This window comes from Chenopodium quinoa, unplaced genomic scaffold (assembly GCF_001683475.1).
Source record: "Chenopodium quinoa cultivar QQ74 unplaced genomic scaffold, ASM168347v1, whole genome shotgun sequence".
NCBI lineage: Eukaryota > Viridiplantae > Streptophyta > Magnoliopsida > Caryophyllales > Amaranthaceae > Chenopodium > Chenopodium quinoa.
In genome coordinates this window covers 650,657-785,586 of record NW_018743518.1, presented here as the reverse complement: position 1 = coordinate 785,586, position 134,930 = coordinate 650,657, and the positions used below count along the sequence as shown (strand labels likewise).

Here is a 134,930-nt window from a genome sequence, read left to right as displayed (position 1 = left end):
TTTCATATTCATATAAATATTGGTTCAATTTAACACTTATTCTGATATTGCTCAAATCTAATACATTAATTTTTTTTCCTATTAGTTAAACAAAGAATCGTAGATATAGTGAGTTAGATCACACAATAGCAAGGAAAAAGGGAAGACATTACAACAAAAATAAGGAGATCAATAAGGCATGGATTCGTCAAGCAACATGAACCAATAACATGGGCTTGGATTTTTCAAATTCGGATCGAAACGTTTATTGTGTTGGATAATATGTGTGGAGTTGTATTTTATATTATAATATTTATTTTCATATTAATAGATATCCATTTTCATTCTAATCATTTCATTTTAATAGATAGATTTACATTGCAATAATAATGATATAAGATGTTAATTTATTAGATGTTTGTTTAAGTTTTAATATATTTTATTATATATAGAAAAATGTACAATTAATTTTTAATATTTATTCATTGTCATACATAAAGTTATTCATTTTGTAAGACACATATGTTCACTTTTAAATAATTATATGTTCATATTTATAAACATCTATTTTCATTTAGATATATATTTATTACAAAGTACAATATTTATAAACATGGTTATTCACATATTAATTTATATATGTTCATTTTCAATTCAATACACGTGTATTATTATTATAAAGAAGACTAAAAAACAGTCAATTAAATTACTCAGCAATACCAATAAAATAGTGTCTATCCTATAAAATATGCATCAGATGCATGTAATTTTTTTTTATTTTTTTATTTTTTTAAGGAACAGATGCATGTAATTATAAAGCTACTAGTTGTTCAAACAAAATTTTATCATGTAAAAATTGTTCATTTTTATATTGATAAATGCACATCTTCATTATGATTCATTATCATTTTATTTTTAACAATTAAATGTATTTATTTTAAATAAAAATATACATATACTTAAATGTTCATTTTGATACTAAAACACCTATTATGTCATGAACATGTTAATTTTTTTTTTTATAAAATATACTTCGTATTCTAGAATGTAATAGTAAACGTTTACGCATATATAAATGAACATTAAAATAGTACATATTCATGTTGATATATGTTCATTTGCATATTAATGAATAGTATATAACATATCTTAATACTTGTATGTTATTAATTTTTAGATATAGAGTTATTTGTTCATAATAAATTTGTAATACTTGAAGGTTGTTTGTTTTTATTGATCACTAATAAATTTGTAAATGATACGTTAACCATAATAGGTGAATTTTAATACTCCATGATTAGATGTTCAATTATAAATAATTAAATGTTTATTTACTATCATTAAAAAGTATTGTTCATTTATAAACTAGTACATGTTCAATTACGGTGTATAAAAGTTTTCCAATAATTTTTCCTATTCAATTTTCGTAAATCACGAATACAAGACTGCTGCAAAAATCAATAATACTCAATTTTACCAAATTGAACCTACTAACAATCATTTAAAAAAACAAAAACAACAAATAATACAAAAGTAACAACCTACATTGCCAATAACAATAGCGATAACAAATGTAATTGAATAGGAAACATACAACTAACTAAATTCAAATCAATAAAATTGAAATAATTGCAATCAAATAAAAATTACACAAATACATAAATCAATTGAATAGAAGAAATTGCAATCAAACCATAAATTTAAACTAGATAAAAAAAATCAAAATAAAATTCAACTATAAAGAAAATGGAGAAAATAAATCTATAAAATTGACTCCATGGAATTGAGCTCGAAATCTCCATGGAAGAAGAGAGAGGGGAAAAAAAACAATGGAGAAAGAAGATGAAATCAGTGAAAACAAGGAGAGAGAAAATGAAATTGGTGAAATGAGGAGAGAGAAAATGAAGCAATTTGGTTATGTAAAAATATTTACATACTTGCTTGATTAGAAAGTAAAGAAAGAGGAAAAAAAATCAGCAAAAAATGTCACTAGATGATGAAATGACGTAATATAGAGGGGGGGTGTAGGGGAAGCTGCATACACTAGAGTCTAGGGAAAAATTTGTAGTTAGCGTGTGCGTTTCTCACGCCTTTTGCAAATGTTTATTTTTTTTTTATTTTTTTTTTATTATTTTTTTTGTGAAGCCGAGGGGCAAGCCCCAAAAGAAAGAACAAATTACAACGAAACTAAAAAAAAACAAAACTACCAGCTAGCAAGAAAGAAAAACAAAACAAACGCAAAACAAACCAAAACTAAACTAAGCCTAACTCGGCACTCTTCGAGGAGTCGCCAAACCACGCAAATCCTCCAATAAAACGGCACCAAGATCCTCCGGGATTGCCTCAAAGAGAATGATCTTTTGCTCCATCATGACTCCCATATTAGCCAAGTAATCAGCCACTTTGTTAGCCTCTCTACAGCAATGTTTGATCACTATCTCCCACCCCTCTCTTGAGATGAGAGCCTTGCACTTCTTGATAATGTGAATGTATGGAGAGTTGAGAGGTGCTTCCTCAGTCAACAAACGAACTACGACTTCCGAATCTACTCGTACATAAACTTTCCTATGCCCACCATTCCAAGCTATTGCCAACCCACGTCATTGTTAGTAATTCAGCCCGAGTACATGAACTCTTCCCATAATTGATAGCAAACAATTCATGTACCTCACCACCACTTCCTCGAATGATACCTCCCCCTCCAACAGGTCCGGGATTACCCTTAGATGCACCATCCGTGTGTAAACTTACCCACCCAACTGGAGGAGGTTCCCACCTGATTAGAACCTCCCCTCTGATCCTCGTCTTCTTACTTCTTTGTGCATGCCTCTCATAAGCTCTTCTCACCTCACCAACTCGAGCCAAAATGAAACCAGCTTGGTCCATTGGTATTTCCACTTCTCTCGCAAAGCTACACTCATTCCTCCACTTCCAAAGCCACCAACAAGTAATGGAAAAAATTAAAGCCCATCCCTATAAGCTATTGCCGCTGCCAAGCTTGAGATTTTGCAAGATCCAGTCTTTAAAAGGCATCAAGTGTTGCTTGAGAATTGCATCTCCTACCAGCTTCTTCCAAACAATTTGCGTTGCTGGGCATCTCCTAAGGATGTGTTCTATGTTTTCCTCGACCTCACCACACACCATACATTGTGGGTCTGTAGTCAGATGCCTCAAGAATCTCATGGCATTCGTCATTAGTTTCTCTTGAATATCTAATCAAAAGAAGAACCTGATACGTTGTGGAGCTTGCATCTTCCAAATTAACTCCCAATTTTTCGCATCTGCACACTCTATCTCTTCGACCCCTCGAATAATTTTCGTGGATGACTTCATTGTGAATCCACTCGAGGGTAAACCATTCCAAAACACACTATCAACAGCATCATCGTCCTCCACCAACTCATGAGCTTGGATTTCTTTTAGAATATCTGGAGGGAGATAGTCAGCAAATAATTCCAGCTTCCACCCCCTATTGGCGTCCCACATATCACACATTTTTTCATCATGTATATTTGCAGGTGGTTCATGAATAGATAAAGCCATTAGAGGTTTCGAACACACCCAATTGCTAAGTGAATTTTGTGTTTCTCATCAGTGCTGCTCCATATAAACTTGTGGGTCTTCCTATCTACTGCATCACACACAGACCTCGGGATCCTAGTTGATTGCATAGCATAGTAGGGGATTGAAGAGATCGAACTCTGAGCCAAGGTAACACGACCAGCCATTGAAAGGGTTTTTTTCCTGCCAACCCCCCAACTTTTTATCAATCTTCTCTATTAGAAATTGATACTGAGCATTGTTCACTCTACCATTGATTGTAGGAACTCCAAGATAGTTCCCAAAATCATCTATTTTCTTTATCCCTAAGGCACCACACACCGCAACTTGATCCTCTTCACCCGTGTTTGGTGAGAAATAAATTCCTCTATTAGTTACAAAGTGTACCAACAAGAGTTGTATCAAGTGGTAAACAGTTTGATGTCACTTAAGGGACGTCTCGAGTTCGAGCCTCACCGAATACAGAAAACTCTTGTTGGGAGACTCACCCACCATAAGTTAAGGTGTGTAACCCGGGTCAGATCCGGATATAATCGGAGCTAAGCTCCGGTGAATCGGAGGGGCAAACTTTAAAAAAAAAAATGCTACAAAAGTTGCACTTTTTGATGTTTGACTTTTTTAAATATTTTGACCATGGAGTGGTCACAGTACACAAGCGGTAAACTAGTTTTGATCCTGTGTAGTTTATCAATTTTAAGTTAGATTGGAAGTCGGGCTCCATGGTCACAACTCACAATGTATGTCAATATGTTAAACTAGTTTTGATCCTGTGTAATTTATCAATAATAAGTTAGATTAGAAGGTCTGATGATAAGAATAGTTAGTGGATTACTTAATAATTGGTCATAAATAATGCAAAAGTGAATTAATTTTCTCTAATATAATGCAAAAGTGAGTTAATTGGGTAAAATAAAAATTATAAAACTTACCCAAAGAATGATAATGCAAGTTAAAGGGGTTTGCTAAATTGAAATAATGCAAAAGTGAGTTAATATCCTAAGAAAAAAATTGAGCCTAGGTTTATGAAACACATTATATATCTACAATGGAGGAATTTAAATTACGTAGTATTTACTTTACTATACATATGTGTGAACATTGTATATATCCTTATGTCCTATATAGAATCTTAAAACTCTTCATAAAAATCACATACAAGAGCAAAAATAAATTTTCAATATTCATTTGGTGCAAAACCTCCACCCTGTAGCAACCTTAATGAACGAGATTCAAACCTCAAAAACTGATAAGAAAAGTCTTACCATGCATTCATGTATCACGTGAGATATCCGGCCTCTAATATATATATTTTGTTTGGTACTCGGTACTCCTTTCACACAACTTCATAGTAATTCGTAGTACATTAAAATTTAATATTCCCTTCATTTTTAAATACTTATTTTATTTTTTCATGCACAGAATTTTAGAAGAAATTGGAGAAATTAATAAAATATGGAGGTAGTGGGGTAGGTGGAAGAATAAAAAAATTATAAAAAGAAAAAATAGTTGAGAGAATTGGAGAAGAGAAAATATAAAATTAATGAAATATGATTTATGTTGGGTCCACTAGTTGAGAAAAATAAATTAAATATTGTAAAAGTTTTCAATAAGGAGATAGCGCAAGTATTTAAAAACGTCCGAAAATAAAAGGCGGAGCAAGTATTTAAAAACGGAGAGTACATGATACATCATACTACCTCTGTTTTTTTTAGTGGACATGTATTCCTTTTGAGGAAGTTTATTTTTAGTTGATACGTTTTCTTTTTGCGTAAGTTTTATAATTTGCATTTACTAGTCTATGTCACTTGTTTTATCATTCTCATTTATTCTCTCTCCTCTCCTTAATATGTGTGCCTAAATTAAACGTGTCAACTAAATAAAAACGGAGAAAGTATCATAGTGTTTGCATAGGTTTCAATGATACTCCCTATGTGGCTGTGACTTGTAGTAGTCCCATTAATTAAATGGCACCATACAAATGTCGATAGGAATAGCTCGAGTCATTTCAAGTTTTATTACCTAAATAAAAAGCACGTGCTGAAACTCTTAACACTTCACGCACTGTAATAATTGCTTCATGATGAGTAGTATATAGTAGTATAAATAAGAAACACATCTTGAAGAAGAACCTCAACTTTCCAAGCTACCAATGTGCTCTATCTTATCCTCAAAGCTTGGTTGGCAAAACAAAGTTGAAGCAAAAACCACAATTTTAGACATGCCAAGTTTCGAGTACCAGGTATATACTAATTACATTCTCTTGCTCATCAGTTTATATTATCTGTCTACTTATCTAACTTCTTTTATATTCATATAATACATGTAGCGGGCAAACATCTCTTGTCAATTTAAGATAATCTCTCGTAATAAAACTTGTTAGTTATTCATAAGAATGTATTAATTAAAAGCTAACAAATACGTACTTCAAAGTACAAGTGTTAGTAGACCTGATCAAGTATGGCTCGGCCCGGCCCAGAATTTGCATGCCCGGGTTTGGGCAGAATTTTTGAGCCCTAAATGTGGGTTTGGGAAAGGGAAAACAGGCTCGAAAAATTTCTGGACGGGTTTGGGCAGCAAGTCTGGCCCGCGGGCTGGCCTGACCCGGCCCGAAAAGATAGCCCTCCTTAATTCACATAGATGGAAGCAGTATCGTTCACATAGCCCTAATTCTTTGATTTCTTTCATTAACATAGCCGTCACTTTGCACTTTCCCGTATCTTTCTCTCCCTTGTTCTCTTTCTCTTCTTCTCCTTTCCCCCTCTTCTTCGTTCCCCTCTTTCTTCTAGATTTGCTCTTCTTTCCCTTTTTCTTCCTTCCTCCCTTTCTTTTTCCTCCATCCTTCCTCCTCCTCCATTTCTCTTTCAATTCCTCCATCCTTCCTCCTACTCCTATTCTCCCACCTTCACCAAACACGTCACCACAACATAGCCATGACGACCTTGTTGCTGCTGCACTGCACACAATTTGCCATTACATAACCTGCGTGCATCAATCGCAGCAAGCCACCATTTTAGTGACACCTCACAGCCACCCCTAATCCAACAATTCGCTGCCCAATTCCAACCTAACAACTCTAGTAGCAGCAATTTAACACTCAAACGACCACCAATCGCCACTACAAGAAAACAACTCATTTTCGACAGAAAAATTTCGTCGGAAACACCCTGTTTTCCGTCGGAAAACTTGTTTCCGAAGCAAATTCCGTCGGAACTGGTTGTCGGAAGACGTGTTGTCGTAAAAACGACCTTTTCCGACGAAAATTCCGTCGAAACAGTTATTCCGACGAAATTTCCGACAGAATTATTTCGTCGGAAGAGGACTTCTGGCACCGTAGAAATCCGTCGGAAATTTCTGACGGACACAATTCCATTTGATCAGGTCTAAGTGTTAGTTGATTTAGTGGTAAGGAAATGACCTTTTAATCTTGAATTTAAGAGTTCAATTTCCAATAAAAAGCACTTTGAGGGTAAATATCCCGTTACCCTTCCCCCCACTACTCTATTCAAAATTTCTAACTTGCTAACTCAAATCTTGTTAACTTATGAGAGGTTTTAGACGCGGTTATTCTGAATTTAGGTAACTCAATTTTATTTTTATTTTTTAAAGAGTAATTTTTATACTATTTAGTAGACCTGGCAAACGGGTCGTTTGGGTCGGGTATTGGTCAGGTCAGTTTGGGTTCGAGTCAACTTTGGGTCAATCAATATTCGGGTCGGTCATTTCGAGTCGGGTCAGTTTGGGTCGGGTCAATCTTCTTCTATGTCGATGTAGAAATTTGACCAATAGTATATTATAGTTATCAATAAATACAAAGTATAACAATTAAATATTAATAAAATATTCATTAGACAATTCCAACAGTACTATACACACAAGACTATATTGTTTCATATGTATAATCAATATCATTGATTAATTGGTCAAAAATTCAAATAAGTTTAAGTGAATAGTGGAAAAAATTTCAATGTAACACTTAGAAAAAGAAGAGTAATAGTAGTAATAACAATAACGGTAACAAGTATTCCTAATCAAGTGGAACTCTTTATGAATCATGAGTACTAAATTATACGCACATTCCAACAGTACTATATATACACACAACCTCACAAGACTGTATTGTTTAGGTTATTTTCGCTAAGTGTATAATCGGGTAAAGTAATTAAGCTCTAAATCAGTTAGGTCATTTTGAGTATCAGTTAACTTGGGTCACGTCATTTCAAGTATAGTTCGAGTCGCTTTGGGTCAACCAGTTTGGGATAAGATCAGGTCGGGTCACTTCGGGTCGAGTTGATTCGGGTATCGGGTCAACTTCGGGTATTGGGTCAACTTTGAGTCCGTCAATTCGGGTACCGGGTCAAGTTCAGGTCAACTTCACTCCGGGGTGGATATTGGTCGGGTTGGGTCAATTTTGGGTTGACGTTTTGGGTTGGTCCAGGTCATTCGGGTTGGGTCAGGATTGCCTAGTCTACTATTTAGTACCCCATGTATGCTGCCATGCTGGTGAATCTACTAGCTTAGTGCGACTATTTGGATGAGTAGATGGATGCATTTATTATATTAGACGTGCAATTCAAATTTTAAAGATGAGGACATGCATATTCAATTTGACAATAAAAAGTGTGGATGGAGAGTGTAAGTGAGTAAGTGCATAATGAAATTCTCTCTTACACAGCCATTATTGGAGTTGGAGGACAACAACAAAGAATCTTCACTTAAAGAATCCAACACTTCTTTCTTGAAGACTGTTTTTAATGGCATCAACGTCATATTAGGTTCGTTCCTAAATTACAAGATGAGACGAATGAATATATAATTACAATTACTGTATATTAACTTGCATAATATGAACAGGCAATGGAATTTTGATAGTCCCTTATGCACTAGCTCATGGAGGTTGGTTAAGCTTAATCTTGTTTATTATCATAGCCGGGGTAGCTACTTACACGAGCTTGCTACTCAAACGGTGCATGGACGTAGATCCAAGGATCAGGACTTATTCCCACATAGGCGAGTATGCTTTTGGTAATGCTGGTAAAGTAATCGTATCAATCGTTCTTTATGCTGAACTTTATATGGCTACTACAAGTTACTTGATCTCGGAAGGAGATAATCTATACAAGTTATTCCCGGGATTTTCAGTTGGAGTATTTGGAATCCCAATCGAAGGCAAATCATGCTTCATAATAATCGTCGCTCTAATTCTTCTCCCAACTGTTTTGTTGGATAGCCTAAGCATTTTGGCTTACATTTCTGCTGTTGGTGTTTTAGCTAGTCTTTTAATTCTTGGATCTGTTTTATGGGAAGGAATAGTTGGATTTGACCAAGTAAAAGATCATGTTCCCCTCTTCAATTGGAAAGGAATACCAACGGCGATCAGCTTATACATGTTTTGTTTTAGTGGTCAGACAGTTATTCCTACTGTTTATATCTATGCAAAAGAAACATCATTTCTCTACGGCTTTACTCTTGAGCTTCACATTCTCTGCCTTTGTCTATGTTTCAATGGCTGTGTTAGGGTGCTTGATGTTTGGCTCAAGTGTCGAATCACAGATAACTTTGAACTTTCCAACGAGAAAACTGAGCTCTGAAGTTGCAATCTACACTACATTGATCACTCCTTTAGTGAAGTATGCACTAGTATTGAAGCCTGTCGTAGTTTCAACAGAAGGTTGGTTTCCTGGAAAATACCATAGTGGTAGGTGGTTCAACTATATTGTTAGATTGACCTTAGTTGCTACGCAAGTAGTCATAGCTTTGGCTCTTCCTTTTTTCGGATATCTCATGTCACTTATGGGAGCATTGCTTTGCTCCGTTTCTGCACTTACAATTCCATGCTTATGCTACTTGAAGATTTCAAGCACCACTTCTAAATCGAGACCAGCTGAGCGCTTCTTCATATGGTGCATTGTATGCCTAAGTTTAGTGTTATTGATATCCGGCACATACACATCACTATTAGATATATTGGTGGAAATCACACATTAACATTGTATGCAATTGTGTGTCACACATGTTTTTGTTTTCTTTTTTCTTTTGGCATTAGCATAAATAAATAAATAAATAAATAAATAAATAAAGATAATAATAAGATGATGCAATAGAATATATATATCCATGTATTGGTTCTTTCAAAAAACAAATATATATCATGTATTGGTACTCCTTGCTTGTTAGATGCTTAAATATATATACTATATGCTTCTTTAACCGTACTTGAGTGCATATACTAATCCATATGGCAATGAAACTGAATGAGCTCTCTTATGACTCTTAATTAGTCCCGGCCCCTAAGTGGTTGTTGAAGATGGTGAGTGAAAAGGTATTAATAGAAGGATAGAGTATTACCGATAGTTTTTGGCCTGGTGTAAAGAGAGCTACAAGAGTGCGTAGTGATTTAGAAGAGATTCGATCCCAGATAGGTACCACCACCTAGTTACCATCCACACGGAATATTAACATTAAGATACAAAAATGATGATAAGTTCCATACGGTGATTATTCTAGTAAAAATACGGTAAAGACAACAAAGTTGAAGTTGATCAATAACTACAAATTAAACATTAAATACATTATCTCATCTCATGATTAGTGTTTTAGCCCTTATAAGTGGGATTGTAAGTTGTAACATTGTATCAAAAGTTTAATTAAAATTTATCTAAATATTTATGTAATTATTGTGCATTAGCACGTCGAATAGTGACTTTTTTTAATGGACGTACCTTTTCCTGTTTTTCAGATTAATAATAAATGGTGCATAAGCATAACACATTTACGTGATCCTCAAACTCGTATATCATTATTTGTCATTGTCACAGTAGGGTAATAATGTCTACACAAATAGCAACAACACTTCTTTTAATTTGTAAATCAGACAAGAAAGAAAAAAAATCCACTCATAATAATATAAGCTACTGCTTATTTCAATCTCTATGTTAAATAATATTTTTTTATTTTTGTTTCCATAATACTAAGAGAGGATGGAGAGTAAGTGCGTAATGAAATCCTTTCTTACACAACCATTAATAGAGTTAGAGGCCAACAATAATGAATCTTCACTTGAAGAATCCAACACTTCTTTCTTGAAGACTGTTTTTAATGGCATCAACGTTATACTAGGTTGGTTTTTTTTTCCCTTTTAATTCTTTTTCGATTTCACACTTTTCGGTTCTTTAGATGAGATACATGGTTTTATGGATTATGTGTAGAATAAGATCATCTTTTTTTTTATTACTATTTGACTATTTGAGGTATTTTTTTTGAAAAGTTTAGGTCACGGTAAGAAAAATAAAAATGAACGGATTGAGTATGATTACTATTATTACGGTTTTTTTTTGGTATGTACCACAGTATAAATCCTAAGATCGATTACAACTATCAATGCAATTCTAGTTGATGTAAAATCACTAACAGGGGAGAAAATATCTAAAATTATAACTCAAAATTTGGGATTAAATTTTAGTTCACATCCTTGTGCCTCCTTGAACAAATAAGCTTAATTAGATCTCGTTTTAAAACTCGTACGAGAGTTAATACTCAATCTTACTCCGTATATAATATAATAAGAGTTAATAAGTGTTATCCACATTCTATATACAATCATAATGAGTTTTATTTAGTTCAAAATTACTTTAGTTAAGTAAAGATTAGGTGATTAATATGTACTAATAACTAGCTAGCTAAGATATCTTGTAGCTCTACTACTACTTCCGGTTTATGTTATTTTATTTCACTTTTGGTAATCATGCCCACTTGCACAACTCTAGGTTGTTTTTGTGAAAATTAAATGGATTGATTCAACTAAAAAGGAGATGGATAATTAAAATGATCGAGTTAGGTTAACAAAATGTGGTTAAAAAAAAGTAATATAAAAATAGGTAAAGTAGAAAAAAAGTGTAAATGGTAATAAAGAGGTTGAGATAGTAAATGATCTTTGTCGGAGAATCATTATTATTCTTCCAAGTAAGATACACAAGAAAAGAAAAGAAAAAAAAAAAAAAACTGTAAGATGTGTTCTTGTAAAAAAAAAAAACCATTTCTATGCCCAAAGCCAGGAAAGTAGGAAACAATTGTTCATCAACTACAGTAGTAATTATAGTTTTAATATCAGACTAGTACGATTAATTATGCTCACAAGCATATCGGATCACAAATGTAACAGCTCAAAGCCAGTCATGGTGAATATATTGGTTAAAAAAACCTAGCTCTGATACCATGCTAAGGTAAGCTTAGTAAATATGGCAGCCAACCAAGTATGTGTTTTCTATTATCCCATCAGCAAGAATACATGTGCTTAAATACAAAGATAGGAAGAAGCAAGGAAACCTATCCTAGGCCAACCGCAATACTCGGATGATAGTTATCACATATTGATAATTATCCACCCAGATAATACAATATTATCATAATAACAAATTATCCTAACAGTAACCATGCATGCTCACAACATTTTAAGCTTTTAAATTAAGCAACTTAACCATGACCTTAAAGTCATTTTGTGCCTTTCTAATCAGGCAATGGAGTTTTGATAGTCCCTTATGCATTAGCTCATGGAGGTTGGTTAAGCTTAATCTTGCTTTTTGCCATAGCCGGGGTGGCTACCTACACGAGCTTGCTACTAAAACGATGCATGGAAGTCGATCCAAGGATCAAAACTTATTCCCACGTAGGGGAGTATGCTTTTGGGAATGTTGGCAACGTAATTGTATCGATTGTTCTTTATGGAGATCTGTATATGGCTACAACAAGTTACTTAATCTCGGAAGGAGATAATCTACACAAATTATTCCCAGAATTTTCACTTGGTGCATTTGGAATAGCAATCGAAGGCAATTCATGCTTCATAATAATCATTGCGCTCATTCTTCTCCCAACAGTTCTATTGGATAGCCTAAGCATTTTGGCTTACATTTCTGCTGCCGGTGTTTTAGCTAGTCTTTTGATACTTGGATCTATTTTATGTGTTGGAATTTTCGATGGCATTGAATTCCCCCAAGTCGAAAATCAAGTTCCCCTCTTCAATTTCAAAGGAATAATAACGGCGGCTAGCTTATACATGTTATGTTATAGTGGTCAAACAGTTTTTTCCTGCCGTTTATACCTCAATGCAGAAAAAACATCATTTCTCCAAGGCTTTATTCATGAGCTTCGCATTCTCAACCTTTATCTATGTCTCGATGGCCGTGTTAGGATGCTTGATGTTTGGTTCAAGTGTCGAATCACAGATAACTCTAAACCTTCCAACGAGAAAATTGAGCTCTAATGTTGCAATCTACACTACATTGATCACTCCTTTAGTGAAATATGCATTATTATTGAAGCCAGTCGTAATTTCGACTGAAGGTTGGTTTCCTAGGCGTTACCAGACTAGATGGTTCAACTATATTGTTAGATTGACCTTGGTTGCTACGCAAGTAGTTATAGCATTGGCTTTTCCGTTCTTTGGCTACCTCTTGTCTCTCATGGGAGCATTGCTTTGCACCTCTGCAGCGCTTACAATCCCATGCTTGTGCTACTTGAAGATTTCAAGCACCAAATCTAAGCCAAGACCAGTTGAACGTATCTTCATATGGGACATTGTGTGTATAAGTTTGTTGTTATTGATATCCGGTACATACATATCACTATTTGATATATATGCGGAAATCACACATTAATCTTTTTATTCTTTGCAATTAGGATTAAATATTCCAAACAAATAGAATTTAATAACAAATACAGTATTAGAGTACAATTTAGAAATATATGTAGATGTGTAATGCAACTCCCTTCTTGTTGAATGCTTAATTGGTATGTTTTTGTAAGTGTACTCGATTGCATATAATTATTTGAATGTTTTATACATCTATGCTATGAAACTTGTCGTATAAAACATGAATACTGTAGCTAGAGACAAAATAGAGTTGGTAAATGTGTCGTGTCATTCTTGTGTTCGTGTTTGAAGTTAAACGGGTTATTGGACTTCAACACTAACCCAACCCGTTTAATAATTGTGCCATGTCGTGTTGACCCGTTTAACTAATTGTGTTAGAAACTGTTGACACTAACCCACTTTTTTCATGTCTGGTTCGTATCGTGTTAACCTTTTATAAGTAAAAATGTTAGCCCCATTCAAGATATTTATCATAAATTCATAAATTATAGATTTTTTTTTAAGCGGGTTGATTGTAGTATTATGTTGGAATTCTAAACACTAACCCGACCTACTTAATTAAACGTATTGTGTCTGTTCACCTGTTTAATTAAACGTGTCATAAACCCATGACATTAACCCAATTTTTTCGAGTATGGTTCATATCGTGTAAGCTATTGTCAGTTCTAGCTAGGAACTGGCTTCATTAATTGACCCAATGCTAACCCAAATCGTTAGGCATGGCAATTGTGGTAATTGACACGCACAAAAGCCCAAAGGAGACCATGACCCAATACAAGAATAATTCTGGATGGGCCATTAACATACCACTTAGTCCATAAAATATGCCAATCGCATATTCGCATCGGTGAGGGTAATAAGATTTACGTTCATAGTACAAACTAGTATAAGTCCCGTGCAAATACACGGTTTTTACAAAATTTTATTACGAATTACAACATTTAGTTATTACTACAATAATTAATATAAAAAATGAATTACATTATTGAACATAATAAAATAACTTCATTATATATAATACATTAATAATAAAATCAAGGTCAATACCTGTGTGATATACTTTTAATCCCACACTTTGATAGGCACATGGGTAATTTACTTGATTATTTATTTCATTTTTAGTAGGGTTGTCCGTTTGGTTTTCGGTTTGGATTTAGGACAAATTCGATCCAAGCCAAAATATAATTCGGTTTTTAATTTTCTAATCCGATCCGATCCGAATTTCTCTCCCAATCCAATTCGATCCAATCCGAATTAAAATTCGGTTATTTGGATTCGATCCGAAAATTCAAATTAAAGTATGTTAATTTTTAGCGCCTAATACGATTATAAAAGTAAAGCAATATTAATACAAGTCTTTAAAATCATGATTAAAATAAATAGTTCAACATCAAGTCATTATACAAAGTCTCCCTAATTTATTTTATGTAGTAGTAAGTATTTGGGCTAAATTTCAAAAGCCCAATCATAAAACAAAGAAATCCATATTCATACAAGCAAGCTTAATTTGGTTTTTGGTTTTATTTGGATCCAATTAAGGTCAATCTGGTCCAATCCGAAAATCCGAATTTTTAAAAAATTCTCAATCCGATTCGATCCGATCCGATTTAAAGTTCGGATCCAATTCAAATTAATAATTTGGTTTGGATTGGATTGGATTTCGATTTTAATCTGAATTATGGACACCCCTTAATTTTTAGTGAATGGTGGAGAATTTATTTTATTAGTACAGCTATACTATTGTTATGATTATAGTCAATGGGTATTTTTATCTAATATTCCTATAATATTAAACCAAAAAAAAAATACATAGTTATGTATAAATATATAATTTGATTAATTATTTAGGATTGCATATTTGTATTATATTACAAAAAATGAGGTGCAATGTTAATAAAAGTATAGATTCCTTACCACTTCATTTATTTTTACTTTTCACCGAAAATTGTTGATGGGCTTATTCTTGAAAATAAAAAAAAAGTACAACACATGTATATAATTAGACAAAAAGAATAATTTAAAGTCTTATGAAAAATTACTACTTTAATACCCAATAAAAATGGTAAGAAAGATATGAAAATATATATTGGTAGAACATATATGGAAGAAATTTGATGTCAAATATAGAAGTTGATATTTGACCAAAAAAAAAACACAAAAAAAAAAAAAAAACATTTAGGCGGAAATTTTTTTAATTAAAAGATGACACGTGTCATCTCAAAATTCGCCTTTAGTATAAAGTTATAGATTATAGATTCATTCTCATTATATTATACTTATTACGTTTCACAAATATTAAAACAATTATCATTTTATGAATTTTCACAAATATTGCAACATTTCCTTATATGCACCTGTTTTTTCTCCTTATCTCTCATCATCACATGGGTCCATATTTTTATTCCTCTCTATATCTCTTCTCTTTTTAAAATCCGTGTTCCCCCACCCAAGTTGCAATATTAGATGTTTCAAAAAAAAAAAAAAAAGTTGCTATATTAGAGGAACAGAGGAAGTATTAATTTTAGATAGACACTGTAAAAGAATAATTGTCCGTCAAAAATCCGAAGAAAAGACAACTACCTCCTCAAACAATTTCTAAAAGTTAATTAAACTAAATCAATACAAAAACAAATGCATTCTTAATTTCTAATTACCCTTGATGGTTCATAGTTAATTAATTTTCCTTGCAATTATTAAAAAAGTGATCAATTATGCATTTTGGTAATATATATATGCGGAGTATCCGAGAGTGAATGTATGATTTCTTCCTGCCAATGTAATGCAAGTATGCAACCAATTATCTGTTTTGAGAGTGAGGAATATCTCAAGTAGTTAGAGTTTTGCTCTTGATTTCAGGAGATCCTAAAATCGATTCCCATTCCCCGTCTTTGTAGCTCTCTAAACACCAAAATATCAATCATCAGATTTACATCTTTTCTGTAAAGACGAAATTTCTTATCCAATCAAATTTTGGCAAACATAGAAATTACATGTGCCTAAACGTGCATGTGCATCGATGCCTAAACCGGGTAAGCATATACGTATTACAACTACACATGCAATAATACTAAGTATTCAATCATACAAATAAATCTTGTTTAAACGAAGGATTGATAAAAATGCTTAAAGTCAAACTGATGGGTTGACTGTTTTAAGATTATTTTTTGTTTAAATTTTCTTTTAGCTACTGAGTACTTGGGTTTTAATAATACACTGTATTTATCAGTATTAATTTTTTTTAGCTACCTAAAATAAGGTAATTTGGTCCAGTTTTAATAAGATTTAGGGGGCATTTGGTAGCAAATTAGTAAATGTAAGGGAATGGAAACAAATTAGAAGGGGAAAGGGTAATATATAGTGTTAACCTTACTAGTTGTTTGGTATTACTAAGGAAACGTAAACGATTACAACCAATCCGTTTCCTCTTATTTGGCATAGATAACTTGGAAACAAATAACTTTCCTTATATTTTTTTGTTGTCTTTGCTAACTTTTGCTACACATTATGCAATGTAGAGCACCACTAATACTAGATATAGGCAAAGTCACATAAATTATTAATTACAAAAGAATTGAAATTCTTGCATTCCAAATTTTTTTTTTAAAAAAAATGTATTCAAAATCCGTTGAAACATTAACTCCATAACAACTTAGGAAAAAACTTTCTACTTCTTCTTAAGATCAATCGCATATTGTTTCTTCATATTAGTTGGAGCTTGATAGAAGATGCGGAGCTTATGTTCTTCCGCCATGAGAATTGTAGCAACTTTAAAGCCTCGGATGGAGAAATGTCATCTAACTTCATCACTTCGTCCAAAACCTTGTTCAATTTTTCATCCATCCTTTGCTCCCTTTCTTCCACTTTAGACCACGCACTAGCCATAGTCCCAAGATTAACATAGTTATTTTCAAATATCTTCCCAAAATTGTTGGATACATCATGGAGGGAGGCCACCAAATCATCATCATCATTCCTACACAAACTCTTTAAATCTACCTTGTTCTTTCCTTTCACCTTAGTCTCCTTCGCCTTTATAGAGCGTTTTTTGTATTGAGTAGTAGAATCACTTGCGGAAGAATGAATTGTAGAAGCCTTCACTTTTGCCATTTTTGAAGGAGTTATATGATCATCCTCTATCTTCATGAGGCATTTTCCGGATTGCCTTGTAGAAGAATAACTGTCCGAATGAGTAGAATTCACATCATCGTCTTCATCACTCTCGACATTCAATGGTTGCTTATCAATCTCTTGATACATATCTTCTATGGCATCAACGAATGACTCACTTACATCTCCGGTAGCTTTGTCTTTTGCATATATTTCTGCTAGAGTTTCATAATGAACGAATAAAACTCCAAGCAACCCCTTAGCTTTTTCTTATGAGTCTGCCATATAAGAGAGAATACAACAAGATTAATTCACAAGATTAATGCATAACTCTGTATGCAGCAACTGACTATATATGATTCTGACTATGTCTTCTCTCGTTAACTTAATACCATCATATCAGTAAACTATATCCTGACCCACAAACTGACTGAGCTTTGTGTAGCAAAACTGGGATTTAAAAAAGAAAAAAGAAAATAGAAGCATAAGATAGAAAAATAAACTATTGTATTAGATTTAAAAGTCAAAATAAAAGGAGTGAAGCACATGTAAGTCATAAAGTTAGGCAGAATTGTACTGAAAAATTCCTACAACTAGTAGCCATTAACGTGCAGTATGGTTTGATTTTTCAGCTGCTATTTTGGTGAGGATATGATACAGACCACACATGCAACTAGGAGAGATTTTTAAGCTAAGATAAACTATAATAATAATAAGCATAGAATGACTAAAAGTAGCAGACTCAGATTCACAAAAAACCAGGACTTTATTAAGCTAGACATTAACTAAATGAAATGTTTTGTACACCAGCTGAACACCAAAGCTGAGAATCTGAGACAAAACTACTTTGGATCAGAACTATCTTCAACAGAAAACACTACAACAGTGTTTTTTTTACTAAAAAAAGAAAAACTCATGACTGGTATTGTAGAGATCTCTAACAATAGAAAAGGCAATAAAAAAAAACAGCAGTTCACAATTCAGTTCATACCCTTACCCACCATCGAACACCGACTTATCTACTTGTAGAATCTTCTTCTCAGCATCCCATCCAAATCCTGAGGTGGATAACATTTCCGCCAATGCACTATATTTCTCCGACCAATGCTTGATCCTCGACTCAATGTGGGGAACCGCTCTCAAGCCACAATTAGGAAGTACACCATTGATCATCTCTTCCAACTTATTCATGTAACTATTCTTAAACCCATTCTCACACTTTCACTTCAGATCGCAACTCAACTCATGCAAATATCTTATTAGAATCGCATCTTCTTCATACGTCCAATACCTTTTATTTTTACCTCTTCCTCGATTGCTTGCCTCACCCTTAGCTTGACTAGCCTTTATCTGAAAAAATTGTAGATTAAAAGGTATAATAAAACTTAACAGAACAAATTACAAGTCAGATTATAATATAACTGACATAACAGACTACAAGGCATATTAGACAGAACTAAAACTGAAAAGATTAGAAGGCATGTTAGTTAGAACTGAACAAAATGGATTACAAGGCTGAAGAGAATGAACATAACAGAATGTGGAATTATTAAAAAACAAAATCCCAAAGGTGGGATTATTTATCGCAGACGCTCAAAAGGTGGGATTATTCCCATCAATTTTTCCTAAATATTATTCACTCTTGTATTCTTATTATTAAACTTCAAAGTGGAAGCTAATAAAGTATACAAGTTGAAGCTTCTTGTTGATTTGACTAATAACCTAAAAAAATAAACTTATGCTTAACGACAATATAATAAATGTGACAACTTATTCGGAACCAAAATATAAAGTATAATACTGCACATTAATACTATGAAAACAATTACTACTCCGTATAAGACAATGTACTCCATATAATTTTGTTCCATCAAATCAAAAGGTGCATGTGTGAGGTCAGCTAATACGTTGACGTTCTTTGGTTATTTCCTAGCTTTCACACAAGAACTTTAAAATCATGTGATTTTGTTGAGCATATCATAGTTAATTATAGGACCTAGAACACCTTTAACGGCTTTACATGATTATTTATAACTAAGTATACAATAAGTAATGATATACGATTACTTAATTAGTGACTTATATGGAACTGACCTTAACTTGGTCCACTTAATGTATTGATCGAGAAATTAGATCTAGCTATATACTTGTATTTATTTAATTTGGTACATAAATGCCTCTCATAATAATATCTTATAATTCCAGGTGTTATGCGAATATTTAATAATATTTCATTTTTTTTAATCAACCACCAATTTTTCTCATGGGTTGTATATATATAGTGGGTTTCAAGCATGGAATCATAACAACTCAACAAAACATAATATTTACATACATATACACCTTAAACTATCTAGCCTTGGCTATTTCATTTTTTCTTCCATTCTTAAACCATGGAACATACAACACTTGCATTGATACTTTCAATTTTGTTTATTTGCTTTCATTTAGTCCGATCATTTGTTAGTCACTCAACAAAGTCCAATAAACTTCCACCCGGGCCTAAAAGAATGCCAATTTTTGGCAATATTTTGGATCTTGGGGAGAAGCCTCATCGATCATTTGCAAATCTTGCTAAGATTCACGGCCCTTTGGTGAGTTTGCAGTTAGGAAGTATCACAACAATTATAGTGTCTTCAGCTGATGTAGCCAAAGAAATGTTTCTTAAAAACGACCAGTTACTTGCTAACCGAACCATTCCTGATTCTGTTAGGGCAGGAAACCACGACAAGCTCTCCATGTCGTGGTTGCCCATATCAGCTAAATGGAGGAATCTCAGAAAGATCTCCGCCGTGCAACTTCTCTCTAATCAACGACTTGATGCTAGCCAAGCCCATAGACAAGCCAAGGTCGAACAACTTCTTGCATACGTGCAAGATTGTTCTAAGAAAGGGCAACCCGTTGATATAGGGAGGGCCGCGTTTACAACTTCTCTAAACTTATTATCAAACACATTTTTCTCAACGGAATTGGCAAGCCACGAGTCGAATAATTCCCAAGAGTTTAAGCAACTCATGTGGAACATAATGGAGGAAATTGGTAGACCAAATTATGCCGATTATTTCCCCATTCTTGGCTACGTTGATCCGTTCGGCATAAGGCGTCGTTTGGCTGCTTACTTTGATAAACTCATAGCTGTTTTTCAAGACATAATTTGTGAAAGGCAAAAAATTCGATCAACCAAAGTTTCAAGTGAAAAACAAACGGGTGATATTTTAGACACACTTCTCAACCTTTATGATGAAAATGAGTTGAGTATGGGTGAGATTAATCATCTTCTTGTGGTGAGTAATTCTATTTCACTACTTCAAAAAAAAGTAATTCTATTTCACTCATTACTAATAATGTTATTGTGCATAACTTTTCACTTCGAAACATTCATAATTTTTGTTTGGTGTTTAAGTAAATTTTAGTATAAATAATGAAATAAATGAAAAATATAAGTCAATACTTGATATTTTAATTAGTCAATTTGAATGACAGTTTTTTTTCGGTTAGCAAGTGTAGATAAATTATTAATGTAAGATTTTATCTAGTTTAGGTATGATATTTTATTTCTCAAGGTTTTGAAATAAATTATCATTTACTCTGTACAATAATAGTTCTAAAGAATTAAGTCGGTATTAAAAGACACATATATACTCCTTCCGTTTCATAATGTTAGTTCCATATACTATTTTGGGCATTTTAAAGAGATCCACCCATATTGAATATGTTCTATTTTTAACTTAATTTTTTTTGGAGTTAATTGGTTGTGGATTGATGACATGGCTCTAAGTAAGGAAATCTCTACCTTGAATTATGTATTATGACTTATGCTTTTCAAAAAAAAAAAAAAAAAAAAAAACATAAATAAGGTAAACTAATTATGAATTATTTTGTACTTTAATGTTACATTCCAAATATCTTTTTTTTTTTTTATTTTATTTTATGTGATTGATTTCATATGAAACTAACATTATAAAACGGAGAGAGTAATATAATTTAATGTATGTAACCAACTTTAGGCAACAATATAAATTTAATACTTATTGCTGTTATTACCCTACAATAATAAATCACTACTAATCTGCTAGTTAAAGGTGCTTTTCAACATTAATTGGGCAGTGACGACTTGTTCTCCTAAAGCTGTTACGGAGTTTAATTTTTAACAACATTTTGACTTTCATGCGAGTTTATCTGTTTTTTTTTTTTTACTTTTTTATTATTGATTAGTAATATTGATATTACAAATGAGTACACATTAAATTATATATGAATCAATTGAGATTTTGAAAAAAATAAAATATATTGAGATAAATAAAACAAGACTACATACATGATTGTGTTTTACTTTGGTGTAATTTAAATCACAAAATATATATTATATAATACAAAAGTAAAAATGTTACAAGTATAAACAAGTAATTAAAAAAGAAATGGAGTATATATGCACTAATTCATTAATTACTTAACAGCTTTAATTTTTGTTAGGATAATTTGCTACCTAACTAAAAGTTAACAATTGCATAATGATGAATGTGTCACGTAGGACATCTTTGATGCCGGAACAGATACTACAGCTAGCACATTAGAGTGGGCAATGGCTGAGCTTGTTAAAAATCCCGGGATGATGATAAGAGTACAAAATGAAATCGAACTAGCCATCGGCAAAGGTTGCTCCATGGTCCAAGAAGCTGATATCTCAAAACTACCTTACTTGCAAGCCATCATCAAAGAAACATTGCGATTGCACCCTCCAACTGTATTTCTCTTACCTCGAAAGGCAGACATTGATGTAGAGTTATATGGTTACGTCGTACCAAAAAATGCACAAGTTCTAGTCAATCTTTGGGCCATTGGTCGCGATCCAAAGGTATGGAAAAATCCCGAAATATTTTCACCTGAAAGGTTTTTAGGGTGTGACATCGATTTTAAAGGACGAGATTTTGAACTCTTGCCCTTTGGTGCCGGAAGAAGGATATGCCCTGGATTAACTTTGGCTTATAGAATGTTGAACTTAATGATGGCTAATTTTGTTCATTCCTTTGATTGGAAGCTTGAAGATGGAATGAATCCAAAAGATTTGGACATGGATGAGAAATTTGGTATCACATTGCAAAAGGTTAAGCCTCTCCAAGTTATTCCAGTACATAGGAAACACTGCATGTCATAATTTGACATTATAATTAATATCTTAGAGTTAATTTTTTGCATGATTATTGGTTCTGTATTTCATTTAAGGAGAGTGACGAGTTAATAAATACGTAGTACGTACTCCCTTATTTTGTACTACCTCCGTTACATATTAGTTGCAACTTTAGGGTATTATTTCTGACATAAAATATTCCAAAGTTGCAACTAATATGTAACGAAAGTAGTACATCAATTATTTGAAATATTTATTGTTCTTGTACCAATTTTACAATTGTTATATATTAGTACAATTGTAGCTACACCTTTCAAAATTAGCTTTCATAGAAATAATTGTTCAAAGAAGTTCATTAATGTGTATCATAGCTAAATATATTATTAACTGCATGTTGCTCTATTACTCGATCAATTTTATTCATTGTATTACTTGATTTGATATTCAAACTGCTAAACCAACTTCTACGATCCCAATCTATTGTATCAATTTTTCGAATGTTAAGCAATATGTTAATTTATAGAGTAGTATCAAGGTTTTTTTTTTTTTTTTTTTTTTTTTTTTTTTTTTTTTTTTTCTGTCAGTATTAAGTACCAAAACATTATTAACTACTCGCTGCATAACCTTATAAGTTATAATTAATTATGAAGTACAAAAATATTGTGGACTGGTGGTACCTTGGATTTGAATTGTAGTCAAATTTCATTTATCTATCTATATCTATACTTAATATTTAAAAACACAAACCATAAACCGCTCCTATGCCACATGTTACCACAAATCACTCATATGCCACATGTCAAATCTCTTAATCTTTCAATAAAAATAGTTTTTTCATCTTCTAAACTAAAAATATAACTCAAACCAATATGTCATTTTATATTCCATAATATTCATGTATATATACCTAACTAAATTCCTTCCTCTTTTTCCACAGTTCCATTCTCACTCTCTCTTTCTTTTAAGTTTTAACAACGGTTATGAAGCAATTATTTCGTATTTTATATCAAAAGTTTTAACTATTGAAAAACATATCTACGTATAAAAATAACCTAACTAACAACCTCGTGCATTAAACGGGCCAAAATGCTAGTTTTAAATGGTAAAACGACTTATATATAAAATTAGAAGGAATGTTCAGATCATTTAATTGTAATGTGGATCTTATAATATTTAAGTTGTTCAATTAGTATATTAAATGTAATTTATTAAATAATCAAATGCTATGCTAATTAAGAATCCTCATATCCTCTTCAATCATTCACAATCAACGAACTCTAATGATCACTAATAAATAATAATGCCTTAATCGCACAATTATAGGCTAATTATTACTTGTTTAGCTTTAAGCGACATATATAATCGAAAAAGAACCAGCTCATTAGTTGCTCAGACCATGTGCAATTGTGCATATACGAAAACAGTTTAAAGGGGCGGCTACTTACAAGTTTGTCCATCTCTAAAGTCTAAATCAATAAATCATGTTAATTAGTAAATCTTACCTTTTTTTTTTCTTTAATAATAATATGTTTTAGCTGTAATACTTTTCATTTTACATGTGTTAAATTGCTAATGTATAGAGTTGAACTATATGACTAACTTATTTTCTATATAACATAGTTAGAATTACTCACGAGAGCATATTTAGAAGTCACTATTTTGGATGATGTTTTATGAAGAACAGTTTGGACCATTATCATAACTTTAGTATGACAAGTTGTCAGCAAAATACGCACTAGGTTTGGCCTCGATCCTTCTTGATCATTTTCTATAAATACCACTCGTCCACTAAATATAATGAAAATAACGTCATTTGCTCCGTTACTCTGTAATACTAATCCTCTACCCGTGGATAAATCTTGATTAGTACTCAGTTAATCCGATCCTAATAATTTCACATCTATTAAATTAAATGTCTACTAATTTATGTATGTATGTATACCTTCAATAGATTATGACAAAGTTGAATTGATCACTTGGCTAATGATTTGTAAGGAACATTAATCTCTTTTCAATCAATTCATTAAATTCACATAGTCCACCATTACGCATACTTTCTAACCATCAACCAAACCATATTAATATCAGATGTTGTCTTCATCGATCGAGTGGTTGGGCAGTCATATAGGTCACGTCCAAGAAAAATACGTTTACATGTATCATGCATGTCCATACAACGTTTGATTTGAGTTTTTTTTTCAAGAATATTTTGCCAAGTACATTAAATATTTTACTTTATTTGGATGTTTATTCAACTAATTATTATTTTTCTTTTGTGCAAGATGGAGCTAGATTCCGACATAACAAAATCAAATCACTAATTAAGATAAAGTAATCGTGCGTGGCATACTCGATTCTAGTCTTAGGAATGAAGTAGAAAGATTTCCCATTCCATTTGTTAGGTCATTTTTTTCATACGAGCTCGACAATGAGACAATTGAAGACTCGTAATTTTTAACACCTATCAGATTCCCGTATAAAAAAAAATGGGAGGAAAAGTAAAGGGATTTCCATCTTCAAAGTGTATTTAGAGATTGGGATCCCAAAATCAATAAAATTATAAATTTTTTCTTTACCACTAAATCAACACTGAATTGACACAATGCAATGTTTCTAAAGACTAATAACAATTGTATACTTCATATACATTTTCTTAAAATATACAAGTACTCCGTTATAGTCCGTATTCGGCCATAACAAAATGCCGTAATACGGAGTAAATTGACAAGGAGAGAAGGAAAATATGAAATCCAAACTTATCTAATAACTATAATAAGGAAAAATTAATCTGGGCTTTATCCCAACTGTAAACCTCCCTTTGATGTAAGCATGTTTAATGAGCACAACCAGCCAAGTGGAGTAGATACTGCATATTATGTGACATTATGTTATAAATTTTTCGATGTACCTTATTTATTTTGATAGGTACTCCGTACTCGTACACTAAAGCAAGTGGTCAATGGTTGGAAATATGACTTCTTTTGGCTATAAATTGACAGTACGAAATGGTCATATAAGGTGTTCCATGAAAAAACGGAAAAAGATATATACATGGAATCCTTTACGGTTGCATTTAAGAAATCTAAAGAAAGAAAGATTCAAAATTAATAAGCACTATTAATAAAACTGATCAACGTGTAATTTTTCCGTATATTCTCAAATTTATACAATTTTTGAGTTTTAACAATGAATTTAATAATTATATGTAGTCCTAAAGACAATATATATAATATATGTTTATTAAACAAAAGCATTGTTCTATTTCACAAAAACATGACTTTTAATTTTTCATAGACGAGTAACAAAATTTGATTCGTGATAATTGGGTATAATAAATATTTATATACCGGTACATGTTCTAGATTATTTATATACCGGATTACCGGTACACATTCTAGATTATCATTGGAAATAAAAATCATAAATGTAATGCACTTCATGTGTAACAACAGTTGTTTATTCTTGAATGTATTGTGCATAATGTGTCTCAGCATAGTATTTCCACGTTGCTACTAGTGCTAAATTCAACACAAGCACGAGTTATGGAGCAAGCAAGTTTAGCTACATACATCTTTAATTTCCTCACTTCGTTTATCTTTTAAATTTTTCCCCTCCTTTTGCTTTCACTTTCCTTATATACTTTATTGGAAAATTCTCAACGGTGACCCTTAACTTCTGCTACGTACCAATGGTGAACTCCCTTTTTATTTATTATATAAAATGACCCTAATTAAGAAATTTATCTCACATATGACATTAATGAGTGTTATTGATTTTTTTAAAAAAAAACTAACTATGGTTAGCTTTGAAAAAAAAATACCTAAGAATAAAAACCACCAACCCAACCACCACCTTCACCCTCATCCCCACCAAATATAGTCAGCACCACCTTCACCCTCACCGGAGCCACCAAACCCCATCATCTGAAACGCCGACCTCCCACCTAAATTGCCGAACCATCGCCTCTACCCTTTCCACCGCCTAGACCTAAACCCTAACCTCACAAATCTCTCTCCTCTGACCATTCCTTCACTGACCTTCGATCCTCACCGCTTCGCCGTGGGGTTGGTTTTGGTCGAGGAGGGATGGTGAGTTTAGGTTTGAGGTTTCGATTCTAGGCAGAAGATGGCGGAAGATAAAGAGAGAAGGTGGAGGAGATGGCGGAGAGGAAAGAGAGAGAGATCGGTGGTTTGGTGGTGTGGGGGTGGTCGTGTTTGGGTTCGGTGGTCGGGGTTCTAAGTTCGGCAACCCAGTGGTGGTGACGGTGAAAAGGACGAGAGGGAGGGAGGGTTGTAGGCGGGGATTTGGGAATTTGGCTTGGCGGTGGTCGAGGTGGAGTTGGCGTAGTGTCACCAGCTTTCGGGGGAGTCTGGGTAGCGTTGCCGGCGATCGATGGAACCTGGGGTAGTGTCGCCGGAAGGGAGATGGTGGTTGGGCAGGTGGTGGCTGGTTTTTGGTGGTTGGGGTTATTATTATTTTTTTTTAAATATAATTCTCACCATAGTTAATATTTAATGAAATAAAGTTATGAGTGAGATGAAATTTTTAACTAAGGTCGTTTTGTATAATAAAAAAAAAGGGAGGTCGCCATTGGCGCGTAGCAAAAGTTGGGGGTCACCGTTGAGAATTTCCCTACTTTATTTGGCTGATTGTGACATCCGTCAACTCAAATTTATTTTGTTTATATCTAAACTATTTTAAAATCTCTAGAGTGTAGATTCTCCTCTACCAAAAAAATTATACTCGTGTCAGAATTACGTTCAGCATGAATCACAAGTTCACACTAGCAATTATGTTCACTATTTTGTTTTTTTACTTTTACTTTTGCGAAAAAAAAACTTCTTCCATTCCAATGCCAAACTTCCCCCCGGGCCTAAACCAATGCCAATAATTGGCAACATTTTCGAGCTCGGGTAGAAACAGGGTCGTCTTAAACTTTTTGGGAGCACTGTGCTATAAAAAATATATGAAGTTTTGATTGCTACATTTTTATCCATCTAAAATTTAAAATAATACAACTAAATAGGTGAAAATTATCGAAGGGTATAAACAGCACAAAAAAATTGAAAAAAAAACTAAGTCGGAGATTAAAATTATCAAAGGGCATTAACAAAATAAAAACATTATGAAAACACCAAATAAAAAAAATAAAAATAAAAATCGGAAAATTAGGGTATAACGAAAAAAAAGTGAAGGGGAAAGGATTCGAATCATAACTTGGTGGAAGGGAGACATCCAACGGATTAAATGCACTACCAACTAAGTCAACTTGTTGTTCAACAATTTAATCTCCTTAAGAAATATATATATACACTATCTGAAATTTCAGATTTTGATGCCCCAAATAAAATAAGGCCTTGTGCTGTTGGGCTGTTTGCACAGCCCAATAGCCAGCCCTCGCCGGGTAGAAGCCCCACCGATTATTTACTAATCTTTCTAGAATATATGGTCCTATTCTAACCCTAAAATTAGGCACTATTACTACTATAGTCATCTCCACTTATGAAGTAGCTAAAGAAATGTTTTTGAAAAATGACCAATCCCATTGTAACCGAACAATTCCAGATTCCTATCAAGGCAGGAAACCACGACAAACTCTCGATGTCTTGGTTGCCAGTTTCCACAAAATGGCGGAAATTCCGAAAGATTACAGCTGTTAAATTGCTCTCTACTCAAAGTCTTGATGCTAGTCAAGCCCTTAGGCAAGCCCAGGTGCAACAACTTCTTGAATATGTACAAGAATGTTGTAAAATTGGAAAACCAATTGATATTGGTAGGGCCGCTTTTACCACCTCACTTAGTTTGTTATCAAACACATATTTTACAAAGGAATTGGCACATCATAGTTCTAGTGCTTCCCAAGAGTTTAAGCAGCTAATGTGGTGCATCATGGAAGAAATTGGACGTCCTAATTATGCTGATTACTACCCAATTCTAGGCTACATTGATCCCTTTGGCATTCCTCGTCTATTAACATCGCACTTTGACGAATTGATTGCAGTTTTTCAAGATATTATCCGTGAAAGACTTACAAAAGAGCAATCTTGTACTAGTGCTGCTACTACTGATGTGCTAGACAGTCTTCTTAATCTTTACAAGCAAAAGCAATTATGGATGAAATAAACCATCTTCTTGTGGTAAGTCATGCCTTACCTTCAAAATTGAGACTATATATATATATATTATTGTACGTTAAACGTAAATGAATTTGATATTGATAGGACATTAGTTATGCGGGAACAAACACTATTGCTAGCACGTTAGAGTGGACAATGACAGAGTTGGTGAAAAATTCGAAAATAATGACAAAAGCTCAAGAAGAAATCAAACAAGCCCTAGGAAATGATTGTTCAATAATTAAAGAATCAGACATCTCAAAGCTACCTTATTTGCAAGCGATCATCAAGGAAACATTACGATTACACCCACCAGCCGTATTTCTATTGCCTAGAAAAGCCAATAGTGATGTACAACTATATGGATACGTTGTTCCTAAAAATGCACAAGTACTAATTAACTTATGGGCCATAGGTCGAGACCCTAGGGTATGGCACGACCCAGAAGTATTTTTTTCCTAAGAGGTTTTTAGCATGTAATATTGATATAAAAGGTCACGATTTTGAACTCTTGCCTTTTGGAGCGGGAAGGATGATTGCCCTGGATTGAATTTAGCATGTAGAATGTTGAACTTAATGTTGGCTACACTTCTTCAATCCTATAATTGGAAGCTTGAAGATGGGATGAATCCAAGAGATTTAGACATGAATGAGAAATTTCAAATTTGGGATCACATTGCAAAAAGTTAAGCCGCTTCAACTTATTCCGGTCGCAAGGTGATGCTTCACGCAACATGGCTTTGGCCAGCCACCCTGATGCGTATTTTTGATGGTTTTTATTTGATGGAAGGATTTGAGTGATTTTAATGGTGGAAATTCGAAGGATAGTCTTGGAAGACAACGACTTCTAAGTTTGATCTTAGGAGCAACGATCCCAAAACCCTAGTTAACAACTAGTTTGAACCTTAACAAAATTCTCTTAGGCAAATGCTCATAAATCTCAACTTTAATTTAATTCATAAAACGTCTTACCACAATAATTGACATACGACTAATATATATAGGAAAATTAAATCTACCCTACTTGCTCCGCAAGCAAACTAAATAAAATCTCTAACAATTAATTAATGAACCAAGATAGCCCACTAATCAATTAGCACAACTTTGGAAGCCCAAGGCCCCATAACTATTACTAAGACAATAACTAAAAATATTATTAAAACTCACTTGTAAAACCCCCACTTTAAGAGTAAGGTAAAACCAAGAGAGTACCTAAATAAAGCAATAAAGATAGTTGTGAGAAAGGGTTACTCGATTCACATCATTCCCTCCCTCTTAAAAAAAAAAACTTGCCCTCAAGTTTCGTTCGGAAGACAAGGCACCAAGTTACTAGCCCTCATAGTAGCACAAATTCCCGCTCCAAGAAGTACTTGAAAAGTATCATAATTCTCCCTATGCACAATCTTGAAAGGTCCTTCCTCTAATATGTCATTCTTACCTTTAGAATTATTAAAGATTTTTTGAGAATTCAAAGATAAGAAAACATAATCACCAATCTTAAAGGGATGTTGGTTTCTCAATGACAACATATTAGCCCTTCTTTCCTTTTGTCAAGTTAAGCATAATCAACAATTCTCTAGAAGGAGCTTGAATAGGGGGCGCCTTAGGGGGTAAAGGATGTAATTGGACTCTCTTATCCCCAACCTTCACTAAATAAACATTCGTCACACCATTAAATAACACACCTTGATCCACTACTACAAAAAAGGCCAAAGAGACCCGTTGTAAATTGCATAAGAGACCTGTTTATAGGAGGTCTCTAGCTCACAGGTCTCTTTGATAAAGAGACCCGTTCAATTGAACAGGTCTCTTTGTAATCAATAAAAGACCAGTTAAGTAAGGTAACAGGTCTCTTTGCGTGTATTTACATCCTACATTTAAGAAGGGGAAGAGACCAGTTATTTAACACAACAGGTCTCTTTGATAACCATAAAGAGACCTGTTTTGTTTAATAACAGGTCTCTTTGTTTTTTTTTTTTAAAAATATAAAATTCGACGATATATATTTATTATTTGGTAATTATTCCATAGACTTATATAATTATTGAATTTACTGGTAGTAACTTACAATGAGTAACATTTACAAGTATATAAGAACAATAATTTTACAAGTATAAAAGAATTTATGGAAATAATTTACAAGTATATAATAACTAATGAAAATAATTTACAAGTTACCAAAACTAATAAAATTCCCATCATTTTATACGACAAGTGAATGCAACACATCCTTGGTAATTTCTTTAGCCCTCCATACATCAGCGCAGCTAAGCAAGTTTCTTGAATTGCTCATCCTCCTGTACACCATTAAGAGAATCAATTTAAAAAAAAAAAGATCCAAGGCTTATTTCAAGCTAAAAACTATCATCAAGTTCACACTCTTTGACGCACTCCTAATCATAGCGGATCAAGAATACAACATAAAAATCCCATCTAAATTAAAAATCATATCTTTCAATTGAATAGGCTATTAAGAATCAAACACTACTAGAAAACAAGCGTTTTCCGACGAAAATTTTCCATCGAAAACACCCTGGTCGGAAAACGTGTTTCCGGCGAAATTCCGTCGAAAACTGTCGTCTTAAAAGCATTTGTAGGGAAAATGACCTTTTCCAACGGAATTCATGCGTCGGAAGAGATTTTCCGGCCCGTAAAAGTCCGTCGGAAAGTTACGACGGCATATAAATTCGTCGGGAAATTCCGACGGAATCTACCAAAAAAAAAAAAAAAAACTACCCACACCACCACTTTCAATCGCCACTGCCCAAACCCCACAAGCATTTCCACCCTTTTCCCACCAAACTGCAATACCCAGTAGCCCCACCACCAACCACCTGCCCCGAAAAACCCTCCCTCCCACTTTTAGATCCCACTACCAGATCCCCACCCATCACAAACCCTAACCGACCACCAGATCCCCACTCATCCCGGCCCCAACCCTAACCGCACAACCCAAAAAAAAAGAAAACGTACCCACCACCACCCCTACCCACCATGGCTTCCTTCTTTTCGCCGGCAAACCCAAAAATTTTTATTAAAAAAAAAAAAAAAAAAAAAAACACAACACAAAACGTATCACTACCGTAAAACCCAAAAATTAAAATTAAAAAAAAAAACAAAAAAAAAATTAAAAACACAAATACATACCTTAAAACTTAAATTGGCTTTGAATTTAACCTTTAATTTGGTTTAATAAGACCAAATTTGACCATGAAAACACTGGATCTAGTGTTTTCATGGTCGAATTTGACATTAAAAAACCCTTAATTTGCACCATCCCTAAAGCCAAATCGGCCACCAACTGAAATTTCCGGCGACTATTTCGCATCTACACCACCCCACAAACCGCCGAGAAAGATAAGAGAATATATAGAAGAGAAGAGGAAAGAGGAGAAAGAAGAGGAGAGAAGAAAGAGGCGAGAAAGAGAAGTAAGAAAGAGAAGAAGAAGTGGAGAGAGCAAATCAGAGAAGCCGAGAAGGGGAAAGATAGGAGAGAAGGAGAAGGGGAAAGACAAGAGAGAAGGAGAAGGGAGGCTGATAAGAGAAGGGGATTTAAGGTTCCTAATTTTTTTTTATTATTATATTCTGACAGAAATTCCGTCATAAATTTTCGAAGGATTTATATTTCGTCGGAATATTCCGACGGAATTGTTGAATTCGTCGGAAATATCCGACGGATTTAAAATCCGTCAAAAATTTCGATTTTTTCGACAGAATTACATGTCCGTCGGAACAGTCCGTTGAAAATAGGCATTTTTCTTGTAGTGAAAATTTAGGTTAAAATTTAACAGCTTTTGTATAACAAATCAAAATAATAATAAAAAAAAGTATATAAGTATAAAGTACCCATATTCCCAGGAAGATAGGAAATTGTTCGTCAGTTCCATTATAAAGGGACAATTCATGAACAGTGAATAATCACAAATTAGTACTACAAAATTGTTGTATTTTTTTTATAGAAAATTTTGTAAACTGAATAAGAAATTGAAAAAAAAAATATTGTTGATGGGGTTTGAGTGTTTGACAAAGAATCTGAAGGCGAAACTGGAAAATGCAACAGCAATAACAACAACAATTAATCAACACCACCGACATTCTCACACTCCGCAACCAACAAAAAACCACTGCTCGTCTCAGACAACACCACTAAGCCACTCCACCCTCGAATAAAACTACTCCAGCGCTCGTATACACCACCCTCGACCCACGCGTTGAAAACCCTTTCCAACCCTGTAAAAAACCGAAAACTAGACCCAACCCCGTAAAAAACCCTAGCCACCCAAGAAAACCACAAAACTATATATCGGCCTAAATTTAAAGCCACCATGAAAAAAACTCCTTGTCACCCACCTAAAAAGCATTTAAAATACTGAAAGAAATAGAATTGGAAACATACCTTTTTTAACATTTCAATTGTGGCTTTATTTGCTTAGACTTGACCATAAAAACCTAAATCTAGAAATTCATGGTCAAATTTGATCTTCCTCAAACTTGAGATTTTATCGGTGTTGTTGAAATAAAAAGACAAGGAAGAAAGAGGAGGGATCAATGCATAAGAGTACGCCAGTGTGGGTGAGTATGATGAGACGATGAGCTGAGGTATTGGACACATTTAAGCATCTTGAGGAGAAGGAGAGATGAACTGTTCAAAGAGATCATAAGAAAAAAAATCTCAAGAGACAAAGAGAATAGGGAGAGTGAAAGAGAAACGGGCGGCGTAAAAGTGTTAGGGGAAGGAGAAGTGAAAGGGCAACCCTAATTTCACTTAAATTTCGTCAAAATTGTGGGGCCTTACTTACATAAGAGAGCAGTTAAGCTCACAACGGGTCTCTTATTCCTCTCTCTCAACCATTGTGGTGAGCCCTTACATACATAAGAGACCTGTTAAGTTAAGTAACTGGTCTCTTATATCTAAGAGACCTGTTGTATTAACCAACATGTCTTTTATTAGAGATCTCTTTGGCCATTTTTGTAGTAGGATCATATTTCCAAGGACGACCCAAGAGTATAGAACAAGCAGTCATAGGTAAAATATCACACCTACCACACACTATCAGAATATGAACCCATGGAAAATTTTACCAAAGCTTGTCTTTTAACTTTTAGTCCATCACCATCATGTAACCAATTAAGCTTGTAAGGAGTAGGATGGTCCCTAGTAGAAAGATTCATAGTGTCAACCAACTTAGTAGATGCAACATTGGTGCACGATCCCGAATCTATGATTAGCGAGCAACTCCTATAACCCACCTTGCATATAGTATGGAACAAATTTTCCCTTTGCTCATGTGTCGTAAGAGGAACAAAATCAATATGCAAAACACTCCTTAAGATACCAATATGATGATGTTCAGGTTCAGGTGTAATATTTTCTTGACCTTCAAACTCTTCAAAATCAAACTCTTCTTCTATGTTGAGTAAACATGTACTCTCTTTCTCTTTCTCTTCTTGGTCAAGATAAGCCAACAACATTCTATGTTCATTCTTGGATACCGTCACTTTGTTGCCACAATCTCTAGCAATGTGTCCCATGCCTTGGCACTTGAAACAAAATTTTTTCGCCTATGCAGCTTGTTCGGGAGTAACAACAATCATCTTCCCTTCGTTGTTCGAGTTGTTAGAGTTAGGAGCACTGTTGTGATTCAAACCCTCACCATCAAATTTAAGAATGACTTCCTTTCCTTGAAAAAGAAGTTTCCTTTTCTTTCTCTTGTTTCTCAAATCTCTCTGCCAACCTTAAGACATCAACAAAGAACGCAAAATTTGATGTTTCCACCTTGTGAGAAATCGAAAGTGTTAACCCTTTTATGTATCGTCCAATCTTCATCTCCTCCTTTTCCTGTAAATCACAAAGCATGCACAATTTCTCAAACTCTTTAGTGTATTCGGCAACACTAAGATTCTTTTGTTAAAGATGATTCAACTTCGGCAACACTAAGATCTTGGATAAATTCCCGTGGAAGGAAACGTTTCCTTAATTGTCTTTTCAACTCACTCCAAGTATTAATTCGTGGCTCATCTTCTCTCAGTCTCTTGGCACATAGATTCTCAAACCATAGAGAAGCATATCTCGTCAATTTTAGGTTTGCAACCTTGTAGGCTTTTTGCTCATTAAAACCTTTGTAGTCAAAGACATTTTCCATCTCACGAACCCAATCTAAAAAGTCTTCAGCGTCCCCATCACTTGTGAATTTCGGAAGTTCCAACAACTTCGAATCTCAATCATTGTCAATTAGAAAAATTTCTCATGATTCTCCTAGCTTGTTCATTGTTGATTATTTTACCTTCCCCAACCACTTGAGTAGATAAAGTTTCAACCCTTTGATTGATTTGAGCAATTTCTTGTGTACTCTTCTCAATTTTCTCATTCATTCGTTCAAGACTCGCATTAAAAATTTTCATCATATCAACAAGCATATTATCTAGATCTTCCTTTGTTAAAGTACACATGATGTCGAAATAATATTCAAAAAATTAGTAACAAGCCTCAAGTTTTCTCGTCAACAAATAAGACTAATGTCCACAAATATTATGCTAACCAAGAACCCAACTACGCGTAAACAAGAACCACAATGTTAACAATTATACGATAACAATTAATTGAATTCCCAAACTCTGGATACTTTTTGCTCCACAAACTTAATGAAAACACACGTATCTAGCAATGTAGTGTAATCGCAAAGCAAATCAATGATGACACAACTTATTCCTAAAATTAATTCATTAGTTTGGCAGCAAGTCCACTAACTCACCAAGCAAATTAAGAGCACTAACCAATAAATAGAATATGAGTTACAAGTTCCTTTTGCATAGCACAACCGAATTGTGTAATTTATCCGATTGAAGAGTACAAACAATTTTTTTTTTTTTTTTAATTAACAAGATCGATTGTGTAAGTTGAGAGGACTGACAAACCTGGCTCTTGATACCAATTTGATGCGTATTTTTGGTGGTTTTTATTTGATGGAAGGATTTGAGTGATTTTAATGGTAGAAATTCGAAGGATAGTCTTAGAAGGCAACGAGTTCTAAGTTTGGTCTTAGAAAGCAACAATCCCAAAACCCTAGTTAACAATTAGTTTGAACCAGCAAAAGCTCATAAATCTCAACTTTAATTCACAAAACGTCCTACCATAATAATTGAAATACGACTAATATATATAGGAAAATCAAATCTACCCTACTTGCTCCGCAAGCAAACTAAATAAAATCCCTAACAAATTAATTAATGAACCAAGATAGCTCACTAATCAATTAACACAACTTTGGAAGCCCAAGGCCCCATAATTATTACTAAGACAATAACTAAAAACATTATTAAAACTCACTTGTAAAACCCCCGCTTTAAGAGTAAGGTAAAACCAAGAGAGTACCTAGATAAAACAATAAAGATAGTTGTGAGAAAAGGTTACTCGATTCACATCACACCCTTTTGATGTTAATTTCACAAAATAAAAGTGTAAATAAATATTTCTTTTGCTTTATAATAATAATAAACCTTTTTGATCAATAATTTTACCTTTGTCAACACATAACTTCGACAATTAATAATTTAAAAAATTATATAAAAAACCTTAAGTTTCATATGTGGCTGGCCACACCGTGCAACTAGCCACAATTATTTTTTTGTTAATTCTTTTTCTCTCTCTTCTCTCTCTCCTATTTCTCTATCTTCTTTTCTTCTTCTCAGCCCATGCTAGATCCTCTCCTCTCATTTTCTCAGAGAACACGAATTCCGCAACCATTGTCGATAGTCGTCTTCGTCTTCGTGGTTCGTTCGTCGGTGGTTGTGGTTTTTGGTGGTTTTGTGGGTGGTGTTTTTAAGGCCAAATTTAGACATGAAAACTCTAAATCTAAATTTTTCATGGTCGAATTTGACCTTTTTAGCCATATTTGAAGTGAAATTTAAAGCCATTGTTAATTTTTAAGGTATTTGTTCGATTTAATTTTTTTTTTTTTTTTTTTTTTTATGGTTTGGTTGTGGGTTTGGTTGGATCTGATTTTGGTTGTGATGTGGGGCAGTGGGTACGGGTGTTGGTGGTGGTGTGGTGTGGTGGAGTTTAAGGCTTTGAGGGTGGCTGTTGAGAAAGGTTGGTGTTGGTGGTGGTTAGGGTGGGTTTTAGGTGTGGGTTCGGTTTCAATCAGGGTTAGGGTGGGTTTGGGTAATGGTTTTAGGTGGGTGGATCAGGGCTTGGGGTTGGTGGTGTTTCGGGCTAGGGTTGGTGGCGTGGGCAGTGGGTACGGGAGTTGGTGGTGTTGTGGTGGAGTTTAAGGCTTTGAGGTGGTGTAGGATTAGGGGTTACTTACTTGGTTAGGGATTACTAGGGGGGTTATTTGGTCAGGGGTTACTAAATCGGTCAGGGGTTACAAAGTCGAGCAGGGGTTATTTGGTCGGTCAGGGGTTACTTGATCAGGAATTATTAGGTCGGAGGGGTTACTAAATCGGTCAGAGGTTACTAGGTCGATCAGGGGTTACTAGGTCGGGAGTTACTTGGTCGGTCGGGGGTTACCAGGTCGGTCAGGGGTTAACGGTCAGGGGTTACTAGGTCGGTCAAGAGTTACTCGGTTAGGGGTTACTAGATTAGTCTGGGGTTACTTGTTGTTTGCTAATGTGGCACCCTAAAGCACCATGCGGCTGACCGCACTAGAAACTTGCTGTATAAAAAATTGTGTATAGAAATTATAAATTGTTAAAAATCAATAAAAATTTCCATGATACTACGTTATTTGTTTTCATAAATAAATAAGTAAATGATGTCAATATCTCCAACGACCAACGCAATCTGAAATTGAGATAAGCATAAAGCCATAAAGCATATTGAGTACGTCCCTTAAATTGATTTATTTGGGCCTGGGTCAAGTTACGAAATTCTATAGGTCAGTTAAGCGGTGCTATACCCAAAATTTTAAGATATGATAGGATAGCTTAGGATTAATTCGGTAATATGTACGCTTATTCCCTAAAGTACGAAATTAAATTGTTTCCTAGATTTTTTTTTAAAATATGATATGATAGTTTAGAATAATTGTTGGAAATTTTCTAATAATGTAAGCTTATTCCCTAAAAGACGAAGTAAGATTGTTTCCTAAAATAATCTTGTTTCCATATTATCTATCTTAGCTTGTTTCTCAAGGAAACAGTAGGTTATCAATGTATCTATTTTAACCGACTTAGGCATTATTATAAGTACTCCGTAGAATAACAGGAACCAGATACTTGTAAACTAAAAGTTACATAATTGTCTTCCAAAAAAAAAAGAAGCTCCTCCAAGAAAAACGAACACAACAGAATAATGGCGGTTCAAAACCTAAAGGCTACGGTCAATTCTTCTTCTTCAATTCATCCCGATTCGATTGAGCGTGATGAAAATTTAAAGACTTTATTATCGAAGAAGAAGCTCCACCTCGTACTCGATTTAGACAATACCATTCTTGAATCGAGTATTATTCAAAATTTAACTACATATGATCGTGATTATGTTGGTGTCAAATTGATTGAAGAAAAAAAGGTATATCAATGGGTGTATGAAGGAAAGGGGTTCAAGGTACGTCTATTAGTGTTTCCTGTTTTTATCTTTTATACTAAATAAGTAGCTTAGTACTTATTATCATCACATGGATTAATAATTTTTTTAATTTTTCAATAATCATGTTTTAACAAATTGAAATTAAAAAAAAAATGTATCTATATTTTGTTTAGTATGCAATGCAATGCAATCATGCAAGTATATAGATAATTTTTTTTTTTCTCAACTTTATTTTTACAAGTTAAATTAACATATATAAATTTTAATTTACAGGATGTTTATGTAACCAAATTGAGGCCTAATGTCAAAACGTTCCTCCAGAAAGCAAGTACACTGTTCGATATATCAATTTTTACGCTAGGAAATCTCACATATACAACGAAGATGATAGACCTACTTGATCCCGAGCGTTTGTATATTAATTCACAAGTGATCACGAGGGAGAATGTGCCATTATCGACACCATGGAGGAAGGGGCATGATCTTTTGTCGTCGCACGAAAGGGTCGTGTTAGTAGTCGATGATGCAAAAGACGTGTGGGAAGCTAATGCTAAAAATTTGATCGATATAGCACCATACGGGTTCTTTGACGATGAGTCCTCGAATAAGAAATCTTGGACACGAAAATGGGCGGATGAAAGTGAGAAGTACGGAGAACTTGCTCGAGTTTTGAGAGAGTTAAAGAAGATTCATAAAGAGTTCTACAATTTAGAGGAAGGCGAAGATTATGAAAGCCGTGATGTAAGAGATGCAATTAAAGAAGTAAAGAGAAAATTTAGCTTGCAAGGTACTAAGGAAGCGATGAGTCAACATGCAAAGGAAACGATTAATGAGATTGATGAATGCTTCAAATCGATGGAAGTAAATTGCCGCAAAAATAGACTAAATAGAATTCAGACTAGTCATGAAGTTATGTAATGTTGTAACATTTTTTTTTTTGAAGGATGTCACTTTATTATTTTTTAGGAAATTGAATGTCACTTTTATTATTTTTTTATCAATAGAGAAAATTTAATGTCACCTGTTATTTTCAATTGCTATTGTCAATTGCTAGAACATAACAAATTGTATATAATTTTAATTAGTTGCTTGAAAGTGAAAAGTGCTTAGGAGATGATACGATTTGAAGCGTAAGATTTAAGTATATTTATCTTTTTATTTTTTGCACTTTAAAACATATATTCTTGTTTGTTTGTTAGGGGCATGCATGCAATAATTATTTATGGTTGTAAAATATGAATTAAAACCACTTAACCCCACACGAGCAATAATACGTTGGTAGGAGCATATACCTGTTATGTAATCAATACACTAAATGGCATTAGTATATTTCATTCAAAAAAGGCATACCTGTTATTGTCATTTTCAATGGGTTTGCTAACTTGATATTGATAAGATCTAATATAAAGTAAAAAAAAGTGTATGTCCATTTGATCTAATATGGTTGTTAATATTGCGTGTGCTTTTATTCGTGTATTTGTTATTCATGTGGCCATGTCCATACATCGTTACATTTACATGTATAATTGTGTGAATTATACTCATAGCCTCGTAGGTTATATCCTATATGACATAATTTTAATAACAATCAAAAGTGCGTGCAGTGGATCTAAAGGGGTTATTTTTTCCACATTACAAGAACCTTAATAATAGTTAATAGCTATACATAACATGTTAAGTAAATTTCTTAAACAATGCTTAATAAGAAACAAATTCGAATCATTATTTAGTATGCTCCACGACATTCATGCAGATATATTAAATCACAACCGCCATACTTCGGAATTCAAATTGTATGAAATTTGAAAGCCAATTTTATTATCTCATCTCATTAATTCATCAAATTGCATGGAAACCCATACCATATTAATGAAATATTGAGGTGATCAACAACATTACAAATCTAGTACCTAATTTAAAATTACATTAATAATAATTAAGCAAATTTAATTACTACGTACAAAATTAATAAGGCTTTGCACCATTAACATTACCAGGAGGATAATATTCACAAACAACAAAAGGCCAACCAGCACCACAAGTTATATTAGCACACCCAAGATATAAGCTATCCTTCCATACCACTTGTTTATAATGCTTACATTCTTTTCCATTCAAACAAACATTCAAATTATGATCATAATTTGTTTCCTCCCCAATCCATTGATTGACTGCATCAGTAGTCGTAAACACGTATCCAGAAGCCGTGTTCTCGCCGTAAGGTCCATTTGATGACATCGTGTTATCGCATGTATGCTTGACTTTGTTTGCGAAATCTTGGGCGTATAATGCTAGTGTTTGGTTCCATTTCAAGGGTGGCACCCCGACCTCAGCACGGGCCGCGTTGTGCACGTCTAGGAACTCTTTTTGGTTGTCTTGGGCATGGGATATCACAAGAGTTGTGGCTAAAATAGCACTGAAGAAAAGATGATGAATGAATAGCTTCATTTTTTTTGGTGGTGGTTTTTTTTTGAGGGGTTTGGAGAATTTAAGGTGGATGGGTTGATTATTTATAGGGATATATTGCAACTTTTTCGTGACTTATATTTATAGTTCTTTGATTTGTGTTCATACATCATGAATATATATTACTATAGCTAGTCAACTATATATTAAAAAGTCTACATAAAATGCTTTTTAACCAACCTTAAGGGGAAAAAGAAACCACCTATTTATTATTCGTCTAGATTTCTCATTTTCACATTTTTAAGCAAAATGGAATATCTTTTCTTTCTTTCTTTTTTTTATTTTTAATGTAGTCACAAAAAGTAATACTTCACTTTCTACCCAACAAAGACATTTGGTTCATATCTTTGGGTGGGGTGGGATATGATGGGATTAAAATAATAAAATATAAGAAGTATGTACTTTTTTTCACCTCAAATTAAGAATATGGAAATGTATTCAACCTTTAGTAATTATTAATTTTTTTTTATAAAATAGTAAATCACTTAAAATTATTTTCTTAAAAAATAATTATACAGATGAAGTTGCTTCGTATTTAAAGGGTAGAGAATAGGCGCCAAAACTCATAACAAATTAACAACTTTACCATCTACTCTCTCTATCCCTATTTTTCTGCATAGATAATATATATTGCTACAACCTAGTAATCTAGTATATCATAATATTCTCTTATATTAGTAGAAAATTATAAGTACTTCAATTCTTTGGATTTCTTGAAGCAGTAGTTGAGTTCCGCGTGCGCACATAATCACATTGATATGAAAATTGAAGATCAAGCATCATTAATTATACAACCCGGCTTGCGTATGACCGGCCACACCGTGTGACCACTTATAAAAAAAACAAAGTAACTCCTATTACACTGGCCAAGTAACCCCATAAATACTGACTGAGTAACCCCTATAACACTAACCGAGTAACCTTATAAAGCTGACAAAGTAACCCCTTCAACACTAACGAAGTAACCCCTATTAGACTAACAAACTAACCCCTATGATGACTGGCCCGTGTGGCCAACCACATATAAGAATTTGTGTTAATCATATTTCTATGTCCCTTAACTTAAATTGATTGGGCCCGGGCCCTTTTGAGAAATTCCATATTATGAAGATGAACTAATGATAGTATATTAGTATTACTACTCGTAGCATGAGGTGTCCTTGTTTCTCAAGGTATTAATAATATCTAGTTTAACCGACTTAGTTCTAAGGGGCTCAATTATAAATAAATACTACGCATAAATCAGATTATTATCTTTCATCAAAAATAAATAAATTTGTATGCTCTTTTACACTGCAAGCTTGATAATGGCAGTTCAAAACTTAAAGCCTAATGTTAATTCATCTTCTTCAATTCATAATGCTGATTTGATTAAAAGTGTTCGTGATAAAAATTTAAAGAGTTTATTGGCGCGGCAGAAGCTCCATCTTGTTCTTGATTTAGATAATACTCTTCTTCACTCGAATCCTATGATAAAGTTAACCAAATACGATCGTGATTATTTACAACGCTCTGTTGGTGTCAAATTGATCGAGGAAAAGAAGCTATTCTAGTGGAAGTTTGAAAGAAACGATAGCATGACATGTCTACGTGTTAGAGTACGTTTCTGATTTTTAAAATTATCTTTAATTTGTATGTTGAATAACATTTACGTACATATTATCGATCACTTGCATTAATTTGTTAAAAAGATTTTCAAAGAATCATGTTTATTTAGAAATAGGTCTATATTTTGTTAAGTCGTTGAAGTATATATGGTTCTAGTATGCATTAAATTAGCATGATTTTCAATTATTTACAGGGACATAATGATCATTGGGTTACAAAATTGAGGCCTAATGCTGAAACGTTTCTTAAAGAAGCCAGCGCACTATTTGAGTTTTCAATTTTAACGTTTGGAACTCGCAAATACGCAAGGAAAATGCTTAAACTACTTGATCCCGAGGAGTTGTATTTTGCTAATTCACAAGTGATCGCAAGAGAGGATATCCGTTCAAAACCATTGAAGAAGGGGTTCGATCTTGTATTGTCACACGAAAGGGTTGTTTTAGTGGTTGATGATATAAAAGAAGTATGGGAAGACGACAATGCTAAGAATTTGATCAAAATAGCTCCGTACAAGTTCTTTGATGATGAATCCTCGAGTAAGAAATCTTGGTCACGAAATTGGGCAGATGAAAGTGAAAAGTACGGAGAACTCGCTAGGGTTTTAAGAGAGTTAAAGAAGACACACAAAGAATTCTACAACATAGAGGATGAACAAGATTATGAAAGTCGTGATGTAAGAGATGTAATTGAAGAGGTAAAGAGAAAGTTCCTTTTGCAAGGGACTAAAGAAGGGACGAGTAAACATGCAAAGGAAATGATTAATGAGATTGATGAATGCTTCAAATCAATGGGGTTGAATTGTCGTACAAATGGACCAAACGTTATAGTTCAGACTAATCATATGGTTATGTAATTCAAATATATGATTGTATATATGAATTCTTTTATTGTCTTAACTTTTGTTTTTCTTTAAAAGGAATTTGAATGTCACTTTATTTATTTATTTATTTTATATGTTTGATTAATTGAAAAAACTGAATCTTGCGTTGATTTCAAATTAAAGCATGACAAATTAGAAATATATTTCCCTTATAAGTTATAAAAGCTTGAAAAGTCAAAAGTGCTTCTTGAATTAGAGAGATAAATACAAACTTAAGATTAATTTAATTAAGCATTTATCTATAATTTACTGCTCCTTAGATACATTTTTTCTTGTTTGTTTGTAGGACCTTAGGGGCGTGTGATTATGTATGGAGATTAAGATATGGATTAAAACCTCCCACTAAAATAATAAAGCTCATTTATATAATTATATTGTGTTTATTAACCTAACATTGATTAGTACTCCGTAAAAGTTTACTGACAATCTAGCTAGTAATAATATTCTACCGTATAAAACTTTAAATGATGCTTAAGAAACAAAATTAAATCTTTATTTTCAAATCAATAACCGAAAACATTATCTAACATTTACGAACATTAATCAATTCACAACTACACATTAGAATTCAAAGATTTATAAAAACCAAAATTTTATTCCATTTCATCAATAATTCATTAAATTGGGATGAAAGCTCATACCATATTAATGATATATAAAGGTAAGCAACATTACAAGCTCAGTAATTAATTAGAATACATTAATAGCAAGTTACTACAAAATTAATTAAAGGGTAATCAATAAGGCCATGTACCATTAACATTACCAGGAGGATCATATTCACAAACAACAAAGGGCCAACCAGCACCAAATATTATACTAGCACAACCAAGATATAAGCTATTTTTCCAAACCACTTGTTTATAGTGTTTACATTCTGTACCATTCACACAATCATTCAAACGATGATCATAATTTTCCTTCTCCCCTACCCATTGGTTAACCGCATCAACCGTCGTAAAAGCCCCATAACCGGAAGCCGTGTTTTCACCGTAAGGTCCCCTAGATGACATCGTGCTATTACATGTTTGCTTGACTTTGTTGGCTAAATTTTGGGCGTATAATGCTAGGGTGTGGTTCCATTTAAGGGGTGGTACTCCCAGTGGCGTCACCAGGATTTTCGAAGTGTGGGTTCGAAACTTCCGAAATTTGAAATCATAATTAACAAAGGAATAAAAATACAATAATTAAATATTCAGTACATAAATAATTTCAAACTATGGATTACAAATAGATTACACATAGAAAAATGAAAAAAAAAAAAAAAAAGACTACAGAAGCATTCTTCGAGTCTTCATACTTTGGAAGCGTTCCAATACATCATCATCACTAACTCTTGAAAATAAATCTCTTTCAAGAAAAGTGACTAAATTATCATTCAATAGTTGATCACCCATACTATTTCGCAACTTATTTTTTACGTATGTCATTGAGGAAAACACTCGTTCCACGCTTGCAGTTGCAACCGGAAGGATCAATGCTAGTCTTATAAGCAAGTAAACTAAGTTGTAAGTAGTATGCTTATTTGTTTCAACAAGCATCATAGAAAGCTCATGAATACCCTTCAAGTCTCCAAACCTTGCATCTTGGCGCACATCATTAATATAAAATTGAAGCTCATGACGAAGTGCAGTCATCGTCATATCATTAGTTGGAAACTCTTTGGGATATAACTCAGCAAGTCTCAACAACTTTTGCATATCAAATGCCGCAAATGAATTGATCGGGTTTAAGCATGACACACAAATAAGTAACTCCATATTTTCTTCATCAAATCTACTATTGAGCTCTTGGAGTTGTAAATCAATAACACTTATAAACATTTCTACCCGAAATCGATGAAGATTTGAAACTTTGGCAAAGAAGCGTCTTGACCTTCCACGAGGAACATACATATCATCCATAGTAGGAACTTCTACATCATGTTTAACACAAAAACAAACCACAAGATGTAAAAAGTCTTCCCACCCATGGTCCCTCATTTGTTGTAATCCCTCCTTAGTCAATTTAACATATGTCATGGCATTAACAATATCTTGGTCCCCCTTTTGCAGAGCTTGACACAATTTATCAGTAATCCCAAATATTTCGGACATCAAATGTATCATAAATACAAATTCAAATGATTCAAATGTAGACATGACAGTGATAGCCTTCACGCGATCATCCTTATAAATCTTATTTGATCCAATCTTCTCAAGAACTTTAACAATAGTAGCATACAATGCGGTAACATTTGAAACAGTTTTGTAATGTGATCCCCACCTAGTATCACCAGGCCTACCTAAGCCATGTTCTTGGTTTAAACCTTGCCCACTTTCAATTTCTCCTAGTTCTAATGCTTGTAGAATATGTTGAGATTGTATTTCTCTTATCATTTCCCTTCGCTTACAAGAAACACCAATAATATTCAACAAAATAGCAAGTTGATCAAACAACCAAATACAATCATCATTATCCTTAGCAACAGCAACAAGGGTTAATTGAAGTTGGTGAGCAAAACAATGAATATAATAGGCTTGTTTTGTTTCATTCATGATCAAAGTCTTGAGACCATTTATCTCCCCCCTCATATTACTAGCACCGTCATAACCTTGTCCACGAACTCTAGACAAACTCAATGAATATTCCATAAGCAAAGACTCAATTGCACTCTTTAGTGACAAAGCAGTAGTATCCTTAACATGTACAATTCCAAGAAACCTCTCATTTATCTTCCCTTTATTATTGACATAACGCAAGCAAAGGGCCATTTGTTCCTTTTGAGATACATCACTAGATTCATCAGCCAGTATTCCAAAATAGTCATCCCCAATATCATCAATAAGAAGTCTAGTGGTTTCTTTGGCACAACAATTAATAAGTTCTTTTTGAATTAAAGGACTAGTCATTCGATTATTTCCCGGGGCATTACCTAGAACAACCTTTGCTACCTCACTATTATTTTCTGAAAACCATGTTAAGAGTGCAAGAAAATTACCCCTATTCCAAGATTCTTCACTTTCATTATGCCCACGACAAGCTAAACCTTGATTTAAAAGAAATCTAATACATTTCAATGAATAAGTCAAGCGAGATTTGTATTGTAGTTTAGCTTCCTTAGAATAAGTGCAAAGAGATTCAGCAACTGATGTCTTTGGGTTGATAAACATACTATATTTCTCATTAGCCTGATTATGGAAACTACCAATACCACCCACATGAACATCAAATCTACCAGTCTTATTCCATCCTCTAAATCCCCCTTTAATAAAGGAATCATTAACAGCCAAAGAATAATCAACTTTATCAGTGAACAAATAGCACACAAAACAAAAAGCCGCATCTTTCTCAACACTATATTCAAGCCACTCATATTTATCAAACCAAGTAACATTAAAACGGCGCATACCTCCAACTTTTCTTTGAGGAAAATTATGTGTGCGTGGATCACAACGTTTCTTTGTAATATAGCCTCTCCTTACGGCATCTCGATCATTAGGAGGATACTCCATAACTGGAATTCTTTTTCCAGGGTCATGTGGAAGAAGATCAACATCATAAATGCGAGTATCATCGGAGTCAACAGTAGTATTAGTGTTCTCAGGTGGTGGAATTGTTGCAGCAATAGGAACCTCATCATCATTAGGAGACACATGTTCTTCTATTGGAGGATCCCTTGAACTAGGTGAAGAACAAGTTGAAGACTTTTGTGACTTCCCGGCACGTTTCCAAAATGACTCTAAACTCATGGTATAATAGGTATATGCTGCTAGTCTGCTGCACACACATGATAAATGCAGAATGAAATCAATGAAATAATGAATGAATGATATATCTAGAAGGCTAATTAAAACTATCGTAATTAAAGATTACAGTCAATTACTCAATTAGTAAACGAAATCTAGACGGCATAAAACGAAATAGCAAATGAAATTATGAAAACTAGAAGGCAGAAACGAAATACAGAAAATAGCATATGAATTGGCAGAAACGAAAGGCAGAAAATAGCATAGCATATGAAAATCAGAAAATAGCATACGAAATACAAAAAAATCCCCAAATTGAGAACTTGAGAAGTAAATTAGATAATTATAACCAATTAACCAAACTTCAACAATTTACAAAAAATTGGCAATTCGTAAATCGTAATGTATATTAGCAATTGAATTTAGCATATGAATTTCAATTTTCAAGTATTCAATGATTTAGCAAAAAAAATCCCCAAATTGAGAAGTAAATTACATTTGCAAAAAAAAAAAATCAGAAAATAGCCTTACCCCTACATACACCGATACTGCGATACACCATACAGGCATACACGGCTGTGACTCTGTGAGGCTGGGACGCTGGGTCTGGGTGAGTGGCTGGTGCGCTGCCGGCCTGCCGCTGCCGCCGTGTTCTGCTGACTCTGCTAGTCTGCTGCCGTGCTGCGCCGGGAAGAGAAGGAGGAAGAACGGGAAGAGAAGGACTGAAGGAGGAAGAACGGGAAGAGATTAAGAGAAGGAGGATTGGAGGAAGAAGTTAGGGTTTTGCAATTTGGGGGAATGACTGAATGAGGAAGAGGAAATCGAACTCTGGAAGCACGAAGCAGGAAAGCTGCTCAGGAAACAAAATTAAAAAAAAAAAAATGTGAGTTATGGGTTTTGAACCCACAACCTCTTGTGTGATGGGAGGTAAAAATAACCACTGGGCTACAACTTTACTTGTTGCCATATAATACACAAATATTCTATTTAAACCTATTTTGATTTTTTTTTTTTTTTAAAAAAAAAAAATTTAAATTTTTTTCAAAAAATCAGTGGGTTCAATGAACCCACTTGAACCCACCCTAGTTCCGCCCCTGGGTACTCCGACTTGAGCACGGGCCGTGTTGTGCACGTCTAGGAACTCCGTTTGGTTGTCTTGGGCATGAGTTATCACAAGAATTGAGGCTAAAAATGCGATAAAGAGATGAATGAATAACTTCATTTTTTTTTTGGTTGCTTTTGTTTGTGAGGGGGTTAGTTGGGGTACTTAAGGTGTATGGGCTGATTATACATTTATAGTACTTTGATTTTGTGTTCATTATGACTAATATATTCCTATAGTTAGTCAACTATATATGAAGAGTCCACATAAAATGCTTTTTAACCTACCTAAATGAGAATATCTGTTATTGATTCCACATGTGCAAATTAAAATACTACGTATTTGTTTCAGTAATGCAGGAAGCAGTAAATCTCTGTTACTCACCGTGAGAAACGTTTTTGTTTCTTACAGTGGCGGTTTCGTAAATAAAATATACCGTCGTGACTAAAGTGGTACAATTTTATCATCCATTTCGTAAATAAAATGTACCACCGTGACTAAAGTGGTACATTTTATTTACCAAACTGCCACTGTGAGAAATTGTTTCTCACAGTGAGTAATGGGGACGCCCTCTGCAGGAAGTATATCAGTCCAATTGTATTTCTATCTATAGAGCTAATCTTCAGTGTTCACTGTCAGATTCACCTTCACCAAAAACCGTGTGAATAGATGGAATAGTCTCATCTGAAGAAGACCTTGTAACTCCTCCCAACTCAATTAGATCTTCCATGGACATTGTTCCTTCCAAAACCTCGACAACCTGATAAATTAAGTCCAATTATATTATTACCTGAGCCATAGTAGGCCGGTTACTCGGAAACAGGCTAAGACAAGTCAGGGCACAATTAGCCATTTGACGCAATTGATCTCGGTCAAATTGAATCAAATTGCTGTCAACCAACTTTGTCACATCCCCACCCTGCAAAGCTTAATTGTTTGATCAGAGGCTTAACCTGTTAAAGTAATAGTTTATAATTAATTAACAAATGCAACAATATTCAAAATAAAATATTTCTTTTATTTATTAAAAGTAGTATTTTACCCATTCTTTGAAAGGGGCATCATCGGTAAATGGTCGCCTATCATCAATAGGCTTCCGGCCTGTCACAAGCTCCAGCAGCACTATCCCAAAGGCAAAGACATCTGCCTTCTCAGTAAGGCGAGACGATCCTGCATAATCAAGATCCATATACCTAAAAGCAACATTTGTAGATAACAATAATATCAATATTTTAATATTTCAACCTCATCAATAATATAAATAATATAACCAAAATATGCAGGATAATTAATTTAATTATAATTTGAATAAAAAAAAAATTATTTTAAGAATTTAAGGTTATTAGTTTTAGAATGAAATACATTATTAGTAAAACACTACAACCATCATACTAGTAGTAAACTGTACACACTTGTATACAAAGTATGATATCTATTATGGGCCGGCTGTTGGAATCACAACCAAGGGCTTCAGATTTCAAGGCCCCAAAAACTGTAATAGTTCTATACTACGGAGTACAATTTTAAAAATTGTCCTATTCCTGCTTTTTAATTTTAAAAACGGCCCCAATGGCTGGGATTATTATTAGTAAGTAATATATCTGTTGATTCTATTATACGGTAATTATATTTGCGTAGTGTATGAATGTCGTAAGAATTTAAAGTATTAAAGGCAATCTAAGAAGGAAATGTTGCATTCTAAGTTATTATATGAGAAAGATGTAACTTAAATTATGTTATTAGAAAGAAGTAATTTGAATTATCATGTTAAAAAGAAGTAATGTTCTTAGAATCAGATCAAAAGATGTTGTTCCAATAAGAAGTATAGATAGTTCTAATTTTAATATCATATTGGCTATAAAATTAATGATATAATGTAATAATAATCATTCAAATAAGAGTTTTAAAATTATTTGTTGGTTTGTGGGGGTAAATGCAAAAGTTTTGTAGGATTGTGTTTATCGGATATTTGGTGGATTTATTATCACCACTATGAATTTTAGTTTATTTGATATTTATTGTAAACTAAATAGTTATAAGATTTGATTATAAACAAATGGGACAAGATGCTTTTAGCAGGAAATAGTTGCATACAGAGTGGCGCTAACAATAGTAGAATCATTTTTAATGACTGCATTTTAAAATTAATATTTGCATTGATTAAAAAATTAAGAGCACATTGGGGCAAATCGATTAATCAAGTAAGGGCAGATTATAAGTGCACATTAATCAAATAATCAAGTAAGAGCAGATTATCAGGGCATATTAATCGAGTAAGGGCAGATTTTAAGGGTAAATTAATCAAGTAATGTTCTTTGAATCGGATCAAAGAAAGTTTGGGGCAAACTGATTAATCAGATCAAATAATCAATGTATTTGATAAGGGCAGATTATCAGGGAGTAATCATTTGGTTAAAGTTAGTGGCACAAACTTCTGTGAATATGTTTGTTCTAATCATATCTATAAATACGGGATTAGATGACTTTGACTTCATTAGCATAATTAGGATTAATTAACATTTCAATTAATTAAACTGTTGACACAAACTTACCTGAAATCTTAACAACCATGATTGGCACTTGGCAGTAACTTTGTCCATTAATTTTAAATTTGTAATAGTAAATCTGCTCTAACAAAGTATTTGTATAAAAAAATAACAATAAAGCCATAAGAATTGATCTAAATTTGAGATCTTGTATTCTTGGCTACTTTACATGTTAATATGTTTCGAAAATTGGTTGTATCCAGCATTCAAATCTGAATTGTTTTTTTTAATATTTTTTCGTACGTGGAAAACATATTGATTTTATAAATCCACGATATATATACAATTAATTTTAGATATTATGTGGTTTTAGCACTCAGATTTAACTTATACCAAATTTGAGGTAACAATTATACCTTTACAAGAGTTGGACAGATTAAATTTATTGTATAGAATATATCTGTTGTATATTATGAGTAGTGTTCATCAAGAAAATTCAAAATAATAAAGAAAATATAAGGGGGAAAAAAGTAAAAAAAAAAAAAAAAAAAAAAGCTAAATATTACTTTTGTGGACCTTCCATGTTGGTGCAAAGGAGTGTACCCTTATAATCCAAGTTTCATGTGATTGTATTAAAAATTGTAACCAAATATATAGTGACAATAAAAAAAAAGGCTATAAATTTATCAGAAATTGAGAAGTCAAAGAAGAGAATTTTGGTAATCTCAATTAACTTTCTCAACTTTTACCAAAACCAAGTTATAATCAAATAATAAAACCCTTTTTAATTTTAATTGCGATATTAAGCTATTAAACAATTTTAACTTTGCAAAATATTTAGGAAAAAATAGGTTATAAGAGTGTCTATGGAAATAAAGGTGGAAACATAATAAGAAACAAAGTAAAAAATCTAACAATTTATTTTGTCAAAAAATAAATTTTTTTTTATAACAATTTAATATAATTTTCAACGTCTTTTCTTTAAGTTGTACTAGTCAATGGAAGAGCTAGAATGGTATGCTTATATTATGGAGGAGATATATAGATAATTTAAGAAGCGATTATCAATAAAATTAAATTATTAGATTAGGATATCATTGTACACAACTATGTAACTTACATTAGTTATCCTTCAAGAGATACAAGTTCAAGGATGCTTATTTAATATTGGATCAAACAAAAATATTAATTATGTAATATATAAACTAAGTTAGTAAAAATTGTAACACTTCTGATTTACTATAATTTATATATTTTATATATCATGATTTATAAATAAACATTATATCAGTGCAATTTTTTATGAACAACATAGAATACTACTCTTCATAGTGTTTTCCAGGAACATTAACTATTGTACATGTTCCTAGAAAACTCTTCAAAAGATTTAACTCAACAGCATTGTAACCCTATTTACATTAGATCTTCTACCTTCATCTAAACTTGTTTTAATGCAATGCTAGACCAATACAAAAGAAACGGAGGGTTTTTGAAAGAAATACGTACTATGAACTACGTTCCTTCAATACATCAAAATATCAAGTGCTGTAATTACCCTCATGTTTAATAGATGTCACTAATGTAATTATCATGCAAGCAAAATATTTTTAATAAAGGGGGTGACAGTATCACACCTTAGAAGTTACTTATAGTAGCTAGTTCACTTACCTATGTACATTGCGGAAATATTTGCTGCTAATTTCCTTCGGTGAGAGAGTCAGTTGAGGTCTCTATGACATGATCATACTTGGGTACAACTGTGTTTGCATCACTGTCTGGTGTAGTAGATTTTTCAAGAGTGGATGTTGCTAAATTAGTTGGTTCCTTGTTGGCGGAGTCATGATCTGCACTTTCATCAGATGGTGATGTTGTGAAATGGAGTTTCTTTCAAGCAACACTTTTTAAACGAACCAAGTCAGTTCGTTTTTCTTCATTATGTGCTGGAGTCACTAGAGACTGCTTGTTTCCACTCATGCGTGTGCGACAAAGTTGTGTCCACTCAACAGGTGAAATCTTATGAGATTTCACAGTAGCAGGTGTTTCAGCAGCTGAATGTTCCAGGAGTTTGTTTTTCAAGTTGCTTTCAGTAGTAGTAATGAGGTCTTTGGGTGTTTCATATGTGGGACTCTGAGTAATTTTCCCATGGCCTTCATCAGCTATAACAATTCCTGGGAATTGGGGTATGTATAGGTGTATCAATTTTCATGAATTTACTATGCATAATTTAGAGGACTTGTTTATTATAAATATGTGTTAGAATTGTTACCCTTTGGTGACAATGGGAATTTAAGGGAAGTTGTTTCTGAAATTTTCTCTTTCCCTTTGTCCTTCGCTTTTGAATCAGGTGTATCTTCGTTTGTAGATGTAACATTTTCTTCCATACCAACTGAAGCACTCCCACAAGGCTTGGTTGGTGTAAATTCCACATTCATATTTAAATCTGAAAATTCAATTTCATCACTTCTTGCAATAGTTAATTTTGTTATATCCTTTTTGGATGCATCTTTAGCGGTTTCAATAGTTTTGAGTGACCATTCTAAAACACTGCTTGAACCTAGCGAATTAGATGGATCGAGTTTGAAAAAAGTTGTCTTTTTCCTGAGTTTTTCTTCAATCGCTTGAAAGGCAACCACATCACCCTAGACAATACATTTGTAATTAGCATGTATATTATCAGTGTATTGTAAGCTGTTCTAATTGAAATATAGCATTGAAAGGATATGTATCTTATTAACAATATTCATTATAAGTAGAATGTTTGCAATTGCTTTTAAGTTAAGTTTAAATTTAATAGAAGTATTATGTAAAAGAGCCATACAAGATCTTTCATAGCTTTGATTTCAGCTGCGTTCTTGCTGAACAATTTCTCTGTGTCATTGTTGAACGATGTCAATGTTATTGAACATGTTACATCAGCTACCTCGAATTTAAAAGCAACCCTGTACAACAAAAAAAATGATAAAGTTAATGGTAGGGTTAATTGCATTTTTCACCTGATAGCTTAATAGGTTAAGCTTTTACATAGGTCAAATATAAAGGTATTGTTAAATTATATAATTGATTGTTTTAAAAGTTGGGTTTTAACAAACCTTGGAGCTGAGACACAGTTCTTGTTGTCACAGACAGTGCATATGAATTGCCTTCCTTCAGGAACACTGCATTTTTTACCACAACTGGAAAAACCTATGTAAACAAATACATCATCCAAAGTAGCATTTGGAATGATAGCCTGAATCCAGTGACGTTCTTCCATCAGTGCATTTGCAGCCTGCATGAATTTATGAAAATAATATTAATACTGTATTATTTTAATTCTAAACAAAGACATTGTCTATAATTCTTATACTTTCTTGTCTTTCAGTTCTTCAAATGTTTTCATAGATTGTTCTTGTGTAGGATCTCGAATTTGTAAAACTCTTGCTTGTCTATCTTGTAGTAGCTGATTTTGTGCTACAACCCTATACATGTATAAAAAATAATTATGGCATCACGACTGAGAGTTTAAGAAGTTAAAGTAATTATTTGTTATCAATTAGTAGTTGTAATGACTTTAATTACCATTCACGTAAGACATTCGCCCTATCTCCTTTTGGGTTATGAATAATCCTTGTAGACATGCTAGTTGATAAGGCAAACGTTGTACAATAGATAACATGTTAGCCTTTTAATTCGTACGAACAATAAGTAGGATTTCTTCTAAATTAATTAGTTTATGTGGTTCTACCTTTGCGAGGATTGTGTTTATGTGCTGTGAAGCCAACTACGTCAAATCTTTCAGCCTAGAAATTAAGAGCATCACTTGTAGTTCTTGAGAGGTCATTCCATGCAGAGATGGTCAAGGTCTGGTTATGGCTGTAATAAGTAAACAACCAGTTAGTTAAGTAATTGCACATGTAACAGAATTATGTTATGAATTAGTTAAAGTATTATTTTTTATGTTTAATCTGTGATGACAATCTGTCGGTCTCTCGGACACAGCTTTAGTTGTTATATTTGGAGTTAACTTGCCGTGCTTCTTATTCTACAAATAGTACCACTCCCAATACATCTGTATAATTTGAATAAATTTTCTGATCAATATGCTATCTAAAAATCGGGAAAAGTTAGGTGCATAAACATGTAGATAGTAATATAATGGGTATACCATATTCACCATCTCCGTCAAATTCACAGAAAATTGTATCAATTGGCTAAAAATCTGTGTTATTAACAAATTTTTAATGATTGATACATAGATATGTAGTAGGATATAAGTAATAGCTTAAGTATAGGATAAAACCATATCTTTCATCAGCAACTTGCACTCTTGGAATTGAAGCTATTGACTGATATTGTGGTACCACATGGCCTGTTTCAGGGCAGATTGGCTAAACAACTGTCTGATGACTGAAATGTAGCTGAAATGGTAACTAATCATGGACAGCTCGGTATTGATCATCTAGTGGCTTCACAGTTGCATTAGAGATTTCATACTCTCCACTGTATGCAATAACTTCATCATATGCTTTAATTTGATCTCCGAATACAGTAACACGCATCTTGTTATTCTGAAATAAATTTGAGTATTTATAATTTAATTCAATGATAAAACACACATGATGTAAGATTTAATACTTATTAAGTGTGAATCTTTGGATTTCCTGAATGTGCAATACATAAATTTCTATTAACTCTTGGTTTTTGTTCTTTTTTTTTTTGCAATCTGACACTATGATATTATTTTTCATCTTCAATTGTGTTTGACTTTAGGGATATTGGGTCATTAAAGTTCTTTTGTCAAATAGGTTTTGGAGAAAGGAAACAGATTAAAACTCGAGTCCAAATTAATCAATATAAATGCCACAAATTTTTATTTATTTATTTTTTATTTTTTATTTTTTGATAAATATGGAGGTTAAGCAGAGCAAGAGAGCTTAATGTCGTGGTTCATCTAATGCAACACATTACTTATAATCGTGAAAGGATGGGAACAAACACTTAACTGTGCGGAGCAATTGTTGTAAAGTAGTTTTTAAAAACAGAAAAATGTTAAAACGTGTATTTCTTCTATTAGATCAATTACAAGAATTATGATACAAAGAGACGATACAATCGAAAATATCATTCAAATTAACATTAATTTTGTAGAATTTTGGATTGAAGGAAGTTCTATACAAAAAATTCAATAATGAAACTTCAATTCAAATATTACTCTTCATTCCATTGGAAACAATAAAGCCAACTTTATTTAGTGGGAGGTGACTCCATTTGCTTTACATAAACACCAACTCCATTTGCTTAAATGACAGAGTTGAGTGTTATTTTAGGTGTCTAATTGCCAATAAATATATTGGACTCTTTATTGATAATATACCTAAATAACTATCATGAAACTTTAATACAAATATGTTCCTTACTTAGTGAATTTAACTGGTGGCTACATATTTATAATAAAGAATTCTTTTTAGGAATACATTAGCACCAACTATGATGCCGATTCCCTATATTAGCACTAACTTTGATGCCGAATGTAGATTTATTGGTTATATGTAGTGGAATTTTGAAATAAGCTAAAATTGATTTTTGGTTGATAAGAGGAAACCAAGGGCTTTTGGGTTTTTGACTTGATTTTGGAGACATTTTTTTAGTTAGGTAATGAGAAGAAAATGTATATGGGGTTAAATTAGCCTTCTCCACACTAATACGAGTAGAAGGAGTACCATCTTTACATAGTTTCCGACAATTTTCCCCAAAAAATTTGACTGTTTCCCCCAAATTTTGTCAAATTAAGACTACTTCTCCGAAATTCCAATTATTTTTTCCAAAAAAAAATCGACCATTTTCCCCAACTTTTTGACATTTTCATCCCCAGAAATCCGACTACATTGCTCCCAAAAATTCAACGTTGGCTGCTTTTAAGAAAAAAAAAATCGTCTTTGGTGTTGCTACTGTAGAGCAACGAATTTTCAGAAAAGTGAAATTTTTGTAGGGCTTTTATTAATATATGTTTCTTGATATTTAATCTGATTTTTTTATTGTAAAAAAATTAATTTTGGCTAAAGATTTGAAGAGAAAAGGAGAGGAATTAGGGTTCAAAGAGGGAAAGCAAAGAGAGGAGAGGGAAAAAACCAGATTTGAATATTGAGGAGAGAGAAAGATATTGGAGTAGCTTGGTCCCTAAACTAATAAAAAGTTTTTTAATAAATTGTGACGAAAAAAAAGACAAATAAAAAAAATATGAGTCATGGTCCCTAAACTAATGCTGACTAGACTAGGTCCCTCAACTTTTGGCTAGAAAACACCAACCTTGGTGGCAGAGGGACTAAAAGTGCACAAAATAATTTAGAGGGACTAAAAGTACACAAAATAATTCAGAGGGACTAAAAGTGCACAAATACAAAAGATTAGGGATTGTATTTTAGCTTTACTCAGAAGAAATCTGCATTGCATTATTTCTTCTATAAATTTGTACAAATTTAGGGTATGCTCTTTTAGTTCAGATTTGTACAGTGCTTACTTATTTTATCTATTAGAGAGTATATTAATAAGTTTGGTTAGCTGTATAGTGCTAAACTACGGATTACTATTGCTATGTAGTAGAGGGATCGACATACATATGTAGTATATATATTTATTTTTTCAAGATAGATTTTCATCTCTTTTTAAAACAAATTAAATATTTGATTTTGTTCATTATTTTTTAGCAACAAATTAAATTGCAAATTGTGAAATTTCTAACTTTGTATATGTACCTCGTATATCTTTTATTGTCAATTGAAAAATCATTACAATAAAAGTGGATATAAATAGAATATAATATCACCAAATATTGATAAGCTAAACAATAGCGTGCTTAAGTTTTATAAGATGTTAAAATTCACCAAACAAATTGTGGTCCATATATCTAAAATTTCACAGAAAATCCCTATGTTTAGCACCATCAATACTATTTTTAACAAAAAACTAAAACAAAACCCACCTATATAAACATAATTCCCCCAACTTTTTTCCATATCTTTTCATTCTCTCACCCTCATTAGTTTTAAACTCACCCAAAACAATGGCTAGTTTAAATCTTTCCTTAGCCATTGTTTTGGTAAGTGGGCTTACCATGGCCAATATATGTTGGGCTACATCCGTATTTGATTGGAAACTTCAATATCTTGTACCAACTAATGTGGCCCGTCTTGCGGCATTGCAACCCCCTTTAGTTTGGAACGAGACTCTAGCAGCCTTTGCTAGATCGTATGCTAAAGAGAGAGCCGTAGATTGCAAATTGCAACACTCAAATAGCCCAATTTATGGTGAGAACATTGCAATGAGTCCTGGAGAATTAAGCCCAACTGAAGCTGTGGATTTGTGGGCTGGTGAAAAGCCCAATTATGATTATGGCTCTAATAATTGCAAGGAAATGTGTGGGCATTACACACAAATTGTTTGGAAAGATACACAAAGTGTTGGGTGTGCCAAAGAAAAGTGTCAAAATGGAGGCACTTTTATTACTTGCAATTATTATCCTCCTGGAAATGTTATAGGGCAAAGACCTTTTTAAGAATTTTTTTGGTAGGAAAATTATGTGTTAGGGCCATTTTTCATAATTCTTCATATTAATTAACCATTTTTGTATACATAAACATAAGTGTAATGTATTGACACAATATTTCATATTCAACCTTGCTTTTGAGAATTAGTGATTTTGTTAATTTGCTACCATAAGGCGTAAATAATGCAAATGAGTAACTGATATTATTGTTTCAACGTTCTGCCATTGTCGATATAGTCTAACATAGAATCCAAGATGGAATTAAAAAAATATTGTCGCAATATTTCAACCTTTTAGAGTAATTAGAGATAGGAAAAAATGACTAACTGGCCCTTGTTTAGCGTAATTATCTCTCTTTCAGCTTGAGATTGTTGACAAATTCAGGGTAATCTTCAACGTCTTTAACCGAAAGAAACTAATTTCACACACCTCTAATCTAGTAGCACTAGCCGTTAATTAATAAGTCAATATAATACGAAGTATAAATGTATGTAAGCATCCTCAGCTACGGAATTAAAGGCGAAATAATGGCGCAGAGAAGAATTATAGGGCCATTTTTGCTTCTAAAAAGTTTGCTAATCCTTTATTTACTACTCGTAAAATATTTTCTTTTAGCATTATATTCTCCTAAAATTGATTACTATGTGTTTGATATAAAGGTCAAATCAATCAAATACAATGAACCAATTTGCAAAAAAGTGATTATGAACTTTGGAAATCCTCTTAGCAAGTCTTATCTATTCATATGCGGAGTAATTTTGAGTAATCCTTTATACTGGTAATTAACTTGATAGTAACTCAATCACAGTACATGGGGCACTAAATTTTCGAATGTAGTCTAGATTTAATCAAGTCTTGAGTATAGTTTGTATAAATATAATAATGAAAATTCGGTAAATCAATGCTTACATACAAGTATCTCTTACATGTAACATTAATAACCACACCAAATCCACAAACTATATACGGTGAAAATCAATGATTTTTTTTTTTTGTCCATTATTTTCATTAAAAAAAAAAAAAAAAAAAAGTTGCTTGGGATTCATGATATAATAAATTTTTGCATGGTTTTAAAATACTTATAATGTTTAGTCTCTGATAATACACGGAGTCACGGAGTGCTAATGTATTCAGAATATTATTCATGCTAAGTTTTTTGGCCTATCGCATATTACTTCGTGTAAAAGCAAGGTTTATACGTGGTAAAAAAAAAAAAAATGCCGATTAAGTTGTGATAATTGGTTTTTTTAGAATGATACAGGCCGGAGTACTTGTTGTTAGGATTAAAATTTATGACAAAATTACAAGTTGACAAATATTATACATTTTAATATAATTTAGAAGCCAATTCAACACAACCCTTCGAATCCCCAATACTCAAATTAAATCTCATGCATTTAAAGGTTTTTTTTTTTTTTTTTTTTTTTTTTTTTTTTTTTTTTGGCTATAACCTCCAATTAAATAACTTCCACTCCTATACGCTATGTATATACCGTGCATTAGCATGGATACACTCTAGTTTTAATTAAATCAAGTTGATTAGCTAAAGTAGCTTTTATTACTTAGCTAGAGTAACTTTTTGTAGTTAGCCACTAGGCTCACTAGGGTACCTATATGAATCATTATTTGCAAAAATTAGATTGATTAAAATAAGTAAAAAATACCATCTTTTATATACAACATACACACGGGTGTATGTAGAGGTAAGTGTTGTTCATTCTATATGTTTTTTTTTACTCATATTAAGATTTTAAAATGAGTAAAAAAAATGTTAAATAAGGGCACCTTTAATGGAGTGATATATACAAACACATATTAGGCTCTATTTACTTCACCTTATTTTTGCTGAACTAAAATATTTTTACTGAATTGAAATTATTTTTACTAAACTGAACTTATTTTTACTGAATACTCCCTCGGTCCCTTATTTTTTGCCCCATTGCAAATATATGGGTCAAATTTTTATAACTTTGACCATGAATTGTCATTAGTCTATAATTGATAATATATTCATGTGGGATCTTGTTAGAATCGTCTAATAGTATATTTTATTAATATCAAGTTTTTATAATTTTTACGCGTATATAAATGGAGATATATTCGTTTAAAGACACATCTTAGAGACCGTGAAAAATCAAATGAAGCAAAAGATAAGGGACAGAGAGAGTATCATTTTTGTAAGATGGACTGAACAGGGGCTTATCCTTTTTTTTTTTTTTTTTTGCCGTTTGCTAATCAACTTTTAGTCTTTTTAGTATTCTTGGTAGGCCATAGAGAAGCTTGCCAATTTAATTGCATTTTCATAAATGGGGAATGTTGGATGAAATTACATCTTTAACATAGACACCCCTTTAATGGAGTACGTGATATATACAAAGTTGGATTATACAACCAGGTACGTACAAAATATCAGGTGGTTGTATAATTTAATTAAACATTCTTAAATTATTTTAGTAATGTTTTAAATTGCATTAAGTACGTGCAAAATTGTTGTTCAATATTTTCCATGTCATTTCATTTTCTAGAATCAATGAACCGTTTGCAAGAACTCTTCATACGCGCGTAAGCTTAAAAAATACAAGACAAAGGATCAATGAAAGGCAGGATAAGGTTGGCTAGATATGAAAATAACTTTATCAGCCTCTTTACTTTAATTTGATCATTAGAGTTACTTACAAATTAAGTGTGTACACTCATTTATTAAATATTACATAAGCTTGCACCCGAATTTATATAAATATTTATAATTGACTAATATCATAATAGCTCGGCTACCACCGTACCATTATCATTATATAAATTAATTTCTACGAGTAGTTGGATTATTTACTGTCCCCGAGCGATAATTAAAGACTGTTTTAATTAAGTGATCAAATAGCTAACACAAATAGAAAGATTGATTAAAATGGTCTTAATTATGGCCGATTTCTGATATTTTAATTAAGGACTACTCCTATGTCTAAAGTAACAATCATATATGGTCTTAATTATGGCCGATTTCTGATATTTTAATTAAGGACTACTCCTATGTCTAAAGTAACAATCATATATGGTCACCATGATAATTGATAAAGCTGTTTGAACTACTGAACTAGTATTAATCATCGATATGGTGATATGGTTCTTTTGGATTAAAGTAGTACAAGTGTACAACTATATCGAAGAATAATTACGTACTCATTATAAGATTCGTGAAAATAGTAAATTGTTCAATATTCCAGCCAATCATAATTTAATCGATCCATGTATTATTATATGTATTAATTATACTTATTACATTTATCCCCAAATTTATAAGTGTACCGTACCATTTTGAAGCTACATCATGTATGATTTGTCTCAATAATTGCTTTAAATTTGTTTTTTTTTTTTGAATTTTTACTAATACATAATCAAATTAAGAACTTACATACACCCAAGAGTACGTATAAAAATAACAAAAGAGGAAACAATTAAACGTAGTAATTAAAATTGATTAATTATAAATCAGGTTCTTACAACAGTAATAACTTCAGCATGACTTGAATCCATGTAGCTAGTACATGTACATCAAGCATGCTTATTTAATTTAATTTTCTCTCGACAAGCGTTACATATATAATGCTCTAGTGAGCTAATAATTAATAAACAGCTTGATACCACATACTCTAGTGAGATAAATCTCACCTATTGGTAGAATTTAACAAGCTCCATATGGTAAGTTTAGTAAGGTTTCTGGCCAACGTAATTACCTCGAGGATAATAGTTACAAGTAACAAAATACCAACCGTTATTACATTGAACCCTAGCACATCCAAGTTGAACCGAATTACTCCAAACAACTTGAGTATAATGTCCACACACCTTGTTAGGAGCACAAGTATTGGAGTAGTAGTCATAATTAACCTTCTCATTCACCCATAGTTGTACTGCAGCCGTGCCAGTCAAGGATGCACTACTACCTGCGGCAATATTTTCTCCATAAGGTCCACCCGAGTGTTGCATAGCACAATCGGCGATCCTTTGGTTGGCATAATTTTGGGCATAGGTAGCCAATGTGGTATTCCACTGTATGTTCACAACACCCACCGCGGTCCTAGCAGAATTGTGGGAATTGACATAGTCTTGTGGTAAACTTTGTGCATGGCATTTTTGAGTAAGGGCTAGGGTTATGACAATGAAACATGTAACATATGCGAAGGTTTTTGAAAAGTTCATTTTGAGTTGTTAAAAAATATTTATCAAATCAAGATTTATTGATGAGATGTTTGTGAAAAATTATGTATGTAATGTAAGGTTTTTATAGTTAGAAAAAGGTAAATTGGCGTAGATAAGTTGATGGTCAAACACTTGTTTATTTAACCCTTTACCTATATCGTACTCCTCAATTCGGTAAATTAGTTGATAAGATTGATCCAATGCATCAAAACCAATGAACCAACTTGAACTAAATTTTTCAAATATAGAAAATCATATAAAATAAGATAAAGTTAACGCACAAATGCAACGCAAATCTATACGTAAATATGGAAAATATCCAAATTTATTACTACGTACTCTACTATTCTATATGTTGCTTCAATATTTGGCACTTTTGATAGGCTATCCACTTGCAGTCAATTTCATCCTTAATTTGTACTTAAGGTATTGCATGGATGCTTCAATTATAAGGTATGCACTATGAATGGAGTCTAGGGAATGATCAATTCAACGAGACCATACAAATTAATTAAAGGAAAATCACGGAAATAAACAAATATGTTTCAAACTCTGCCATATAAATTAAATAAATTAACAAGCTTTCTTTGTTATAAGTATGTAATTGGTAGAAATCATACGTTAATAAGGATTGGTACTCCGTAGTACTCCATATTTGATATTATACACACATATACATTAACAAATGCCAATTATTATACTGGAAAACCCTTCAGTTTATTAGAGAAATGAGGAATAGGTATAGTTGATTTTTATGAGCTTTGACTTTGAAAAGGGAATGTCGTGAATATGTAGTATAGAGTAGTATTTAAATTTATTTAGCTTTTATAAAATTTAATGAACAAGCATTACATAGAAAGATGAAACTTTCGTTACAAGTTATTTAATTTTTAAGGATAGGTATTGATATATTAACCCTAAGGGCATGCCTGGAATTCCAGAAATTATGAAGGGGGTAATATCTAATGGGGTAGATTCTACTTGAGTATTGATTTAGAGAGTAATAATTCATTTTCTAAGGTTTGGCAACAATCCTGAGGTAAAGACCACTAATTCATGGCAATCGACGGCACCCACCATGTCGTTGATAAATTTGAGACGACCACCACGAGCATCGCTTCACTTGAAGGATCAAAAACCCTAACCTTCTGCTCAACTCTCTCTTCAACCAATGGCTTCGATTCAGAAACTTGTTCGTAATTCGCCGGAATTGATGAGTTATGGCGGCGGCTAGCAGCTGCTTCCATCAGGCGGCTATAATGGCGGCCAACAACTTCTATTGGGCGGAGGGATATGGAGGTGAAGGAGATAGTATATAGCGGGGGAGAAGGAAGATGCAGTATAGCAGATTAGCAGAGAAGAGTGCTTTTTTTACAGGGGAAATAGTTATGCTAGGGGGGGTGGGTAATTATTAATCCCCTTTCTAGGGGAATAGATTACCCCACTAATTAATTACCCTAGATCCAAACTCAAAAAAAATCCAGAATTATTACTCATGTATTTTTTCCCCTCCCATTACACCCATTCCAGGCAACCCCTAAGAGCTACATATAGGCGTTAACTATACTTTTTATAATGGAATAAAGATGAAAATTCAGTGCAAATCAGTATAATTAATGTTAATCTATCTTTAATATTTCCCTTTTTTACTCCATAGCTTCATATAGTACATACCCCAAGAGCTAAGGGCTATGTTTATTTTTTCCAGGCCAATTTTAAAGACTATACATTATTTCCTCTGATCTGTTCTTTTATATATACTGTACAAATTATAAAGTGTATGTAACACATACATACATCTTCTTAGAACATTAAGTGATTAATTAAAAAAAGATAAGCATACAAATTAATCTCTGAACTTAAAGTGTAATAACTTAACGCTTTTTTCTAATATGGGTTGTAAATAAAAAAAATTCAATTAATTTATTTATTTACCAAGTCTAATATATATCTTCATCATTAAAGTGAGTGTCAAATTTGTGTTTCGAAAGTAAATAATAAAAACAGAAGAAGTCGTTTGTTATAATTATGACCCAAAACTGTTGATTTGCAAGACTTTCTTTTGAGACGTATGATATTGAAACTTTGCTGATGAGTGTGTTGACCACATATCTTTGGGAAAATAAGGACTATAGATGTTTTAGAAACATTAGATTGGATAAAAAATAGTACGAGTAAGAATACAATTTCTACTTGAAGGTGTTCGACTGTTTGAAAATTTCATTCCATTGTCATTTTATCCACGTTTACCCCCACCTCTATTTAGTCTCATTAATTAAGATAGAATTGTCAATTTTTAATTCAACTAGCGCGGCCTAAAAAAAATTGATCAAAACAAATTATAAACATTTACAAACTACCAGTTAATTGAAAATTACCAAGTATGACAACTTCAAAATGAAATTCAAACCTTTGATTAAATTGTTTACTTGTTACATCAAAATTCTTTTGAATTTAATTTTTTTTATATTCATTTGTCGTGGTAAAATAACTAACTGAGGCGGCTACTTAATTGCAATATTTCCCCCTAACATTCTTTAGAATATGAGTAGAAGATTTGTGAAAAAAAAAAATAGAAAACGGGTAAGAAATATATATTCTTTCCCCAAGTTACACGTTTTCTAGATGCATGCATGACTTCCATGAGGCCCTTTCAATAGCTGAACAGGCTAGTCAAGAAGGCATCATTATCAGATTTTTATTTTTATTTTTTTATTTTTTTATTTATTTTTTTTTATTTTTTTTTACATATGCTTAATAAACAGGATAAACTATTACAAACTTTTTTCATTATATCAAATTATCACCCAAGAAAGAAGCTAGGAAATGTTTGGCCGTTTCAATATTGTTACTAACTTACTATGCGAAATTACATTGTTTCACTTCTTACATTTTAAAACATATTGTATAATCGTTACATATGGAGTTCATGCTTGTGGCAGCTTGTCAATGCAGTACAAAACAAAAAGGGTTATTGCTATAGCTATATTCATTTAAAACAAATCTCTTGTCAAAATAGAATAAAAATAAAATAAATAAATATTCATTTAAAATAAATCACAGCACACATCGATTGGAGTTATTAACGAAAGGATGGTCCTATACAGCTATCCTTTCGATTAATCTTCACATCCATATACAATACACTAATGAGTACCATAACCAATACTCTAGTGAGCTAAAATACATACATTATTTAATTTATTTAGTATCAGGTCGAAAGGGATTAATTCTGGTCGATCAATTTATATTTCTTGGATTAAAGTATTTCTAGCTAGCTTGGTACAAACTTTTAGAGGGTCTTAATTATTTAAATTTGTGAAATATACAATTACACCCGCAAATGACTTACTATACACCATGCAATGTAATTAAAAATTAAGAATACTTCATTTATTCATTTGTATCTCTCATAACAAACCTTACATACATAACAATACAGAGTACCACATATATATATAATTAAGTGAATATCACTAAAAAGATCTAGTGAGCTTATTCCAATTCTCTCTTTATTATAGCAACACGAAGTTAAACGAAAGGTTTAAAAGAGATACAATTTTCTGGAAAAGTTTAGTAAGGTTTCTGGCCTACCCAATTGCCTGGAGGATCATAGTTACAAGTAACGAAATAACCTCCATTGTTACATTGAACCCTAGCACATCCTAGACGAACCGAGTTACGCCAAACCACTTGAGTATAATGACCACACACCTTATTAGGAGCACAAGTATTTGAATTATAGTTATAATCGGCTTTCTCATCCACCCACAACTTTACCGCGGCTGTGCCAGTCAGAAAAGCACCACTACCGGTGGCAATATTCTCCCCATATTGTTTACTACCGGAGTGTCGCAAAGCACAATCACCTTTCCTTTGGTTGGCATATTGTTGGGCATATTGCGCCACTCGGTTATCTCATTGTATGTTTCCAACGCCCACTGCGGCCCTAGCCGCGTTGTGGGCGTTAACATAATCTTGTGGTGAGTTTTGTGCATAGCACGTATGGGCAAGGGCTAGGGTTGCAAAAATTAAGCAAGCAAATATTAGGTTTTTGGACAACATATATTTAGGGTTAGTTGTTACTTAACTTATTATAGAGAGTTGATAATAAGTTATTTTTGATGAGTAGTGCATGGTTTATGGGGTTTTTATAGGGGGGGGGGGGGGGCGGGGGAGATGCTTAAATTTCTTTGTAAGGGTGGCGGCATTATTTTCCGAGGTAGAATATTCAAAGTTAAAGAATGACAAGCATCAAGAAAATGTACAAACAGTACAATTAATTGATAAAATTATAAGTATTCCAAACTTATGATATTATCCACGCCATTTAGCCACTTAAGTCAAGAATTCCAAATTAATGGATGATCGATAATTAGCTTAGTTGATCAAAGTCTTGAGGAATTCAATATCTGATCAGATCAATTCTCGTCTACATCATTGACCCTTGTAGCTCTCTTGAGGGCATACTTTGTAACCATCCGTAGCTACAAAACCTTTCGAATTCACCGCCATATGGAGTAGAGAGTACTACTATGCCATCTTATCGGAGTAAAAATATTGGTAGATAATTTTATTGTAGCTAGTAACGTGCAAGCTAGACGTGTTGTACGATTGCAAACGTAGGCTAATTAATTAGTTATAGAGATACTAATTTGTGTAGAGTTTTCTACGAGTTACGTAGTAAATATTAGTACAGTTAATAAAAGCTTCGTCCCAAAATTAAATTGTGAGATAATGAAAAGGATATGGCAAATGCTATAAGAATAACAAGTCACAAAAACAAATAAACGTTGTGTGCTGACGCTATGCATATACTATTTCAAGGGACGTGCAATGCCCTAGGGCTGACCCTGAGGGGTAGGCCTCGAGTGCGACCGCCTAGGGCCCACATTAGAAAGGGGCCCAAATTTTTTTAAAAAAAAATACAGTTGCATACTTGTACCATAGAATTTTACTCCATACTTTTTACGCATTTAAAAAAAAGCTACTTTTAAAAAGATAATTACTGCATTTATGTAGCAATTAACATTAGCCGTCAATTAGGTGGAGATTACAATGCAATATAACCTCTTCACTTCTTCTTCTAATCTTCCGGTTTCTATGAGTATCTACTCCAAAATATAATCTTTTCAATTACAGTACACCGTTTCATATTTATTCAATTACCAAAATTCAAGCCTTTTAATTTTGGCTAATTAATATTATGGAAACGATTAAGAGTTGTCAATTGAAACGGATATGTTAGAAAACATCGATGTTAATTTAATTATAAATGATTTTGCATCAAAAAATACTAGAAGAAATCGCTTGTTATGATTTGTTTACGTAAGGGACCCTTTTCTTACATTATGCCTAGGGCCCATAAATTTCCAGGAACGGGGCTAATGCCTTCTTTTCACTAATTGGTTCATGAATTATTAAATGGGTGAAATTTTGGATGCTATCGTATACATTCCTTATTTTCCGATATAAGTACTCCTTTAGCCCGAAATTTATATATTTATAAATTGTTGAGATACTATTCAATTCAGTAATAATGTCAACAAAGAAACTATAATTTATTTGACATCTTTGATCGATTCAATTGGTAAAAATTATTGAAACTATTGATTCTATTAGAAGTAATGGTACACATTTTAGTATTAAGTCAGTATTTTGCATTCGGTTACGTGTTTTATGGTTAAGTCTGACAAAACTTGACATATTCATTGTGTTTTTTGGGTAATTTTATTTATGTAACAAAGTGGTTAATATTATTATTACTTGGGATGAATTTTATGTGCAAGAGTTTGAAGATTTTATAGTGGAAAGCTTTTGAAATTTCTATTGAATATAGACCTAAAGCTAAGTTAGGCTGGTATCTAGAAAATATGCAAACTTCCTAGACTTCTAATAACTTATTATGGATGATAATTCAAACCGTTTAGTCTAGAAAAGTATTTCTTGTGGCAAAGTTTTGAGTAATTATTCTTAGAATTCAGGTGATTTACCAATCAAAAAGACAACATCATTGTGCATATATTATTCTTACAAATTTTGAGTTACATATATTTACGTCAAAAAATGAAATTATTACAGTAGTAAATTTTTAATAAGTATACAAAGGAAAATGTTCTTTACTTTTTTTTTTTTTTTTTTATTTATTTATTTTTTGTTTAAAAGGGAAGTGATCCTACATATTGTGGCCACATGTTAAGATAATGTTGAACAAAAACTAATTGACATTTAAATAGGAAAACGATAATTGATAATCCCCGTTGAATAGGACACAATTAATGTATGATTGGTGCCAAAATGAAATAATCAACACGATTGAAATGGATATGGCTGTTGCTATTAGAACAATACTTTTCTCAAAAAGAGGCTATAACATAGTATAACCGTTATGTGATAGAAAGTTATGCATGAGCATATAATCATATATGCTGCTCAATTGGATGTGCATTTTTTTTCCCAATTACTATTTTCATCAGAAATTAAGATAATAGCGAATGTAGTGAAATTAATATCGTAATAATTTTAATAAAGAAACTTATATATTGTTCTCTTCTCCTAGAATAGGGTATTCTAATTTGATTATACTCGTACTAAGGATTTAATCTAGTGTAGTTTGAGTCTTTCTAATTTTGTGAGGTGTAGTAGTTCGATGTACATATCTGACTTGAGTTCGATTATATTTTAATTTACACTAATTGACATAGTTGCTTACATTTTCCCTTCAATCCAGCCCAAATTTTCCATTTTCTAATTGTCAAAATTTAAGTACAAGTATCAATTTTAAGTTATTGAGTGCTAATATGACTTCGATTCACCATCCATCACATGATACATATACTCCGTAATAAAGTTACTGTTTGGGTCCAATTTAGTCCAATTGGGTCTAGTCATTAAATGATTCAATTAAAAGCCCAAGGTCAAGGTTCATCTCTCCAACTGTGCTAAACTCAGAGATCAGTCCTCATGGCAAGTCAATTGGGCTGAGGCCCAACTTCTCCATATATGCAAAGGTATAAAAGCCACCAATATTACATTTGTACACTCATTCAACAAAGCCTCAAGCAATTAATTCTCTTGCATAGTGTTCTCTTTCTACACACTGTACTGACTTTAGCATCGGAGGGGCCTTCCTCGGCAACACCCCCGAGGCTAGTTTACGTGTGTTTGCTGTGCAGGAAACCTTCGGCCCAACATCACTTGGACCGAATACAGTCTTCTCCACTTCATCGGACCTTCGACAAGGTCCCATTGTTTTCACCCGAAATAATTTGGCGCCGTCTGTGGGGAAGACTTTCAAAAATCTTTAAGCCAAGTTTCTAACCAAAATCATCTTGCAATTATCTTAGTAGCAATGGCTAAGAACCGCAAGAGCAAAAGCCTCCGTCAAGGAGCAGGCGAAAAGCCTAAAACCCCTACACCATCACCCTCGCCGGACCGGAACTCTCCCAAGGGTGCCAGCTCGGGGGGAGGATCATACAGGGAGGATTCCCTTTCTCCCGTAATTCATAACTCTCATCATAGGCCGAGTCACTCTCGGTCTAGCAGGGGTCAGTCCGATCATAGGACACATTCAATGCCCCAAAGCCAACCATCGACCGTCCGCTCTCATCCCAATACCCAGCCGAGGACCCCTCTGACGGGGCCCAGCTCGGAGGAGGTGACAAGAGCGCTGGCAGTGCTCATGGAGGCAATGAGGGCACAAAATATGCCGCCACCTCGTGATCGAACTCCTCCGCATACCCGGCATCAGCGGAGGAAGCTAGACCATGATGGTGGGAAACTTCCTTCCTTCCGGGAATTGGAAGAGTGGGAAGAGGATACCTGGAAAACTGAAAAAGAGAGGAAAAAGAACCCTCAATTCTTCAGAGGATCCTCAACCTCCCGACCAGCAACGCATAAGAGCAGCAGCTCAGCTTCTCGGCCAGAATCTGCTCACCGAGAACAACCTGAGATTGTTCGCCGAAGCGTCCTCGACCGACTCGGCGGCAAGGAACCGAGCGTGCACAGTCGCCTCTCGTTCCCTGCGGCCGAGGCCCAGACTTCCCAGCCAGGGACGAAAACCACTCCTACCTCTCTAAGAGGGCGGAGTGCGGTCCCTTCGGCCAGGAACAAGGGCAAGGCTGTTATGCTACCCGCCAGTTGGCCATTCGAGCAATGGATACTGGAAGAGCATGTGCCCACGGTTAAAATACCGTCGCACTTCACATATGATGGGACTTCGGATCCGAAGGACCACGTTGCCTCGTGTGAGACTCATATGCATCTTTGCCCCAGATCCGAAGCGACTTGGTGCAAATATTTCCCAACCACTCTCAAGGGGGTCGCGCAAGCGTGGGTCTCCAAGGGAGTAAAGCAAGGCTCCATAACAGGGTGGGATGATCTGTCCTCCAAATTTAGGAGCAAGTTTTCCACGGCAAACCGCCGAGAGAAGACTACTGCAGAACTCATGGGTTTGCAACAGGGGGAGACCGAAAGCCTCCGAGACTATCTGACCCGTTTCAGCAACGAGTCATCCAACGTCTCTCAGCTGGACCAGGGGCTAGCCGTTTTTGCAATGCAGAATGGCCTTCAGCCCGGAAAGTTCCTAGACTTCATGGTCATGCATACCCCGCAGACCTTGGAGGAAGCTCTGAATGCCTCGGATAAGTTCATCCGAGCCGAAGAGTGGAACAAAACAAAAACCCAACCTCAATCTGAGGGAGGGAAGCAAAAACAAACACCCTTGTCTGAAGGCCAAGGCCATAGGGCAAAGGGAAAGGCAAAGGCCTCGGAGCAATCTTCGGCCAGCGACCCAAAGAAGGAAAAATCTGCCTCATACACAGGCAGATACGAGTCCTACACTCCGCTCTCTCTTCCACGCGCCAAAATTTACAGCGTGACGAAGGAGGAGCAGAGTTACCGAAAGCCGAGACCACTCCCAGAGTGGTATCAGCGAAAAAATAAAAATCAATGGTGCGAGTTCCACGAATCTCCGGGACATAACACTGAGGAGTGTATCCAACTGAAGGACCAGATAGAGGACATGGTCCGGAAGGGATACTTGAAAAAATACATCGCGGATCACCGCGAGAAAAAGGAGTCCGAGAAGTCAGCAAAGGACTCTCGGCAAGATCTCGACTTCCCCCGGAAGAATAGTAAAAAGCCAGAGGGAAAATTCTCTCCGATCAATGTTATCTCGGGAGGAATATGCTCTCGGAGGGAGCACAAGCGACACCTTAGGGCTCTGACCCACCAGGTGAACAACGCTGACATTCAGCCTACCCAGTCGCTGGTGCCGAACATGACGTTCACAGCCGCCAACTGTCGGGGGGTAACGTTCCCTCACGAGGATCCGTTGGTGATCATCGCCACGGTGGCCAACCACGACGTCAGTAAGGTCCTTGTTGACGGTGGTAGCGGAGCAAACATTCTGTTCCGAAAGGCCTACAATCAAATCAAGCTGAAGCCCAAGCACCTTACGCCGGTACCCTACCCGGTATCCGGGTTCAATGGGGCTTCAACTTATCCAGATGGGAAGGTGACACTTCCTGTCACCATCGGCTGCGATGAGGCAGCCCGGAATGTCATGATTGAATTTTTGGTCATTGACGCTCCTTCAGTGTACAACGTGATTTTGGGGAGACCCATAATTCATGAGATCCAAGGGGTCGTCTCAACTTATCATCAGCTGATGATTTACGTCTCAGACGATGGCTTCCCCGAAAGGATACAGGGCAACCAAAAGGACGCCTGAAGGTGCAACTACCTCAAGCCATCCAGTAGTCGCCCAGATGACGACAAGGATGAGGAGGAGAAAGAAAAAGAAAGAGAGCCAAGCACAAAAAAGCCGAAAGGCCTAAGTGCTTCGGCCCAAGGACCTGTACCCAGAGAAAAAGGGTCCGAAAGGGAAAAGGCTAGCTCTTCAGCTGAACCGAAAGACTCAGAGAGCCAGCCGAAGAACAAAAAGACTAGGACACCTGCTGACATAGGCAGCAGGCCAGATTCTGAAGAGTCCAGTCCATCAGCAATGGATATGGACCAACAGACTGAAACAGTTTAGTTGGCCAAAGGAGACGTTGAGAAATGTGTAACAATCGGGATGGACCTTGATCCGAACACCCGTTGTGAACTTATTCAGCTCCTTCGGGACAACAGATATGTGTTTGCTTTCTCGGCAGCTGATATGCCCGGGATAAGTCCAGACCTCATCTCCCATAAGCTTAATGTTGACCCAACATGTCGACCAATTAAGCAAAAGAAGCGGAATTACTCCGCTAATAAGAACCGAGACATCGCAGCCGAGGTCAAAAAGTTGCTGGAGGCAGGCTTCATCGAGCCTTGCCAATATCCAGAATGGCTGGCAAATGTGGTGATGGTTCAGAAGGCCAATGGTACCTAGAGGATGTGCGTTGACTTCACGGACCTAAATAAGGCTTGTCCGAAGGATTTCTATCCCTTGTCGAGGATCGATCAGCTAGTCGATTCGACAAGTGGCCATGCCTTACTTAGTTTCATGGACGCATTCTCGGGGTATCATTAGATCTTCATGCACCCCGACGATCGAGCAAAGACGGCATTCGTCACGAACGCTGGGGTGTACAATTACAAAATGATGCCCTTCGGATTGAAAAATGCGGGGGCAACCTATCAAAGGCTGGTGGATCAAGTTTTCGCCGATCAAAAGGGCCGAAACATGGAAGTCTACGTCGACGATTCGATCGTCAAAAGCAAAAAAACTGAGGACCATGTTAAAGACCTGGCTGAAACTTTCGCCACCTTAAGAAAGCATCAAATGAAGCTGAATCCGAAGAAGTGTGTCTTCGGCGTGAAGTCAGGGAAATTCCTTGGGTTCATAGTCAGCAAGAGGGGGATTGATGCTAATCCCTCGAAAGTCAAAGCAGCGCTCGACCTTCCTGAGCCGAAAACAAAGCGAGATGTTCAGCGGCTCACTGGAAGAATGGCAGCCCTTTCGAGGTTCATTTCCAAAGCTTCGGATAAGGGGTTACCTTTCTTCAAAGCCCTGAAACTCCCGAAAACAAAAGAGCTCATTTGGGAAAAAGAGCAAAAAGAAGCCTTTAAACAGCTTCGGGAGCATCTGGCTCAACTCCCAACGCTGGCTAGCCCAACAGAAGGAGAAACTTTGTACCTGTATGTGGTCGTTAGCCCAGCCACCATCAGTGCAGTACTGCTGAAGGAAGAAAGCAAAAGTCAGCAACCGATCTATTTTGTCAGTCATACACTGACGGATGCCGAGACTCGCTACCCTCTACTCGAGAAAGTCGCTTTTGCGGTAGTAGTAGCTGCTCGGAAGCTGAGGCCTAATTTTGGTTGTCATCAGATAGTGGTCTTAACTGATCAGCCGTTGGAAAAAGTTCTCGGCAAAGTTGAAAAATCTGGTAGGCTAGCCAAGTGGGCTTTCGAGCTCACCGAATTCAGCATCAGCTACCGTCCGAGGGCTGCCATTAAGGCTCAAGCTCTAGCGGATTTCTTGGCCGAATGCTCATACCAAGAAGCGCTAGACAATGAAAAGAAAGTCTGGACCATGTTTACGGATGGATCTTCCACCGAAAATGGTTCGGGGGCAGGAGTAGTGATAACTTCTCCCGAAGGCAAATCCTTCGAGTATGCACTGAAATTTTCTTTTAAGGCCTCGAACAACGAAGCCGAATATGAGGAAGCAATCGTTGGCCTAGAATTGTGCATCTCCCTGGAAGCCGATTATGTCTGCTTGAAAACAGACTCTCAGCTAGTTGCATATCAGATCAGCGGTAGCTACGAGGCCAAAGAGCCCTCCATGATAGCTTATCTTGCCAAGATCAAATCAGTCATTGCAAACTTGAAAACTTTTGAGGTTCAGCTGATCCCAAGGGGTCAGAATACTCAAGCCGATGCACTCTCCAAACTTGCCAGTTCAACTCTTACTGAGCTGAACAGACATGTATATGTGGAAGTGCGTCGAGAAAGAAGTGTCGACGAAGCACCTGAAGTGTGATGCGCTGACCCAGAGCCTAGTCGGATGGACCCCATCCTAGCTTTCAAACTTCGGGGAGAGACTCCCGAAGATAGAGCTTTGGCCTCCAAGATGAAGAGAACCAGCTCAAGGTTCATTGTCTTCAGGGGGGAGCTTCTAAAAAAGTCCTTCTCAGCCCCATTGCTGAAATGCGTGGGACCAACAGATGCAGATTATATCCTACGGGAGATTCACCTCAGCATCTGTGGGAACCACATCGGGGGAAGGACCTTATCCCACAAGGAATTGAGGGCAGGATATTACTGGCTCACCATGATCGCAGATGCTAAGGAGCTGGTCCGGAAATGCGAAAAATGTCAAAAATACGCTCCAGTTATCCACCAGCCAGCAAGGGATCTTCAGCCGATCCTTAATCCACTCCCGTTTGCCCAATGGGGACTGGATATACTAGGACCATTTCCAGAGGCTGTGTACCAGAAAAAATGGCTGATAGTCGGTGTTGACTACTTCAGTAAGTGGATCGAGGCCGAAGCAGCCTCGAACATTACGGAGCAAACTGTCAGAAAATTTATCTGGCAAAATATCATCACTCGTTTCGGCATCCCGAGAGTATTTGTCGTCGATCATGGGAGGCAATTCGATAACTTACCGCTGAAGCGGTATACAAATCAGTTCGGCATCAAACTGGCATATTCAGCGGTATGCCACCCGCAAAGTAACAGACAAGCTGAAGCTGCAAATAAACATATCCTAAATGCCCTCTAAAAGAGGGTGGAAGATCAAAAGTCCAAGTGGCTGGGGGAGCTCCCTGGAACCCTTTGGTCCCTTCGAACAACTGAAAAAGAGGCAACGGGCTATTCACCTTTTGAACTAGTGTATGGTACCGAAGCTGTTCTTCCAGTGGAAATTGGCTCTGAGAGCCTACGAGTGCACCACTTCTCGGCTGAGAATGAGCGACTGATGAAGGAATCTCTCGATTTCCTCGACGAAGTAAGAGACTCAGCCCGAGACAGAATGGCTACTTATAAGCAGAGAATCAGCAAATTTTATAACCGAATGGTCCATGCAAGGCCTCTTAAAATTGGAGACCTTGTCCTTCGGAATGCTGCTGCAGTTCAGAAAGGCCGAATGCATGGGAAACTCTCAGCTGCATGGGAAGGGCCCTATGAAATCTGTGGTGAGCTTCAGCCAGGGACATACCGACTTCGGCAGTTGGACGAAACTGAATTGAAAAATCACTGGAACGCTGATGTACTGAAAAAATATCATGTGTAAACCCTTCGGGGCGGAACAATCTTTGTAAGTACATTTTGAATTAATGAAAGGCCTTGGAGCCACCATTTATATAAATATTTGCAACTTTTTATTCTTTCAAAGTTTTCTTGGTTCTATCTACTCTTCAAGGGTTTTTTATTCAGCCTCGTCCGAAACCTTCGCCTTCGGGTTACTGGGTTTCAGATTGCTGACAAAACTCATCTTTTTAAAGAACACTGGTCTTTCAGCTGAAGTCAAACTTTAGTAAGACTTGTTCTCCAAAGGCATGAGTCCATGGACAATTCTGGAATATTGCCTTAACTGAGCCTTGTATTCCAGAAAGCCATTATCCGAAACATTGCCTTCAGTTGGCCCTGTGTTTCGGATATCCATTTTTTAAAGATAGACAGAAAATCAAGGATATCAGCAACTGTTGGAAATAGTTTATTCAGCCTCGTCTGCAACCTTCGCCTTCAGGTAACTGGGTTTCAGATTGCTGACAAACTCGTCTTTTTCAAGAACTCTGGTCTTTCAGCTGAAGTCAAGCTTCAGTAAGATTTGTTCTCCAAAGGCATGAGTCCACGGAAAAGTCTGGGATATTGCCTTAACTGAGCCTTGTATCCCAGAAAGCCATTATCCGAAGCATTGCCTTCAGTTGACCCTGTGTTTCGGATACCCATTTTTAAGAAATAAAGAAATTGTTTATTCAGCTGAAGTCATACTTCAATTTCTGGGGGGGGGGGCAAGAGGCACTACCAGTGCAAGTTTACGTTCAGCATAATTAAAGAAACAGTAAAGCATTCAAAGACAAAGCAGTTGAAGAAAGGGACGTCAAATTAATAATTCATGCTCAGAAATTGAGCTACAAGTTCAAATAAGTTAAAAAACTATATCGGCAGCCGCCCACAAGCGGAAAATAACAGCTGCCGAAATACGTATAGAAGCAAAAAATAAACTGTTTGTACGACAAGGCAAGCTGAAGCAAAAAACAAACAAGGCAAAAATTCAGAAAGCGGCAAGTCTAAAGTTGAGCACATGATGAACCGCAAGATTCTGAAGACGACTGCCCGAGTTCCTATGCTTCAGCCCGAGGATCAGACTGATTAGCGTTGTGGGGCCCCATGGTGGTCTCAGCCCCAGCAGCAGAAGAAGCAGGCTTTGCACTCTGCCGAGCCTCCCTTTCCCTCTGTTCAGCCTCCAACTCCATTCTCTCAGCTTCTTCTTCGGCTTCCTCAGCCTTAAGGATTTCAGCTTCGATTGGAGTTGCATATTTCATATGAGGGTCTTCGGGATCCTGGACCCATTCAGCACATTTGGACCAGTCCAACTTCGGCTCAGCATGTAGGCAAACTCTTCGGCACACTCTGAACCCGTTTCTGAAACCCATTTCATACTCTTCTTGGGTATAGACACGGACTTTGAGTAGAGCCTCAACATCAGCCAACTTCTTCTTTGTCTCCTCCAAGTCTTCCTTGGATTTCTTCAGCTCATCGGCGAGCTTGGAGGAGGAACCTTTTAGCTCATTCAGCTCCCGCTGAACTTGGGAAGCCTCTGTCTGAGCCTGGGCCACTTCTTCCTTTTTGACCATCAGCTGATCCTCAGCTTCTTGGAGCTTAGCTCTCTGAGCTTCAGTAGCATCAGCAGCCTCTGAGAGTTGGACATTCCGGGCTTGGAGCATCTCTTCAGCGGCCATTCTACTGGCTTCAAGAGCTTCTAGCTTTTGCTGCACTTCAGCTTGTGCAGCAGCTCCTTCCTGGATTCGGCTCTCAATGGTAGCCTTGAATTTGGAGATGTCCACTCCCATGTGCTCTTGAAGGAATTTTTCCCCTTCCATCAGTGGGGGAAAAACTTCCTTCTCCATAGCATCGCAGAAGGTTTTAAGGGCTTCAGCAGCTCTTTTCTCATATTCTTCACCCTTCTGCTGCTTCTCTTCAGCTGCTGCTTGCTTCAGCTTAGCAAGCTTTAACTCCTCCTCAGCTACCTTTTTGTCGTGCTCGGCAGCGTCCACCCTATCTTGTGGGTATCTATCAGCTCTACAGTGAGAGTCTGATTGTGCACGAACTGAAACAGGAGCACAAGTCAACATAAAATAAATAACAATAATAATTGAAACTGAATTGAAGAGCTGAATTGAAAAAGAGATAAAGGTAAGGAGAATCACCTGCATCATCAGCAGTTGGTTAGACCTGGCTGGGTCTAGAACTGATCTGCTGGATTCGCCCATCCCAGCAGTGGCCTTCAGCGACCAGATTCTTGCCCTATCTATTTCGGACATCCCAGCAAAATCGCCGAAGTAGGCTGCAACACCTTCTCGGTTCTGACCCCATATGAGGTCCCAGATGTGATCTGGGATTGGAATTCGAGGGGCCGAGAAACCCATTTCTCCAGACTGCAGCATCTGGAAGGAAGGGAAGGATGACAATGGAGCTTCTTTAATCTTGGATGGCTCGACATCCCCCTTCTTCTCAGAAGAGTCAATTATTATGACTTCTTCTTCTTCAGGTGTGAGGACGAAGGCCTCAACCTCTCTTGCAATGTCTGCCGTGAAACCCTCAGCACTGGGCATCACGACATCCTCATTCCTGTGCTCAGCAGCACTCTCTTGAACTTCCTCTTGGACCCCTCCCTTAGGTTCGGGAGTTTTCTGATCCACCTCCATCTCGGGAGGTGGCGGAGGGGTCTTTGGAGGTGATTGAGGTGGTGGCCGGGGAACCCTCGGCGATCCATTGCCTTCCTCGGGTTCCCTTATTTCGACGCCGATGGTCATCGGCCTACGCTGAAAGTCATGCGGGCCGATGATGGCTATTCTTCGTCGCCTTTTCTGAAGCGGCTGCTCGTCCATGTCTGAGTCTGAAGACTCTTCTTGTATCTGGTCTTCGGGACGAACAGGGGCTTTCTCTTCTCTATGTCTATTACTCTCTTCGGACTGAAAAAGACGGGGGGAGGAAGATTGTGAAGATATATACATATATATATATATATATATATATATATATATATATATATATATATATATATATATATATATATATATATATATATATATATATATATATATATATATATAGCAGACAAAACTAAGTCTAAAAGCTCACCGAGGTCTTCAGCAAAGCCTCGTCTTCTTCAGCTGCCCTAGCTGCAGCTTCTTCTTCAGCAGCCCTGGAGGACCCTTCTCCTCCTTCACAAGCTTCAATAACCCGTGCAACCTCTTCGGCCGTACGGGCAGCTTCAGCTTCTTCGTCTAGCAGCTGAAACCAGAGATCTCTCTTCTTCCACCAAGGCTTCTGCCTCTGATACAGAGCAACAGCCTCAATTTGGAAATGAGAAGAGTCTAGATGAAGTTCCCTATGCCTCGGTTCAGTGATAGAAGGGGCCCGATCAGTTACAACTCGTTCTCGGTTGACGCCAAGACGAGCGTAGTTAATGCCGATGTTGGTCTCGTCCCGCTCTGAAAAAGAAGAGGGAAAAGGTCAGTTCAGTTAGGTCGGCACAGCATAAAAGTGCGAAGTGAAAGAGGAAAAGAGATAATTAAAAGGCCTCGGCCCCAGCCAAAGAACCTTACCATCCTTAAACTTTCGGCTGAGGCCGACAGCTGCTAGCATGTTCTCTTGGAAAACATGATGCGTATCGGGGAGCCAAGTCTCCGGGATATGCTGCATTCGGCCGCTGCCCCCCCCCCCCGGTTCGGCAGCTTGCCGAAGATGTTCTGTTGATTAAGGTTCGGATCTGGGCCATTATCTTCGGGGGGACCTAAACTTTCCATGTCGGGATCAGGCTCAGCAAGATACCTGGGAGCGCTGAAGACGTAAGGGTGGCCCGGGTCCGTGGGTGCCCTAACCCAAATCCATTGACCTCTCCAGTCCTTGTCTGAAGATTCGTTCGGCCACATGGTTAGGTACTGGGGCCGAGACTCAATCCGGTACCACCCAGAACCATGACTTCCGTGCCCACTTTGAATATTTGGCACTAGCCGATGGAGCTTTTTGAAGCAGTGCAGGTTCGGCACATACCTGAAGAACTTGCAGACCCATAAGTATGTCATCACCCTTCGGATGCTAATGGGAGTTAGCTGACATAGGGAAATATTGTAATGGATCAGCAAGTCTCGGACGAATACGTCCAAAGGGAACCTCAGCCCATACTGAAGTTGTCTTGTGTACACCCCCACATACCCCGGGGGTGGACGATGGATTCTATCGGATGCCACGGGCATTCGGCACCAATACCCATAAGCTTCAAGGATGTCGTAATGCAACTCAATTTGTTCGGCAAACCGATAATGTTCGGCATTCTCCACCCACCATGAGTAGGGGCGGTTCTTTATCATGGCCGAAGCTACTTCGGCATCCTCCCACTCTGAGAACCCAGGAAGGATGTCCCAAAGGATAGCGGGAACTTCGTCATCCCGACCAGAAGCGCTCGGCCCCTCCGTTCTCTGAGGAGGAGCCGAAGAAATGGGAGTCGCCCTAATCCCTTCAGCAGGGTCAGGCTCTACTCTCTGTCCATTCCAGGTCCCAATCCTGTTCCTGGGATCGGGAATTGGCCTTTCTCTTCTTGGAGCACGGGCTCTACCTCTAACTCCTCTCACCATTGATGAATTTCGAAGAAAAAAGTCGAAAAAAAGGGGAAGGAGTTCAAATTCGAAGAAAAATAAACTAAAATAAAAGGAATTTACCTTAATCTGAAGCGAAAGTTGCCGATTTACGAATTGGTAGTGACGAGTCTCAGTTTCTAAGCCTAATGCTCGGGGAATTTGTGAAGTTTTGATGCGGGTTCTTGGGTTCTCTCGAGAATTCTGGGTTTGTGTTGGTGAATAAGTGAGGAGAGATGACGCGCCTCTAATTATATCTCCAGAAATGGGAATACGGGGAGTCTGCGTTTCAATTTCTCTTAAATACCCCACTAAGTAACCGTTAAACACACGACCCTGCGATTAAACCGCCCATTATCCGTCCAACTTCCACAATTATTCGCCTTAACTATTGTTATCTCATTAATTACGGTTTAATTACGGTTTAAATTCAAATTTTTAGATTAATTAAATCATTCACTTCCCTCCTTTTCTGATTAAATCAAACCCGACCCGTCATCCTTCCAAATCGGGTCTGGGGGGCAAGTTGTTTGGGTCCAATTTAGTCCAATTGGGCCTAGTCATTAAATGATCCAATTAAAAGCCCAAGGTCAAGGTTCATCTCTCCAACTGTGCTAAAGTCAGAGATCAGTCCTCATGGCAAGTCAATTAGGCTAAGGCCCAACTTCTCCATATATGCAAAGGTATAAAAACCATCAATATTACATTTGTACATTCATTCAACAAAGCCTCAAGCAATTAATTCTCTTGCATAGTGTTCTCTTTCTACACACTGTACTGACTTTAGCATCGGAGGGGCCTTCCTCGGCAACACCCCCGAGGCTAGTTTACGTGTGTTTGCTGTGCAGGAAACCTTCGGCCCAACATCACTTGGACCGAATCCAGTCTTCTCCACTTCATCGGACCTTCGACAAGGTCCCATTGTTTTCACCCGAAACAGTTACTATACCCCGAAGTGATACAAAAACTTTTGTATGATAATTGTAAATAAGTTGCACTTTATTCATTTGATCTTCTCTTGCATACATATGTTTATAACATACATTGATACCACATACCTTGATACATAATCAAGTAGTGAATATCACTGAATGCTCTAGTAAGCTGATTTTAAAGTATACTTTCAACAAATAATAGAGATATACGAAGTAGATATTATATAGTTCCAAGGCTCTCTTAGAGGATATATGAGTCGTCATGCATTTTTTACCAAAAAGATTAGTAAGGTCTTTCGCCTTGGTAATTGCCTGGTGGATCATAGTTACAACCAATGAAATAACCTCCATTGTTACATTGAACCCTAGCACATCCAAGACGAATCGAGTTACGCCAAACCACTTGAGTGTAGTGCAAACATTCCCCGCCAACACATGAATTTGAATTATAGTCGTAATTGGCCTTCTCATTCACCCACAATTTTACTGCATCTGTGCCGGTGAAGTCACCGCCACCTTGAGCAATATTTTCTCCATATTTCCCACCAGAATGTTGCAAAGCACAATCAGCCATTCTTTGGTTGGCGTATTGTTGGGCGTACGCCGCCACTTGGTCATCCCATTGTATGCTACCAACACCCACGGCAGCCCTAGCTGCATTGTGAGCATCAACATAGTCTTGTGGTGAATTTTGCGCATTACAAAGTCGCGTAACGGCTAGGATTGCTATGATGAAGCATGAAAAAGTTGCAAGGTTTTTGAGTGCATTCATTTTTTTTGTTTTTGGGTTGTTACTAATGTTACATACAAAGAGGTATGTATATGATTACTTGGGATGGATTTTATGTCCATGAGATAGGGGTTTATATAGGAGGGAGTTCTTGAAAATTCTTAGCAAAGTGTTGAAAATTAGTTGTAGAAGATTCGAAGCCTAATTTAAATTAGATGGGACAGCATTTGGAAAATATGGAACTTCCAAAACATTCAATCTTTGGATCGGACAAGGTTTACTTTTCTTACTTTAAAATCCAAGATAATACATCTAATGCACTGTTATGAAATTATTTCGTTTGAAAATTCTAGGTCACAAGAAGTTATCAATTTTTTGATACAATCAAATGAACAGATGGTCGAAAAACAACTTCACGACTACATATAATCGTTACACTGTCCCTCTTGACAAGGGTTTTAATTTTTATTTTTATTATTATTATTATTTATCAGGTGTTTACCACGGTGCAAGATCTACGAGACATCGTAGTTTATATAAAGGATAATAATGTTTTTATTTAATTCAATATGTTATATATTTGTTTGATTTGTATATAATTTCTTTTTTAGATGTACTACGTAATATGTAGAATGACTTTTTTTTTATTGGGGAATAAAATTACTTTTATTGATGAAGTAATTTTATTTTACAAAAAATCATATCGAAAAATCATAAAGTTTGTACTACGTGTAATTTACATCAATATTACTCTGTATTGTTAATTGTTGTATTGTTGGAAATTTTGGAATAATAATAGTTAGTGATAAATAATGGAGTATTAAGGATGACATCATGCAATACTAAATTGCTGATGCTAAATAAGTAAATAGTGAGATATATTGACTTCTCTTGACTTTGTTATGCCGGATATAAAGGGCTAGAAAAGTAGAAATTAGTGGTGTGTTGAAAAGTCTTTGCCGTTGCTTAATTTTATCTCTCTTATGAACAAAATAAAAAATCATGAAATTACATTGTTTGGCCGTTTCAATTAAAGGGCTAGGAAATGTTTGGCCGTTTCAATTTTGTTACTATGCGAAATTACATTGTTTTACTTCTTCCATTTTAAAATATATTGTATAATCGTTACAAATGGAGTTCATGCTTGTGGCAGCTTGTCAATGCAGTCATATATATGACCGCTAATTATCAATATCTTTAATCATTTATTAATAAATCTTAATAACAAGTTGTTATTTTAAGAGTTTGTATCGAGACAAATTAAACAAATTTTTATGGTTCGTACTACGGGAGCTAATATGATTAGAAGAGAGTACTAATATATAGTTTAATAAAAGTCTAAATATAACAATTACTTTAGAATGGGGAAAGTACCTTTCGACAAACTTCGTACTACGGGAGCTAAGTAGCCACGAATTATATAATTAATGGTTCATAGCTGGACTTATTAATTAATTTGATATATATATATATATATATATATATATATATATATATATTGGTTGCATTTTTCCAAATGCACTACAAAACAAAAAGAGTTTTTGCTATCAAACAAATAAAATAAAAATAAAAATAAATAAATATTCATTTAAAATAAATCACGGCACACATCGATTGGAATTATTAACGAAAGGATGGTCCTATACAGCTATCCTTTTGATTAATCTTCACATCCATATGCAATACTCTAGTGAGTACCATAACCAATACTCTATTGAAGGAAAGATATCATAGATAGTAATTAAGGAGAAATCATCTCCTAAATTGCAGCCTTGATGAATGAGCATGATTGATTACAATCAATCACAATCTCCTATCTTAGTATATATATTATTCTAATATATTTTAGTGTCATACATAGTATAGTCTTAACTTTGTAATCTCTTTATTTAAGGTAGTATGTTGACTTATTTTCTATAGTGGTCACTCAAGGCTTGTATATAAATACTCTGTAAATTAATAATACAAAGTAAGCTTTTTCTCTATTCTTTATATGGTATTAGAGCTACGATTTTTTTTCCCTCTTTATCATCATGTCTTCTGATCATCAAGCTCTTATTCCCAACTCTAATGATCCTTCCAAACCTTTCACTATTTTTCACCTTCACAATGCAATTAAGCTTACCCCTACCAACTATATCGCTTGGAAAGCTCAAATTCAAGCCACGTTATTAGGCTATGACCTATACAAATATGTTGATGGTTCTTTTCCCTCCCCTCCTGCCTCAATCAATAATGCTGAAGGTACCTCCCAAGCCAACCCCGCTGCCCTTACTTGGTTTCGCCAAGATCGTCTCGTCTATGGTGCTCTTGTTGGTACCCTATCTCAAGAGCTTGTTCCTCTTATTTCTCAATCGGCTACGGTTCAAGAGGCTTGGAATATTCTAGCCTCTACCTATGAAAACCCATCTCGTGGTCACTTCAAACAAATCAAGGATCATTTAGCAAAAATAACCAAAAGAACTCAAAGTATTTCAGAGTACATGCAAGCCATTAAGCAATGTACTAATCATCTTGCCTCCATGGGAAGGCCTATGGAACATGAAGATATCATTGATAAGGTACTTCTTGGTCTTGATTATGATATTTATAAATCTGTTATTGATGCGGTCAATGCTAGGGATGCCCCTATTTCCTTTGAAGAGCTCCATGAGAAGCTCATCACTAAGGAACTTATGGCTGCATCATCAGTTTCATCTACTCCATTCCCTGCCACGGTTCATGCTGCTCAATACCGTGCTCATGCCAACACCAAACATCAACATATGTCCACACCGGCTCCCGCTCTCCTTCCTACTCCAAGTAGTAATCAGGTCCCTCGACAACAAAAACCTTACCTCGGCAAATGTCAATGATGCCGCAATCAAGGTCATGCTCTTGATCAATGCACAACATTCAAGGCTCTCTTCCCCACTATTCGGATTCCTACTGCTACCCAAGCCCGGGCTGTACAAAAGGGGTATCATCCGCCTCATGCTCATCTTGCAACTGCTAATGTCCCGCCATCCACATGGCTCTTAGACAGTGGTGCGTCTCATCATGTGACAAATGATCTTGCTAACCTCTCCCTTCATGCTCCTTATGATAGCACCGAGGAACTTGTAATTGGTGATGGCTCTACTCTACCCATTCAAAACACTGGTTCTTTCTCTCTCTCAACCCCATCTAAATCTTTTAATTTTTCTAATGTCCTACATGTTCCGTCTATCTCTAGAAATATCTTATCCATCTCTAAATTTTGTCAAGAAAATAACACAAGTATCGAGTTCTTACCCTCTTTTTTTCGTGTTAAGGAGCTTTTGAAAGGCACAGTCCTACTCCAAGGACCAACTAGAGCCGGAGTCTATGAATGGAATCCAAGTCCTCCTCGAGTCTACACTACTCAAAAATTACCGATGCATGATTGGCATCATCGTCTTGGACATCCATCTTCTTCTATTCTTAAGACTTTAAATTCCAGTTTTGATTTAAAAATTTCAGATTTTGCTATGTCCTATTGTAATTCATGCAATATGAATAAAAGTCACAAGTTGCCCTTCTCTCTTTCTACTTTATCATCAAAAGCCCCTCTTGATCTCATTTTTACTGATGTGTGGTCATCTCCAGTTTATTCTTACGATAATTACAAGTACTATGTAATTTTTGTAGATCATTTCACAAAATATGTTTGGTTCTATCCCTTAAAGAAAAAGTCGGATACACATGATGTTTTTCTACGATTTAGAGCCCTTGTAGAGAAATTCTTTAAGCGTCCTATAATTCAAGTGTTCTCGGACAATGGGGGTGAATATGAAAAACTCACTCCATATCTCTCAATTAATGGCATTTCTCATCTTACTACTCCTCCGCACACTCCTGAGCTAAATGGATATGCGGAACGTCGACATAGACATATTGTCGAAACTGGTTTAACACTCCTCTCACATGCCAAGCTCCCTCTTACTCTTTGGCCTCATGCCTTTGCTACTGCCACATATTTAATAAATAGACTCCCTACACCATCACTTCAAAATATATCTCCCTTTCTTAAACTATTTCAAACCCCTCCAAATTATCATAAGTTGAGAAATTTTGGATGCTTATGTTACCCTTGGTTACGACCATATTCCTCACACAAATTAGACCCTCGCTCGTTACCTTGTGTATTTGTTGGTTACTCACCATCTCAAAGTGCCTACTACTGTCTTCATCCTCCCACACAACGTATATACACATCTAGGCATGTGAAATTTGTTGAGGATGTTTTCCCATATCCTGATTTATGTCCATCCTTCACACCTTCCAAAGCCACTACAGTTGATGAATGGTGTACAATCACTATTCATATTCTACAACAATCTAGCGGCTCCTCTAGTGGACAATCACCTACCTCACCCTCATCTCCTAATAATGCTTCCTCTCAAACCCACTCTACCTCCTCTTATCCTCCTCCTCCTCCTCCTCCTCCTCCTCCTCCTCCTCCCCCTTCTCGTTCAACTAGAACGATTGTCACAAGACTTCAAAACAACATTATTAAGCCTAATCCTAAGTTTGCCCACCATACCACAGTTGGTGCTTCTACCTCTGAACCAACAAACATTACACAAGCATTAAAAGACCCACAATGGCGGGCTGCCATGACAGATGAGTTTAATGCTCTCACTCGTAATCAGACTTGGGAACTTGTTCCTCCCCACTCTACCCAAAATCTAGTTGGTTGCAAATGGGTTTATCGCATTAAATATAAATCGGATGGGACCATTGAACGCTATAAGGCTCGCCTTTTAGCTAAGGGTTTTCATCAAAGGTCGGGGATCGATTATTCTGAGACTTTTAGTCCTGTTATCAAGCCCACAACAGTTCGTCTCATTCTCTCTCTTGCTGTCACTAATGGTTGGTCAATTCGTCAACTTGATATAAATAATGCATTTCTTCAAGGCACATTACAAGAAGAGGTTTATATGTCTCAACCACCTGGATTCTTAGACAAAGATCATCCCTCTCATGTATGTAAGCTGCACAAAGCAATTTACGGGCTCAAACAAGCACCACGAGCTTGGTATCAAGAGTTTCGTACGTTTCTTCTATCTTGTGGGTTTACCAACACCATATCAGACCCTTCTCTATTTATGTATCGTCAACTTGATACCACTATCTACCTACTTGTCTATGTTGATGACATAATCATCACAGGCTCTTCTATTACAAGTCTACAAGAATTTGTCACTACTTTGGCTACTCGGTTTTCCTTGAAAGATCTTGGTTCCTTATCATACTTTCTAGGGGTTGAGGTGCTTCCTCATGCCAATGGTTTATTTTTAAGCCAGAGGAAATATATTGAAGATCTTCTTGTGCGAGCTGCCATGAGTGAAGCTAAACCAGTCCCAACTCCAATGGTTACCCATCCCCCACTTACTCTCACTGATGGCACCCCCCTTCCAAATCCAACAAAATATCGAACCTTAGTTGGTGGCTTACAGTACTTGTCACTAACTCATTTGGATATTGCCTTTGCTGTTAACATGTTATCACAATACATGCATAAGCCCACTGACTTGCATTGGGATGCTCTCAAACGATTTCTACGCTACTTGAAGGGCACCTTAACTCATGGAATTACTCTTCACCGCAATTCTCCATTAAGCTTGCACGCCTATTCGGACGCGAATTGGGATGGTGATCGAGATAATTTTGTTTCAACCACAGGCTATATTGTATATTTAGGCCGCAATCCTCTATCATGGAGTTCTAAAAAGCAGCAAGGTCTAGCAACCTCATCTACTGAAGCTGAATTTCGGGCTGTAGCATCTGCTACTTCAGAAATTTTATGGCTGCAATCTCTCCTTTCAGAGCTTGATATCAAGCTACAACATACTCCAAGTATTTATTGTGACAATTTAAGTGCGACTCATTATTCGGCAAATCCGGTTTTTCATTCACGGATGAAACATTTAGCATTGGCATTCCATTTTGTGCGTGAAAAAGTCCAGCTTGGTGCATTACGAGTTCAACACATTTCGGGTTTGGACCAACTCGCTGATGCTCTAACTAAGCCACTTGCTAAGCCACGCTTTCTTGATTTATTTTCCAAGATTGGACTAGCTCCAAGACCGTCCATCTTGCGGGGGAATATTGAAGGAAAGATATCATATAGTAATTAAGGAGAAATCATCTCCTAAATTGCAGCCTTGATGAATGAGCATGATTGATTACAATCAATCACAATCTCCTATCTTAGTATATATATTATTCTAATATATTTTAGTGCCATGTATAGTATAGTCTTAACTTTGTAATCTCTTTATTTAAGGTAGTATGTTGACTTATTTTCTATAGTGGTCACTCAAGGCTTGTATATAAATACTCTGTAAATTAATAATACAAAGTAAGCTTTTTCTCTATTCTTTATATACTCTAGTGAGCTAATATACATACATTATTTAATTTATTTTGTATCAAGTCGAAAGGGAATAATTCTGGTCGATCAATTTATATTTCTTGGATTAAAGTATTTCTAGCTAGCTTGGTACAAACTTTTAGAGGGTCTTAATTATTTAAATTTGTGAAATATACAATTACACCCGCAAATGACTTACTATACACCATGCAATGTAATTAAAAATTAAGAATACTTCATTTATTCATTTGTATCTCTCATAACAAACCTTACATACATAATAATACAGAGTACCACATATATATATAATTAAGTGAATATCACTAAAAAGATCTAGTGAGCTTATTCCAATTCTCTCTTTATTATAGCAACACGAAGTTAAACGAAAGGTTTAAAAGAGATACAATTTTCTGGAAAAGTTTAGTAAGGTTTCTGGCCTACCCAATTGCCTGGAGGATCATAGTTACAAGTAACGAAATAACCTCCATTGTTACATTGAACCCTAGCACATCCTAGACGAACCGAATTACGCCAAACCACTTGAGTATAATGACCACACACCTTATTAGGAGCACAAGTATTTGAATTATAGTTATAATCGGCTTTCTCATCCACCCACAACTTTACCGCGGCTGTGCCAGTCAGAAAAGCACCACTACCGGTGGCAATATTCTCCCCATATTGTTTACTACCGGAGTGTCGCAAAGCACAATCACCTTTCCTTTGGTTGGCATATTGTTGGGCATATTGCGCCACTCGGTTATCTCATTGTATGTTTCCAACGCCCACTGCGGCCCTAGCCGCGTTGTGGGCGTTAACATAATCTTGTGGTGAGTTTTGTGCATAGCACGTATGGGCAAGGGCTAGGGTTGCAAAAATTAAGCAAGCAAATATTAGGTTTTTGGACAACATATTTTTAGGGTTAGTTGTTACTTAACTTATTATAGAGAGTTGATAATAAGTTATTTTTGATGAGTAGTGCATGGTTTATGGGGTTTTTATAGGGGGGGGGGGGGCGGGGGAGATGCTTAAATTTCTTTGTAAGGGTGGCGGCATTATTTTCCGAGGTAGAATATTCAAAGTTAAAGAATGACAAGCATCAAGAAAATGTACAAACAATTAATTAATAAAATTCCAAGTATTCTAAACTTATAATCTTATCCACGCCATTTAGCCACTTAAGTCGTCAAGAATAGTATTTGTTGTGGATGATCAACTAGCTTAGTTGGTCAAAGTCTTAAAAAATTTAATATCTGAGATCAAATATGATCTACATCATTCGCCCTTATAGCTCTCTTGAGGACATACTTTGTGATCATCCCTAGCTACAAGCCTACAAACCCTTTTGAATTCACCGCCATAAATGTAGTTACCGCGTATATATATTTGGAGTAGAGAGTACTACTATGCCATCTTATTGGAGTAAAAATGATGGTAGATAATTTTATTGTTACTTGACACATGTTAAATAAGGGCACCTTTAATGGAGTAAAAAATGTTAAATAAGGGCACCTTTAATGGAGTGATATATACAAACACATATTAGGCCCTATTCACTTCATCTTATTTTTGCTGAACTAAAATTAATTTTACAAAACTGAAATTATTTTTACTGAACTGAAATTAATTTTAATGAATTGAAATTATTTTTACTGAACTGAACATATTTTTACTGAATATTAATTTTTTTTAAGGTGAACTGAACAGGGCCTTATCCTGATTTTTTTTTCTGCCGTTTGCTAATCAACTTTTAGTCTTTTTAGTATTCTTGGTAGGCCATAGAGAAGCTTTCCAATTTAATTGCATTTTCATAAATGGGGAATGTTGGATGAAATTACATCTTTAACATAGACACCCCTTTAATGGAGTACGTGATATATACAAAGTTGGATTATACAATCAGGTACGTATAAAATATCAGGTGGTTGTATAATTTAATTAAACAGTTAAACATTCTTAAATTATTTTATTAATGTTTTAAATTGCATTAAGTACGTGCAAAATTGTTGTTGAATATTTTCCATGTCATTTCATTTTCTAGAATCAATGAACCGTTTGCAAGAACTCTTCATACGCGCGTAAGCTTAAAAATTACAAGACAAAGAATCAATGAATGGCAAGGATAAGGTTGGCTAGATATGAAAATAACTTATCAGCCTCTTTACTTTAATTTGATCATTAGAGTTACTTACAAATTAAGTGTGTAGATAATTTTATTGTTGTGCGCGGGTAACGTGCAAGCTAAGACGAGTTGTACGATTGCAAACGTAGGCTAATTAGTTTTAGAGATACTAATTTGTATAGAGTTTTCTATGAATTACGTAGTAAATATTAGTACAGTTAATAATAAAAGCTTCATCCCAAAAAGTAATGGTGAGATAACGAAAAGGATATGGCAGCACAAATGCTATAAGAATAACAAGGATTTCACAAATAAATTTATACAAGTCACTAAAACAAATAAACGTTATGTGCTGACGCTATACATATGGTATTTCAAGGGACGTGCAATGCCTACTTTTCACTAATTGGTTCATGAATTATTAAATGGGTGAAATTTTGGATGCTATCGCATACATAGATACATTCCTTATTTTCCAATATAAGTACTCCTATAGCCTGAAATTAATATATTATTATATGTTGTTGAGTTTCTATTCAATTCAGTAATAATGTAAACAAAGAAACTATAATGTATATTTGAAATCTTTGATCGATTCAATTGGTAAAAATTATTGAAACTATGGATTCTATCAGAAGTAACTGTACACATTTTAGTATGTACTAAGTCATTATTTTGCATTTGGTTACATTTTATGGTTTAGGCTGACAAAAGTTGAGATGATACATCAACCGGCATGTACAAATCCAAGAACATATACTTCCTCCGTTTTTTTTAACGCTTTGAATCTTAATTAAGAATGTGACTATTATTTTATTTAATTATTTCTATATAATCAACAAATCTTACGTAAAAAAACGTTACATATACATATTAATTCAGCATACATAGCTGCTTCTTATTGAGTATCATCAATGCTCTAGTGAGCTGAAATACATACATATATTATTATATTTGTTTCACATCAAACTTTAGGAAAAACTCTAGTAAGGTTTCTGGCCTACAACATTGCCCCGTGGATCATAGTTGCAAGTAATGAAAAACCATCCATTATTTTGACATTGAACCCTAGCACAACCAAGACGAACCGAGTTACGCCAAACCACTTGAGTATAATGTTCACACACCTTACCAGAAGCACAAGTATTGGTATTATAGTCGTAATCGGCCTTCTCATTCACCCACAGTTTTACTGCATCTGTGCCGGTGAAGTCACCGCCACCTACGGCAATATTTTCTCCATACTTCCCACCAGAGTGTTGCAAAGCGCAATCACCCATCCTTTGGTTGGCGTATTGTTGGGCGTACGCCGCCACTTGGTCGTCCCATTGTATGTTTCCAACACCCACTGCAGCCCTAGCTGCATTGTGGGCATTAACATAATCTTGTGGTGAATTTTGTGCGTGGCATATTTGGCTAAGTGCTAGGGTTTCTATGATGAAGCATAAAAATATTGCAATTTTTGGGCATATTCATTGTTTTTTGGGTAATTTTTTATGTAACAAAGTGGTTATTATTGTTACTTGGGATGAATTTTATGTGCAAGAATTAGAGGATTTTATAGTGGGATGCTTTTGAAATTTCTATTGAATATAGAGCCAAAGTTAGGCTGGTATCTAGAAAATATGCAAACTTCCTAGACTTCTAAGCTAACTTATTATGGATGAAAATTCAAACCGTTTAAATTAGGCTAGAAAAGTATTTCTTGTGGCTAAGTTTTGTGTAATTATTCTTAGAATTCAGGTAATTTACCAATCAAAAAGACAAAATTATTGTGCATATATTATCTTACAATTTTTTAGTTACATTTTTTTTAAGTCAAAAAATGAAATATTTACAGTAGTAGCTTATTAATAGGTATACAAAGGTTTTCAAAAAAAAAAAAAAAAAAAAAGGAAAATGTTCCTTTTTAATACTTTAAAAGGGAAGTGATCCTACATATTATTGTGGCCACATGTTAACATAATGTTGAAATAAACTAATTGAAATTTAAATAGGATTAATTGATAATTTCTGTTGAATAGTACACAATTAATGTAAAATTCGTGCCAAATTAAAATAAAATTATGAGAGGGATTGAAATAGATAGGGCTGCTGCTATAAGAACATTACTTTTCTCAAAAAGAGGCTATAACGTAGTATAACCGTTATGTGATAGTTATGCATGAGCATATATGCTACTCAAATGGATGTGCATTTTTTTTTCCCAATTACTCCTTTCGAAATTAAGATAATAGCGTATTGTGAATTTAATTTCGTTAATAAAGAAACTTATATATTGTTCTCTTCTTCTAGAATAAGGTATTCTAATTTGATTATACTTGTACTAAGGATTTAATCTAGTGTAGTTTGCATCCTTCTAATTTTTGCGTGGTGTGGTAGTTCGATGTACATAACTGACTTATGTTCGATCATATTTTACACTAATTTAATTTGTGTAATACATCGATCTATAGTAATATAGTATATTGCATTCCCTGACTCTCAGCTTAACTAAAGTTAAGGGTTTCATCACTACTCGCAATAGCCATAATACCACAAATAATATTGTCAAAATAATATATGTAGTTTTTGTATTTAAATTCTCCAACATTTTAAATTTAAGCAGAGGACTAAATCGATTCAACTACATGAAAATTAAAATGTTACCCCACAACAACGTGATGCAATCATGCAAGATAGCAAGAACTTATAACTGTTTTTTATTTGTAAACAAATTACAATTTATTTACTTGTTTCTCTCAAAGGACAAACCCTACATGTTCGGCAAAATGTAGCTGTAGAGGTAGTTGTTAGCTGTGGTAGTAGCTGTTAGCTGTATGTGTAGTTGTTAGCTATGAAAATAAATAGTTAGGTATGCGTGTTTGGTAAAATAGTTGTTGACTAATTATTAGCTGTAAAATTCTAAAAAGTATTGAAAAAAATTCCAACAGCTACCTAACTTTTCACAAAAGCTAATAATATTTACTTTTTACAAAAACTATTTCAACCACTTAACTCTACTTCCATCCCTACCTAGCCAAACACTCGTGTTTTTTACTAAGTAATGATTTGAATAAGTCAAACCACTAAGAGCTACCTAAAAACTACTCAAAATAAAGCTACTGCCAAACATGCACATAGCCAACATAGGTTTAATTTATCAGATTTACTAGTTATTTGCCTGAACATGCTCAGTTGTATATTCACAAGAAAAAAAAAATTAATTTTATAAATTACTGTAAATTTGTATTCACTAAATTTTTTTTTATCATGTTATTTTTGTAGGAAAAAAATGAAAAGAAAAAAGTTTTGGTGGGGAAATTTTTATTATGGATGTGACACGTGTACTTTTGTGGTAACTCTGGTGATTACTTTAGTATATAGTATAGATAGATTCCACATACCATATTAAGTACGGAGTAGTAAATATTACTAAAAGCTCTAGCGAGCTTATTATTTAAACTATACTTTAAAAAAAAAAAAAGAAGCTTAATTAAGGAAACTTTTAATGATAGTAGAGGTATAGATATGCTCATCTAATAATTTTGTCCATTTCAAAATATCAAAATTGAGCAATTTTTATATCCATATGGTACTCAAAAAATATGCATAAAAGAGGTTCATTCTTATTTTATTTGATTTCTATTGCATAGTATACAAGATTATTAATCTCTCATATAAAATTAAAGATTACTAGTGAATGTCGTAGTGAGCAGAGTAACATAGATGAAGCACTATTATATTGTTTAACAAGCTCGATCATATATATAGTCTAGTAAGGTTTTTGGCCAATAATATTGCCTCGGGGATCATAGTTGCAAGTGATGAAAATCCCACCACCGTTACACTGAACCCTAGCACATCCAAGACGAACGGAGTCACGCCAAACCACTTGAGTATAATGTCCACACATCTTATCAGGAGCACAAGTATTGGAATTATAGTCATAGTTAGCCTTCTCATCAACCCATATTTTTACTGCATCGGTGCCACTAGCATCACCCGGACCAGCAACGATATTCTCTCCGTAAGGTCCTCCAGAATGCTGCAAAGCACAATCATTGATTCGTTGATTGGCATATTGTTGGGCGTAGGCCGCGACTTGGTCATCCCATTGTATGTTACCAACACCCACGGCAGCCCTAGCTGCATTGTGGGCATCAACATAATCTTGTGGAGAATTTTGCGCGTAACATAATTGCGCAAAGGCTAGGATTGCTATGACGAAGCATGAAAAGGTTACAAGGTTTTTGAGTGAATTCATTTTTATTTTTTTTTTGGGTTGTTACTAATGCTACAAAGAGATGTTTAAATGATATTTGGGATGGATTTATGTCCATGAGATAGGGGTTTATATAGAAAGAGTTCTTGAAAATTCTTAGCAAAGTGTTGAAAATTAGATGTAGAAAATTCAAAGCCTTAGTTAGATAGGATAGTACCAGGAAAATATGAAATCATGCAACTAGTTCTTGCGTTCAAGATTTGTGTAATTATTTCCAAGCATTTTTTGTGATTTCGTTATTATAGTATATTGACGGATTTCTAAGTATGCCATTCTAAGTATGCCATTCTGTTGCTAATCCCTCTATTTTTTTTTTTAATGCAACAGTTTTAAAGTGGGAATATTCAACACTATTTTATTTTTTTTTTGAAACAAAATATTCAACACTATTTCATTATATCTTCATCATTTCATAGTATCCATTTTTACTCACTCATATTATTTTCTTATTTCTAACTCTTGTCTACATTTCTTAGCTTGCTTTTAAATAAACTTTGTCCATTATAATTTAAATGACATAATTCTTGTATCACGTTTGTTAATTCGTATAGTTAACCGTAAATATTTCTAATTATCAAAAAGTACTTCTATAAAAATTTGAAATTTTAGCCTGGCCACATATTATGCCTTTGTCAACAGAACAACATTTTTTTATGGTAAGGAGGACTTGACCAGATTTCAACCCTCACGATTTTTTTTTTGTTCTAGTGTTTGCGGGCCAGACACTTGGGAGTGGAGGGGAGGATAAGGGAATCTCTACCTCCAAGTATCCTCACTTGGTAGATTTCGAACCCCAAACCTCTAGGATCTGATATAAGAGTCTTAACAAATGAGCCAACACTTTGTTGGTTTAACATAACGAAAATAGATCGGAGTATATATAGCAATATTGCCATTCTAATCATAATGGTTAGATTTGAGTCATTTGATATAAGAAAAGAGGAAATTATATGATACATGATACATTTTTTTGCAAACTGTTAAAGGATTTTTACAATAATCCCAATCAACCACACCAGTACACCATCACCACCACCACTGCCGTGGCTTTATTTATTTATATTTGATAGAATTATAATTAATAAGGCTTAGAAAGGCCTTTGGCCAATTATGTTGCCTGGTGGATTATAGCTGCACATAACAAAAATCCATCCATTAACGCATTGAACCCTAGCACACCCAACATTAACCGAATCATGCCAAACCAGTTGAGTATAGGTCAAACAATCTGCACCAATCGCACAAGTATTCGAACTATAATCATAGTCAACTTTCTGTTGCAACCATAGTTCTACGGCGTCTGTGCCAGTGAACAACGGATTGCTACTTACGGCGAGGTTTTCTCCATAGGGCCCGTTGGAGCGTAGGAGGGCACAATCGTCAACCCGGCTCAGGGCATATCGTCGGGCATAGGATGCCAATGTGCTGTCCCACTCTATGTTTACAACGCCCACTTCCGCCCTAGCGGCGTTATGGGCATCAAGGTAGTCTTGGGGAGAATTTTGTGCATGGCATATTTGGACAAAGGCTACGGTTGCTATGATGAGGCATGAAAATGTTGTAAGTGTACTACTTTTAGACAAACTCTTACACATCTTTTGTTTTTGGAAATTAAGACAATTAGAAAGAAATATGAAAGCTCTTGGAAATATATATCAAATGATGCTTAAGACGTGCAATTTATAGTGGATAAGTAATTGAAATGTCTTTGCAATGTCACCATCTAAAAGTTCATGTGCAAGAATTGATCATATGGTTCTCCAAAAAATAAAATATTAAAATAGAAAAAAGAAGAAGAAGAAAATAAACAAAGAAGAAGATTTAATCATAATATATCATTTTTAATATGGTGAGTCGAAGTTATTACATAATTAGTGTAAATAGTCAAACTGTGTCACTTATTTTGAAACCATGGTTGGACAGTATTCCTAAAACCATTAGAATGTATCAAGCATATACTACTTCTGTACCAAGCATTTAAATAATATTGATATAGATATATTCCATATATTAACTGTTAAAAGTCATCTTTTGTATAGCAAGTGGACCGTTTAATTAACTTAATTGTTCAAATATAAATAAATGCTTCAAAGAAATGATCAAAATATTGATTTTGTATACTATGTAAAACTGTAAACATGCCTATCATTTTGCTACTTGATTTGATGCTGATCAAGACGATTAATACTTTCAAATTAAATTGACAAATCACAAAATGCAGAACTTTAATTCAGCGACCAACCACTATATATGCCTATAAGAATTAAGAATTAATCAACTTATTGATCCATTCAATTCATAATTATATACTCTGTATCCTTTTAACCCCAACTTATTAAACATTGAAAACTTATAGATCGATTGAAGTTCAATCCTTGAAATAAATTAGCACTCTATAACTTATAAATTCAATCCTTGAAATAAATTAGCACTCTATAACTTATAAATTCAATCCTTGAAAAAAAATCTAAAAACTAATCAAGATTGAAGTTTCCAAATTAAAAGTGTTAAGAGATACCACATGTGACTTAAAATGTATGTGGGATGTATACGTATTACATTGGAAAAAAAGGGGGGGGGGGGGGGAAGGATGGATATATATAACATGTAAGTCAAGTGGGCTATGTAGGTACGACTTTACGTATTTATGTCGCCGTAAATTGGTTTTAAGATGAAACCTTTAGATTTGTATGAGATAATAATATTCTTCTTTAACCTAATAAAAATTTAGGATTTGTTAATCGGAAGAATCCAAATTGAAGAAGAATTAATGATCAATTTGGAGCAAAAACCAACAAAATTGATTGGTCTGGCTGATTGTAAGAAAAAAAGGAATCAAATATGAGGGTAACGTTTGAAAAAGCAACCCACATTTGAATTGTAACCTTTAGAAGTGATCAATATGGGCTCGGCCCAACCCGTTAGCCCGACCCAATTTTGGGCTGGTTTTGGACATAAGTCCGAAATTATTATTTTTTTGGACAGGACAACAAGCTATTTTAAGAATTTTTGTTAATTTTTTTTTTTTTTAGCCTGGCCGAGAAAACACGAAAATATCCGTTAAGTACAATCCATTTTTACAAGTTTTGGGCAAGCATTTTCAGTCCGGACCTTGCCCAACCTAAATCGACACACTAAGTAGTTGCTTAATTTTACCCCTTCGACCCCAGCCTAAATTTTCCTTTTTCTAATTTTAAGTTATAGAGTGCTAATATGATCCACCATCCACATCACATGATACATATACTCCGTAATAAAGTTACCCCAAAGTGATACAATAGCTTGTGTATATGATAATTGAAAACAAGTTACACTTTATTCATTTGCTCCTCTCATGCATACATAGGTTTATAAGATACATTGTAACCACATACCTTATCAAGTAGTGAATATCACTAAATGCTCTAGTGAGCTGACACAAACTATACTTTAAACAAATAGTAGAATACGAGGTAGATTTTTTAGTAGTTCCAAGACTCTCTTAGAGGATGAGTTGTCATTTTTCTCAAAAAGATTAGTAAGGTCTTCCGCCTTGGTAATTGCCTGGTGGATCATAGTTGCAACCAATGAAATACCCTCCATTGTTACATTGAACCCTAGCACATCCAAGACGAACCGAGTTACGCCAAACCACTTGAGTATAGTGCAAACAATCCCCGCCAACACATGAATTTGAATTATAGTCGTAATTGGCCTTCTCATTCACCCACATTTGTACTGCATCCGTGCCACTTAATTCGCCACTACCTCCTGCAAGATTCTCTCCGTATTGCCCTTGAGAATGCTGCAAAGCACAATCATTGATTCGTTGGTTAGCATATTGTTGGGCGTAAGCCGCCACTTGGTCATCGGTCCACTGTATGTTACCAACACCCACGGCAGCCCTAGCTGCATTGTGGGCATCAACATAGTCTTGTGGTGAATTTTGCGCGTTACATAATTGCGCAAAGGCTAGGATAGCTATGACGAAGCATGTAAAGGTTGCAAGGTTTTTGAGTGAATTTTTTTTTTTGGGTTGTTACTAATGTTACAAAGAGATGTGTAATTGATATTTGGAATGGATTTTATGTGCATGAAATAGGGATTTATATAGGAGGGAGTTCTTGAAAATTCTTAGCAAAGCGTTGAAAATTAGAAGTAGAAGATTCAGAGCCTAATTTAAATTAGGTGGAATTTAAATTTGGAAAATATGGAAATTAAACTTCCAAAATATTCATCAACATGTAGACTTATAATGAACGAACTCCTTCAAAAAACAAGTTTTTTTTTTTTTTAATATCATTCAAAAGATAAGGTTTGCCTCCTCGTTTCAGAGACTTTTCTTATTTTAAAATCCTAGAAAATAGATCTAATGCATTGCTGTGAAATTATTTCGTTGGTGAAAATTATGCGGATTCACAAAATTTATTATCAAATCTTTTAATACAACCAAATGAATTAGATGATATAAAACAACTTCACGGCTACAAATAATCGTCATATTTAGATTTTCTTTCTAACAAGGTTTTACTTTATAGCAATATAATTAAGCAGGAATGTTCCAAAGTGCAATATCTATTGGACATTATACTTTATATAAAGGATGTTTTTATTTAATTCAATATGTTATATATTTGTTTGCAGTGCGTCTTGTGTGCGGCTGGCCATACCATGTGACCGCTTGTAAAACAATAAAGTAACCCCTATAACACTGACTGAGTAACACATGTAACACTGACCGTATAACCCTTATAACACTGACAAAGTAACCCCCATAACTCTGACGAAGTAATCCCTATAACACTAAAGAAATAACCCTTATAACACTAACGAAGTAACCCCCATACGATGATGGCCACATAAGAATTCGTGATTTGTTTAATTAGTATTTTTTTTGTAGATGTTGTATGATTTTTATTAATGGTTACAAATAATAAAATGGTGATTGATATACTGCATGTAATTTACATCAATATATTATTGTTAATTGTACAAACGAAGCATTGTTGTATTGTTGGAATGATAGTAGTTTGTGATAATAATACTAGTAGTCTAGTATTAAGGATGACATCTTGCAATGCTAATTGCTGATGCTAAATAAGTAAATAGTGAGATAGATTGACTTCTCTTGACTTTGGTACGCCAGGAATTAGGGCTAGTAAAGTAGGAATTGGCATTGTGTTGAAAAGTCTTTGCAGTGAACGATAATGTGTTTATACATTGCTTAATTTTATCTCTCTATGAACAAAATAATAATCATGAACTTCTAGATTTTATATGATGAAAAGTGTCAAATGTAATTTTTGCCCCATAAAAAAAACAGAAAGTAGTAGGAAATTCAAGTGGTAGGCAAGTATACAATAAATAAAGATTTTTATCAAAAGAAGAAAAAAAGTATACAATAACGATCAAGCTATTGTTGAATATGTGAAATGCTAATTAAGATTTGAGACTATTATAAATGTAACCCCAAACCACCAACAAAGTATTGGTTCACTTGATAAGCTTCTTAGTTTTTGACCTCCAAACGTGTGAGGTTTGAATCCTAACAATTAGATAAAGGTACTTTGGACTTGGATAACAATTTAGATGCAAGCTCCATACCTCTTTTGTTCACCAAAGGAGTATTGCACACTTGATAATTTTTAAATTTATTGACCAATAAGCAATACAAGTATTATTTAGTAACTCCTCATATTTCAATTACGTGCTAGTAGTATCTTTGAATAGTACGTAATTGAAATAGTTTAGTATGGACTTATATCAAAACAAAGAAAAGTTGCTAAAAAGAAGCTATATATGCATTACTAAAAAAATGAACTCAAAAAAAAGAGAGTAAGAAATATCGAATAACACGTAAATGACTTCTTAAACATAAAAATTTCTTACATGCTTCATATATATTAGTGCACCCAAAATGCCCAAATCCAAGAGTATTATATATTCTTCTTATTTAAATAAATTCAAAAGAGCAAAATATATATCCCTATGGTACTAAACAGGTGCATAAATAGGGATTCCTTATATATTACTTTATTTGATATTTTACATATAGTATACACGCTTATTGAATTATCATAATTTATTATGTATAAGTGAATGCCCTAGTGAGCATAAGTATTATATGGTTCAATAAGCTGATCGATCAGACCAAAAACTCTAGTAGGGTTTTTCTCCGTTAAAATTGCCTCGAGGTTCATAGTTACAAGTGATGAAAATCCCACCACCGTTACATAGAACCCTAGCACATCCAAGACGAACGGAATTACGCCAAACCACTTGAGTATAATGTCCACACATCTCATTGGGAGCACAAGTATTGGAGTCATAGTCATAATTAGCCTTCTCATCAACCCACATTTTAACTGCATCTATGCCACTAGCATCACCGGGACCTGCAACGATGTTCTCTCCATATGGCCCCTGAGAATGCTCCAGAGCACAATCGTCCATACGTTGGTTGGCGTATTGTTGGGCGTAGGCTGCCAATTCGTCATCCCACTCTATGTTTTCGACACCCACCTCGGCCCTAGCCGCGTTGTGGGCATCAACATAGTCTTGTGGTGAATTTTGTGCATGACAAACTCGAGCAAAGGCTAAGGTTGCTATGATGAAAAATGAAAAGGTTGCAATGGACTTGAGAAAATTCATTTTCTTTTTTTGTTGTTGTTGAATTACACAGATGAAAAAAGATAGGCTGTGAAATTTTTGCATAAGATTGAGTGAAATTTATAGAGGAAAATCAATTGAAAAATATTAGCAAGTAGGAGATAAAATATTTTACACAATATTGTTTAGCCGGCTTCAGGAAAATTACTAGTATTTTCCATTTTCTAAGGCAAATGGTTGTGCAAATACTTGTATATAAAATGAGTCTACGTACCACGTGGTCAATCAAAAGCTAATGCTATAAATAAATAAAAAAATTAAAAAAAAAATGTATATACGTAACATTTGGTAATGTCTGCGTAAAAATGTGATGAAATTTTAGACAAGGCCAAACTAGATTGTGCAATTTTATCCTCTCTGTATCAAGCTAGTGGAAATAAAGTTTCAAGCAACTATGCCTAAACTATATAACTACTATACGTATATATGCATGCGTAATTTAAAAGTTGCGTTTCTTAATTACAAATGAACATATTTATATTTATTTTAGGATTTTGCTAACGAGCATCCCCACACCCCAGGTTGTTAGATAAAAATATATACCTACATGTCAAAATCACACGTCAATCGCTATAATTAATGTTTACTTTTCTGTAACATTTTCCATTTTAATTCACTATCTACGTCCCGGGGACTCTCGTTAGTTTTTTCTTATTTTTAAGGGTCAAACCTATGTCTAAAAGAAATTAAACAATTAATCCTATATATTGATTAATTGTTTATATTCAATGTGATGCGTGATTCAAATAAGGCGTACACAACCATGATCAAGCTATACATTTTGACGCACACGGCATAGGGTAGGTAATAACCTTGCCTCAAAGAAGTAATATAATTTAGTACATTATATTAGGATTACAAGTTACATATAAATATGTACGTCAAATTATAAAGCGGATAGTTATGCTTCAAACTATACCTAAAATGGCTAAAAGTAATAGCAAACATGCATAAATGTATTATAATTCATTCATATCACTACGTATTATAAATCATGTGTTGAATAATTCAGCCAGCATACTGCTACAAATTGAATAACCCTACCACTCCGTATATTTTATATCAAGTTAATGGCTGCTTGGATACCAAATTACCAATTAATTGATTTAATCTAATTATAATAAATAATGAAATTCTTTAATTTGCTAACTCGATCTAGAAGGCTATCATGGATTTTGGAGTTCAAAGTTCGCATACATAATTTAACTGGAAAATCAAACTAAGATGGGGTTTGAAATGGAGTAATGAAAATGAAATAAATTTTCATATTGATGATCCAAGTTCGAATTTCATGAATAAAATCTACTACATATAAATTATCGAAAAAATAATACTCCGTATAAATCTTGCTTCGTGCTTCTAAAAGATCGAATTATTTAAGATACTACTATATATGAGTCATCTATATATGACCACAATTGCTAGCTATTCATCTGGTCTCTTAATTATTTGGCTTACTACTATACGTTACATAACGATATAATTAAAGGCAAGAAAATTCTCTGAATTTGCAAAGCATTATTATTCCATGTAATTTTAATATTTAGGAAGGGAGCACTCCTTAGGAAGATTGCCTTGGAACCTCTTATTATCTTGGCAATAATCATATATTAGGTGATATTTCCTCACCCATTTATAAAACCTTCTTTGATTCAAATTTAAAGTGTTGAATCTTTCTTTGTTCCACCAATTAGTAGAGCTAATTGCCTTGCAAAACCTTGGATTTCCTCCCCAAATACATGCATCAATCTTGTAATTTCTGAAGGAAGCAGCAAAGGGTGCCTTCGACCAATCGATTTTATCCTTCCCTCCTCTTGTTGCCCAATCTTCGCCGTTCCATAAGCTCGTTTTTAGGCTCATTGGTTGTGATCTTGGAAACCCTACTCCTTTATTTGCATGGTTTCTGTAAACCCTAATTGGGACCCAGTCCACCATGATCCTGTATGCATGCATCCAATATTATTGTATGATCATATATTATAAGCTTGGAAAATTTAATTAACGATATTGTATTATTGATGTTAGGGTGACGACTATAATTATATTATTGAAAAATGAATTATTATATAGTGCAAATTGAAGGCTAATGATTTTGATTGTTATGTAATTGAAGGGTGACAATATGGCCATGTAATTTAGGTATGCACAATGAATTAAATTATTGCAAGTTTTTTATGAAAAAAAAATAGGTTGATAATTATGCTTAAACTTTTTAAAGTTGATAGATGCACTTTGGTTGTGCATGCATAGTTTTAATTTTTAAACAAAACTATATCTTTTAAATTCGCTAACTAAGTTTATTGGGATCCGCATTTATTTTCTAAAGCAAAGCTTGAAGAGTGGCTTACACAATTTGGTAAACGTTCCAAAGAATAGAATACGTATGAAAGTCTGCTAATGGATCAAACCACAGAGAAATCCTCTCTTCCCTATTGCCGAACCCATCAGAGTATATGTTTGTTTGAAGCATATAAGGTTGCCCTGTAACATTTCCTAGGAACTCCAAGTCTATCTCGTCTCGATTTGGTGAATTAGATGCAAGCTGTATTGCTTATAACAAATTTTAAGTAAATCTTCAAAATAAACAAGAAGGGCAAAATTGTTTCCAGAAAAAAAAAGGGGGGGGGGGAGTACTAAAATAATGAGAAATAGAAAGGAACAAGAAAATTATAATAATAATTCTTACATAATAGGCTACAACAGTGCCTGCTGAATAACCTTGTATTAGCTTAATTTGCATGTCTATTTGCCCGAACAAGAACATACTGTTCGAATCGAAAGAAGCACCTATGAATATTAATTGCCAGAGAAAATTATTAGCTACATAAATTGTAACAAGTTGAAAATTGTATTTTGCACAAATAAATAGCATATACGTATAGTATGTAGTACGTAATGCTTCGTATATGTGATAATAATTAATAAATATGGACCGTATGTACGTACCTGATTCATGATCAAGTGTTAAGGTTCTAGTCGTGCCGTCAGCTGATGTGTTTACATGATTTGGCGCCCATGAGATGAAGAAATCCTTGTTGAAGTTCCCTGTAGAAACAACAGAAGCAAGGGAAAATGGAACCAAAATCGCGCTAGTAACAAAAATTATTGCAAAGAGTCCATAGTGATAGTTTGTCATGGTGACTTTGAGAGTAATCTTAGCTTATGAAGAAATAATAAAAAGATTTGGTGTGATTATAGGTAATGCATGAGGAAAAGAAAGGAATAAAATAGGAGAGGTTTATGGTTTAAGCAAGACATATCTTTTGAAGGAAGTAAAGAAAAGTCTTAAATTAGTTGTCAACTTTTCAATGGATGTACTAGTTCATTTCGAAAGTTTCCGAGATACATTAGATGATTTTAAACTTGATATGACTAGCTTCTAGCTAAGTGACTATTGTTGATGTAGTGTTATGGAGTAATTACTTTAATTTAGCAAAATCAAATGACATAATATCAAAAATTATATTGTTTACTTTAATTATTACTATAGAATGCATTTGATAATATATAGGTGATTAGGTGGAGTAGTCTACCAAAGATATATACGTAGTATTTGTACTTTTTATTAAATTATGTAACAATTAATCTCAATTCACATTCTGAGTTTATTTTTAGTTTGAAATTTCCAATAACATATATATTAATATAAATAATCTGATCCTAGTGAGGGGCTAAGGGTTAGAGGCGAGTAGCAATCGACCAATGTTTTTTTTTTTCCACCTTTAAATACTAAATGAAACAATGCACTTTAATTTTTACTGTTAAAGCACAAATTTCATTCACTATTATGATGAATAGAAAAAACAAGTGTGATCAACAATGATAAATTTAAGGGGTTTTCTAAATAACCTGGTACATGTGCTGACAAAAACTTGTAGGTTACAGGCTTAATTATGGAATGAAATTGCTTTATGATTCAAACTTTTGTATGCCTATTATTATTATCAAATGTATATATAAATATAATATACCAATCTTTGGCCATACACAAAACCTTTTTTTGGAAAATGACATATCACATTTTTCTTTCTTTTTTGGAGGGATAATTGAACAACTAACTTAGCTTAAGTCTGTTAACTTGGGCTTCATGTTTCTTTTCAGAGCTTTATTTAGATTCTTTTCTTTTACAATGTCCAGTTTACATACTTGTAACAAAACCAATTTTACAACTTTCCTAACAAAATTAAAAGATCTCCCTACTTTACAAAAACAAAATACATACACGTGAGACATGTGTCACGTGACACGTACTAATCATGCTAGGCTTGGTTTGATTGGACGGAAATTTTTATTTTACTTTTAAGGAAAACGCAATTAAAGAAATTTTTTTTAAGATATAAAGTCATTTTTCCATTGAAAGGAAACATTAAAAATGTGAATATGTGGGTTGGGTCGTTGGATTATAGTTTACATTACAGAATTACTGCTTTGGGTCAAAAGCCCGATGGTTCAAGCCCAGGAAGAAAAGGCTAAGTATTCTAAATGACCTTTATCCATTTGGGCTTTTAAGGTTTTTTTTTATTCAGAAATTTGCAATATAATCTAGTATTAGAACCAACCCCATTTTATATAACTAAACTTTTATATCCACTTGTAGATGTAAACTACTACGTATTTTGGGAGGTTTCAAAAAAATGTTAATGATCATGTGAACTATATTAGTACGTTCACAAAAAAAACTGTGATAAAAATAGTGAATGATTCTACCGATATATCACCCATAAAATAGAGTAATTCAATGAGTATAATTATCATCCAACAATGTAATGGTTTTTTTGAGTAAAATTAATGGATGAAGAGAAAAAATGGTTCAAAAGATAATTTTTATTGGGAGATAAAAATTCAAAAGATAACCTCGACATTTTTATAGGGCGAACAATGTCAATGTTGTAAATTTATTACGAAGTAATAAAACGATGAATGGTGAATATTAATGACATTTTTCGTAAGTTATACAAAACAACTTTCCAAAATACTCTCTTTTGCCTTTTTTTCCTAAAACAACGGTTAATTAACCTTACTTTGGCCAAAAATAAGAAAAACGTGATTGGTATAGTTATTATGTATGGTTGATGTTATACAACCCTCCAATAATGTTGATGTGATTTAATGGCTGAACCAAAAAAAATTGATGTGACTCTTTGAGTTCATCTAACCATTTGTTCTTGACATATTGGGCCAGCCATTTTGTTGGGATACAATAATTATTGCTGGTTTTTGGTCTAGACTAGTGTGAAACATATTGCTAGCCAACAATTCTCCTTTTGAGTCTATGTTTCGGAGGCTATTATGTAAAGAGCCTTTTGTTCGGGTCACAATTTCGCAAAAATTACCTAAGAATAATTAACGTTTAGTTTATATGATAACTACCACTTTGCAATGTATGAATCTATGAATACATATTTTAATTATGTGGGTAAGCTTGATTAGTTTGTCTCATTGTTTTGGTATAAGTCTTCTTTCTCTCCAATATATTTTACAAAACATTATGTTCCTACAAATTAAGTTCAATAAAATAAGTGTAGTTTAGGAAAGTAATTCAATCCAAGTGCTAATTCTGATTCACAACTGTTTCGGTTAGAAAACAATGGACCTTTAGCAGGCCCTTCGGATGAGTGGAGATGAAGCCCAATTCGAGTGATGACCGAATTGGGGTTTTCCTGCACAGCTAAACACACGTAAACTGATCTCGGGGGTTGTGTCGAGAAAGGCCCCTTCGATGCCGAAGTCAGTATGGATGCAAGACAATGAAAGAAAAGCTATGCAAGAGAGTTTGTTGCTTGAGGCATTTAATGTGTATATATGTGATTGTGTAAGAGTGAAAATTTTTATACCTTGCTCCAATTGGATGGACTGGGCTTGAGGAATCAAATGGGCTGCCATTTGATTGGGCCCTGCTGTACTTGACTTGACTATTATGCTAAGAGGGTTGAACCTTGCCTTTTGGGCTTTTATTATTTTCATTGTGGACTGGGCCCAAATGTAAGTTATTTGGACCCTAAACAACTTGCCCCCCAGACCCGATTCGTGAGGATAACGGGTCGGGTTTCAGCAGCTGAAGAATTTGGAGGGAAATAAATGAAAATAATTTAAATGTTTTTGAGAACTTGTACAGTTATTATAACCGTTAATGATAATTAATTAACCTTAATGACGGTTAACTAATGATAGTGGAGAAGTGGAGTAGACTTAGTGGAAAATTTAATTTTGATGGTTTGTAACTGGTTTGGGGAAGAATTTGAAGAGTTTGTGAATTAAAATCAAGTGAGTAGGATTTTTTTGCCAGGTATTTAACTTGCATTTGCATCATTATTTCCGGCATTCCCAAATCAAACACATTTCGCAATTTGCTTTCACTTCCCAGCGAACTTCGCGCAAATTCCCTTTTCTCTTTCACCAAATTCCGCACTTTCCGAAGCATTTCAGCGAAATTCGTTGCTCCGAACCACTACATCGGCGAATTCCGAGCCAGATAGAGGTAATTTTCTCCGAATTTCATTCGGATTTTCCCTTTCTCTATTCCCCATTTCCTGTCTTTTTCGTACCGCCGCCGATTTCACAATGACCGGCAACCCTGAAAAGAGACCAATGGAGTCTGAGGACGAGGCTTCCGAGGAAGAAGTGCCGCAACTAGTTCTGAAGCGCAACCGTCCTATGCCAGTAATGTCGTTTCTGAGTGGTCGTAACCCTAATACTCGAATCGAGGCTGGTTCGTCCTCGAGTGGAGAGGGGTTAAGGGTCATTCCTTTGAACAGTGCCCCTCCTAATGAGCCAGCTGAGGCTTATACATCTGGCCAAAGGGTCTTCTTTAGGCCTCGGCCTTCAGTAATGTCGTTTCTGAGTGGTCGTAACCCTAATACTCGAATCGAGGCTGGTTCGTCCTCGAGTGGAGAGGGGTTAAGGGTCATTCCTTTTAACAGTGCCCCTCCTAATGAGCCAGCTGAGGCTTATAAATCTGGCCGAAGGGTCTTCTCCAGGCCTCGGCCTTTAACTCCTGAAGAGCAGGAGTGGACTGATGAGTATGAGAATTCCAGTCTGTTGATGACCGAGCCATCCGAATGGTGGCTGGAAAATAATGCTCGGTACCACTTCGCCGAGCAGCTTAAAGTATATTACGGCATCATGGAGGCCGATGGGTATTGGTGCCGAATGCCCACGGTGCTGGACAGAATTTATCAGGCCCCACCTGGTTATATTGGGGTGTATGTTCGGCAGCTGCAGAACGGGCTGCGATTTCCAGTTCACCCATTCGTCATCAAAGTTCTGAATGGGTACAATATTTCTTTGGCTTAGCTAACCCCAGTCAACGTCAAAAGGATCATGACGTACTTATGGGTGTGCCTTTTCTATGGATTGGAGCCGAGCGTCCATTGCTTTCGGTGCACGCACAGGCTGTCGGCGAACACCCAGTCAAGCAAATGGCATGGCCGAGGTTGGTGGCACATAGAGGACGAGAAAGGTTATCTGACCTCTTATCCGAATGATACCTCGGATAAATTCTGGAGAGGTCAATGGATTTGGGTGCGAGCCCCTTTGGAAGAGGGCCACCCTAATTACTTCGGGGGGCCTCGCTTTACTAGGAAGCCTGATCCATCCATGTCAAGCATCGGTGATGACGATTTCACCGCAGCGGATCACCAGCAGATGGATTTTTTTGGCAGATCTTCGAATCCTGGCGCAACTGACCGAATGACAGTGGTGCCAACTGTCTGGCTGCCATGCTGTCATTATATCTTCCAAGAGAAGATGCTAGCAGTTGTCGGCCTCAGCCGAAGATACCAAGGTGGTAAGTGATTCGGCTAGGGCCGAAGCTTTTATTTTCTGTTTTTTGAGCTTTTTGTAGTCTGAGAATTTTTGTCCGAATTAATGCCTTGTTCTGACAATTTTTTCAGAGATCTGCGAAGAGACTTCTGGTATCGACTACGAAGTGTTGGGGATCAGCCGGACTAGAGAGCCGATCACCAATACCCCCCCCCATCACAGCTATAAAGGATCGGCCACTAGCGCTGCAGCCGAAGAAGCTTGAAGTGGTCAGTGCCTTTGAGTACTTGGCGCAGAAGCCCTGGTACAAGAAGCTTGACCCTTTCTTCCTGCTTTCAGCCGAAGAGGAGGCTTATGTTGCTGCTGCTGCTGAAGGAGGTGACATTGCACATCAGCCACCCCCTCCATCCGAGCCTAATAGGGAGGAAGATTCAGAGGAAGAGAATACCGAAGAGTTGTTCGGTTCTTCAGTAAGTTCCTGACTTTTAAAAAAATTTCTAAGTATAGAACTTCAGCATCTTGTTCTCTCGGATTGTGAAGCATTTTTCTGAGTGCGCAGCCATGTAGTTAGATATGTATGTTACACGTAGCTTTTCTTAAATTTGTATGAATATTTTGCTAAGTGTAGATCTTCGGATGCATATCTGTCTGATGCAGTTTATTTTGCCCAAAACTGTTAAGCATGCGGCTTCGGCTAAAATATCTGTGTGCTTCAGTTTGTTTTTGTTTGTCAAAACTGTTAAGCATTTTTTTTTTGACTTCTTACTTGACTTCTTATTCGTCTTCCTGCCTCCTCTTTCTTTTCTTCTGCAGTCCGAAGGGGAAGAAGAAGTAGAGAAAGAAAGTCCTGCCCTTTCTGAACCTACTGCCGAAGACATGGCTGGTGGAAGGAGAAGGCCTCTGGTTCGCCCCGGTCAATTCAGGGCGCCAGAGCTTCCTGTCAAGAGGCCTCGGCTAGAGGAGGTCCAGGAAGAAGCAGCTGAGGTCACTTCCCCCTCTCGGGAATTTTTCATTGAAGTGGTCGATCTGCAGGCCGACCCTTCACCTCCTCGACACATATCTAAGCCATTTTCTGAGGAGGTTCAGCATGAGGTGGAAGTGTTAGGGATCCAAACTGAGGATCCTAAACTTGCTGAGAAGGAGAACGAGCCTCAGTTGAACGATGTTGATGTGTCCGCACACAAAGACGTCCCTTCCAGCTCAGCTGCTAACTCATTTCGAACCTTTCAGTCAGCTGAGATGGGGTTTGGCTCTGCACCTTTGGTCCCTGTTCCTGCCCGTGCCCGAGCTATAATTGAAGACATGCGCGACTCCGCCGTCTCTTTTTTCGGCAATCTGGGAAATCTTCCAGCTGTTGAGAGGGCCAGGGCGTGGATGCAGGGCGCCGCTGCTGGGGCTGCTGAATCTTTGGAGAACGTGCCCCATCCTTTTCTCGAGAACCAAAGGGTTCTGATGCAGGTAAACCTTCCAACACTTGCTGAGTCTCTCTTTCTTCTTTTTCTTCTTTTTTGTTTTTTGTTTCCTTTTTTAGAATTCTGCCAAGTGTCAGGCTTCGGCTAACTGCTTAAGCTGCAACTGCTGTATTTTGCAAGCTGTACACAATCATTTCCTCACTATGGAAATGTTTGAAGAGCTCCAAAGGCAGGCATCCAAAGTCGAAGAGGCTGAAGCTCTGGCTCGACTGGCTGAATTGAAGCAGGCCAAGGCTGAAGACGATGCTTCGGCTATCAAGCTGGAGATGCAGCGAAGGGATGAGAATTTTCGCACCTTCAGCCGCGGTTTGGAGCAGATTGTCTTCCCCCTGGATCGAGGAGGGTCGGTCTCTTATGAATGAGTTTGGAGCTGATACCCTTGCCGAGTTCCGGGCTCGGCTCGAGGCTAAGGCGAAGGAAGACGCCGCTGCTCGACAGCTCCTTGTCTCTGCCCATGAGGAGCAGTTGGCCCAGGTTCGGGAAGAGGCTGAGAAGAAGCAAAATGACTTGCTCGTTGCCAATCAAAAGCTGAAAGATGATCTGGAGGCTCAGAAGGCCGAGCTGCAAGATGCCAAAGAACTGCTCAAAACCCGAGTTTACACAGAAGCTGAATATGGTGAAGGGTTTGAGAATGGCTGGAAGACAGCTCGGCGTTTGGCTCTACATGCTGCTCACGATATAAACTGGGACCAGGTTGAGGCTTGGTCGATGGACCCTGACAATCCTCGAATCAACGAGGCTAGTCAAGCTGAGATAGACTTCCTGGTCCGTCAAGCCGAAGCCGAAGCCAAAGAAGCTGAGGAAGCTGCCCGAGAAGCTGAAGCTGCTGGTCCTGCCTCTTCTTCAGCTATGGCTGGTCCTTCTGGAGTTCCAGAAAATGTTGAAGCATAGGAATTCGGGCAGTCGTCTACTGAATCTTGCGGATCAACCTGCATTTAATTTGAAGATGCCGCATCAGCTTTTGCCTGTTCTCTTTTGTTTCAACCTGCCTTGTACAAACTTTTAACTTGTTTTTGTGTACTTTCGGCAACTGTGTTTTCCGCTATGTGGGCGGCTGCCGACTTTGAACTTTTGTCTCTTTAAAACTTCTGAACTTAGTATCTGTAGCTGTTACTCAATGCTTGTAATTTTCCAATTTCTGTGAGTACATGAAATAGAATTTCAGCTGTTTCCCCCTCTTTTGCCTGCTTTTCTAGCTTTGAACTTGACTGCTTTTTTCTGAATTTTTTCAAAATTTAGCTAAGTACAGAGCTTCGACCTGGAAAGTCTTCAGCTGATAATCCCTTATTTCTCTATGCCTTATTCATTTTACTTGGCTTTTTATAACATTTTTTCCAAGTACCGAGAGCTTCGGCTAGGAGACAAGTACTGAGAGCTTCGGCTAGGAGCTCTGCATGTGAGTACCTTCTGCCCCCCCCCCCCCCCGAACTTTGAAGATGACGCCTTCAGAGTTCTGAGTGCCATTGCCCTCGATTATTCTAGTGTGGCTGAAGATTTGCTATAGTTCGCGCACTTATGCTTATTCCTTATGTTTTGCCTGGTTTTAACTCATCCGAGGGAATGACTACTTTGGACACGATGCCAGGGCAGCGATCATCTGAAGTACAAAGCATCATTATGCAATACTTCAGAGGTGCAATCGCCACCCAGAATTGATTCGCCGAAACACAAGGCATCATTATGCAATGCTTCGGCCATTTTGTCAATTCCTATTTTCGGCTATGTCCTAGATGATCCTATGACCTCTTCGCCGAGAGCAACAAATCTGTCCGAGGTACATTGCATCATTATGCAATACCTCGAGGTTCTATTTGTTGCTCTAATTTTGGCAGGTTCTCCGGCTTGCCGAAGTACAGTGCATCACAATGCAATACTTCGGACAGCACCGAGTGTAAACCTTGAGCTTTTTTCAAAAATCGGCAAAGACAGAAATAAATGAAAACAGATTAAAATTATGCATAATTGTGGCTCAAAGGCCTTTCATTGATCTGCAGAGAATGTACTTACACAGATTTTTACACATGAAATATTCTAAGTACATCTGCGTTCCAATGGTTTTTCAGCTCAGTTCCATCTAACTGCCAGAGACGATAAGTCCCTGGTTGGAGCTCATCATATATTTCATAAGGCCCTTCCCAGTTAGCTGAGAGTTTTCCATGGATGTTGTTTTCTGAACAGTGGCAGCATTCCAAAGAACAAGGTCTCCAACCTTGAGGAGTCTTGACTGGACTCTTCGGTTGTAGAACTTGCTGATTCTCTGTTTGTATGCTGCCATTCTGTCCCTTGCCGAATCTTGAATTTCGCCTAAGAAATCGAGGGACTCTTTCATGAGATGCTCGTTTTCTTCGGCTGAGAACTGATTAACTCGGAGACTTTCTGAGCCAATTTCCACTGGCAGAACGGCTTCGGATCCATACACCAATTCAAAAGGCGAATGCCCCGTGGCCTCTTTTTCAGTTGTCCGAAGTGACCATAGAGTTTCAGGAAGCTCTTCTATCCACTTGGACTTTTGATCTTCAACTCTCTTCTTAAGAGCGTTGAGTATCTGTTTATTTGCAGCTTCGGCCTGACCATTACTTTGAGGATGGCAGACTGCCGAATACGCCAACTTTATGCCGAACTGATCTGTGTACCGCCTCAGCGGCAGATTGTCAAATTGTCTTCCGTGATCGAAGAAAAACACTTTTGGAATGCCGAAGCGCGTGATGATATTCTACCAGATAAATTTTCTGACAGTTTGCTCAGTTATGTTTGAAGCTGCCTCGGCTTCTATCCATTTGCTGAAGTAGTCGATTCCGACTATCAACCATTTTTTCTGATAAGGAGCCTCGGGAAATGGTCCTAAAATATCCAACCCCCATTGAGCAAAAGGGAGCGGATTCAGGATCGACTGAAGGTCCCTTGAAGGCCTATGAATAACAGGTGCAAATTTTTGGCATTTTTCGCATTTCCGCACCAAGTGCTTGGCATCTTGGGTCATGGTTGGCCAATAATATCCTGCCCGTAATGCTTTATGGGCTAGGGTCCTCCCCCCTATGTGGTTTCCACAGATGCCGAAATGGATCTCCCGAAGGATATAATCCGCATCTGTTGGACCCACACATTTCAACAGTGGGGCTGAGAAGGATTTTTTTAGCAGCTCTCCTTTGTAGATAATGAACCCTGAAGCTACCCTTCTCATTTTCGCTGCTAAGTTCTTATCTTCGGGTAGCGTTCCTTGTAGCTTGTAAGTCAAGATGGGGTCCATCTAGCTAGGCTCAGCTTCAGCGCATTAGACCTCAATTTCTTGGTCAATGCTCCTGTTTCGGCGCACCTCCACATATACGGATCGGTTCAGCTCAGTAAGAGTTGAACTTGTAAGTTTGGAGAGTGCATCGGCTTGAGCATTCTGACCCCTTGGGATCAGCTCAATTTCAAAAGTTCTCAATTTCGCTATGACTGATTTGATCTTGGCAAGATAGGAGATCATGGAAGGCTCCTTGGCCTCATACTCGCCCCGAATCTGATTAGCGACTAGCTGAGAGTCTGTCTTCAAACAGACATGTTCGGCTTCGAGAGCTATGCACAGTTCCAAGCCAGCAACTGCTGCTTCGTATTCTGCTTCGTTGTTAGAAGCCTTAAATGAGAATTTGAGTGCATACTCGAAGTTTCTACCTTCGGGAGTGGTGATTACCACCCCAGCTCCTGAACCATTTACGGTGGCTGAGCCATCCGTGAACACAGCCCAAGTCCCCTTCCCTTCGTCGAGTGTTTCCTGGTAGGAACACTCGGCTAGGAAGTCTGCTAGGGCTTGGGCCTTAATTGTTGCCCTCGGCTGGTAGCTTATGCTGAAATCGGTGAGCTCGAAGGCCCACTTTGTTAGTCTACCTGATTTTTCCACCTTGCCGAGGACCTTTTCCAGCGGTTGATCTGTTAAGACCACTATTTGATGTGAGTCAAAGTAAGGCCTTAACTTCCGAGCTGCCACTACCACTGCATATACAACTTTTTCGAGCAGAGGGTAGCGCGTTTCGACATCAGTCAAAGTATGAATGACGAAGTAGATCGGTTGCTGAACCTTTTTTTCTTCCTTCAACAGCACCACACTCACTGTAGCAGGGCTAACTGCCACATACAGGTACAAGACTTCTCCTTCAGCTGGCCTTGCCAGTGTCGGGAGGTTTGCCAAGTGTTCCCGGAGCTGCTGGAATGCTACTTTTTGCTCATCTTCCCATATGAGCTCCTTTGATTTCGGGCAGGCCTTGAAGAAGGGCAAACCCTTGTCCGAGGCTTTTGAGATGAACCTGTATAGGGCAGCCATCCTCCTAGTAAGACGCTACATGTCCGTCTTCGTCTTCGGCTCAGGAAGATCCAGAGCTGCTTGAACTTTGGCGGGATTGGCATCAATCCCCCTCTTGCTGACCATGAAGCCTAGGAATTTTCCAAACTTCACGCCGAAGACACATTTCTTCGGATTCAGCTTCATTTTGTGCTTTCTCAGAATGGCGAACGTTTCGGCTAGGTCCGCAACATGGTCCTTCGCCTCTTTGCTTTTGACGATGGAATCGTCAACATAGACTTCCATGTTACGGCCTTTTTGCTCAGCAAACACTTGATCCACCAGCCTCTGATATATAGCCCCGACGTTCTTTAGGCCGAAGGGCATCATTTTATAATTATACACCCCGGCGCTTGTAACAAATGTCGTTTTTGCTCTGTCATCGGGGTGCATGAAAATCTGATGGTACCCAGAAAATGCGTCCATGAAGCTGAGCAAAGCATGGCCACTTGTTGAGTCAACCAGCTGGTCGATTCTCGGCAAGGGATAAAAGTCCTTCGGACAGGCCCTATTCAGATCCGTGAAATCAACGCACATTCTCCAGGTGCCATTAGCTTTCTGAACCATTACTACATTCGCCATCCATTCAGGGTATTGGCAGGACTCAATGAACCCTGCGTACAGAAGTTTCTTGACTTCGGCTGCGATGTCGCGGTTCTTCTGAGCGGAGTAGTTCCGCTTCTTTTGCTTAACTGGCCAACATGCGGGGTCGACATTAAGCTTGTGCGAGATGAGGTTCGGATTGATTCCCGGCATGTCAGCTGCTGAGAATGCAAACACATCTCTGTTGTCCCGAAGGAGTTGGATTAATTCGGCACAGAGGCTCGGATCGAGCCCTTGTCCGATGTTGACACATTTCTCGGTATCTCCTTCGGTCAACTGGATTGACTCGGTTTGCTCATCTGACTCCATTTCTTTGGAGCCAGACTCTTCTGGTTCCGGTCTACTGTCAATCTCAGCAGACCTTCCTTTCTTCGGCTGGCTTTCGTCCGAATCTTTTGGGGACACAGTCCCCAAAGATGCTTTCTTTTTTGGGGACCCCTGAGCCGAAGCACTAAGGCCCTTCGGCCTTTTAGTACCTCGCTCTTTTTCTCTTTCTTTTTCTTCCTCATCATCCTTGTCGCTGCGGTGACTCTTGGATGGCTTGAGGGAATTACATTCTCGGGCCTCTCTTTGGCTGCCCAATATTTTTTCGGAGCGTCCCTCGTCCGAAACATAGATCATTGCTTGGTGGTATGTCGAGACAACTCCTTGAACATCATGGATGAGGGGTCTCCCCATAATGACGTTGTATACTGATGGGGCATCAATGACCAAGAATTCGGCCATGATGCTTCGTCTTGCCTGGTCTTGGCCGAGGCTGACGGGAAGAAGAATTTTCCCATCCGGATATGAAGAAGAGTCGTTGAATCCAGTGACTGGATAAGGAACTGGGGTCAAATGCCTGCTCTCCAGCTTCAGCTGGTCGAATGCCTTTCGAAAAAGTATATTCGCCCCACTGCCCCCGTCTACCAGTGTCCGATAGACGTTGTGGTTTGCAATGCTTGTCATGATAACCAAAGGGTCATCATGGGGATACACCACCCCCCTACAGTCTTTGGATGTGAACATCATGTTCGGCACCGGAGACTGCGGTTTTTGGAACTCGGCATGATGAATCTGATGGGTGAGACCCCTCAGATGGCGCTTGAGTGCGTTCCGAGATATGCCACCGGAAATGGTCAGAATGTCAGGATTCCCTCCTTCGGGTGGTCTGTCCCTTTTCCGGTGATAGTCCAGCTCTTTCCGAGAATCTTTCTCGGATTTCTTTTCTTCGCGGCGCTCCGCGACATATTTCTTTAAATATCCTTTTTGGACCAACTCCTCAATCTGGTCTTTCAGCTGAAGGCAGTCCTTGGTGCGATGTCCACGAGATTCATGGAACTCACACCAATGGTCCTTCCCTTTCTTTTGATGCCAAGAAGGAGGTGGCTTCGGCTTCCTAAACTTTCCCTCTTCCCTCATCGCACTAAAGATCTTAGTACGGGGTAAGGTGAGGGGAATGTAAAATTAAAATTTCCCCAGATAGGGAGCCTTATCCTTCTTCGGCTCTGTGGTCGAGGGAGGTTCTGAGGCTTTTGCCTTCCCTTTCCTTGACCCTGGAACTTCGGCCTGCTGTCCTCTTGGCTTCACAAGCCCTGACTGAGATTGCAGCTTTGCCTTGTTCCATTCCTCGACTCGGATGAATTTATCCGAAGCGTCGAGGGCTTCTTCCAAGGTCTGCGGGGGATGCATGACCATGAAATCCAGAAATTTTCCAGCTTGCAAGCCATTCCGTAGGGCGAATACGGCCAGGCTCTGATCCAGACTTGTGATTCCGGACGACTCGTTGCTGAAGCGAGTCAAATAATGTCGGAGACTTTCGTCCTCCACTTGCTGCATGCCCATGAGCTCCGCAGTAGTTTTCTCTCGGCGATTAGACGTGGAAAACTTGCTCTTGAACTTATTGGCCAGATCGCTCAAGCCTGTTACCGAGCCTTCCTTCAACCCTTTGGTGATCCAAGATTGGGCAACACCTTTGAGGGTTGTAGGGAAGTATTTGCACCAGGTAGCTTCAGACCTGGGGTTAAGGTACATATGCCCCTCGTAGGAGGCTATGTGATCTTTCGGGTCCGAAGTACCGTCATATGTGATGTGTGCCGGAATTTTAACCGTTGGCACATGTTCCTCCAGTATCCACCTTTGGAATGGGGAACTGGTTGGAACCATTACGGCCTTTCCCTTCTGCCGCGCCGAAGGAACCCTACTTCTCCCTCTCAGAGAGGTGGATGCAGGGGGTGTCCCTTCGCGTGACATAGAGGGCTGAGACCCTTCTGGGTAGGTGAGGCGACTATGTACCCCTCCTTCTTTGCCACCTAAGCGCTCATGAACGCTTCGGCGAGAAACGTTGTGGCTGTCATGATGATCCTCGGAGTTCCGAGCTTTGGAATTTTCGAGGTGGCCGGAGCCTTTCCTCTGATTCGACCCGGAGCCACTTGGATGCCCAGCCCTTCGGCTACCTTCCCCTTTCGAGGATGGTGCCTGCCTCTCTCTCTCGGTTCCACTTTTCCTCTTTCGATCATGCGATCTAGGAGGGGGAGAGGGCGATTTTTTTTGTTGATGGGAAGCATCCTCCCAAAGCGTTCATAAAGTCCATGCACACAGCCATGGCCTTCATGACCTCCTCGGTTGACGGACCGGTAGGAGGAGTTGAACGCCTGCTAGGTGAAGGATCACGCTTACGAACTTCACTATCCCTCGACGAATTCCCGTTTTGGTAATCCCGTTGGGGAGGAGATCCTTCACGCGTATTTTCTCCCCTCGGGGAGTTGGAAGCGGTCGGTTCGGGCGATGGTGAAGGTGTTCTGCCGGCCCTTACCGTTGTAAGGCCCATCTTCCTAGTTTTTTTAGAGCTCTTTGCACTCTTAGTCATTTTTTGCGTTGGCTAAGATTCGTGTGAGATTTGTTGGCTGAATTTTTTGTAAGTATCCCCACAGACGGCGCCAAATTGTTTCGGTTAGAAAACAATGGACCTTCAGCAGGCCCTTCGGATGAGTGGAGATGAAGCCCAATTCGAGTGATGACCGAATTGGGGATTTCCTGCACAGCTAAACACACGTAAACTGGCCTCGGGGGTTGTGCCGAGGAAGGCCCCTCCGATGCCGAAGTCAGTACGGATGCAAGACAATGAAAGAAAAGCTATGCAAGAGAGTTTGTTGCTTGAGGCATTTAATGTGTATATATGTGATTGTGTAAGAGTGAAAGTTTTTATACCTTGCTCCAATTGGATGGACTGGGCTTGAGGAATCAAATGGGTTGCCATTTGATTGGGCCCTGCTGTACTTGACTTGACTATTATGCTAAGAGGGTTGAACCTTGCCTTTTGGACTTTTATTATTTTCATTGTGGACTGGGTCCAAATGTAAGTTATTTGGACCCCAAACAACAACCAAAATAAATATAATTTCAGTAAAAATAACAAAGGTATTGCTTAATTCACCTTATTTCACTTATTATGGGATAAATACTTTCAAAATAATTAGATTTAAAAGATAAGTCCAAATAAAATTATGAAAGATAAGTTCAATTTGTGAAAATAAAATCTCTATCAACAACTAAAATAAAATTCTATCAAGTTCGAGTTAGGTTACAAAATTTTAACCAATACAGTATTTATGCTCTGCTTTCTCAATAAGAATAAGTCGAATCTATTTTGACAAATCTGTATATACACATATATCGTATCGAATGTACACTAAAGTGGGACCGCGGGATGGATTGTGGGCCGAGTTATTAATCTAATTGAACGAGTCCAACATAAAACTTCAAGGTAAAAAAAAAAAAAAGTGTGGAGCCTCCATTAACACTCTTCAACAACAACTCACCTGTGTGAATGAATGAGAGTGTCATCTCTCATCAATAATTAATCTTTATAACTAGAAGAATCCACGTTTTCCCAAATTCAATCTCAAGACTTGTGTCGCCAATTTCAGATCCTTCCTTAATTATTTCTAATTTTCTTTGGGTTTTTCAAAACCCCATCACATTAACTCTGCTCTTCACTTCACTCTCTTTCTTCTGCTTCTAATTGCATTGCCAAGCTCTGTTCTTTGCTTCTTCATTAGGTATACTCTCTCTCTCTTTCTCAATTTTAATCGTTGATTCAATTCTTAATGTACGGAATTTGCCCATGTTCTTATTTATTTTGATGTTTTTGAATTGGGATTTGGTTTGTTCTTGGTGATTCTTTTCTGGGTCTTGATTGATTGCATGAATTGAGCTGAATTTATGTTATTTTGACTGATGTTTTGTGTTTTTGGTGTTATTTTGGAATAGGGTTTTCATTGTTTTTGATGGGTTTTTAGTGCTCAGTGTAATTTTATTGTTAATCTTTGTGGGGTTACCTTAATTGTGAATCTAATGATGGGATTTGTTTTTTTATAAGAAAAGAGATGATGTTTTCAGTGTCATTCTGAATTAATTTCTGATTTCAGTTTATTCTACTTCGTACATGCTGATAAATGAATTAATTATGATGTATTATGTTATGCTGATTAATGAGTCAATCATAATGTACCTGTGGCTGTACTTCTCTTGAGAGCTATTGGACCTTGATACATTAGTGCATACAACCTGTCAAGAATGGAATGTCCTTATCAATCCGCTTTAATTGGCCTATTCGATTTCTCGGTGCCAAGTGCTTGATCATTTTCCTGGCGAACAGTCGCTATTCATCATCATTTCAACTTTGAATTATTATGGATTAATGGACTTGACCGGATGTTTGAGTAATTGCCCCTTTACTGTTATTTGTGTAGTTTGAATTAGCGAGTGAGGTTACTAGTCAAAAACGAAAGTCTTTGCAACAGCTCCACCCAGCCCTAGCTATTAGCCTCTTTAGAGGCTTAAGGAATGGTCTTATATGGACGTTGTTGCATGTTTTGTTTGTTTAAGAGACTGGCTTGGCAAGATGCTCTTCTGTTAGTAGCCTTAGAGCATACGTGAAAACATGTGACTTGGCAGAAGCTAGAACCATACATGGGTATTCTGTTGGCGGTATCCTAGAAGGCATGGATGATTGGTGTTCTTTTATCTTCACCCAGTATATGCTAGATGCTTTGTGTTTATGTCAGCTGTTGCTATTCGTCGATGCTGTTAAAGGTGTTGAATGCTAGGATAGCACTAAATGTTTTCTTTTCCCAAGCAACTTTAAACTTCTGTGGGTAGTAGCTATATTAAAACTCAAGATATGTCTTCTTTTAGATGTAAAATTGAATAATAAAAAAAATCACAATCACTTGTATGTTTTTGTGACTGACAGGACAGTAACTTCTCCAATCTTCCATTACCCTGCATTCTTCGTTACTTTGTATAATTTAGGTCGTATATTTAGGCCAGACCACCAAAGCTTTTACTCTATGGGTACCACATTACTGAGATCAGTGAAGTTAGGAGATAATTGCGCACTATGTAATTTCCATTAAGACCTATGTTTCCCAAAAGACTTGTGTTTATCCTTGTTATAAAAGATATACATGCTAACAGCTTCGACATCATCTTAGGCACATTCCTGGAAAAGGTATTACCTGGATATTTTGTTCTCAAATACAATACCTAAAAAAAAGGTTTCATCTGTATATATAATTCCACTGTGATACTTGAAAAGGCATTACTGGACCAATTTAGCTGCAACCTCTAATATTGGCACTCCATCCAGGCCAATCCATACTTGTCTTCTGGAGGATTTTAGGAACCAGCTGTCTTTGCTACTTTTCACATGTAATCAATCTTATCATCTGAACGCCAGAAGCCATATAGCTAGCAGTTCTTACTTCAGTCTAGTTGATGTTTTTGCATGATTTTACAGCATGATGGACTTGAGAATCTTAGTGTTTGAATTGTAGCTGCCAAAAGAGGCCGTAGGAACGATTACAGTAATTGGTCTTTGCTGTCATACTTAAACCTTTGTAAATTAATGTCCTGCGTATTTTTATAGGTGGTTTCTTACGGCAGCTAATTATCTAGGACATCACAATGTTCAAGCAATCTCCTAGTAGGAATAATAGATCCAAAGGAATTAAAGTGAAGCACATCTTGCAAATCTGTGTCTTGCTGGCTGTTTGCATTTGGTTAATTTACCAAGTCAAGCATTCTCATGAGAAAAGGCAGGAATATGAAGTTAAGGATGATAAGGATGTGGGAAAGGTTCAAAGTGATGGTGTGATCCCGAGAATCGGGAGAAAAGATATTCCTAGAATCACGGAAGTAGATACAAATGGTGAAAAACATGAAGAAGATGAAGACGAAAAAGATGAAGAGGAAGATAACAAACATGAAGAGGATGAGTCAGAAATAGAGGATGTCAAAATTGTAGAGAGAGAAGAGGAAAGAGGAGGTGGAGATGATGAAATAGATGAACACGAACCAGAAAAGACGGAGATTGAGTCTGAACATGAAGAGGAAGATGAAGATAAAGAGAGGGAAGAAAAAGAGGATGTCACCGAAGAAAACCATGAAGGGCAACCTGAAAAGGAAGATAATGAGGAGAATGCTGAAAAGGAGGTTCATACTGAATCTGAAGAACATGGCGATGTTGGTAAAGAAGATCACGGTGAACAAGAGATTACATCAGATGATCAGGACCATGATGTAGGGAGAACAAATACTCGTGAAGCCCAAGAAATGCTTTATAGGGCTGATGATGCCTCCAGTGAAGTTGCTCACAATGTTCAATCTGTTATTTCAGAAACTGAGAATGTGACATCGGATCACGGAAATGAAATGTGGGGAAACATTAACTTTGGGCAGGAGCATGAAAACAAAACCTCTGATAATGCTGAAGAGTTGATCAAACCCGATGTGCAACCTAGAGATGTTAACATTGGGACTTCTAATCTAACAGTTACTGAACCAAAGAACTATAAAGTCAACTTGACGAAGCCTGATGATAGCTCACTACAGAACTCGACATTGCCTGAAAACACTAGTAATTCAACCGTTGTTGGTGGTCAACTTTCTGCCACTCTGCTTTCTACTGAAACACTGACAACACTTGATTCTATTGTGTCCCAAAACGGTACCTTGGAATTGCCTGGTGATAAAGAACCAAAATTGCCAGGCAATGTATTGGAACAGGATGTTAAGATCGAACTAGCTACTGATGACAAGAGCCGACAGGAAACGTCAGCAGATGGCAATAAAACTGAGGATGTGAATACTAATAATGGAGAATCCTTAAGCTCACACAATTCTACATTTTCTACATCCCATGACAGTACAAATGATAAGGATACCAAGGAAGCTGCAAAAAATAGCTCTGTAGATAATGAAAATCAGGGTGATAAATTAGATAACAGTGGAGAAGCTGCATCGGATGAAATTACCGAGTTTCACTCTGACGAGGTTACTGGCCATATTCAGCATGACCCTATTGATGCTTCTGATACTACTGCCCTTATGCAGGAAGAGAGAGAATCTAGGACGGATTTGGACACACTGCCTGAAATCAGAAATGAGATTCAGAACACAGATGAAGTTGTGTCTGAATAATTTGTTCAGATTTTGCAATGTAACATTTTCCAGTCCCCATATTAAGCTGTAATTTTAGTTTAGTTATGTTCTTTTTTCGCCTACATAAACATGTTAGGTCGTGGTGTTAGCTCTATAATACTTTGTATATCGTTTGATCATGTAGAAAACAGTAATCTTAAGTTTGCAGTAAATGTAGGTTAATTTAAAATTATTCAGCTACGGTCTGAATTTAAACCCCCATTCCCTGGTTGAAGAAACAAAATCTTGCTTAAATCTGCTGTTACAGACCCAGGATTTTCCGACTGGTGAGTCACAATCGATAATCAAATATGTAAAAAAAAAATTTTTACCAAACAACCAAATAATAGTACTAAAAAATACATCCAAATATTCAAACAGTACAAAATACAACCAAATGTTCATATAATACTACAAAAGACAACTAAATAGTAATGCAAACTTATTAAAATAGTTCTCGACGAGTTTTCATGTTTTGATATCGATTCATGATATCTTCCATGCTAACATTCAAAAACAAATCATTCTCCAAATAAGTAATTAAACAATCATTCAACATTTGATCTCCCATGCTATTTCGTAGTTTGTCTTTCACTTGCTTCATGCCAGAAAATACTCTTTCCACACTTGCCGTTGCGACAGGAAGAAGCAACACCAATTTCAAAAGTAAATAGACCCTATCATGAGTTTCAGACAATCCCGTTTCAACCAATTTGATTGAAAGATCACTAAGACCCTTCAAATTCCAAAACCTTTCATCTCCTCTAACAGAACAAATGTAACTATCAAGTGTATGACCAAAGACTATCAATTCTGAACTTGGAAATTCATTAGGATAGAATTTTGCAAGCTTAATCAATTTTTCCTTATCAAACTTAGAAAAACGATCCACAGGACTCAAACAAGACATACACACAAGTAGTTCTTTAGTTATTTCGGGAAATCGATTTTCAAGTTCTTGCAATTGAAGATCAATGACACCAAAAAAAACTTCAACTCGAAAATGATGTAGATTGGACACTTGTGGGCATTTACCTCTAAACAACCTCCTCCCGGGAACAACATATTTAGCCTCCATATCTGGAACTGCAATGTCATAGTCACCAATAAAAGAAATTACCTTTTCCATATGAGAATCCCATCCTTCATCTCTCATTTTTTGCAAATTAGTCTTGGTTACATTAACCATGGCCATTGCATTCACAATGTCTTGATCGTGCTTTTGTAAGGCCACATTCAAAGCATTTGTTATCGCAAATATACTAACCATCAAGTGTGCCACGAACACAAAATCAAAGGACATCAGAAGATTTGTAAGTGTTTGAGCTCTATTAGAATCTATTGTATCAGATACTTTTGCAATATCCTCAAGAGAACCAAGGATTACAGGGAATAAATCAAGTACATTCAAGATTGTCTTGAAGTGAGATCCCCAACGAGTATCACAAGGTCTACCTAATCCACGTTCTTGATTTAAACATGAACCCGTTTCAAGTTCACCTAGAGACAATGCATCCACCACTCTTTGAGCTTGATTTTCACGAAGAAACTCTTTCCTTTTTGATAAACCCCCCACAAAATTCAAGAGAGGTGCAAGTACATCAACAAATAACCAAGCACAATCTGAATTCTTTTTAGCAAGTGCAACTTGAGTTAATTGAAGTTGGTGAGCAAAGCAGTGGACAAAATAAGCTTCTTTACACTCATTCTCTATAAGAGTCCTAAGGCCATTAATAGAACCTTGCATATTACTTGCCCCATCATAACCCTGACCCCGTACTTGAGAGAAAGACAAAGAATGCTCCATTAATAAGGATTCAATAGCAGTTTTGAGAGTCAAAGAAGCAGTGTTTACAACATGCACAATACCAAGTAAACGCTCACACACTTCTCCCTTTCTATTAACATATCTCAAACAAAGAGCCAATTGTTCCTTGTCAGAAACATCAGCGGACTCATCAGCAAGGATAGAAAATAAACCACCATCAATATCTTCAAGCATTGCTTTAGTGGTCTCTTTTGCACATGCATTTATGATATCTTTTTGGACTTTAGGAGAAGTAAGTTGACAATTACTAGGAGCATTTTTGAAAACAACTTTAGAATATTCAGGATTACCTTTGGAAATAAGGGATAAAAGTGAAAGAAAGTTACCTCTTCTTAAGGAACTTTCTTTTTCATCATGACCACGGAAAGGCAACCCTTGGAGTAAAAGCCATTGGATAGATTCAATTGAAGCTTCAAGTCGCGTCCTATATGCATTTGTACTCTCAGCGGTTTGTTTTTTTAAGGCTTGTGTGATGCTTGAATTTTGTTTCTTGAACAAATCCATAGCTAAAACAGCATTATTATGTGCACTCAAGTGTTTACCGACATGTTTTCTTATTAAATCCGATCGATTCCATGATTTGAAACCATCACTAACAAAAGCATCACCTCCAAAGGCATTTTCATCCTTGAATAGATAACAAGGGAAACAATAGGCAGCATCCTTTTCCACACTATACTCAAGCCAAGTCCAAGTATCAAACCACTTAGCACAAAAGCGACGATTTTTGCCAAAAATAGAAGTTTGAGGAAATGTAAAGTCTTTGGGCTGACAAGGCTTTCTTTGAATGTAAATTCTTCTCACTAAATCTCTATCATCTTTATGAAATTGACTCATTTTTCTCCTCTTTCCTGGATCTTGTGGAAGATTAGCAAATTCATGTTCACTTAATCTTTCTCCAAAGATTGGGGCATTAGGAGAACATTGGCCTTGTTCATTTTGAGGGGAATTTTGAGTTGAATAATGAGATGGAGATGAAAGTTGCTCACTTTGTTGAGGTGGAGTTATAGTTTGTTCATTTTGTGTTGGATGTGGAAGAGAAGTTGGAGTAGGATTTTTTTAGCAAAGAAGCTAGTAATGTTTTGCATTTCATTTGGAGTATGTTTTCTCTTCATTCTGAAATTTGAATAAATATTGAACTAAATCAAGCAATATTCCCCAGAAAAATTATTTGAATAAATATTCAACTAAATGGTCTAAATCAAGCAATTTCACATAATGACATAATCACATAAACATATTACACAAAACACAATTACACAAAACAGATTTCACATAAGTAATAACTAATAAGTTTAAGAGATTTCAATTACACAAAACACAATTACACAAAACACAATTACACAAAACAGATTTCACATAAGTAATAACTAATAAGTTCAAGAGATTTCAATTACACAAAACACAATTACACAAAACACAATTACACAAAACAGATTTCACAAAAAAAATCAATTGATGATTAGTTGATTACCTACCTTGCTTGGGAGTAAGTACCGGGCAACTTTCTTGGCTTTCTCAATGGCACAAACTTTGCTCCGATAGCCAAGGCAATAGGGGGACCAAAGATAAAACCTCTTGCTTCAATGCCTAGCAAAACAAAACTTCCAGTTGAGCAACACAAGACAAAAAAGTTAACTCTAAGGTTTGTGGATAGCTGTAATAACTGTTCTGAGAAAAGACCAATTTACAGTATATATGATAAAATATGATGTAAAAAGTGCAAACATGAATCAAGACTTTACTTAAAAACCTACATACTTAAGGTCACCATCCACAAACATATTACCAGTGATATTCTAGCTATCCTGAAGCTAAATTGGTTGGGGAATCTAGATAGTAAACATTAAACTCTCTTCCCCTTTATCTCTAAAATGAATAGCATGATTTATGGCAGCTTAAATTGGCTCGAATAAGAGAAATCTCGTACAAAAATGTGGATACCAGATAATAGCAAGATCTAACCAAGAAGGCTGATAAATTGATAATTTATGATCATTTGATAAGATGATACCCACTGAGTTCTGCAGTGACATCCTCAAAGCATAAAATACAAATATGAGCAAGTAGATTGTAGATAGAAACAGGCAACAGGGTTTCTCCTGATCACAGGAGCAGGACTGCAGGAGTGTAATCACAGCAATAACCACATCAGACAACCACATTTCATCATCCAGCTTAGCAAATCAGTTGTTACAACAATAACAAAGATCAATAGTCTTTAATAGCTCGATTATGAACGGGCCGATGCAATAAAAGACAGCATAATGAATAGGAAAGAATAAAAGCAGCTAAGCCACTGAAAGATATTCAAAATAGGAGTAAGTAGATCACTCGACTTTAAGCAATTCGCCAATTCAGCATCCAGCAATCAGCAGCACAGCCAACGCCCAACAGTAAAATAACAAATCAACCAAATTACCAAAGTTTAATAAAATTAACAAATTAGACTGAATTAATTTGAAGATTAGAAATTAAAAATAAAAATTAGAAATCAACTTACTAGCACCGACGTTTCGAGTAGTGATTTCACGAAGAGGACGGAGTCCACGAGTCACGACCACCGAGTCACCGACGTCCGACTACCAGGCGATTAGGCGAAGAGAACGGTGGCTGCCTGGCGAAGCGAAGAGGCGAAGTCACGAAGAGAAGAATGGAGATGAGCGAAGAGGCGAAGTCACGCGAAGTCACGAACAGAAGAATGGAGATGAGGCGATTAACAATGGAGGCGATTAGGCGGAGAAGGCGAAGTCACGACTCACGATTCACGAAGAGAAGAATGGAGGCGATTAGGCGGAGAAGGAGAAGTCACGATTCACGAAGAGAAGAATGAAGAGCACGAAGAGGCTAGGGCTTGAAAGCCTTGAAGTCTCCTGTAACTGATTTTAATTTTTTTTTTTTTTTTTTTTTTTTAAATAACTTAAAATTTTTTTTTGGGCCTGGTGAGTCACTTGACCCACCAGGTCTAAGCCCAAGTCCGCCACTGTCCACGAGTCACGACCACCGAGTCACCGACGTCCGACTACCAGGCGATTAGGCGAAGAGAACGGTGGCTGCCTGGCGAAGCGAAGAGGCGAAGTCACGAAGAGAAGAATGGAGATGAGCGAAGAGGCGAAGTCACGCGAAGTCACGAACAGAAGAATGGAGATGAGGCGATTAACAATGGAGGCGATTAGGCGGAGAAGGCGAAGTCATGACTCACGATTCACGAAGAGAAGAATGGAGGCGATTAGGCGGAGAAGGAGAAGTCACGATTCACGAAGAGAAGAATGAAGAGCACGAAGAGGCTAGGGCTTGAAAGCCTTGAAGTCTCCTGTAACTGATTGTAATTTATTTTTATTTTTTTATTTTTTTTTTTTTTAAATAACTTAAAAATTTTTTTTGGGCCTGGTGAGTCACTTGACCCACCAGGTCTAAGCCCAAGTCCGCCACTGGTTACAGTTTCCAATTCTTGCAACCTGTTGGAAAGAACTAAGCACTAAGCTCTATTGGGGTCTTACATTGTTTGGTTCGTAACCCATTTCAGGTTCATCAGCAATAAGTAATGCCTCATAATGATATAGATTTAAGATTATAGGAATAGGTTATCTTATACTTCGTACTATCGATTGTCAATATATGAACAAGTTGAGGCGATGGATGATTATTATGCACTTGAGGATTTCTTTTACCTACATGTAGTAGCATTTAGAATTTAGATAACTCAATGGCAAGCCATATAAATATTATTGTATAATGTACCTTGTTTGGTGTTGAATGATGCCGTCTACAAAGTCATCTTTTAATCCATTTGGGTCTTAAACAATTGGGTCTTTCAATTTTCTAACCCCTGTTTTCTGAGTCTTGTCCAAAGATTATGTTTCTACTGATTCTACGCTTTTGGTCTCTACTTTATTTATTTGTTTTTCTCAGTTGATTGAGATTCAATGTCTTTCATTAGTCTTATAACCCGTTTGGTAGATGATAAATGTTGGGATGAGCTTCTATATTTTTTTTTCAAAGAATAACTTATATGTCGGATTTCACGAATTTACGTGAATGTGTATGCAACTCTGCTCTCAAATTTGTGTTTTTCTTATTAAAATCCCATTACGATTCATCATCAATTTATCATACACTTTAACACGAAGTTTTCCTTGCAACATTATTCGCAAACTAAATACCATTACCGCCATTAATTATTGCCTACCAAATGAGTTGTTAAAGTGTTTGTGTCGATGGCCAAATCCTTTATTATTTAAACCCTTCTTAACAGGCGTTGAATCGTGCAATTAGGTTTGTATACTCGACAATGGTTTGACCTACCACTTCGTTTTCCATTTAAAGTAAACAGATAAGTAACTTACATCATCTTCAAAAACGTTGACTTGAAAATCAAAGCAACAAAACAAGTGATGAACTACATAATTAACATATCTAATAACGATTAAACTAACAGAATTAAATAGTTAAAAATTGACACATTATTGTATAGCTTGCCTTGAGATTCCATTTTATTGCTTTGTTAGTAAAAGAAGAAAGTGAAGAGTGAAGACTAAAGTGTAAATGTTAGGCAACCAAACCCAACTTAACAGAATATTACGGAATAGTTTGATCTACTTACTTTCCTGGCCTGTTGTGGCTACTATTAGTCAATACATATCATCTTAATAACATATTGTTTTTTGTTTTTTGTTTTTTTTAAAAAAAAAAAAAATTACAAAAAAATTTAAAATTAAACTGAAAATTATTGGTCAAAATCATAATTCTTCTTGGCTTCTTTCGCTTGACTTGCTTAGCCCATTGAAGCTTCAAACTTACATTCACTATTGGATATTTGGAATTTTGGATCAACCAACTACAGAAAATAATTGGCAAATCAAAAGAGAAATTTGTTCACAAATTATTGTTGTATACTTGTATAGTGGGGAATTTTGGATTTTCTTTTTAGACTTTTTGCAAAAATTCAGTCAAATTTGTACTTTGTACTTCTTAGCATGGTAATTGTATTTCTCTAACTAGTTAATGCCCGAGGCTATGCTCGGATTTTTCATTTAATACATGATTGAATTATCTTTATTCATAATATGATAAATTAATTTTGTTTGATGATTTACTTAGGCGATCAATAATTGTATTTTATTAAAATTAACAAATCTATTGTCTATTACTCAGTCAAAATTGAATAAAGGATTGTATTTTAGGGATATTTTTGGGGATTACTTTAGTATAGTAAATACTCCTAGAAGATTTATTCTAACAGCCAACTAGTTTAGTTCAAGTCATCAAAAATACTTACAACGATTTATTAGAAGATGAAGGCACTCTATTACTCCACGCACTCTGCAATCGAGTTGGTTAATGCTTGAGATTTGAAGAAAATCATATCCTATGCTTCCATTGTACATTATGATAACATTGTATATCATCTAGTAAAATGCATGCACACGAAGCTTGCAACAAATAATAACATGATTCTTTGAATCTTATAATTAAGATGGTTAAGAACAATATATAATTAAAAGATTTAGCCTCTAGTAATCTACTAATCTATGTTATCTAACTATGAGAAACTCTTAGGAAGCTGACTACCCATAAATTGTAGCCTTACTTTTAGCAAACATTTGTATTATAAGAGGCCATAGTTTGTTCTCTATATTAGCACCATACCTATGTGACTTTGTTTAAAATTGCTCAAAACTTGTCTCTTTTTGGACCCTCAATTTCTGTACTAATAATACTATTTGTCATAATATAACCCTTAAAATGGTCACAAAAGAGGTGTAGAAAGAATTAATTAACCAACATTAGCGAATAACGATGCTTCTCTTCTATTTCCATCTACCAGTTCTTGGTCCAAGAAAGTACGATGAAGCTAACTTCTCCCTATCTATAAAGTCAATAAAGAGCTAATCACGCATCTAACACACTTTTTAAACAATAATTTCAGCGACTCATCTATTCAAACATGCTTGTAGATAAGCATGTATTGCGTGTAGTGTGTAGGCAGATCGAGAGGGTGTAATTTTACATTCTGGTGTTCGATGAAAGTCGTTATTAAGTACTTCATCAACTATGTTATGTAGCTAAAATCTTGTGTGAGACAAATCTTACATGCTAATATGTTATGCGACAATAAGTTGACTAGCTAATTGGTTTCTCACTTGTTATAAGACTATAAATATAGCACTAGGCTTAGTACATAGGTTAGGTATGAGGCATGAGGTAGGCACGACATGTTACTGTGTTGTCAACTACAATAAAAACAAGTTATTTAAACATATAAACATGACACGGTGACACGTGGACTTATATAGTGTTATCTCAAACTGGCTTATAAAAAATTCATTATAACATGACACATATTTAGTAGGATGGGTCACGGGTCGGGCCTAGCCAGCCCCGAAGCACACGATTAGGCCGTGCCGACATCCATCTCTACAAGAATACAACAAAGCAGTTAATGAAATCAATGAAATAAATCTCTCTCCAATTCTGATTCATGCATAGCTTGTGGCAAGTTCAGGAATCAGGGAAGGCTCAAAAAACAATAGGCCAAGTCATATGAACTGTGAAACTTGAGTATTAAGGGCACTAAAATTAAGAGTATACACGTACAATTATACTCTTTTAATAATACTTCCATACCCTTAACTGATAACACCACCCTGTACACGTGGTCCTCTTTTGTTGCACTGTATTTTATACTTGTATAAAACCAATAATTCTCCAAAAAAAAAAAAAAAAAAAAAACCAATAATTCACTATTTCACATGGTTGGACTATCCCTGAGTTTGCTTTGGATGCCATTCTTGGAATTCATTGCTCTGCCAAACTACCTGGATCTCAGCTGGGACTTTTTAATTTTGTTTTTTTAAATAAAAATAAAATAAAATAAAATAAAAAGTTTTTTTGCTGGTTTAAGAAAAACTATGCTCTATAAATATTATATTTTATATTTCTGATTTCTTTCCATTATTTTTCTTTGAAAAACAATCATCCATGATTTTTTTTAACCATGTTGAGCGGAATAACGGAAAATCTAGCTAATTCTGACCTAGATAGCATGAAAGTATAAGAGTTCAATCAAGGTCAATTTGTTCTGGCCAACAGGTCATAATTAAACTTAACGATGAGGTATTTAGTTTGATTTGAGATCAATTTGAGACTTATTTGAACATATTCTCATACTTCGTATTTGTTTATCACAAAGTATATAATGAATTAACAATAGTTAAATTTGTTTTAAAGTTTTGCCAAATCAAATCTTGTAATTTCGAATATACTTTTATTGTGAATCAAATGTTTGTCAAGGCCAAATGTTTCATGACTATATTTAATGATACGTGTACAAATTTGTGAAGTTCCTATTCATGAAACTTTACACCATGTCGACCATGATATTCATTGTATACCAATACGAAGTCCTATTAAATTCTATAGGACAATTCCACAATTCGACTTGCTCAAGTAATCGTTTTGTATTTTCTCGCAACTTGTAATTGATATATTTCACCCTTTTTCGCACAAAGAAATAAAACAACAATATGGCCAAGAAAAGGAAAGAATGGACCAAAAAATTTCCTACTCTAATTTTTTGCAATTTTGCGCTCATCAAATAAGATGCTAAAAAATTGTGTAACACTTCCACTGTACATCCAAAAGAAAAAAAGCCGTTATCAAAAAAAAAAAAAAATCAATCCACCTCATTTGCAATTAAAACGACAAAGCTATTCGAATTAAACGACAAAATCTCCACTCTGTTGTTGCCTTAGCTCTTTCCTTAGCTTCTGAGAGAAGGGCCTACATGCGTCCATGCTTAGATCCATTGCAGCAGCTAAGGCCACAAATGCGGCTGCATCCTCCGTGCATGTCACATGTTGGGCCCCAACTTCCACTACTGGCTTATTCCCTTTTCCTTCCCCTCTTACTGTTGATGACATCACAAACCCCTTGTACATTAGCCCGGGCCACCAGCCCAACCCGGGTGCTTCTGACCCGGATGACGATGCTGAGCCCGACCCGGTCCATGATCCGAAGTCGATGCTGCTGTTCGGGCTGCTGGCGGGGGACGGTCCGGTGGTTACGTCGATGTTGAACTTACCCCCGGGCCGAGCGGGGATTGATGATTGGGCCATGGTGACCCCGGCGGGTCCCATTGCGTCGGGGAGGAGCTCAAATCGATGCCCGAGCCCTTCCGACCCAAGGCATGTGCGTTCTCGCCAGGCCTCGAGTCGGCCCCAAGGCTTCCATGTTTGGTCCCCCGGACGCAAGATGAGCCATGCGCCCGGGTTAGACTTGCTAACCTTGTCTGACCCGTGTGATGGGACGAACGGGGTTACCATCGAGGCGGCTGCAACCGGGGACCCCGAAAGATCATGTACTGTTATGGACCATCCTTTGCGCTCTTTTACATGGTTTTGGTGCTGATGATCCCTGTCAGCTTTGAGTGTGCTTAGCCAACTTCTTGATGTGCTTGGTTCTGATATTGCTGAGCTGTTTTAAGAATGGATCAAATTCATAATCAGCACAAAATTTTAACCGACTGAAAATTCTGAAATAATGATAATTATAATAATAATATAAATTTTTTGAAAGACTCAATTCAAAAATATTCATCATATCAAAATCGAGAATTTATGAGGTGGTCCAACGCAATATTAGCTGTTAATGATTACGATGTGCGCAATTGGTAAATACACCATATAATCGTATATTCCGTGAAATTTTTTCCTAAAACACGCCTCAAGACTTGGACTTTGTTCTTGTACTAAGTATTACACAATTCAACCAAACAACCTCAATTTTGGTTTTCAATTCCTTTCAAAATTTTATCGATTCAATACTTATTATTGGCTACTCAACTAACTTAATCCAAATTTTCATAAATATATTAATATTAATAAAATAGCCTAAATATAACTAAAGAAGCATACTACTACTCTTAGAGTCTTAAATTACTAAGCAATAAATTAGTACGCAACAATCTCAAAACATAAGTTGCTTTTAACAATGCTCGCACATATATAGAACTTCATGGAATTGAATTACATTTATAAAGCAAAGTGATATTTAAGGCGAGTTGTAATAAAATTGACCAAAATCACATAATTGACCAAAATCATAAAAATTACCAAAATCATGTTTAAAACACAATTAAAGCAGAAAAGTTGAATAAAAAATAAAAAGGAAAGAAATAACAACTGACCTTGATCTCAAATTATGATCACCATGCCTAAAACTGAACTTGCAAGTGAAAACAGGCTGTCTAATATTCCCTTGAACTTGAAATACTTGTGGACTACATCCGGGTTCACTATCAAATTCGAACACAAATCTCGGGTCGGGTTGAGCTTTAACACTCAAATAAAGTTGCGGGTTCAAACCCTTCTTCTTTTTCTCCCCTATTAAAACCCACCCGTTTTGCATCATTGTACTCGTTTTTCCTTCCATTACATGTTGACTTAACTCCAACGGTATCGAAGCGGACCCGAGTAATTTCCCGGATGATCCAAACCCGCACCCATTAGCCGATGACTTGGTAGTATACACGTTCATCTTAAGAGTAAGTCTGCTGCTACTGCTGCTACTACTATTGCTACTGCTTTTCCTCGAAGTCGAGGTCGTAGTAGTCGACCTCGACTTAGCGAGGGTCTCCAAATCTGACTTAGTCAGATTGAAGCAAGCCGACACGGTCTGTACTTGTCCCTCAGGATGAATAGCATCTTGAGGGATCAAAGGGACCGTGACGGCCTGCTCGGGGAAACCCTTAAGCTTTATCTTACAATAACACGAGGAGGACTCGTCGGAGTCGGGTTGAATACCCAACGACTTGATCGCTAAGTTCCCGATGACTATTCGAAGGAACTGACAAGGATCCATTTTCTTTTTCTTCCCAAATTTTCTCTCGAATTGCATTTGGTGTGAAGAGAGAAGAGGAAGATGAAAAAGGAGGTTTATATTATGTATGTAGTGGGGATGGATAGAGAGGTAGGAAGAAAGAAAGGAAAGGATAATTATTATTATTATTATTATTATGATGATGGGAGAAAACAGGCTGGAATTAAGTGGAGAGTGGATTACAAAGAGAACGAATAATAATTAAGGAAATATAAAATGTTAAATTATTATAATTATTATTTTTTTAAAAAAAAAAAATTTAAAAAAGGGAAAGAAAGCGTGGGTGAGGAGAGAGAAATATGAGCTGTGGATGGAGAGGGTGGGAGTGGTGGCCAGTGCGCACGTACGCTAAAAAATAAGGGATGCCAGCAAATTTTTAATTTTTTGTATTTTGCCTCCAATCAATTAAACACCTCTGTCATCTTCAAACTAATTATTATCTAGTTTTTGATTTTTAGACCCACTTTTAACTTAACCTTTTTTAATGCGAAGAAGTACTTCCAAAAACAACATAAAATGATGAAGTGCTTACTTTATTGCTCCCGTCGTGTTTTAATAAGTATTATATTTTGATCGGCTCATAGTTTTAGACAATTTAATTAACTTAAATAAAAATAAGATATAAGTGGGGTAGTTAGAGTATTAAAAAATTATAAAAGAAAGATAGTGGGGTTAATAAT

The 134,930-nt window shown here is 36.0% G+C and overlaps 21 protein-coding genes and 5 pseudogenes across 21 annotated transcripts; 9 read left to right on the top strand and 17 right to left on the bottom strand.

Moving 5' to 3' along the window:
• The first annotated feature begins 8,191 nt into the window (after positions 1 to 8,191).
• LOC110740140 lies at positions 8,192 to 9,525 on the top strand (annotated as a pseudogene).
• A 987-nt stretch (positions 9,526 to 10,512) lies between these two features.
• Positions 10,513 to 13,305, top strand: LOC110740014 (annotated as a pseudogene).
• A 3,035-nt stretch (positions 13,306 to 16,340) lies between these two features.
• Positions 16,341 to 18,974, bottom strand: LOC110740015. Its single transcript, XM_021920496.1, has 2 exons — positions 18,288 to 18,974; positions 16,341 to 17,574 (listed from the first exon to the last, which is right to left on the bottom strand). Exon 2 carries the CDS (start codon positions 17,444 to 17,446, stop codon positions 16,889 to 16,891), a length of 558 nt encoding a protein of 185 aa, XP_021776188.1. The 5' UTR covers positions 17,447 to 17,574; positions 18,288 to 18,974; the 3' UTR covers positions 16,341 to 16,888.
• A 568-nt stretch (positions 18,975 to 19,542) lies between these two features.
• Positions 19,543 to 22,947, top strand: LOC110740013 (cytochrome P450 76AD1-like). Its single transcript, XM_021920495.1, has 2 exons — positions 19,543 to 20,580; positions 21,828 to 22,947. Exons 1-2 carry the CDS (start codon positions 19,690 to 19,692, stop codon positions 22,449 to 22,451), a joined length of 1,515 nt encoding a protein of 504 aa, XP_021776187.1. The 5' UTR covers positions 19,543 to 19,689; the 3' UTR covers positions 22,452 to 22,947.
• A 3,602-nt stretch (positions 22,948 to 26,549) lies between these two features.
• LOC110740139 lies at positions 26,550 to 29,261 on the top strand (annotated as a pseudogene).
• An 8,571-nt stretch (positions 29,262 to 37,832) lies between these two features.
• On the top strand, positions 37,833 to 38,984 carry LOC110740138 (RNA polymerase II C-terminal domain phosphatase-like 4). Its single transcript, XM_021920635.1, has 2 exons — positions 37,833 to 38,084; positions 38,340 to 38,984. The coding sequence occupies exons 1-2, from the start codon at positions 37,833 to 37,835 to the stop codon at positions 38,982 to 38,984; spliced, it is 897 nt and encodes a 298-aa protein (XP_021776327.1).
• Positions 38,985 to 39,803: 819 nt separating this feature from the next.
• LOC110739938 (pathogenesis-related protein 1B-like) lies at positions 39,804 to 40,872 on the bottom strand. Its single transcript, XM_021920415.1, has one exon. The coding sequence runs from the start codon at positions 40,512 to 40,514 to the stop codon at positions 40,032 to 40,034; it is 483 nt and encodes a 160-aa protein (XP_021776107.1). The 5' UTR covers positions 40,515 to 40,872; the 3' UTR covers positions 39,804 to 40,031.
• A 967-nt stretch (positions 40,873 to 41,839) lies between these two features.
• LOC110740137 (RNA polymerase II C-terminal domain phosphatase-like 4) lies at positions 41,840 to 42,993 on the top strand. Its single transcript, XM_021920633.1, has 2 exons — positions 41,840 to 42,046; positions 42,334 to 42,993. Exons 1-2 carry the CDS (start codon positions 41,840 to 41,842, stop codon positions 42,991 to 42,993), a joined length of 867 nt encoding a protein of 288 aa, XP_021776325.1.
• Positions 42,994 to 43,741: 748 nt separating this feature from the next.
• Positions 43,742 to 48,346, bottom strand: LOC110740012 (pathogenesis-related protein 1A-like). The gene is made up of 3 exons (XM_021920493.1): positions 47,851 to 48,346; position 44,582; positions 43,742 to 44,116 (listed from the first exon to the last, which is right to left on the bottom strand). Exons 1-3 carry the CDS (start codon positions 47,968 to 47,970, stop codon positions 43,758 to 43,760), a joined length of 480 nt encoding a protein of 159 aa, XP_021776185.1. The 5' UTR covers positions 47,971 to 48,346; the 3' UTR covers positions 43,742 to 43,757.
• An 8,780-nt stretch (positions 48,347 to 57,126) lies between these two features.
• Positions 57,127 to 58,046, top strand: LOC110739937 (pathogenesis-related protein 1-like). Its single transcript, XM_021920414.1, has one exon. The coding sequence runs from the start codon at positions 57,376 to 57,378 to the stop codon at positions 57,865 to 57,867; it is 492 nt and encodes a 163-aa protein (XP_021776106.1). The 5' UTR covers positions 57,127 to 57,375; the 3' UTR covers positions 57,868 to 58,046.
• Positions 58,047 to 61,286: 3,240 nt separating this feature from the next.
• On the bottom strand, positions 61,287 to 62,126 carry LOC110739936 (pathogenesis-related protein PRB1-3-like). The gene has a single exon (XM_021920413.1). It carries the CDS (start codon positions 62,053 to 62,055, stop codon positions 61,561 to 61,563), a length of 495 nt encoding a protein of 164 aa, XP_021776105.1. The 5' UTR covers positions 62,056 to 62,126; the 3' UTR covers positions 61,287 to 61,560.
• A 3,043-nt stretch (positions 62,127 to 65,169) lies between these two features.
• Positions 65,170 to 66,193, bottom strand: LOC110740011 (annotated as a pseudogene).
• Positions 66,194 to 80,823: 14,630 nt separating this feature from the next.
• LOC110740010 (pathogenesis-related protein 1A-like) lies at positions 80,824 to 81,645 on the bottom strand. The gene has a single exon (XM_021920492.1). The coding sequence runs from the start codon at positions 81,555 to 81,557 to the stop codon at positions 81,069 to 81,071; it is 489 nt and encodes a 162-aa protein (XP_021776184.1). The 5' UTR covers positions 81,558 to 81,645; the 3' UTR covers positions 80,824 to 81,068.
• Positions 81,646 to 83,548: 1,903 nt separating this feature from the next.
• On the top strand, positions 83,549 to 84,409 carry LOC110740136. The gene has a single exon (XM_021920632.1). The coding sequence runs from the start codon at positions 83,549 to 83,551 to the stop codon at positions 84,368 to 84,370; it is 822 nt and encodes a 273-aa protein (XP_021776324.1). The 3' UTR covers positions 84,371 to 84,409.
• A 3,697-nt stretch (positions 84,410 to 88,106) lies between these two features.
• On the bottom strand, positions 88,107 to 88,885 carry LOC110740008 (annotated as a pseudogene).
• A 1,945-nt stretch (positions 88,886 to 90,830) lies between these two features.
• Positions 90,831 to 91,482, bottom strand: LOC110740134 (pathogenesis-related protein PRB1-3-like; the record flags this gene model as incomplete). Its single annotated transcript, XM_021920631.1, has 1 exon — positions 90,831 to 91,482. A coding segment is annotated over one exon (486 nt), but the record flags the coding sequence as incomplete, so codon positions are not given.
• A 2,117-nt stretch (positions 91,483 to 93,599) lies between these two features.
• LOC110740007 (pathogenesis-related protein PRB1-3-like) lies at positions 93,600 to 94,506 on the bottom strand. The gene has a single exon (XM_021920491.1). It carries the CDS (start codon positions 94,257 to 94,259, stop codon positions 93,768 to 93,770), a length of 492 nt encoding a protein of 163 aa, XP_021776183.1. The 5' UTR covers positions 94,260 to 94,506; the 3' UTR covers positions 93,600 to 93,767.
• Positions 94,507 to 95,166: 660 nt separating this feature from the next.
• LOC110740006 (basic form of pathogenesis-related protein 1-like) lies at positions 95,167 to 96,157 on the bottom strand. The gene has a single exon (XM_021920490.1). It carries the CDS (start codon positions 95,870 to 95,872, stop codon positions 95,366 to 95,368), a length of 507 nt encoding a protein of 168 aa, XP_021776182.1. The 5' UTR covers positions 95,873 to 96,157; the 3' UTR covers positions 95,167 to 95,365.
• A 707-nt stretch (positions 96,158 to 96,864) lies between these two features.
• Positions 96,865 to 98,292, bottom strand: LOC110739934 (basic form of pathogenesis-related protein 1-like; the record flags this gene model as incomplete). The annotated part of the gene is made up of 1 exon (XM_021920412.1): positions 96,865 to 98,292. A coding segment is annotated over one exon (501 nt), but the record flags the coding sequence as incomplete, so codon positions are not given.
• A 1,807-nt stretch (positions 98,293 to 100,099) lies between these two features.
• LOC110740005 (pathogenesis-related protein 1A-like) lies at positions 100,100 to 100,963 on the bottom strand. Its single transcript, XM_021920488.1, has one exon. The coding sequence runs from the start codon at positions 100,905 to 100,907 to the stop codon at positions 100,416 to 100,418; it is 492 nt and encodes a 163-aa protein (XP_021776180.1). The 5' UTR covers positions 100,908 to 100,963; the 3' UTR covers positions 100,100 to 100,415.
• A 1,206-nt stretch (positions 100,964 to 102,169) lies between these two features.
• Positions 102,170 to 104,105, bottom strand: LOC110739933 (probable xyloglucan endotransglucosylase/hydrolase protein 10). Its single transcript, XM_021920411.1, has 4 exons — positions 103,872 to 104,105; positions 103,612 to 103,712; positions 103,274 to 103,467; positions 102,170 to 102,864 (listed from the first exon to the last, which is right to left on the bottom strand). Exons 1-4 carry the CDS (start codon positions 104,059 to 104,061, stop codon positions 102,462 to 102,464), a joined length of 888 nt encoding a protein of 295 aa, XP_021776103.1. The 5' UTR covers positions 104,062 to 104,105; the 3' UTR covers positions 102,170 to 102,461.
• Positions 104,106 to 112,232: 8,127 nt separating this feature from the next.
• Positions 112,233 to 114,458, bottom strand: LOC110740133. Its single transcript, XM_021920630.1, has 2 exons — positions 113,552 to 114,458; positions 112,233 to 112,750 (listed from the first exon to the last, which is right to left on the bottom strand). Exons 1-2 carry the CDS (start codon positions 114,456 to 114,458, stop codon positions 112,233 to 112,235), a joined length of 1,425 nt encoding a protein of 474 aa, XP_021776322.1.
• A 2,067-nt stretch (positions 114,459 to 116,525) lies between these two features.
• LOC110740132 lies at positions 116,526 to 117,224 on the bottom strand. The gene has a single exon (XM_021920629.1). The coding sequence runs from the start codon at positions 117,222 to 117,224 to the stop codon at positions 116,526 to 116,528; it is 699 nt and encodes a 232-aa protein (XP_021776321.1).
• Positions 117,225 to 118,815: 1,591 nt separating this feature from the next.
• Positions 118,816 to 122,744, top strand: LOC110740004 (myb-like protein X). Its single transcript, XM_021920487.1, has 2 exons — positions 118,816 to 119,119; positions 120,991 to 122,744. Exon 2 carries the CDS (start codon positions 121,029 to 121,031, stop codon positions 122,541 to 122,543), a length of 1,515 nt encoding a protein of 504 aa, XP_021776179.1. The 5' UTR covers positions 118,816 to 119,119; positions 120,991 to 121,028; the 3' UTR covers positions 122,544 to 122,744.
• LOC110740131 (zinc finger MYM-type protein 1-like) lies at positions 122,738 to 125,208 on the bottom strand. The gene is made up of 2 exons (XM_021920628.1): positions 123,175 to 125,208; positions 122,738 to 122,827 (listed from the first exon to the last, which is right to left on the bottom strand). Exons 1-2 carry the CDS (start codon positions 125,206 to 125,208, stop codon positions 122,738 to 122,740), a joined length of 2,124 nt encoding a protein of 707 aa, XP_021776320.1.
• A 6,710-nt stretch (positions 125,209 to 131,918) lies between these two features.
• LOC110740003 lies at positions 131,919 to 134,428 on the bottom strand. The gene is made up of 2 exons (XM_021920486.1): positions 133,559 to 134,428; positions 131,919 to 132,846 (listed from the first exon to the last, which is right to left on the bottom strand). Exons 1-2 carry the CDS (start codon positions 134,266 to 134,268, stop codon positions 132,090 to 132,092), a joined length of 1,467 nt encoding a protein of 488 aa, XP_021776178.1. The 5' UTR covers positions 134,269 to 134,428; the 3' UTR covers positions 131,919 to 132,089.
• Positions 134,429 to 134,930: the final 502 nt, after the last annotated feature.

Coding starts and splice junctions, on each gene's coding strand:
- LOC110740132 (XM_021920629.1), bottom strand. CDS start 117,224: ATGGTTCCAACCAGTTCCCCATTCCAAAGGTGGATACTGGAGGAACAT.
- LOC110739938 (XM_021920415.1), bottom strand. CDS start 40,514: ATGAAGCTATTCATTCATCATCTTTTCTTCAGTGCTATTTTAGCCACA.
- LOC110740015 (XM_021920496.1), bottom strand. CDS start 17,446: ATGTATCAAGAGATTGATAAGCAACCATTGAATGTCGAGAGTGATGAA.
- LOC110740138 (XM_021920635.1), top strand. CDS start 37,833: ATGGCGGTTCAAAACCTAAAGGCTACGGTCAATTCTTCTTCTTCAATT. Junction 38,085..38,339: donor ATGAAGGAAAGGGGTTCAAG/GTACGTCTATTA, acceptor TTTAATTTACAG/GATGTTTATGTAACCAAATT.
- LOC110740133 (XM_021920630.1), bottom strand. CDS start 114,458: ATGGCTGCCCTATACAGGTTCATCTCAAAAGCCTCGGACAAGGGTTTG. Junction 112,751..113,551: donor AATTGAGCTGATCCCAAGGG/GTCAGAATGCTC, acceptor CGTATTCGGCAG/TCTGCCATCCTCAAAGTAAT.
- LOC110739933 (XM_021920411.1), bottom strand. CDS start 104,061: ATGACAAACTATCACTATGGACTCTTTGCAATAATTTTTGTTACTAGC. Junction 103,713..103,871: donor AACACTTGATCATGAATCAG/GTACGTACATAC, acceptor TAATATTCATAG/GTGCTTCTTTCGATTCGAAC. Junction 103,468..103,611: donor GCACTGTTGTAGCCTATTAT/GTAAGAATTATT, acceptor TAAGCAATACAG/CTTGCATCTAATTCACCAAA.
- LOC110740005 (XM_021920488.1), bottom strand. CDS start 100,907: ATGAATTTTCTCAAGTCCATTGCAACCTTTTCATTTTTCATCATAGCA.
- LOC110740010 (XM_021920492.1), bottom strand. CDS start 81,557: ATGAATGCACTCAAAAACCTTGCAACTTTTTCATGCTTCATCATAGCA.
- LOC110739937 (XM_021920414.1), top strand. CDS start 57,376: ATGGCTAGTTTAAATCTTTCCTTAGCCATTGTTTTGGTAAGTGGGCTT.
- LOC110740131 (XM_021920628.1), bottom strand. CDS start 125,208: ATGAGTCAATTTCATAAAGATGATAGAGATTTAGTGAGAAGAATTTAC. Junction 122,828..123,174: donor TGCTTCTTCCTGTCGCAACG/GCAAGTGTGGAA, acceptor GTGACTCACCAG/TCGGAAAATCCTGGGTCTGT.
- LOC110740003 (XM_021920486.1), bottom strand. CDS start 134,268: ATGCAATTCGAGAGAAAATTTGGGAAGAAAAAGAAAATGGATCCTTGT. Junction 132,847..133,558: donor GATCATAATTTGAGATCAAG/GTCAGTTGTTAT, acceptor TTCTTAAAACAG/CTCAGCAATATCAGAACCAA.
- LOC110740004 (XM_021920487.1), top strand. CDS start 121,029: ATGTTCAAGCAATCTCCTAGTAGGAATAATAGATCCAAAGGAATTAAA.
- LOC110740136 (XM_021920632.1), top strand. CDS start 83,549: ATGTCTTCTGATCATCAAGCTCTTATTCCCAACTCTAATGATCCTTCC.
- LOC110740013 (XM_021920495.1), top strand. CDS start 19,690: ATGGAACATACAACACTTGCATTGATACTTTCAATTTTGTTTATTTGC. Junction 20,581..21,827: donor AGATTAATCATCTTCTTGTG/GTGAGTAATTCT, acceptor TGTGTCACGTAG/GACATCTTTGATGCCGGAAC.
- LOC110740137 (XM_021920633.1), top strand. CDS start 41,840: ATGGCAGTTCAAAACTTAAAGCCTAATGTTAATTCATCTTCTTCAATT. Junction 42,047..42,333: donor GTGATTATTTACAACGCTCT/GTTGGTGTCAAA, acceptor AATTATTTACAG/GGACATAATGATCATTGGGT.
- LOC110740006 (XM_021920490.1), bottom strand. CDS start 95,872: ATGTGTAAGAGTTTGTCTAAAAGTAGTACACTTACAACATTTTCATGC.
- LOC110740007 (XM_021920491.1), bottom strand. CDS start 94,259: ATGAATTCACTCAAAAACCTTGTAACCTTTTCATGCTTCGTCATAGCA.
- LOC110739936 (XM_021920413.1), bottom strand. CDS start 62,055: ATGAACTTTTCAAAAACCTTCGCATATGTTACATGTTTCATTGTCATA.
- LOC110740012 (XM_021920493.1), bottom strand. CDS start 47,970: ATGAAGTTATTCATTCATCTCTTTATCGCATTTTTAGCCTCAATTCTT.